The sequence below is a fragment of the Camellia sinensis genome, chromosome 5 (genome assembly GCF_055761805.1).
Source record: "Camellia sinensis isolate YWXY chromosome 5, ASM5576180v1, whole genome shotgun sequence".
Taxonomy (NCBI): domain Eukaryota; kingdom Viridiplantae; phylum Streptophyta; class Magnoliopsida; order Ericales; family Theaceae; genus Camellia; species Camellia sinensis.
The window spans coordinates 176,069,880-176,214,058 of record NC_138965.1 but is presented as its reverse complement, the minus strand read 5'-3'; the positions used below and the strand labels follow the sequence as shown (position 1 = coordinate 176,214,058).

The following is a 144,179-nucleotide window of genomic DNA, read 5'->3' as shown; positions in this document are numbered from 1 at the left end:
ATTAGTAAACAAGGGTTAGTGCTCAGACTTGTGAGGCCTACAACGAATTATTTTTTAATAATTTGAAATATTCATTTTTTAAGATCTTTCATTATAAAAAAAATAAAAATAAATCAAAAAGTAATATGATTTGATGATCGTAATTTTTTTATTTTATAACATTTGCCTTTAAAAAAAAAATAGATTAAAAAAATATATAAAAATATATAAAAGTGAATTGAGATTGTAAATATTTTTGACATTTCATATTTGTTATTGACATCCAGAAACACGTCCCTCCCCCCCCCCCTCTAAAAAAAAATAGAAGTTAAGATTTGAAGAAAAAAAAAAAAAAAAACATTAACTCCTACATTTTAACATAATTACATTAATTTTTCTTTTAGTAAAATCAAAGTAACCGAAACTAATACATATGGTGAATAGGCACTAAAATAAATAAAGATAGATATACATCTGAGTAGGAAAAAAAAAGAAAACATTGACTAACAAATAATTGATAAAAAAAATTTAACAGTTAAAATGTCAAAGAAAATTGGCATAATTATGTCAAAAGTATACAATTAACTGAATTTTTTAAAATCTCAAGAGAAGTGAGTGTAAAATAAAATAAAAAAAATTGTCATTTTGAGTTTTTTTTTTTTTTTTTTTTTTTGTATTTAGTGAATTTTTAAAAATATTTTAGTCAAAATTTTTAAATTTTTTAGACATACATATACTTAATTTAGATGTATGTAAAAAATAAAATATTTGCAAAGATTTTTTTTTTTTTTAAATTTGACAAATATATATCAATAATGCTTGAGATCTCGAATTCGAGGCCTCGAATTTGCCTCAAATTCTTTTTTTTTTTTTTTTGTGTTAGTTTGGCTTCTTTTTTTAAAAAAAAAAAATTTCCTCTCACTAACGTAGTCTATATGGTTTGTTAAGGTGAGTTTATCACTCAACCAGTCCAACCCAACTCACTCATCTTATCAAACCACATAGGCTGAGTTGTTTTTTTTTTTTTTTTCATCTGTTTGTTGGGCTGTGTTGGCTTGTTGTTTTTTTTTTTATTTTATTTGTTGGGCTGTATTGATTTGTTTTTTTTTTTTTAAAGGTGGTTATGTGTAGGAGTATGTCAAAATATTAGACATCCCGCACTAACTCATTGTACAAAATTATATTGAATTAATAAATTTTAACCAGCAGTCTAACTAATCAATCAATTAGGTTGGACTAATTGAGTGATAAAATTGACTGATCAGTTAAGCTATTGGTGAAATTTTGTTAATTTCATATAATTTTGTACAATGAGTTGGTTCAAGATGTCTAATTTTTTGGCACAACACATAACCACCTTTTAAAAAAAACCACCAAAAAAAAAAAAAACTAATTAACACAGCGCCAAAAAAAAAAAAATCGAGCCAAATTCGAGGCCTCTAGCACTATCAAATATATATATATAGAAAATTTACCTATAAATCTCATCTGAGAAATGGTGACCTAATTAGTCCCAATAGTTTTTTTATACAGTAATTAGTCCCACTGATTTTGAAAATATAGATTTAATATATTATTTAAAATTGAATTTACAATTATACCCTTATTTCTATTATATTTCCTTCTTTTTTTCTTTTATGCTAGAAAGGTAAGATACACAACCTATAAGAATCAAATTTAGGATGAATTTTTATATGAAAATATTTTTTTATTTGGGATGACTTGTAATGTAAGATTTTTCAAACATTTCAAAATGAGTACAAAAATGACTTGAAATATGAAAAATTTCAAATATTGTAAAAACATATAGGATTCTTCAAATATTTCAAAATGAGTACAAAGACTCCTTAGTTCTTTTGAGTAAATGTATAATTTCAACTTATAACACTCAAATGTACCATTCAAATGTAACACTCCAAACCCTTAGTGTAACACTCCGGTGTAACACATAAAAAAATTGCTTAGTATACTTTTTTTTAAATGTAATACTCCAATATAACACTCTAAAAAAGATATGAGATTCTTTAAACCATTTCAAAAGGGTGTGGGATTTTTTAAACAATTCCAAAAAGAGTACACAAAGTTTTGGATAAATATATAATTTCAAATTATAAGAAAAATATACTGTGTAGTTTTTTAATATTTTTATGTGTGTTACATTAGAATGTTACGTTTGAGATTATATTGATTGAAGTGTTACGTTTAGAAAAAATGCACTAAAAAATTGTTTTGTATTCTATATTAGAATGTTATGTTTAGAAAAAGTTTAAAGTGTTACATTATTACGTTTGGAAAAAATTTAAAGTATTACGTTGCTACGTTTAAAAAAAGTACACTAACAATTTTTTAGTGCGTTATATTTGAGTGTTACATTATTGAAGTGTTATTCATAATGTGAGATTTGTTTCAAAATGAGAAAAAATCCAAAATCTCTATAATTTCACATTGCCCAAATGTGTAAATGAGTATTATTTTGTGTAATTTCCACTTTAATGAAACTTTTGAGTTCAGAAGAAATGAAAGACAAAACAATTTATAAGATTATATTTTGAGATTTATTGGTGCTTTATCTGAAGAACAATAAGGGCAAATTACATAAATAGTCCCTATAGTTTGGGACTTGTGTCACTTTGATCCCTGACTTTTCAATTGTGACACATTTGACCCTAAATCTTATTCTAAATAAGGACAATTGAAGATACTATTGTTTAATTTCAAGGACAAAATCGTCAATTTAATAAAATATAAACTAATTTGACAAAAATAAATGTCAAAAAAATATTTTTAATTTTTAAAAAATTATTTTTATCCACCAATAATAAAATTATGTAAAATTGATAAAAATTAATAAAAATTACATGTTTAATTTTTTAAAATTAATTTTGCATGATCATTATTCAAACACATAATAAAAATTAATTTGGTAAAATAAATAAATAAATGTCTAAAAAATTTATCAATTTTACATAATTTTTATTTTTAGTGGGTAGAAATAATTTTTAAAAATTCAAAAATATTTGTTTGACATTTATTTTTGTTAAATTGATTTATATTTTATCAAATTAACGATTTTACCCTTGAAAAATCTAATGACATCTTCAATTGTCTTTATTTGGAACAAGATTCAAAATTCATGGTCAAATATATCACAATTGAAAAGTCATGAACTAAAATAACACAAGTCCCAAACTATAAGTACTATTATGCTGTGTTTGGTTGGAGTTTTTGAGGTGGAATTTGGAAAAAGAATGAGAAATGTAATCCTATTTATGTTTGGTTATAATAAAAAATATATGGGAAAAGAAAGGGGGTGAGAAATAAATAAAGAAATAGGATACCTTTTAGGACATCAATTCTATTTTATAACCAACACAACCAAACATAGTTGGGATTTGGAATTCTATTAATTCTTTCTCCTTTTCCTTTCATTTCCATTTCCCTTTCCATTTCCCTTCTCAAATCCCCCAACCAAACACAGCGTTAGTGTAATTCACCCGAATAATAAAATATAAAAAATCCAAAACTCAAAAGAAATGTATTTGAAAGTGATTCTCTCCGCACCTAAGAATAATTAATGACATTGCAATAAACTGTTCATTGCAATTTGCAACGAAGCAAACAGGACACAAGAGAAAAACAAAACAACGGAGTACTGACCTGAAGAGGAGAGATATGCGCAGCAAAGAACTGATAAGCAGAGATATAATTCTCATTGAGCTTAGCACAGAAACTAGACTCACCAAGACAAACCCTAATGTTCCCCCAATTCTCGGAATTGGTAACATGGTCTCTCAACCAGGGTGAGAATCCGGAGAGGCGGTACTCGCGAAATGCGCTGCCAGGGACGGAGTAATCGGAGGAGGGAGCAGTGAGGATGAAGGTGAGGACGATGAGGATGAGGAGGAGGGAGATGAGGAGGGCCATGATGAGGAGGTAGAAGGCGAGGAGGGGTTGTTTGTTCCAGTAAGCGCCGACGAAACCGGAGAGGGAGACGAGGAGGATGGCGAGGCCGAGGAAGAGGATTGGCCAGCGGAGGAGGTGGATGCACTCGTTGTCGGGTTTGGAGGCCAGCCAGATGCCGGAGGCGATTATGGGGATGGAGGAGAGGAGGGCTATGAAGTTTAGGAATGCTGTTATGTTGTTGCTCACTCCCATGGTTGTTCTGTTTTCTGTTTTCTGTTTTAGAGACAGACTGAGAGAGCGAGAGGAATTCCACTAAGCGTGATGGCAATTTGTGAAATTTGAGAGAGAGAAATGGGTGGGACGTGGGTTGTAGTTGTATGGTAATGGTACAGAAAAAAAAAAGTAATGGTGGGTGGGTGGGTGGTGGTGGTGTGGAGAAGGTGGCCCTTGGTGGGTAGGGGATCCAGGGGATGGGTTGTGCCTTACTTTTTTAACTTTTTTTTGTATTTTGTATGAAGTTACCAGAACATCCCTTATTATTTTTTATTTTTATTTTTTTTTTGTTGATAATTTGGCATTTGTTATTAATTGTAGGTTAACACAAAGTTTGGGTTTAAATTTTTTACAGGTTTTGCCAACCAGTGTCGTTAAGATGTTTGTTAAGGATATATTAATCCTCGAGTAATGTTATACTGCTTGAATTTTGATTTGCTTGGATTTTGATATGCCTTAATCGCTTAAATTTTAGTTTATTAGCCATCTAGCAGGTTATTTGGAAATAAGGTGACAATCGTGGTGAACAAGTGTTTCACCGGTCGTCAAGGTTCTGAAAAGTAGTTGTAGTCGCCGTAACGGTGGCGGTGGCGCAGTTGTGATTGCGGGGTGTAAAGGCCGCAGCGTAACGGTTGCGGTAACCGAAACTGTGAATTTTTTTATTTTTTGCACAATTTGTAAAAAACTTACCGATACGTATATTTTTTTTTTTCAAAATCATATTTGTTGGATTTTAAAATAAACTGTGATAAATTTTTGATAATTTTTAAATATGATCTAATATATTTTATATTTTTAAATCACTAAAAACTGAATTTTTTTACATTTTATTTCAATAATTAATGACTTAATATGTCATAAATCTATATTACACTTGTGGCAAAAATTTCATTTATTGGACTTAGATGTATAAAATTATTTTTAATTATTATATTTGTGAAAGCATATGTACATTTTAACTCAAATAGTTTAAAAGAAATATACATCCTTAATGGAAGAACTTGACAAAGTACATAACATCATAGTACAATTCACAAATAACAGAGATTACATTTTACATAATGTTACTACTAAAATTACATAATGTCACCACCAAAATGAGTGTCGTGGTGCATCTTGGGATTCAGATTGTTGAGCTTGATTGTTGCTGCTACCTTCATCTCACCAAAATGAGTGACGTGGTGCATCTTGGGATTCAGATTGTTGAGCTTGATTGCTTCTACTACCTTCACCCATCTAATAGGAAATACATAGGTGAATGTACTCATCATGTCATCTCTTTCTGTTTGGTGCACTAGGGGAGAAAATGATCAACATACTCTTCTTGAGGTTGTAGATAATTTGGCAAATCATATCCCAAAGGACTATGTTGTTGAGGGGGCCAAGGGTAATTTTGTTGAGGTGGGTAAGGATAGCTTTGGCTATCATTGCTATAGGATGGGTAAGGGTGATATGGATAACTCTGACTACTATCAGATGAATCAAGCTGTTGTTCTCGGCTTCTTATTCTTCTTTTATCCCTATGTATCACTACCACGAAGCCTTCTAAGTAGTTGCGGTAAAGGTGCAACAGGTTCTCCAATATCATAATGTTCTCCAATATCACATTATCCAAATCCTCCAATAAAACCTTCACTTTCTGTACCAAAATTAGTACCATCACCACCATTGTAGTCGTCTCTACCACCGCCACCATCACCATGAGAAGTGCCTCCACCGTCACCATCATCACCTTCTCCATCAGATGGTACACTATTATCACTTTGAGTTGGAGTAGGAGTTGAGGTTTGAGAAGTGCGTCGAGCTTGATATCTATGGGTGCCACTACCATCGTTTCCATCGCTGCCATCGCTGTTTCCATCGCTACCATCGCCATTGCCATCGCCGCCGCCGCCACTACCATCATCATCATCTAAGACCAAATTTAGCCATTCAGAATTATCCACACCATCTAGTAAAGGATTTTTCCTTTCTTCTATCCATGGACTTATTGGATCATCTTCTTCAAATATATGATCCAAGTTAATAGGATTAAAACTCCTATCAATCTCCTCTTCGCTACTTCTTTTAATGTGTCTCAATTTTAATCTCATGTTGTAGGTAATGAAAACTAATATTTGGATTTTCTTATATTTCAATCTATTCCTCGTCTTCGTATGGATGAGACTAAAAGTACTCCAATTACGTTCACAGTGAGATGATGTGGTGGTTTGACTTAACACTTTCACAGCTATTTTTTGAAGTTCACAAGCACAACTACCATAAATAATCCACCACTCAACTGCACAAAATTACATTACAATAGACATAAGTCAAAATATGATAGAAAATTATTTAAGTATTCATATATTGTAAATTTGTAATTTTGAAAATAAAATTTGGATTTGATTGTTTCCATACTCTTTGTGCTAAAGGAGTGTCAAAAGTTTCATATTTATCTCGAAACAACAACAACTACAATTCAGACAATCATTACAAGTAACATTTGCAAAAGAAGATTATTACTATTAAAATTTAAATAATTGGTGCATACTTGATTTGTTACTTTCACTTGAGCATCCATATTAGGCTCCAATCTAGTAATTACATTTTTAAGTCCATCCATTACTTCTCTTATTATTTCATTTGATGAGGTAACACCATATTGGAATTGAGGATTTAAAAAAAAAAAAAAAAAAAAAACCTTCAAAAATAAAAAGACAATTAATAATTGTAAGTAAATATACATTTTATAATTAAAATCGTAACTTTTACCAGCCGCATGCAAATCTTGATGTAATTGAAAAGACCATCGAGTATCAATAATTTTCCAATACTCGGCGTAGTAACGACAATCTCTTTTAATTGCCAACTTTGCTCTATCTATAGCTTCATATATGAAATCCATTGTTGGCTTCTCATCCCCATCAACCAACCTCAATACTCTAACTAGTGGCTCATGAACTTTACAAAGTTCTGTTGCTTTCTGCCAAAGCTCATTTTCTAAAATAATTTTTTTCACCTTGTAAGGCTGCCTAGTTTGCCTTCCCCCATCTAGAATTCTTCCACTCATCACTATTAAACATAGCTCTTAATGGTAATAAAATTTGTAGCAAATCGAGTGATGGCAGGTTGTATCAATTCTCTATCTCCAGTGAATTTTCTCATTAAATCCAACACCCATCCACTATTATAAATGAAATTGGTGATGGTTTTACCATTTTCAATCACCTTCGCTACACTTTTCTTATAGGCTATGTCTTTTAGCATGAGATCGATACAATGTGCCGAATAAGCTGTCCAATATAAATGTTTCCTTTTTCTCATTAACATTTTGCCGGCTGCTTTCAGTGCAGGTTCATTATTAGTCACCACTTGAATAACATATTACTCTCCAATTTCATCAACAACTTTATCTAACAACCCAAAATAATATTCAGCAGTCATACTAATAATATTAGAGGCATCAATTGATTTGTGAAATATAGTACCTCTATTGCAGTATACTAAGAAGTTAATGATGTGTTGTCGAGTTAGATTACTCCAACCATCACACATGATGGATACACCTCTCTCTGCCCAAATTCGCTTGAATGATTCTATCAATTCTGTCATTTCATGATGCTCCATACCCAAATATACTTCAGAAATTTCATAACCACTAGGACCCTTTACTCTTGGCCCTACTTCAGCAGCAACATCAAGCATGGGTTGTGTATACTCTGAATCAACTGCATTGAATGGAATACAATTATAGAGTATAAACTTGGAAACTGCCCGTCCCAATCTGTCCCTTAACTCCTGTAAATTCATTGTAGAGATTTTTTGCTACTTTGTACTCTTACTCTTTTGAAGTTCTACATTCATTGCTCTCAACCTTACTTCAAGAGCATTGGGCTTAGTCCAATTACGTCCACTCCCACCAGTTTCACGCACGGATTATGATCGATGAAAAATTCTTTGACCACTACCCCTTGCTCCAGAACTACCACATGCATTATATTGTGATCCATGACCTACAGTACCTTGTCTAAATTGTTGTCTTTCCTCCCATTGTTGTTGTGAATGAATACTTGCTTGTCTAGCTCTGGTCATCTCTGGATCAGAGTCAGAGTCATTATCTCGAAGATCTACAAAATCTCCTCCTTCATCCTCATCATAGAGATTATCTTCCCTAATATGTGCTTCCAATTCAGCTTTTCTTTTTTGTTTGTCTGCTTTACTCATTTTCTTATCTTGTAAATGTTTCATCATTTCTTACATCACTCTCTACTCACACTAGGACAAGAATGCACTTGCCCCAATTAATATACTAAGTGTTGTTTGAAATGCGTAATCCCAACTTTAATGAGATGTCCACAAAATTTGCAAATAATATGATGCCTAGTGCCTTCAACTGGAGTTCCAAATTTCCAACCAATATCATCACTTGGGGGTTCATCATTAGCATCCTTTTGTCGTGGCATTTTGAATTTGAATTCTGCATCATTGATACATTTTTTTAATTTATTTTAAATGTTTACAAAATTATCTTTCCGCAAAAGTTGAACTAACTAAACAAACAATATTTACATTTATTAAATGAAATGATAGTAAAAAAAATACAACCACTATTTATGCATTTGGATTTTACATGCTAATGTAATCATATAAAAATTTTAAAAATAAATTTTAAAGATATTTATAAATAAAAAAAAAAAGAGAAAATTTTGCCATAAAAATTGTTGTCACAATATATTACAATAACAAAATAAAAAATATTTATAATTAAATATTAAATGAAATGATTATAAAAAATATTCAACCACTATTTATACATATGGATTTTACATGCTATGTAATCAGGATTAAAGACATTTTTCATGGCATTATTTGAGCTATTGTTTTTTTTTTTTAATTTTTTTTTATTTTATAGAAAAGACATTTAAAAAAAAATTGTGCCATCAAAATTGTTATCACAACACATTACAATAACAAAATAAAAAAATATGTAAAATTAAATACTAACTAAAATAGTTATAAAAAAATACAACCACTATTTATACATTTCGATTTTACATGCTAATGTAATCATATAAAAATTTTAAAAAAATATATAAATAATTTTTTTTGACGTGTTGATCTTTTTTTTAAAAAAAAAAGATATTTTTAAAAAAAATTGTGCCGTAAAATTTTTTTTCACAACACATTACAATAAGAAAATAAAAAAATATTAATAATTAAATATTAAATGAAATAATTATAAAAAAAATTCAACCACTATTTATACATTTGGATTTTACATGCTATTGTAATGAGGATTAATAAAGACATTTTTCATGGCATTGTTTGACCTATTGTTTTTTTTTTTAATTTTTTATTTTATAGAAAAGACATTTATTTTAAATAAAATTTTTCCATCAAAATTGTTGTCACAACACATTACAATAACAAAATAAAAAATATTTATAATTAAATATTAAATGAAATGATTATAAAAAAAAATGCAATCACTATTTATATATTTGGAGTTTACTTGCTAATGTAATCATATAAAAATTAAAAAATAAATTATAAAGAATTTTTTTTGCAGTATTGATTTTTTTTTTCTTTTAAAAAGATATTTTTAAAGAAAAATTGTGCCTTCAACATTGTTGTCACAATACATTACAATAACAAAATAAAAAATATTTATAATTAAATATTAAATGAAATGATTATAAAAAAATGCAATCACTATTTATACATTTGGAGTTTACATGCTAATGTAATCATATAAAAATTAAAAAATAAATTATAAAGAAAAAAATTCATACATAGTTGTCTTGGTTTCAATCACTTGAATATTTGTTATCTTTTTGAATAACTTGCAAGAAAAAAAAAATCAATAAAAACTGACATAAAAAATGTTTTTCGTCAAAGCTTGCTTACAAAATGTTTTTCATAAAAATGCCAAACAAAAAAAAAAAAGGCAATCGATCAAAGCTTACTTACAGAGTCACGGCTTTCACAAATGTTCTTTGTCTTCAACACAGAGGCAGACTTGAATATTCATCTCCTTCTTCATCTTTAACACAGGTTCATTTCTTCTCTCTTCTCTCTCTCTATCTCTCACTCATCCATATTTCCTCTTCTCTTTGTCTTCATCTTCTCATGAACCACTATTCTTTATTTTTTATCAGAAACTCAGTTAAAGATGGTTGAAAATTTGTGGATCTAAAGATCTGAATCAATTGCAGTTACAGAGTTTCTGAAGATCTGAAAATTTGTGGATCTAAAGATCTGAATCAATTGCAGTTACAAAGTTTCTGAAGATCTGAAAATTTGTGGATGTATTCTGAATATTATGGAATCTCACTTCAAAGTGGTTCATGGGCTTAAAATACCTCAAAACAAAATCTGTTCAATCATAATAAAGGTATGTACAACATCTATTGAGCATCCATAGTTTTTCAACTTTTTCTTTTGCTTTTTTGTTTTTTTGAAAAGAATCAGCTAAAAAAGAGTGTAACGGTGCATAACGGGCCGTTACAACACCGTTACGGCCACTACGACAGAATGTAACGGCCGACACACCTGTGAATCTCAATCATATCGCAAAAGCGAGGGTAACGCGTGGTGCCTACCACCACAACCGTTACGTAACACCATATTTTAAAAACTTTGTCGGTCATCTAGCTAATCGTTCGGCATGCACAAATTTAGGCTATTCAGACAAATTTAAATTCGAACTACCAATCATTTTACTAAATGTTCTCAACAACTTCCACTATCATAGAATATATTAAAGACTATAAAGAGTAATGCCAGGGATTCCAAATAATCTATCAAATGTTTTATCAAACCTCTCACATGGGTGTAGGACCCACACACATGTGGATTTGCGTGAGCCCCACACCCATATGAGAGATTTGGTAAAGCATTTGGGCCCCGTTTGTTTGGGGTTATAGGGAGGGGATTAAGATTACTAATCCCTTGGTATTACTAATGGGGTATTTGTTTTAAGAGATGGGGAGGGGACTATTAATCCCTTGGTATTAGTAGTCCCCTTGGAAAGGGGATTGGTAAGGAGGAGATAGAGATGGTATTAGAAAAATAGTGAGGGGATTAGAAATTTTTTTATTTTTTATATATTGGAAATTTTTTTTAAAATATTAATGTTTAATTTTTCATATTTTTTTATTTGTTTTATTATTTTATATAAAAATAATTTAACAATTCCTCACTATTAATCCCCTCACTATGAATCCCCTTCATTCTATCTCTGAAAACAAACGGGGCCTTGGTAGATTATTTGGGATTCATAGCATTTTTCGACTATAAATGTATCTTTCTATAAACTAAGGTGGTGTTTGTTTTGAGGGATTGAGCACTAATAATTTGTTCTTTGGTTCAAAATTTTTGCTAATAGTTCATTGTTTGGTTCTATTTTTTTGCTTCGGACTATTAGTCCCAAATGTGTTAGACTATTGTCTCCCATGGGAGGTGGGACACAAATGGGAGATATGAGATTAGATCGTGAAATGACCATTTTGACCCTTTACGATTTAATTATGTATTATATTTAGTAAAATTCAATAAAATTTAAATGTCTTAATTTAAAAATAAAATAATTTTATTTAATTTTTATTGATATTTTATTTATTTAATTTTTTAAAATAATTTTTTATAGATATTTTATTGATGTTTTATTTTAATTTTTTTTAATATTTTATTTAATTTCATTATTTAAATTTTAATAGATGTTTTATTTAATTATTATTTTTTAAAATAAATTTATTTAAAATTTTAATGAAAAATAACATATCTTTTTATTGATATTTAATTTATTTAATTTTTAAAAATAAATTTATTTAATTTTGTAAAAAATAAAATAAAACAAATTTTATTTAATCTAGCTAAAAATAAATAAAATATTAAAGATATGTTTAATATTATTATTACTTAGTAAATAATTGAAAAGGATAAAATAGTCATTTGAACATTTATCCTTCTCCATAATATTCCAAACGAACATAAGATTCATATCCTATCCAACCAAATAGTCATTTCCTGACATTTAATCCCATGACTAAACAAATATAGGATACATATATTATCCAACCAAATAGTCCAGGACTATGAATCCGAGGATTACAATCCGATGGATTTCATTCCCCCCTTATCCAGTTCATCCAAACAAATACACCCTAAAAGGGGACTTACATATTGCTCCTACTAAGTATATTTATTGTCTAATATATCCTATGATAATTAATAATATTTTTCATCATACGCTATTAAAAAAGTCAGTAATTGTTAATTTTTAGTGACAGTTTGAAAATTTTGTCAAAAAAATGTCACTAATTATAATTTTAGCAACAGTTTAAAAAAATCAACCCAAAAAAAGCCACTAATTTTTAACTTTCAGTGACAGTTTAAAAAATTCATCACAGTAAAACATCACTAAGTGTAAGTTTCAGTAACAATTTATAAAAATTGTAACACAAAAAAATTACTAATTGTCAATTTTTAGCGACATATGTAGAAAATACAAAAAAAAAATATTTTTAGCGATGATTATACTAGAACTTAATTTTAATAAGATTTGATGAGAATTAAATCCAATTATTATGATCTATTCATAATTTACCCTAGACGTTAAACGACCTTTTTCATTAATTCTATATATTTTAACATTATATATTTTTTAAAATAGAGTTTGTTTTTTCTTTTTTAATCATAAAAGTAAATGTCCTTAATTTTTAAATGACATTTCATTGTGTATTTTTCATTTATTAATTATCTTTTATTTTCAATCATAATTAACTTATATCAAATAAAATGAATTTAAAAATTACAAGACCGTTAGATGTCAATGTATATATTCTATAACAAATAAATATTTTTTTTTATGGGTGATGAGTTTTGTTTTGTTTTGTTTACAATAGAAAAAAAAAATCATACAGGGCACAATAATTGCAGAAGATTTTAATAATTTTATTTTTATTTTTTTATTTTTTTGTGATTTGATTCATATAAAATATTATAATAAAATTTAATAAATTACAATTATAATAATAAGATTCAAATACAACATACAATCAATAAAAGATACTAAGACTTGTTTTGAAAAGTAGGTTAAAAGTTTATTTTTTAGTCTTTTTTAATTTTTTTTGTTTTTTGAAAAATGTGCACAAAATAGAGAGGAGATGTGACTCAAAAAATTATAAAAAACTAAAAAACTTCTTTTAATCATATTTCCAAAACAAGCCTAAAGCAATATATTAAAAAAAAATACAAGTTTATAAGTTGGTATAATGTTTGATATATAAGTAAAAAATATATCAAAAAGTGTATTGATATTGAACTCTTGAAACTAGCCTTTGTTTAGGATGTAAGTTGGCTTTTTGACTTTTTGTTTATTTTAATTTGGAGTTAAAAAGTCTCGTTTATGATGTCTTTTTTTATTTTTTGGCTTTTTTGATTTTTATGAGAGAAAAAAATAAAATGATTATGATTTGAATGTGACATTTTGTCTTATTGATTTTTTAACTTATTTTTATTTTTTTGTGACTAAAATAGTTCAAAAAATCCCATGTCAAACGTAGCCTTAACTTGCAAGGGTGATAATGACGACGTTGTAGCATTCGCTTTTAAATAAATTTATATTCCTTTGTTGATTGATTTTATGAAATTTTTTTATATTTGTTATAATTTTTAAATTCATTTTATTTATACCATATAATTTAATTAAAGAACTCGTTTGGAAAGAAAAAGCCTGGGACTTTTTGGCTAAAATAGCCAAAATAAACAAAATAAACAAAAAAGCTAATAAAATAAAATATCACATCTAAATATAATCATTTCATTTTTTCTCTCACAAAAGTCAAACAAGTCAAAAAAACCCATCTCAAACGAGACTTTTTAGCCTCAAGCTAAAATAGCTAAAAAACTAACCCATATCCCAAACGAACCCATAATTGAAAATAAAATGGTATTTTACAATTAAAAAAAGCCACAAATTGTCATTTAAAAATAAATGACATTTACTTTAATGATAAAAAAATGTTCAAAGAAAAATAAAAAAATTCATCATGAAAAATATATAATGTTAAAATAGAAAGAATCGGAGAAAATGGTAGTTTAGTTTATAACAAAATGCATTTATAGTATTTCATATTTCCTATGGTAGTGGAGTGATTGAGAGAATTTAATTCATCTTTAACAAGTGTCTTTAGGGTACTTATTAACAAAAATTTATTTTTTATTTACTAACTGAGTTAAAAGCTAACTTTTTAATTTTTTGATTTTTTTGAGTCACATAACCTTTCTCTTTTTTGTATATTTTTTTAAAAAAAATTAACTTTTAATTTACTTCCTAAAATGAGGCATGTATAATATGTAGCGGTGGTAGTTATTGTTGAAAAATGATTATCGAAAATTTACGTTAAAAAATATTTGGTGAAAAACCATCAATGACTAAGACCATCTCCAACGGTGAATCAGATTCATCACCAGATTTGAATTTGATAAAAAAAGTACCACTTTTATCTTTCCAACGGTTTCACCAAAATGATATCAAATTGAGAATGAGCTAAAACTTTCACCAAAATGAGGAGCTTGAGCAGATTTCACCAAAACACTGTGTGTTTACGTTGGAGGTGGGCCCCACCGGACAACCGGCTGGACGTCCGGCCGGTGGTCCCACTAGTCGTCCCTTGCATACAAAAAATTGCAAAGCTGTTGTGCAGTGCTTCAGTGTCTCGTTGGCCTGTGAACTGCTTGACAATTAGGTTGTTTTTGTGGCACTAACAATAAATTCAAGGTTGATATAGATTTAAATTTTATCAAAATGCAACATAGAAAAATTGCATGGTATATAGATTTAAATTTGTATCAAATACAGCCGTTCTGCACCTGTAACTCTAATAAGTTGCCGTTGGTGTTACAGAGTATTTGACAAACTTATCGTTATTGTGATCTATAAAATATACCAATCTTTGAACTTCACTATATCATTAGAATTTCTATTTTCTTTATGAATGAGCTTCAGTTTGACAATATCATTACAATTTTGATTTTCTTTGTGAGCTTCAGTGTATATTATTTGTTTCTTAGCGTCAATGTATATAATTACAATATATTTCACTGTCTAAGTTGGATGTTGTATCCTACTGAATTTTCTTCAAACTATGGAAGATTTTGAAATGTTTGAAGAATCACAAACTTTAGAGCTTCGTGTTTCTTGTGGTAAAGCGTTCACAATTATAGAAGATGAAACTTTATGTAGATCTTGGTTGGCAGTCTTTCAAGATCCCATTACTGGTAATAGTCAGACCATGGCAATATTTTGAGAACAAGTACTCATTTATTTTAATTCACAATTGAGCGGTGAATCAAATGGAAACCTTATTTCTATATCTCACCGTTGGTTTGTTATGCAAAAGGCAATTAATAAATTTTGTAGTTTTCTTGAGCAAATTCAATTGAGGCAACAAAGTGGAACAACTGAGGCAAACATGATAATTTTTATTTATGTTATTAAATATCAATTTTCTTTTGTAATGTATACTTGTTATTGGTATGTTTTTAATTTTCATTTTGTAGATCGCTGAAGCGAAGCGGATGTATCATACAATACAGAAAAAACACTTCACATTTGATACAAGTTGAGATATTTTGCGCCAAAGTTGTAAGTGGGATGAATTTAGATCACAATAAAAAAAAACCACGTAACGTGCATATCAAGGTTCAAATCCACCGACTGAAGATGAGGCTTTTCAACCCAACTACAATATTGCGGGGGACCAACAACCGACTAATACATCAACACGACTAATTGGTACTAAGGTTGCGAAAGAGAAGTTGAAGAATCAAACAACTCACGATGTTAGATTTGATGAAATGGCTGCCAACCAATCTAAAATTGTTAACGTATTATCATCTATCTCTGTTAGAACTGTTGAGCGAGATGAACAAAAGGCGATAGGCCGTAAACAGAAGGCTACAGAGCATCGAAGAAGGGCCGAGGATAGGGAGGAACAACTTAAAATCTTATTTATGATGAATGAAAGGGAACAACGAAATGAAGATCATAGAATAATGTCAATGGACATGACAAATTTAAATCCTATGCAAAGGGCGTACTATGAAGAGTTTCAACGACAAATCTTATTTCGATCAACAAATTGATTTCCTTGACTATTTTTGTATTGCATTACTTATTTCGATCAACAATTTCTTGCATATTAATTTATTTCTGTATTGCATTTTATTCTATTTTAATCTATTTTTGTATGGGAATTATATATATGTTCATGGTGGGTTGTATTGATTTTATTATTTAAAAACAATAACAGTTCATGTTGATGGTGGGTTGTATTGGAATTATTTGTCTTGTTTTTATTATTTAAAAACCAAAACAGTAATACAAACACAGTTACTCTAAATCAACTTTGAAAATAAAAGTGATAGCAACACACCAAACATGGTTACAAAGTAAATTTTTTGTCCACAAATTGTCAAATTTAAATTTTACATGATCGTACTTTTTAAAAGTGTTAATCACTTTACATGATCGTACTTTTTAAAAGTGTTAATCACAGTTCAAATATCTATCAATTTTGTTTGTATACTTTTTTTTTTAAAAAAAAAATGCTCACAAATATTTTGAAACCATGCTAACAAATATTTTTAAAATACTCATGTTTACATTACCACCAGCAAAAAAATTTGACCAATATATTCTAAAAGGGAGATCCATTACATTCATAAAGCAAAATGTCCCAACAAAATATTAAAAGTTGTTCCAAAAAAACAAAACAAAGAAAATACAAACAAATAAAAACCACATCATTTTTCTTCCCATTGAATCTTTCATCCAAACCCATCAAAAGTCATTGTCCAGTGGTGGTGGAGGGAAGTAGTGCTGGTATATGTCATTTACGCGATGCTCAATTTGATCCATGCAATTGTTTTCCACTTGATGATGTCTTTCAGTATCCAAACGGAACTCAACAAATTGTTGAATTAATGAGTTCTGAGCAATGGCAAATGCATTGAACTGAGTACCCAATGCACTGACCTGATTAGCCATTAGTTGTTCTCATTGAACGCGCTGATTATGTCGTTCTTCTTCCATGGCCCAAAAATCAGTCCAATATTGAGGTTGTTCAGTTGATAACATAGCATTGTTATGAGGGTCTTCTAGAGCATCACCTGGTAGGACATCTGCATTAAGACTTTCCGTTAAATTGCCAGCTCCACCAGCACAGGTCAATGTGTATTCCGAAATGGCCAAAGAGATTTTAATTTCTGTTTCACCTACAAGGCGAATCTTAAAATGTTTGAAAATTTTAGTGAACATAGCCCCAAAAGGTAATGACCGGCCAATGAATTGACCAAGATTTGCTATCATCATTTCTTTCATTATTATGTAGCACAAATCCAATTTTTGGCCAACTTCAAAACAGTATAACAAATAAGCATTAAAATATGGAACAACATCAAAATGTCATCTTTTCGAAGTGACATTTTCTACTATCCACCGATAGAGAATCTGAAGGTGGGGTTTCAGATGTTTTGCTTGTAAATTAGTCTGGTAAATCTGTTCTCACAAATAATAATATGTACTCCACTGATATTACCAACAATGTTAAGTAGGTCAGACTCACTTTGAAAATGGATATGCATATCCCCTTCCTCAACTTCAATAATTCATGATAAAGTGGGGATATCAAACTGAATACCATTACCTTTAATATAAGATAGAAGAGTAAAGTTTCTATCTTCTTCATTAGTACCTCTCAAGTGAACATAAAATAAAGACAAAAGACGTGGACATACCTTTTGTGATAAATTAATTAAATTTACCCACCTCATTGCCTCAAGATTGCTAACTAATAGTGGATCATATAGAGATGGAAGATTTACTGTTCTCCCGATTACAATAGGTCAACTGGAGAAGCTTTGAAAGGTTTGTTCATGACTGTAACTGAGAAAATCATTAGTAGGATAAACTAAAATTTGAGGCTGTTATTGCCGTTGTTGGCGTGGTGAAGGGTTGGATCTTTCACCATGTTCTGGTCTTTCTCTTTTTGTTCTAGGCATGATGTGAATATCTGTTCAATTTTATTGGAAATGTGTTAAATATCAATGGTGAATTACATAGGTTAATAAATTCAATGTAAGGAGTTCAAATGGTGTGAAGTGTGATGTGCAAAAGTGCAACAGATAAGGAACTACACACTAAAAAAAAATAATAAAAAAAAAACAGGGCCGGTTGACCCACCTGTTTTGGATTACACTTTGTATTCGGTTTGTGCTGCTCTTTGGCTTGCTGCTTCTATTGCTTTACCTTGCTGATTCCTTCAATGCGCACTTCCAATATTGAGTAGATATAAAGTGTTTTGAGAGTAGAATTTGGCTTGCTGATCTTGTTTGCTGCTGCTGCTATTTTGGTTTGTGGTTTGTGGAGTAGATTTTTATAGCCATTTCTCTCCAATATTGAGTGTATATAGAGGGTCAATAAATGAGGTAGGTGGTGGAAGGAAGTAATGAGGTAGGTAAATTACTTAAATGAAGTAGTTGGAATGTGGTGTGTGTCATGAGGCATTCACCAAACCTACAACTCGTATGCCACTTCTGATATAATATAAGGTATTGAATTGTCAAATTTGGATTGTACAGAGGTATTGAATTGTCAAATTAATGTGGTATTCAATAAATGAATTGTACATGTATTATTTTGTAAATCTTTTGTAATTCTTTTGAATATATATTTGCAAATTCTTTAGTAATTCTTTTGTAACTGATTAAGACATGGTAATCAAAACTGAAATTCTTTTGTAATTTAATATATGTGGATATATATAAGAACACAACATTAGTAAATTATGAATTAGATAATCAGCACACAACATTTATGAATTGTCAAATTTATGGATTGGATTATCAGAACACAACATCAAAACAAAACTTGTCAAGTACTTGGATAATCAACTTTAAGAATTGGCAAAATTATGAAAAGCAATAACAACAAACAAACACTGACAGTTTTCCTTGTGTAATGACCTCACATTCTAAAAAATAAACAAAAGTACATGTTCGCGTCCACATGGTGAATTTAGTTTTCATTGTGAAGATGCCACATATGTTCTATTAAATCATTGCGGAGGGCATGGTGTGCATTTTTATCTCTAATACCTAAATGACGAGAGAGAAATGATTGGAAGTCATTGTTAGTACTACATGAAAGTTCTACTGGTGAGTTGGTTGATGAAGTATCATAATCGAAATCAAGATGCTTATATATCTCATCTTCGACAATCATATTATGTAATATAGCGCAACTCTTCATTATGTTCCCAAGCATTTTCGGATCCCAAAAACGTACGGCACCACCTATAATTGCAAATCAGGATGACTGTATCCATTAATAGTGTAATGGACAGGGAAAGCTTTACCTTGGGCAAGATCAGAAAACAAGAGCGATCGATCCAACACATTCAATCAATGTGTGATCCAGGAATTCCAAAAAATATATGCCAAATCCACAAGTCATAAGAAGCTATTGCTTCAAGAATGATGGTTGGCTTTTTCTGATGGCCTACATATTGACCTTACCATGCCTTTGGACAATTTTTCCACTCCCAATGCATGCAATCTAAACTTCCCAACATACCCAGAAACCCAGGAACCTCCCCAATAGCAAGTAATCTAGCAATATCAGTTGATGTTGGAGATCTCAGATATTCTGGTTCAAAGATTTCAATTACTGAATTACAAAAGTGTTGCAAACTTTGAATTGCAATGCTTTCCCCAATACGTATATAATCATCAAATACATTTGTTGCCACTCCATATGACAATATTCTCATTATTGAAGTCATCTTTTGTAGAGGAGACAATCCAAGAATATAAGTTGTATCTTGTTTTTGAATAAAATATGGATCGTGTACTTCAATAGCATTCAAAATTTACAGATACAGAGGACGACGCATTCGAAAACGTCTCTGAAATGTTACAAAAGAATAAACTGGATTTGCCACAAAATAATCAATGAACAATCGCTCATGACCCTTCCATCTATCGCGACGTATGTACTTATGTCCTACAACAGAACCACCTCTTTTCTTTGATCGATCAGTTGATTGCAGAATTTGAATCATACTACCATTATTTATCTCATAAACCCCCAAAAGTGTGACAATTTTATCATCATTAGACTCACTATCAGAGGATGAGAATGATGAAGAAGAAGAGGATGAAAATGAAGTGAACATGTAAGAATTTGAGGTACTCATTATGCTCTGCTTTCAGTTATGGTGCCTTTCAAATATAACGTACCTCTTGTCTGGTATATGATACATGGATTAATGTGTTTATATCAATTCTTGGAAGGAAATCATTATTGGAGGCAACAAAAAATGAAAAATATTTAATGAATGGAAAAAGAAATGGAAAATAGAAATGGAAGGAAAAAAAATTCAGTGCCTTTTACCGGACGTCGCCAATATTTTGATGCAAGCTACAGCGCAATGGTTGGAATGGCTCATATCAGATTGAGAAACTTGCCTTTTTTTTTACTCAAATTTGGTGAAAAAATTGCTAAATCGTTGGAGATGCTCTAATGGTTAGAAAATAATCGTCCTGGTCACAAGTGACGAGTGATTGGTAGTGATAGTATTAATAGTAAACTATCAATAGATTATAATAGTTAAATGTAATTTTTATTAAGGTTTTATTTGGCAACTTAATATTTTATTTTAAAAGTAAAAAAGTTGCTAAAAAAATAAAAAGTCAACAATCTATATTAAAAAGTTCAAAATTTCATTTTATCTATATTTTTTGCACATCTTTTCGTAAAAAGTCAAAAGTCATTCTAAACATACTAATGTTTTTTACGAGTGCTAATATTAGCACCCTATGAATTATTTTGGACCCCTCAAATTTTAACCTTTTTTTTATTACAATAATAATCTCAAATAAAATTACTAAAAGGGATATCATTAATTTTAGAACACACCATCTCACAATTAAACCACACACCCACTACATCATGAATTAGGGTTTATAAAAGCATACACCTCCATTACCACCCATCAATCTTCCCCAAATCTCACTTTCAAAATTTACCCACCCTTTAAGCCTTAAAAATCTTTTGGCGGTAATATTCCGACGATAATGGTAGCAACCATTTACATTTTTTCGGCAATGATAATGAATGGAAGTTTTTTCAGCAATCATAACTCCATGAGACAAGAGAAGTACAACAATAAAAGTTCAAAGGAAGTTCATAACTTTGATGGTGTTCTTAACTTAACTGAGATTGGCCTTATAAGGATAAATTTCTTTAAAAAATGGCAAAACTAATAAATCTCATTCGTTATTTTTCCAAGACTGAACTCCCGAACATATAATCAAATTCAAGAACACAGGCCCAAACATTGTTTATTTGTTTGAGAACCAATAACCGAACATTAAACATCGAAGAAAAGGATGAGGCGGTAGAAAGAGAGAGAGAAAGAAAAAGAGAGAGAGCATACCAACTGTGACAATGGTTAAACCGAAGAAAATGATGATGCGGCAGAGACAGTAATCACACTTGGCTCTTCTTCTTCTTCTTCTTCATGGGTTTTGTTAGGGTTTTTGGAAGAAAGATTTTTTTTGGGATACGAGGGTGTAGGGGATGTGCATTCAATTGAATGGGTGGAATGTTTTCACAAGGATAATTTTAGTATTATTTGAGGGTAAAAAAGAAATTTTAACGGTTTCGCAATTCATAAGTGGGGGTCCAAAAAAATGAGGGATCCAAAGTAATAGGTGGGGTGCTCTCAGCACTACTTTTTTTTTACCTCATATGTTAGTCAAAAAATAAAAAATTACTAAAATAGTCTAATTCTCAAATGAGGCCAAGTCCTATTAAAAGTTAGTCCTAGTAAAATCATCACTAAAAAAAATAAAATTGTGACACTTTTGCATATGTCACTAAAAATTAACAATTAGTGATTTTTTTATCACAATTATTTTTAATTGTTACTAAAACTTACAATTAGTGACGTTTTTACATGACGAATTTTTTAAATTATCTTTGAAAGTTAAAAATTAGTGTCATTTTTTTGTGATGATTTTTAAACTATCGTTAAAATTTATAATTAGTGATCTTTTTTGTCACAAAATTTTTTGTTACCCAAAAAGCAACCTAAGAGGGGGGTGAATTAGGTTTCTACAAATTAAAATTAATAATACCCCAATAAAATTAACTACTAGTACAACAAATTATTAACAAGCACAATGATGAACTTAGCAGTAAATGATCAAGCAAAATAACAATGAAGTATAACTAACATACAGAGTAAATCAAATGATTAACACATGAATATTAGATAGCTATAGCAGTAGTAGGAAAGTAAAGAGATTAGGGAAGAGGAGACAAACAGATTTATAGTGGTTCGGCTTCAACCAAGCCTACATCCACTCCTCAAGCTTCACTTGAGATTTTTCACTATCTTCTAACTTCACAGGGGTGCTAGCAACCTCTTTACAAATTGAGCAATCCTCCACGGATTTTATATAGATTTCACAAGCCCAAACCCTTGCAAATCTTAGGTGATTCACAATCACTCTTAAGATTTCAAGAACACAGTGTTTGCAACACTTTTATAAGATGAAATGGTATTTTTGTTTTCAAAAAAAGCTTACAATAATATCTCTCAAAGATAGATATATAAAATGAAACTTTGATTTTTTTGTAAATCTCATACATGAAAGATGGGCTTAAAGTTATAAGGCTCAGTGTATAATTTCTGAGAATAGATGTGAGTTATTATAGATCAAAAAATATTTTCAGGTTTTTTGTAACTTGTTTACATTAGACACTTTGGTATATATAATGAAAATTATAGTCGTTTATAGCAATTGTAGTCATTTGAATTTATAGCCGTTTATAGCCGTTGTACTTCCATCATTATCAATTTGAATATCTTCCACTCTATCATTACAAATTTGAATATCTTTTACTTGAACCTTTTAAACCTTTTGGCCTTTTAAACTTTTTATAGCCATTTATAGCCGTTGTACTTCCATCATTACTAATTTGAATATCTTTCACTTAAACCTTTTGAACCTTTTGGCCTGCTGTTGTGCTATGTTGTTTGAACCTTTGTTTTGGGTTGTTTAAACTCCTGATTTAATCAAATATTAAATATATTCTAACAACATTTAGGATAAAGATTTAGGTGAGAAATAATGGAACAAAATAAATTTTGATTCTATTTTTCTCTTTCAAATAAATCATCAAAATAAATTTTGATTCCATTTTTCTGTTTCAAATAAATCATCAAAATAAATTTTGATTTCATTTTTTCTTTTTCAAATAAATTAAAATATAATTAAATAAATTATCAAAATAAACAAGTGTAACAATTTTAAATTATCACTGAAAATTAACAATCAGTGATATTTTTTAATAGTATTTGATGAAAAATATCATTGCTTATCATAGAACCTATTGGATAATAAGTCTACTTATTGAGATTTACATGTAAGTCCCTTAGTAGTTAGGTGAGGTGGTGGTGGATGCAACCAATAAAATTTTACTTAAAATATTTTTATTATGTATTGATATTAATTCTTAGGATAAATTTGGAAAGTTTTATAGATAAAAAATTAAAAAGTTATTAAAAATTTTAAAAAATTAAGAAATTATTTGAGATAATCTAAATAAATATATTTTTTGACTTTTTATAAAAATATATGTAAAAAAAATAAAGACTTATTTAATTTATGCTAAATAGTAACTAAATAATGATACAAAAAGTCAAAAATTTTATATTTTTTATACGTTTTTCTGTAAAAAATTAAAAACGTATTAGAAACATATTAATTTTATTCGCATAATTTTTTAATTAAAAAGAAATGTCAAAATAGCATGTTCCAAACCAACACTAATGCCTACAAAAGTTGACTATTCTAATTAGTTGTTTGACTTTTTAATTATTTTGCACTTCGTTGAGGATAAATTATTTTAATAATTTTTTGACTGTTTATGAAAAGATATACAAAAAAATAAAGAGAATAATTTGACAATTTATAATGACTTTTTAACTAAAATATATAGTTGACAAAATCTAACTAAAAAAATTGTATTTAAAAAAGTTAATTAATCTTTTTAATTGATTTAATAATTATAAATTTAATATAATATTTTATCTTATTTATTATTTTAACTTATTTTATCTTCTAATAAACTATTTAAACCCAACCCTCCCCTAAGGGCATCTCAAACGGTGCATTACTTTTTTCACTAAATTTAAGTAAAAGCTCTCTTTAATATCACTTGTTCGAACGAAAAAATTTGATTTTTTATCAAATCATCGGTTGACCAGTGAGTGCAAAAAAATCACAATTTGAAACCAGAGTCAGCGTAAAAGATGAGGACAAATAAGCCATGGTTACAATGACTTGATCCAGAAAAGGTAAAAACAAAAAACCAAAAAGGCAAATGAAAGAGAGAGAGGGGGGGGGGGGGGGGGGGACTTGATTTTAAGTCTGACAAAGGGCTTATTCACCAAGAACTTCTTCGCCTCTTTCAACAACTTTCCTGTTATAGATAAACATGAACTCTTAGCATTAACTTGCTTTTCTATTATATCTGCTTCACGAATTATAATCCTGCATGTACGAACCTCACTTCTGTCGGAGAGCTTAGAGAGAGAAGTGAGGATTCTTTGCTTCAGCTTAACCATGAAGAGAAAGGTGATCTTGAAGGTTGGTTCTGGGTGTTTGAAGATCTTGAAGACTTGGGTGCTTGTGAACTCATTGTTGTTTGATTTTTTTGTTGATGAAGAATCAGAAATGGGGGTGGGGGAGGGGGCTTTGTGAAGATTGAATTTGGGAATATGAGTTCATTGTTGATGAAGATTGATCTTGAAGATTTGAGTGCTTGTGAACTCATTGTTGATGAAGAAACCAAAGACAAATTCAATTTGAATTTGTTCAACTATCATGTTGCTGAAACCTCTTTCGAAGTTAATTTCGTATTCACCTGGAAAATAGTTTGAACAACCAAATATACAAAATGAATCACCACCTGACAAAGAACGTGTTTCTACTCGGACACATCTCAATCAGTGTCCGGAGCCCATCTCAATTTAGGCTCAAAGTTAGCCAAAAATCATGGTTGCACAAACCATTTTTCCAACACTCTCTATTACCTATTTTTGTGAAAATTGTTCAAGGAAGAGGATGACTGGGAGATATCCGGCCGGTCGTTCAGTGGGTCCCATCTCAACAGTCATATGAAGTAAAATGGTAAAAGGTGGCCCAGATCCTCAATTTGGTAAAATATTTTTTAAATTCTCAATTTAATACAGATTTGATGAAATCATTAGAATACACACAAAAAAAAAAAAAAAAAACACCAAATTTAAATTTAGTGATGGATTTAGTAGTGTTTTGAAAAGTTAATAAAAAACTGATTTTTGGTTTTTTTAACCAAAAAATCTAGCTTTTTGGATAGTAATTTGGATAAAAAAACTATTTTTTTTTTGGCTAGAAAAGTCAAAAGCTGACTTTATACTAACTTGCCAAAGCAAGCCTTAGAACATCCACAGTGGAGCTGCTAGTAGGTGTGTCAGTTTCTATTTTTTAGCAAGTCATTTTGTATTTTTGCTCTCACAATGGAGCTGTTAGTAGGTGTATTAGTGGTGTGTGTTAAAATGTTTGTCATCTGCAACTAGCGTTTTAGCTAGCGAAGGGGAACGCTTTTTTGTTTTACCGGTTGACAGGCTGGATGTCTGGCCGGTTGACCAGTCAACGGCAAATTTTTTTTTTTTTTTTTAACTTGTTGGATTTTTTTTTAGACTTGAAATTTAATTTTGAACTTGAAATTTTTGATTAAACTAAATTATTTATTATATATATATATATATATTTAACACACACCTTAACACACTGCTTAACACATTCATTATATCACCATCCATTCACTATTTACTCACTAAATTAACAAATTCTTAATATATATTTTTGAGTCTCACTTTTAATATTTTTTTATTATATAACACATAATTTTAACGCATCCATGAGCGTTGGAGATGACGAATGAAAAATGTTGCTAACTTGTCATTTTTACAGTCACTGGTTCAATCCCAAATTCCAGCTTTTATTGGTCTGTTAGGCTACGAGTTTCAAGAACTCTAAAATTAAATAAATTTTCTCGGGAAAACTAGTTCGTTAAACTTTCCCGCGTATTATCCGGGAATTTCTCGAAGTGAAAAGCTCTGGAGGGAAACTGGAAACTCTGTTCCTTACCTAGGCCTAGGGCAGAGTAGTCAGAAGAGAGGGAAGGAAAGAAGATGGAGTCATGGGTCCCACTCTTGGACATTTTCTTGAACTCCCCATGTCCTGAAACAGAGGCCTCTCGATGGTTTCATCACTCTTTCGACGCCTCATCCACCCCCACCATTACCACAAACTCTTTCCTTTCGTTGCTCTCAAAACCCTCCGACGCCATTGTCATCGATTCTTCTTCTCCTTCACACACCTCAACTCCTCATTCCAAGAGGTAAAAAACCCACATACATAAATACATTGTATGTATATGTATCAATTGTTTTCATTGTTAAGTTGGTTAAACTTTTCTGGGTTGAACAGGGTTATGTGGATTCAGACGCTTCCCAACGCAGTGCAGTTTCGAATTCTATCGTTTCTTGCTTTGGAGCATAGTCGATTTTGCGCTCGAGACTTGACTAAACTTGCCCGAAACATGTTGAGTGGGGCTGATGAGCTTGATTTTTGGGTCAAGAAAGCTGCACATCAGGTGCTCGACACAATGTCTGAATCAAATTATGAATGGGTTTCTTGTTTGAATTTGGATTCTGAAGAAGAAAGAGTGGAAAACGAGTTTGAATCGTTACCAAATTGGCTTAAGGATGAGGCAATAAACGCCAATGATTTGCTTCTTCCTTGGCTTCCCATTACGCGAGATGAATTGAATTCAAAAATGGCCCTTGATACATATGTAGATGACGAGGATTCATTGATTGAAGTCGAAGAGGATGAAAAGGAAAATCTGAATGAAGCTACGAGGGAAGTGAACATTGTTAATGGTCCTATAGATCCTGAAATTGAAGCAATGGCTATTTCTTTGAAAGCACAGGTACTGACTTTTGAGTCTACTTCTAGAAGCGTGAGCTTGGCGAATGAAATTCGCCAACTTTGCTTGGAAAGAGGGGGAGATTCTTTGACGGTATTGGGTTTAATCGAACCTTGGAAATCGGATGATGAGACTGCTTCAATTCTGGTTTCTAATCTTTCCAGTGGAAGTGAAGAAGAACTTGGTTGGCCGAGTCATGTTCTCTGCTCTATTGTTCTTCCCAAGTTGTTACTACTAGAAGAGCCAGCTTCTCGTGTTCTAGTGACTGCAACGATAGAGTACTGCAAGGTTCATCAGAGGGCTGCTGTGTATGCATTGTTGTTTCCACTTATCCTCAGAACAGAGGGTATTAACAAAGCTAGTTGTGATTTGATTACAAAGATCGTTAAAGAATGCTTGCACCGAGCTCATGTTTCATCATTCTGCCACAAGCTGCTTTGTGGAGAAGTTGATGTGAGAAAGTTTGTGTGCCTACCATGCCACCAATATATGATATCACATGAGTTGGTATGGACAGAATCTTTGTTTAACTTGTTCCAAAATATGTTGAATCATAATATTCATTTGACTCAAGATTCAGCAGACCAACTTGTTAATCGGCTTCTGGATTCAGCTGAGAGGTTTTCCAAATCTCTGAAGTTTGGAAATTTTTTGTTATGTTTAGTGAACAAGTGTGCTCCATTACTAAAGTCTCACAAGCTTTCATTGACTGAAGCAGTTGAACATACTGATTCTCTTGTGACCAAATCTGTATTATCAAAATTGGCTACATTGTGATATTCTAGAAATGTATTTTTGGAAGACTTCTTTTGCTGAGCTTTTCAAAAACATAGATGAAAAACTGCCAGGTGTCACTTCAAAGCTAATTTCATTGTTATGTATCTAGGACCATATATGCTAATTTTTTTCTTTTTTCTTTTTTGTCACAGAAAAACTACATATCAGGAACCACATGCGATCATAACCAACCCACATTGAATTGTGACTCAACTTTTGGGAAAATGTAATATAATACACAAAGTAAATGAAAATCAGGTAATATGAAGCATCATAAATAATGGCATTTTCGTCAACCAACCTCTTGAGATCCCTTGATTTATGAAGTTGGATGCAAACAGTTTGCTCCACTTTAGGTCAGCTCAAAGAAGTCCATTGATATCCACCATTCATAAGTAATGATTCAGATTTTGTTTAGCACCTTTTGTTATACGCAAGGAACCTTTAGGTGTTTTAATCTTTAAAAATAATTTAAGATTTTCCAAATATTCAAACATAGGGAATAAGAAAACAAGATGAGGTGTTGGTTTGCATAAGAAAATCTGTTATTTTGCATAAGCAGGGGAGTGGTGAATTATCAATTTGTGGTCTATTCCTGGCAAAACTCTATGCTAAAAGGAAAAGAAAATCCACATGACACCATATTCTTCATATATTAGATGGCTATACTGATAGCATTAGCCATCATGGCAGCTGTTGCTAATTGATCATAGTTGTTGCCCCTTATCATTGAATTGTTGCGATTGATTCATACAAAAGAGTTCTATTTACCTTCTTTCAAGGGTTTTCTTTGTTCTTGGAAAGTAATTACGGAGCGAAGACTCGTGAGATGATTGACTCAACAAATCATAGAGTTGTATATCAGTGACATCCAAACAATATAGTATAAATTCAAGGAAGCGACATTATATTAGTTTCTCCTGGAAATTAGAAGAACACAAGGCTAAACAGAGCTTGCATAGATACTGAGTAAGCAAAAACACAAAACATAAAGTAATTATTCTTCTAGACAAGAAGACTCTGACGGACATTTGACATTTTCTTCATGGTTTCAAATCTGGGACCCTTGTCTGCAAACTTAGTTGTTGCATAAAGGTTCAGATAATCTTGAAAACGGAAGTGATTGGGATATGAGAGTTTGGGAGCTGGAGAAATGATAGCATCTCCTGCGGGATTGTAGAAAGTGGCGATGGATATTCTGCTTCCGTTCTTGTCAGCCATTACACGGTGCAAGGTACTCTTATACCTTCCATTAGTTAGCACTTCCACTTGGTCTCCTGTGTTGACGAAAATTGTGTTGTTCTTTGAAGGTGGAATTTCTACCCATTTACCGTCTTTGAAGAATTCAAGACCCGGGACTTGGTCATCTTGGAGCAAGAGAATGATTCCACCAGCATCTGTATGCTCACGAAGTCCTCTAACAAGTTCAGGTCGAGGACATTGAGGGTATTTTGCAACTTTGGTTCCCACAGAAGGACCTTCGCTTCCTGAAAATGCTTTCTTTATGTAATCATTCTCTAACCCAAGATTCTCACTCATGAGCTCAGATAGCTTTTCTGCTAGCTTGATCAGTTGATCAATGTATGCATCCATAGTTTTGCTGCATGTATGTTTCTTTCATTTGTTAGGTTAGGAGACATATACAAGTGCATAAAATTTAACATGTTATGCTAATAGGTTGTTTGGTATTGACTTTTTTTAGTGGCTTTTTGGTTTTTTTTAAGAAGTTAAAAAAGTTAATGTGTATGAGAAGTTGCTAAAAAAGTTACTTTTTTGTGAGTGAAAAAGTTGAGTTACTTTTTGACTTTAGCCAAAAAGCAGCTTTTTAGCTGCATCCCAAAACAAGCTCTTAAATGATCTGTGTTTGACAAGTGGATTTGCAGGCTTTTTTGGCTATTTTAGCCACAAAAAATAAAATAGGCTATTTTAGCCATATCAAACAAAACACCACATCCAACCCATAATCATTACATTCTTCTCTCACAAAAAAACTCAAAAAAGCCAAAAAGTCAAAAAGCCCTTCCCAAACCAAGTTTTTAAGCTCAGGCTAAAATAGCCAAAAAAGTCAAAAAGCCAACCCACTTTCCAAACGGAGGCTAAAGAAATTAAGTACTGGTCTTAGATTGTCTAGTCAATAAGTAGCTTATATAGTATTGTTGATGTGTTTTGGCATTGCTGATGCTAATTCATCCTGGTTTGTAGTCTCTGATGCATTATGTTTCACGCAAGAAGTTTGAAGGTGAAATTTGATAACAACTCACCAAAGATCATCTGAGAGGTTTGTAAACTTATCGATGTTTGACTTTGGACGATGACAGATGAAAAAGGCACTTTCCCAGTCTATGTCAGAGGTAATGCTTTTGTTCTCCAAGCCTTTGGCTATCTCTGACTCATAGAAGCTTTCCTTCATGTTCTCCTCATAATGCTGATTCACTAAGTGCTTAACTTTTCCCATCAACTCTTTGTCAATTCCATGGTTCTCAATCTACAGACGTAAAGCATGTCAAAATTTGGATAAAGTTTAGATTGTAGGCTCAGATGAGATCATTAGGGCCCGTTTGGTTGTCTTCAGTTTTGTTGTTTTGTTTTAATTTTCAATGTGTTTGGAAACAGAAGCAATGAAAAGTACAAAAACACCCATCATTTTCATATCATTGTCTTTTTTGTGCGAAAACAATTTCCAAATAGTCAATTCTTAAGTGTGTAAGTGCATACCATATGCATTTATGTAAGCTCTCACAAATATACGCAAATTATCTCACAAAATCACGTAAGTTTTTACAAATATACGTAAGTTGTGATTTTTCAATTTTTTATGGGTTAACTTACGTATGTTTGTGTAAACTTACGCAATTTTGTAAGATAATTTACATATATTTGTGAAAATTTATACAAGTGCATATGGTATGCACCTTGCACACTCAAACACTTTCCAAATGTTTGAAAGCAACTTTTTGGGTTTCTTAAAAGGGTAAATTATATTGACTTTCCTTGAGGTTTGGAAAAAATACAATAAATTTTATAGTACATAATTACACCAGGCTAAGGGGACCAAAAGTAGTGCAATGGTTTGAAAATAAGGTAAAATTTACATTTAATGTAAAAGAAGAGACAACATTATTAATATATCAATATGACTAACAAATTATGATAAAAAAAAAAAAAAAAAAAAAACTAAGGGTCTATTTGGATGGATATGTATTTCAAATCAAAGAATTTGAGATTAAATATATAAAAAAATAATGGAAGAAAATAAGTTATGATGGAAGACATATATGTCAGTGCTAGTAGGATCCTTTGTAGCTAGAAAGTGAATTTTTAGCATGATTTCTAGTAACTACTCTTGTGTAGTTATTTTACATCCATCGTGATAAAAGTTATTTGACTCAATTTTAAAATTCATAAGTAAACTATCATATCTAAATTTGAGTTCTTGTCCTTAAATAATTAAGCTCAAATCTCTTGATTTGAATTCATATCCATCCAAACGGACCCTAAATGTTATGTAAATTAAAATTTTAAGAGAGCTTAATATAATTATGTCAAATTTATAAAAACATATTATTTATTTGTTTGTTTGTTTGTTTTTTTTATTTTTTCAAACCTCAATGAAGTTAAGTATGATTTTCCCTTCTTAAAAGGTGGGTTGTTTTGATAAAAAAATTTCCAAAAATAATTTTTGAAAATAACTCTCCATACAAAGTAATGGCTTTCAAAAAAAAAAAAAAAAAAACGAAAACACAACCAAAACCAGGTAAAATTTCATGCTCATTACCTGAAAGAAGCCCCAGTTTGCACAAGCCTGGTGGAGAAGGGCCATGGTTTCACTTCTCTTCTCACCATCAAGCTTATTAAAGTCAATCACAGGGATCTCCATATCTCCTCCTCTCCTTCTCTCCTCTCCTATTCAGATTCACAATGAAGAAGCTACGGAAGTATGAATGAAGAAGCTTTTAAGTAATTGGGGTTTATATAGGCAAAGACATGGGGGGTAGATAGATAGATAGATAGAGACTTTATATTATTACTATACTTGGAGGCAGTTAATTTGAAGAAATGATAGTTGCAGGTTGACCATAACCATATTGACAGTAGAATTGTTTTTGGGTGCCTTGGAAAGTGGAAGCAAAAGTATTTGGGTCCAAATTCAATTCACACCACCATGTGATTCGGCGCCTTCTCTTATACACTAAAGTTTTGTATATTTTATTTTTCTACTCATGCCTCTTTCTATTGATTTCCATCATGTGATCTCTCTCTCTCTGCGTATATGTTGTGTGCACTCACATATGTGCACTTGAAATTTTTATGTGAGTGGAAATTGAGAGTTACTAATTCAATCGGTTGTTACAAAACATTGTTAATTACAAAAGAATAATTTAAAAATAAAAATTATGGAACACAAAAATGTTAACACTAACTATTTTTTTGCATTATATAATAGAATATACATATAGATATAGGCGTATAGCAGTTGTGCACGCGATGCATTTGTAAAAATAGATGACGATTACAACTATCTAGAATGTGAACTTGTTTTGGGGGAAATTTTGAAAAATTATAAAGCGTGACATAACTTGTATTTATACCAAAATGGGCGTGCACATTATATCATACTAGAAATGTGAGCATTCACTATTTGTGCGAAATAAATATTCTAGTTATTTGAAGTAAATTAAGGTGTTGTCATGTGTTAAAATAGCATATTATCTTATTTGGATCACATCATTTTTGTTTAGGTCATATCACCTCTCTATTATATCACTTCAACTCTAACCAACATTTTATATTTTTCCGTAAAAAGTCAAAAAAATAACACTTTACCAACAACTCTTAAATTTGAGAGAATTGAAGTAATTCAAATCTCATTACAATTATCATGTTTTGGGTTATTTTGAAAAAAAATTAAAAGCGTGACAAACCTACACTAATTTAGGTATAGACTATACATAATATTAAAAAGTATACACATTCGATGAGTATGTTATGAAAATCAACAATTTATATCAGAAAAAAAAAATTAAAAAGTATTAAAATTAAAAATTTGAAATCAAAATTTAAAAGAATAATTTGGAAATGAGAAAAAGTGACAATTCACATATGTATACCATACATTATATATGCATCAACTAGGCTTTACTTTTATGCATTCTTTTATGTGGGAAACTTTACTCTAATTGGTTGTTTCTTGATTTTCAATTCATTGGCTTTAATAAAACTAGGGGCGGTGTGCCATTATTGGGGGTGGATTGTGTTCAAAGTTGGAAAGAAACCACATTACCCTTCCAGTGGGCGGCTTTTTTTTTTTATATATTTTGGGACTGCAAGTTATTTTTATTTTGCAATTGGAATGAGATTATTTACAAATATGTTAGAAAATTGAGTTTGCATCCTAGCTCAATCATTATGCATTTGATGCGATGCTCATCGTATTAAGGGTTCGACTCTCTTGATGCTTCCTTTTCCCTCGATATATTGATGTGGGTTGATTTTTTATTTTTTTGATTATTTTAATTTGGAATTAAAAAGTTTCGTTTGAAATGAAATTTTTAATTTTTGAGAGAAAAAAAATAAAATAATTATAATTTAGATTGATATTTTATCTTAATAATTTTTTAATCTATTTTATTTTTTACAATTGTTTTAATTCCATAGTCTTAGACGAGTGCATATGTTTTTACTTACCTCAAACAAAAAAGAGTTGAATTATATATATATATATATTAAAATTTAATTTATAAATATGAAAAGAATTATAACAAAGTGGATATTTAAACGAGTCAAAAAGTCCAACAACAGAGTTGAATTGGAGACTTCAATCGAGTTGATAATAGCGTCAATCGTTACGTTTTCGGGGGGTAGCGTATAACAGTAGAAGCATAACCATTAATTGATTAATTTGAAATTGTTTGAATTCTCGAGCAGCTTGTTTTGATATTTCAGGTAGCGGGTTGGGGGGAATTTTAGAAGATAGGTACCGATTTTCATATATATTTTAAAAGAGGAAATTATCAGAAAGTTCTATGTACCAAACTGTTAATCTTTATGGTCCCACATTGATTTTTTTGGATTGATAAATTCTTTTTTTTGCACATTTTGTAGACAAACTGGTCTCGTTTGAAAGTGTGATTTTATTTAAACTATTACTTTACCTTTTTATACGCTTTATATGAGTTTTTTTCTTCTAATTTTATTTATGTGTAAAATTATCTTTAAAGACATATTAAAATTAAATAGATTTTATTATCTCCTTACACCTTTTGATCTTCAATCCTTACTCCTCTTTTTCTTTTCTTGATTTTTCTTTTATCTTACACATCTCTTTTTAAAAAGTGAGAATCATAGTATTTTGATCATTAAAGAAAGTAATGGATGAAAAAATAGTGTTGAAGAACCATCAAAAAAGTGAAATGATGAGTTTTTTTTATTTATTAGTAGATTTTTGTTTTGTTTTCTAGACTGGTGTTCGACTTTCGTTCGGTGGTTCGAAGTTGAACAAAATAAAATAATCCGATATTATATTGCCAGACAAAAAATATAAGTCTGATAACCAACAACCGAATAAAAGATACATTTTCGATAACCCCAAACCGAATTTTTTTAATTTGTTCGGGTTCTCATCACCATGTATTTTCAATTTTATTTTTTTTTATATTTTTATTTCTTTGCCTGAAAGGATTATACTTATACTCATTGCAACAACGCATGTACTACAATATTAGTGGACTCTAGTCATGAATTCATTATAGACGAGGTTTGTTAATTTTTTTTTTTCTGAATACGATTTTTTCTTATTTTTAATTTGTATTGAGTTTTATTAATAATTTGACGTATAAATGTATTTATTGTCTTTAGATTTTTCGTAGTCGTGAAACATTAATTAAATGGGCTTCTGATGTTGGGAAGAAGAACGGATTTGTCATTGTTATAAAGACATTAGATGTGAGAGGCAATGGCAGAAAACCAAGACTTATACTTGCTTGTAAAAGAAGTGATTACTATAGAGATAACAGGAAGATCAAGGGGGAACGATTGAGGTTGATATGTGTTAGGAATTGACTCTTCCTAACCAAGATCGGTGAGACACGAAATAACAAACAAAGAAGAAAAATGAATCAAATAAATCACACAAACAAGAACACAAGGATTTACGCGGTTCACCCCAGAATAAGGCTATGTCCACGGCTGCTGTAGTTTTTCACTATGATCAGAAAAATACAGCTCTCTCTTAACTTAAAAGAGGCGCCTCCTTATCTATTTATAAGTATAGAATTAGGGTTATATGGAAGCACATGGGAATTACGAAAGTACCCAAACCTCCCATTGGACCCAATGTTTGAGTAAACAGTAAGGTTAAGTGAACAGTACTTATCAGGGTCCATCGACCCAACAATCTCCCACTTGGAACCTAATAACACAAGCTCTCCATCATCTTCATCACATAGAGGAACGCCGTAACAACTCGATCTTCCTTCATTAATCTTGAAGGCCAATTAAAGTTGCACACAACTTCAGTTTGTCAATGGTGGCTGTCTTGGTCAACATGTATGCTGGATTCTTACTGCCTTGGATCTTCTCAAGAGACAAGACTCCATCATCTATAAGTGAACGAATGAAATGGTATCGCAGTTAAATGTGTTTCGTCCTAGAATGAAATACCGGATTCTTTGCAAAATGAATAGCACTTTGACCATTACAATGCAAAATACTCATCTCTTTCGTCTCACCCAACTCTACTAGGAAATTCTGTAACCAAGTCATCTCCTTCCCAACTTCAGTAATGGCAACATACTCAGCCTCTGTTGTAGAAAGAGCCACAATCTTCTGTGACTGTGAAATCCAACTCACTGCTGTACCACCCAATGTATAAACATAACCAGTAGTACTCTTTTTATTATCCACATCACCAGCCAAGTCTGCATCAACATAACCATGTAACCCGATGTCGGTTCGTCCGAAACAAAGTGCCATGCCTATAGTACCACTCAAGTATTTAAGGATCTATTTCACTGCCTCCCAATGTTGTTTGCCTGGATTACTCATGTACCTACTAACCACTCCCACTGCATATGCAATGTCTGGTCTAGTACAAACCATAGGATACATTATGCTACCGATAGCTGAAACATATGGAACATGTTCCATATAAGCATGCTCTTCTTTGGTTTTCAGAGACTGCTCTTTGGTAAGTCTGAAGTGGTTAGTCAATGGAGTGCTCACTGGTATTGCACCATCCATGCTAAACCTTTTAAGAACTTTCTTGACATACTCAGCCTGTGACAACTTCAAAGTACCATTTGCCTTGTCCCTGTAAATCCTCATACCAAGGATTCTGTTTGCAACTCCAAGATCCTTTATCTCAAATTGATTGGACAAAAGTTTCTTTAATCTTTTTATCTCTTCAATGCTAGATCCTGTGATAAGTATATCATCATCAACATATACGAGCAAAATAATATAACTTTGTCAAACCTCTAGAAATAACAACAATGATCTGCTTGACATATTGTAAAACTACTGCTGCACATAAACCCATCAAACTTCTTGTATCACTGCCTTAGGACCTGTTTCAAACCATACAAGTTTTTTCGAAGTTTGCATACAAACTCCTTTTTGCCACATGCCAAGAAACCTTGTGATTGCTTCATGTAAATTTCCTTCTCTAAATCACCATGGAAAAAAGCCGTTTTTATATCTATTTGCTCAAGATACAAATCTTCAACAGCCACAATTCCCAACACCAATCTAATAGTGGTCAACTTTACAACTCGAGAGAAAATTTCAGTGTAATCAACCCCTTCCTTTTGTTGAAATCTCTTTGCAACCAATTTGGCCTTGTAGCGTTTACTCCCATCATGTTCCTGTTTGACCCTGTAAACCCACTTGTTGTGCAAAACTTTCTTACCCACTGGTAATTTAGTCAACTCTCATGTTTGGTTTGTCGTGAGTGATTCCATTTCATTCTGCATAGCTGACTCCCACTTGATTGAATCATCAACCTAATGGAAACAACAATAAATAATGTAAAGATTGAGACCAACACTACGTAGGTTTAGACTCTCTTTCTGATCGTCTCAACTTAGGAATACGAGTACGTGGCTGAGTTTGTGGAATAAGTTTTTCAGGATTATTCGGAATCCTACTATTCAAATCACTCTCACTAATTTCCTTTAACTCAACATGCTCATGACAAGTAACAGATTCAGATTCAGATTCACATACAAACTTATCCCTATTTTTATACATTACTTTCTCATTAAATATGACATCTCTACTTCTGATTATTTTCCAATTTTTATCATCCCAAAATCGATAACCAAATTGATCGATACCATACCCAATAAAAGTACATTTAACAGATTTTGGATCAAGTTTACTTCTATCAACAGAATCTATATGTACATATGAAACACAGCCAAATACATTCAAAAAAGAAAGATTTACCTCTTTACCGCTCCAAACTTCTTCTAGTAACTTTCCATCCAATGGAACAGATGAACCACAGTTAATTAGATATGCTACAATGTTAGCTGCATTTGCCCAAAACATCTTTGGTAATCCGACCTGTATCCTCATACTTCTAGCATGTTCATTCAGAGTTTTATTCATACGTTCTGCAACATCATTCTGCTGAGGTGTCTTTCGAACAGTCTTCTCCATTCTAATTCCACTTTCTGCATAATATTTCTTGAAGTCATTGTCCTTATATTCCCCTCCATTATCTGATCTCAAGCACTTAATTTTCAGACCTGTTTCAGTCTCCACCAAGGCTTTCCACTTCTTAAAAGTAGTATAAACTTCAGTTTTATGTTTTAGAAAATAAACCCATACCTTTCTCGTTGAGTCGCTAATAAACGTAGAGAGTATGATGATTCTCCAAAAAAATGAAACTGGTGCAGGTCCCCACACATCTATATGAACCAACTCCAATTTTTCTAACTTCGGTTTCCTGCTATCCTTTGAAAAACTGACCCTCTTTTGTTTGCCGAAGATGCAATCCTCACAAAAGTCAATGTCCACTGATTTCAAATCTAACAGTTTTCCCTCAGATGCAAGTACCTTCATCCCTTTTTGACTCATATGCCCAAGCCTTTAGTGCCACAGATTTGAGTCTTCCTTCACACCAGCAACTGCTACTGTATCCCTATTGTTTGTAGTTATGTAAAGGGTGCCTTCTTTTTTACCACGAGCAATAATCATGGCTCCTTTGGTGATTTACCACAAACCACCCATGAAGGTTACAACATAACCTTCATCATCAAGTTGTCCAATAGAAATCAAGTTTCTTTTTAAACCAGGCATATGTTTGACATTCTGTATCTTCCAAACAGATCTGTTTGGCAACCTGATTGTTACATCCTTTTTACCCACAATCTTCAAAGGTTCATTATCAGCCAGATAAACCTTCCTGAAATCACCACCAATGGAATTGTCCATGATTTCCCTTTGTGAAGTAGAATGGAATGATGCCCCAGAATCCAAAATTCAAGATTCAAGAGGGCTGTCAATACTCAAGATCAAAGCATCATAAATCTCCTCTGTTGTAGCATTAGCAAACTTCTAATTTTGATCACCTTTGTTCTTATTCAATGTCGGGAAATCTCCCTTTAGATGTCCTTTCTTTCCACAGTTCCAACAACTCCGTCCTTCTCCAGTTCTTGACTTAATTTTGTATTTGGATTTTGATCTGTTGCGGTTCGAGTTTTTTTCCTGCTGATCTTTTTCTAGCTTATGTATTCAGGGCAGAACCTAATGTTTCCTCTAATTTAATCCTGCGAATTTCATCACTCGGAATTAAATCTCGAATATCATTGTAGTTTAACTTTTCTTTTCCTGAAGAGCCGTTACAGTACCATTCCAACTTTCTAGCAAACTAGATAGAATAATCAAAACCTTAACCTCATCATCAAATTCGATAGATACAGAACTTAATTGTGTTACCACAATATTGAATTCGTTCAGATACTCAACCACCGACGCATCTTCTATCATCCTCAGATTAAACAATCTACGCATCAAATAAACTTTATTTGAGGCAGAGCATTTTTCGTACATGTTTGAGAATGCTGACATGAAACCTGTTGTAGTCTTCTCCTTCGCTATGTTAAACACAACGTTACGAGACAACGTTAGTCGAATAACACCTAGCGCTTAGCGATCAAGAAGAGTCCATTCATTATCCTTTATCTTTTTTGGTTTCGTCTCTGAAAGAGGCTCATCCAATTTTTTCTGATACAGATAGTGTCAAGACCTAAACCCGTCCCTATAGGTTTAGCATCGTAACCGGCTAGTAATCCTTGGATTACCAAAGGCCTCTTAATAGAATGATATATAATAAGGGGCTGTACAAGCAAATATAGAAAATATACATTGTCCATAGAGCTGTGTTAACATATATGAGACAGAAATCTTCAAAACAAACTTATATATATATATATATATGTGACGTCATAAATACATTAGTCTTACGTTACCCATTTACACAGATAAAGCCAAAAGGGAACTTAGCCCAATGTACAGATAAGCAAAACAAAACAAAAACATCTGTAGCAAGGTTATAAAACTAGACATCTCAAAAGGAAACCTCTCTAGGAGACACAGTGGCTGGCTGATCAAAAACTTCAAGCAGCAGCTTAGGCCTGGTCACGCGCCTGCTCACCTACATACATAATATAAATAGTGAGCGGAAGCACAGTGAATAATAACAGAGTAAAGGGTTTAAATGAATGATGTCCATAATAGAATCGAAAATCAAAGTTCATATCAGAAATAAATTTATATCTTGTTCAAACTACATATAGAAATCAGAGTTCATGCTTCATCATACATGGTACATCCAATAGTGTTATCATGCTTGTTAGTTCTCTAAGGAACCTCCGGTACTGGGAACTTGTAATATACTTAAGCCAGGGTATTATTACCCCCCGGGCAAGGGCCATGAGACCATAGTATTGTTACCCCGGGCAAGGGCCTTGTGCTAAGGATGGCATGAATACTTGTCAAAAGTTGGACATTCATTCATTGATACAGAACATAGCATTTTAGAAAGCAGATCATTTCTTGTCGTATCATATAGGAAAATATTTAAACGTGAACATAGCTTTACAAAGTTATTACTCACAGATGGCTCCACTTGCAGAACAGACAAATCAGATAACTTGTGGCGCGTGACCTACACATACATAGCAGAAACACATAATGAAACACACACTTGGTTGGTACTTAACTTCTTTCATTTCATTCTCAGAGTGTTTCTAGGTCTTAACCTCTTATTGAGTCTTAATCATGGCCTAGGAATGCCTAGGATACAATGTGGATTCCAAACTGCACTTTGGAACTCTTAACAAAATTTGCTGAAAACAGGGGTCCCGCTCGAACGCAACTTCATCGCTCGAGCGGACATGCAAACATGTGAAAGGTCGCTCAAGCACAACTTTCCTCACTCGAGCGGTCTGTAAACTCTAAAAAAGTACTGGTTATAGGAAATTTCCGCTTGACGATCGCTCGAGCGTGTGACTGATGTTTTCGCTTGAGCGTAACTCTTGTCGCTCGAGCGGTCTGCAAAACATACAAACTTCTGGGAGCTTGCATTTCACGCTCGAGCGGACTTCTGGTCGCTCGAGTGGAAGTGTAAGATCACAGAGTGGTCACTCGAGCGCAAGTTCTGTCGCTCGAGCGGAAGTGCAGAATTTGAAATTTCCAGACTGCACTCCCAAGCTCCAAACTCGAATCACACACTTTAAAAATTATCTTTTTGGGCCAAAACTCCATAAAACATTTTGAAACTTGTAAAATACCATGGTTTGAAGATCATTTCACCAAATCAAGGCACCAAAGCATGCCAATTGATCAAAACTCCAACTTGAAATTTATGAATATGCCATGAACATGACATGAATTAATTTGAACTTAGGCTTTCCAAAACATGATTAATTAAGGTCAAATGGTAAGAATTGTGGTGAACTCTCAAAACCAAGTCAAGATAGACACATGCATGTGAAAATCTTTAGAAATCTACTCAAAATGCCATGATATATGCATGCATGCATGATATGGTTCAATTCTCTTCATTTCTAACGCAATTCTTATATCATCCAACTTAATTCTCTAGAGTTCATGTCCTACACATCATAATTGTACAATCTAAAGGTTAAATTCTTACCTAGGCTTGTCAATGAGAGAGCTAGAAGCTTGATCCTTGTATCTCTAAGTCCAATTCCTTCAATTTCTAGCAAATTCTTTGGTTGAGCTGAATCTCTCCTTTCTCTCCCTCTCTCACGTTTGTTTGTGTGTGCTAGCTCAAAGATGTGTTGAAATGAAGGAAAAGAACGAGTGGAGGCATAATAGGTGCCTTATATAGGCTTGGATTAAGGAATTCATTAATTAGGCTTAATTGAGCATTAATTATTCTAATTAAATCATTCTGAATCAAATTCTAATTAAACCTACCATAATGTTTTAAAAATCCTAAATAGCACATAAATCAAGTCAATTTTATAATCAGATGCTGATAAGGCCTTCAATTTGCAGAACGAAACAGAGATGCAAACAGGTATTCCTACGATAGACAAATATAATTACAAATAAGGCGACACACATGCAATTAATTCAGAATTTCACCTTAATTACTGAATAGGCTTATTTAATCATGAATTAACGTTAATAAAAGGTCGAGGTTGTTACAGTTTTCCCCTCTTAAAGAGCTTGGGCCTCCAAACTCGAGTTACCTTTATTTTGGAAGAACGTTGGGTTCAACGGAAACAAATCTGGATATCTCCTCATCATATCTTCTTCCGTTTCCCATGTAGTATAAGTTCCTTTATGATTCTGCCAATCAACTTTCACCAATGGAATTTCCTTGTTCCTCAGTCTCTTGATTCTTCGGTTAACGATTTGAATTGGTCGTTCTTCATACGTATAATCATCCTTCAAAAGTACATGTATCGGCTTAATAACGTGAAATGGATCCCTCAAATAGTCTCGAAGCATTGAAACATGAAAGACAATATGTATATTTTTCATGACTGCAGGTAAGGCTACTCGATACATCACTGGGTTAATTTTCTCAAGGATTTCATAAGGCCCAAAATATCACTGCCACGATCCAAACCCGCCCCTATAGGTTTAGCGTCGTAACTGACCAGTAATCCTTGGATTACCAAAGGCCTCTTAATAGAATGACATATAATAAGGGGATGTACAAGCAAATATAGAAAATATACATTGTCCATAGAGCTGTGTTAACATATATGAGACAAAAATCTTCAAAACAAACTTTTATATATATATATGTGATGTCATAAATACATTAGTCTTACGTCACCCATTTACACAGATAAAGCCAAAAGGGAACTTAGCCCAATGTACAGATAAGCAAAACAAAACAAAAACATCTGTAGCAAGGTTATAAAACTAGACATCTCAAAAGGGAACCTCCCTAGGAGGCACAATGGCTGGCTGACCCAAAACTCCAGGCAGCAGCTTAGGCCTGGTCACACGCCTGCTCACCTACATACATAATATAAGTAGTGAGCGGAAGCCCAGTGAATAATAACAGAGTAAAGGGTTTAAATGAATGATGTCCATAACAGAATCGGAAATCAAAGTTCATATCATAAATAGATTTATATCTTGTTCAAACTACATATAGAAATCAGAGTTCATGCTTCATTATATATGGTACATCCAATAGCGTTATCATACTTGTTAGTTCTTTAAGGAACCTCCGGTACCGGGAACTTGTAATATACTTGAGCCACGATATTATTACCCCCGGACAAGGGTCATGAGACCATGGTATTGTTACCCCCAAGCAAGGGCCTTGTGCTTGTAGACCACGATATTATTACCCCCGGGCAAGGGCCTCGTGCTAAGGATGCCACGAATACTTGTCAAAAGTTGGACATTCATTCATTAATACAGAATATAGCATTTCAGAAAGCAGATCATTTCTTGTCGTATCATATAGGAAAATACTTAAATGTGAACATAGATTTACAAAGTTATTACTCACAGATGGCTTTACTTGCAGAACAGACAAATTAGATAACTTGTGGCGCATGACTTACATACACATAGCAGAAACACATAATGAAACATACACTCAATTGGTACTTAACTTCTTTCGTTTCATGCTTAGTGTGTGTCTAGGTCTTAACCTCTTATTGAGTCTTAATCAAGTCCTAGGAATGCCTAGGATGCAATATGGATGCCAAAATGCACTTTGGAACTCTTAACAAAACTTGCTGAAAATAGGGGTCCCGCTCGAGCGGACATGCAAACATATGAGGGGCTGCTCGAACGGTCTGTGAACTCTGAAAAAGTACTGGTTGTGTGAAATTTCCGCTCGATGAATGCTCGAGCGTGTGACTGATGTCTTCGTTCGAGCGCAACCCTTATCGCTCGAGCGGTCTGCAAAACAAGTAAACTTCTTGGAGCTTGTATTTTATGCTCGAGCGGACTTCTAGTCGCTCAAGCAGAAGTGTAAGATCACAAAGTGGTCTCTCGAGCGGAAGTACAGAATCTAAAATTTCTAGATTGCACTCCCAAGCTCCAAACTTGAATCACACACTTTAAAATTGATATTTTTGGGCCAAAACTCCATAAAACATTTAGGAACTTGTAATATACCATGGTTTGAAGATCATTTCACTAAATCAAGGCCCCAAGGTATGCCAATTAATCAAAACTCCAACTTGAAATTTATGAATATGCCAAGAACATGACATGCATGAATTACTTTGAACTTAGGCTTTCCAAAACATGATCAATTAAGGTCAAATGGTAAGAAATGTGATGAACTGTCAAAACCAAGTCAAGATAGACACATGCATGCGAAAATCTTTAGAAATCTACTCAAAATGCCATAATATATGCATGCATGCATGCATGATATGGTTCAATTCTCTTCATTTCTCACTCAATTCTTGTATCATCCAACTTAATTCTCTAGAGTTCATGTCCTACACATCATAATTGTACAATCTAAAGGTTGAATTCTTACCTAGGCTTGTCAATGAGAGAGCTAGAAGCTTGATCCTTGTAACTCTAAGTCCAATTCCTTCAATTTCTAGCAAATTCTTTGGTTGAGCTCAATCTCTCCTTTCTCTCACGTTTGTTTGTGTGTGCTAGCTCAAAGATGTGTTGAAATGAAGGAAAAGAATGAGTGGAGGCATAATAGATGCCTTATATAGGCTTGGATTAAGGAATTAATCAATTAGGCTTAATTGAGCATTAATTATTCTAATTAAATCGTTCCAAATTGGATTCTAATTAAACCTACCATAACGTTCTAAAAATTCTGAATAGCAAATAAATCAAGTCAATTTCGTAATCAGATGGCAATAAGGCTTTCAATTCGCAGAATAAAACAGAGATGCAAACTGGTATTCCTATGATAGACAGATATAATTACAAATAAAGCGACACACATGCAATTAATTTAGAATTTCACCTTAATTACTGATTAGGCTTATTTAATCATGAATTAATGTTAATCAAAGGTTGGGATTGTTATAGTCTTCTCCCTTTAAAGAGTTTGGTCCTCCAAACTCGAGTTTCCTTCATTTTGAAAGAACATTGGGTTCAACGGAAACAAATCTGGATATCTCCTCATCATATCTTTTTCTGTTTCCCATATAGCATAAGTTCCTCCATGATTCTGCCAATCAACTTTCACCAATGGAATTTCCTTGTTCCTCAATCTCTTGAGTCTTTGGTTAACGATTTGAAGTGGCCGTTCTTCATACATATAATCATCCTTCAAAAGTACATGTGTCGGCTCAATAACATACAATGGATCCCTCAACTAGCCCGAAGCATTGAAACATGAAAGACATTTTGCATATTTTCCATGATTGAAGGCAAGGCTACCCAATACGTCACCGATTTAATTTTCTCAAGGATTTCATAAGGCACGACATATCTCGGTGCCAACTTACCCTTCACTCCAAACCTTATATGGCCTTTCATTGGAGTCACTTTGATAAACACATGATCTCTGACTTCATATTCTCTATCACGCCTTCGGACATCGGCATAACTCTTTTAGCGACTCTGTGCTGTTTTCAAACGTTGATGTATGAATTTCACTTTTTCAATTGTTTCTTGCACAAGTTCCAGCCCTAATAACGATCTTTCACCTACCTCCACCCAAAAAATCAGAGAACAACACTTCCTACCATATAAAGCTTCATACGGTGCCATACCGATGCTCGAATGGTAATTGTTGTTATACACAAACTCGGCCAACGGTAAGTAGGTTTCCCAATTCCCTTGGAAATCTAGGGCACACATCCGTAACATATGCTCTAAAGTCTGATTGGTTCGTTCAAATTGACCGTCTATCTGTGGGTGGTAGGCTCTATTCAGTCGCAGTTCAGTTCCCAAAGCCTGTTGTAAACTTTGTCGAAACCTCAATGTAAACTTTGCATCTCTGTCATATACAATAGACATTGGCACACCATGCAATCTCACAATCTCATTTATATAAATATTAGCCAACTTGTTCGTATTATAAATAGTTTTAACAGGCAGAAAATGAGCAAACTTAGTCAATCGGTCAACAACGACCCAAATAGAATCCATACCTCGAGAAGAGCAAGGCAAACTCACAATGAAGTCCATGGTGATATATTCCAATTTCCATTCCGATATTGAGAGTGGCTGAAGCAATCTAACAGGTCGTTGATGTTCAGCTTTAACTTGTTGGCAGTGCAAACATCTAGCTACAAAGTCAGCAATGCTCTTCTTCATTCTAGGCCACCAGAAATTCTGTTTCATGTCATGGTACATCTTTGTATTTCCCAAATGCATAACAAATTTTGAATTATGAGCCTCGGTCATAATACGTTTCCTTAAATCAGAACAATCTAGTACACAAAGTCTATTTTGAAATTTTAACACATCATTTTCAATCATGAATCCGGGCCTCGATTTTGAGTTAATTTCATCGAAAATTTTCTTTAAGAATTCATCTTCATGTTGTTTCTCTTTAATCTTTTCAATGATTACAGGTTAAGCAGAAATGGCGGCTAAGATCCTGCCCTGTTCATGCAATACAATTTCAATCTCATTCCTTTCTAGATCACATATTAATTCTTTCTGACCGGTGAGTAAACATGACAAATTACCCATGGATTTTCGGCTCAAGGCATTTGCAACAGTATTGGCTTTTCTCGGATAGTATAAGATTTGCAAGTCGTAATCCTTGATTAACTCAAGCCATCGTCTCTGTCTCATGTTCAGTTCCTTTTGGGTGAAGAAATATTTGAAGCTTTTATGATCAGTATAGATAATGTCTGTAATAACTCGAAAATTTATGTTATTCTTTAAATTTTATAATAGTATTATTTAATTATAAATAATTTCAAAAACAAATATAATTTTAAAATTTATATTATTATTCAATATTATTTTCTGAGTATTATGATATTTTTATTATATTTTTCTCTATATTTTTCCTAAATTAAAATATACTGAACCGTAACATTTTTTGTACAACAAGGAAGCGTGCCCCCCAATTCACTTGCTGACCACGCCTCCTCCCCTATATATAGGGATGATCACCATACACATCATCACCAATTCCAAGCTCTCTTATTCTCTCTCTCTCTCTCTCTCTCTCTACTCTTTAGTGTTTTTTTATATATAAAACTTTGAGTTTAGTTTGGAGTATTTAGTAGGTCAAAGTGAACGAAAGGTAAAAGTTGGAATTAATATTAAGGTGAGTTATATTATACCTTGAGTCACCATTATATATTTTACGTATGTTTTGAGTTACCATAATTTATTTTACGCAATTTGTATTTTATAACTTACATTAATATTTCGATTACGTTGATTATTTTTTGAACTTTATTTGCTTAAATTGAAATCCATGGGTATGTTTATTTAAATTTTATTAATTATTTGACACTGATTTCATAAGTAATTATTTTTTGTAAGTACCACCACGGGAGTCCCATGTCTTGGGGGACTTAAATAACTATTGGCTCTCTGATTAGTCACGTTGTGACCCTCTATCTGTCATGGATCCACTGACACTATGATTTTTGGTATGGAGCAAAGTACTGTACGGAGTTAAATGCTACACTATTGTGGGAGCCACCTCTAGAGTTCGTACGATCCACCTCTTGAGTCCATACATCTGTTTTGTTCTGTACCGTAATTATGATTTTTAGTATGGAGCAAAGTGCTGTACAGAGCCAAGTGCTACATTATGGTGAGAGCCACCTCTAAAGTTCATACGAGCCACCTCTAAAGTTCGTACGAGCCACCTCTTGAGTCCATACATCTTTTCTATTCTATTTTGTACTGTGGTTATGATTATTTTGTTTATATGATTTCTGTATTATATGTCAAATGATTTTCATATTATATACTCTGTATTTTAATATCAAGCTTTGTTTTAAGCCCAATAATTATCCATGGTGATTTTATATCATCATGCTCTCAGTATAATATTTCTCACTCTACCATGTGCTTATAGCTGTTTACCAATTTTCAAAAAACAATGCAATTTAGAAATAGTTTTTAAAAAGTCTTAAACGCGGGGCTGCGGAATAAACACACACAACACTTTTATAGTTTTTATAATTCTTTATATGTAAATATCGGCCTTTTTGGTCAATAAATTTTTCTATAAAAATAGAAGCTCCAATAATTATTTTGGTACCCTCACTTAAATTTTTTTCCTGCTCACGTTTAGTAATTTGTTTAATAATTGGCCGGAGGTAACTTCAGTTACTGGCCATCACGATGCTTAACCCTTGGGTACGAGAAGTGGGTCGTAACAATGTCGTCAAATTTTCAAAGCAAATACCACAGCTGCTAATTCAAGATCATGGGTTGGATAGTTCTTTTTATGAGGGCGAAGTTGTCGAGAAGCATAAGCAATCGCTTTTCCCTTTTGCATCAACACACACCCCAAGCCTTTGTAAGAAGCATCACTATAAATTTGAAACCCATCAGTACCATGAGGCAAAGTCAAAATTGGTGTAGTTACTAACCTAGTCTTTAACTTTTGGAAGGCTCTCTCTTTGATCAGTCTAATTGAATGGTGTAGTTTTCTGTGTCAATTGAGTGAGTGGCAAAGCAAGTTTGGAAAAATCTTTCACAAATTTACGATAATAGCTGCAAGTCCCAGAAAACTTTGAACTTCTGATACATTTATCGGTCTAGGCCAGTCCACAATAGCTTCAATTTTCTGTGGGTCAATAGAGATACCATCCTTGTTGATTACATGCCTAAAAAATGTCACATTGTCAAGCCAAAATTCACATTTGAAAAATTTTACATATAACTTCTTTTCCTTTAGGGTCTGTAAAGCAATTCTCATATGATTTTCATGTTATTCCCTACTTTTAGAATAAATCAATATATCATCTATGAATACAACAATAAACTTATCAAGGAATTGTTTGAACATTCTAATCATTAAGTCCATGAATGTCGTAGGTGCATTAGTTACCCCAAATGGCATGACTAAGAATCCATAATGTTCGTATCTAGTTCGAAAAACGGTCTTCTCAATGTCTTCTACTTTCACCTTTAGCTAGTGATATCCAGATCTAAGATCTATCTTAGAGAACACTTGTGCCCCCTGAAGTTGGTCAAATAGGTCATCTATTCGGGGTAGTGGGTACTTATTCTTGATAGCTACTTTGTTCAACTCACGGTAGTCAATACATAACCTCAAACATCCGTCTTTCTTTTTGACAAATAACACTGGAGCACCCCAAGTGAAGTGCTCGAGTTAATAAACTTCTTGTCTAACAGTTCCTGAAGTTGAGTTTTCAATTCTTTCAATTTAGAGGTGGACATTTTGTATGGGGTCTTAAAAATTGGTTGTGTCCCGGGTACTACATTAATGGTGAACTCAATTTCCCTATCAATTAACTCCCCAGCTAGGTCAGTAGGAAATACATCAGAAAATTCATAGGCCACAGGAATATTTTCCACACTAACACTAACACTAACACTATCCGATGACACGGTCAATACACAACACAAGTAGCCTGTAGACGTCCCCGAACGTCCCGGGAGGGAAATCCCCCCCGTTTTGTTCATATGGGCTCACTGCAGTTCAGGACTCAAATGTCACGGTCCTGTATCTAATCTCACAGAGTGCAATGCAAGACCGATGAATCATCAAAGAGTCCAAATCCGGCAAATCGTTTTTGAAAACATATTTTTTGAAAAAAGTGTCAAATATGGACTGCTTTGCCAGATACAAAGTGGCCACCTAAATATTTTATTTTGGAAAATTTAGGAAACCCTAACTCGTTACCTAAGGCCATGTGTCCGTCATCACCAAAGTTGCATCGGCTCAGGAATTTGGGTACGATTGGGGAAGGTCACTTCGTGAGCACCCCCGCTCGCCCGATCAAAGATCGGCCTCTACTAACCATGATATCGAGTTTTGAAAACATTATGCGTTCTTAATCCGGTTATTAGCCTAGATTACTATGTGATGCGCACAGCATACAAGTATAGACTGGGTCGCCTGAATTGGAATAAAGCATCTCATGTTTGTTTTGAAAATGGTTTGATGGTGCTACCCTCAAGTAGGCTAAGACGTGGATTTGCCACCCTCGGATGGGCTTAGAAAACATGATTTTGCCACTATCTAGTGGGCTTAAAACTCACAATTAATGAATTGTTCCAATTCAAATAACTCAACCTTCACCCACAGGCATTCAGGCAGTTATATCATATAAGCACTTAGCCTCATGGTAAGTATGCTATAATGGCAGTCACTCACACGCATGCAAGGATGCTAAAGCATAAACACTTACCGAGTACTCCAAGCCAAAACAAAAGCTATGTTAGAAATCCATGCATGATCCTAACTATACAGAAATGCCTAATGCAACACATGCAAAATGCAACTAAGATAGGCTCGGCAATTCTAAAGATGGCATGTGAAATGCTACAACTAACAAGTATTCAACTCGGAATTGAAATACAAATGCAGCTAGTATGATGCGCCGAGCCCGGTGCATGCAAGACAGATGAATGAATGCAAACATGCTATCATACTGTATGCTAATTGAAACATGCCCTAATCTAACCATCATAAGCTGGTAAATAAAAGGGAGAAAGACGTGGGGTTGGGAGACATACATCACACGCATGCACACTTATTACAATTATGCCCTCGCTCGGAGGGTCTGAATAAATAACACAATCCGAATAAGTACAAAATCCTAATTAATTAACAAATTAACTAAGAAAGCGAATAAATTAGCATGCAAGCTATGGACCGCCTCGGCTCTGTTCCGAATAATGAATGATGCATGCTCGGGTTGCCTTCGTCGGGAAATTCTTTACGATGCCCCGGTTTGCCTCTGTTCGCAATTGTTCTCGGAATATTATGCAAAGCTCCAGAAGGCTACTGATTTCTAATTTGCTGCAACAGAGAGCAACAAAGGGGCATGGCAAAGTATTTTCATATATGTATGCATGACTACTCTTCAGGGAGTGTAGTCCTCGATCCTCGTGCCACCAATCACGCATCTCGATGCATGATGGCCGAGGAGTTGAATTGCACGACTCAATGTGAAATAAATGCACATGAAAACACAACAAGTCCTAAACTCCATCATGGGTAATCCGGAGTGTCGGCGACCGGGAATTGAGACACGTTCCGTCACCCGGAGTACGAAACGTCCCTCGTTTCCCGTGCTTAGGCTAACTCCTATCCCAAACACAATGCAAATAAGATGGCATACACAATGCGACTAACATACAACCTAGCATACGCAATGCTATGAAATGGCATACACAATGCACGACACAACATGACATACACAATGCTCTAACATACAACCTAGCATACGCAATGCTATGAAATGGCATACACAATGCATAATGGACTTACACTAACATGAGTGGACCTCAGCTACACTCACATCAGTGGCCATTAGATGAAAATGAGACGATCGAAATGCGTGTACACATGCACGCATACCGAGGACCGAACATAAGGCATCAAATGCCACTCTACCAAAGCATGGCAAGGGATGAAAGATGGCCTATGAACATGTAATTTCCAGCACTAAAACATGATGCTAAATGGTCCCGAAACATGGAAATATGGCACCCGATGCATGGAATAAGCCCCGAAACTCAAAACTAGGCACATGTATTGAACCACAAGTATACAAAGAAAGCATTATTTGTTCATGAAGTCAAAAGACAGAGCCAAGGTAGTCCCAAAACATGCACATTTCTAGTTTAGAGCATGGCCAAAAGATGCTAACATGATGGACTAAAATAGCATGCAACATTGGCTAGCAAGCATGGTTTACATGGCATGTATATGAAGCAAATGAGAACTCATCAAACCAGCCAAAAACAGTGAATAAAACATGCCAAAATATGCCCAAATAATCACTGAAATGCAGCCAATGCATGCAAAAATGAGGGGCTTCTTTGGAGGGGCCTTGCAAGGGGTTGTTAAGCACATACAAGATAGACATGAAACATAGCAAAATCACCTCTAGAAATGGACTATGACAGCCCTAAAACTCACTAAATTGGCTCTGAAATGGGTCTAGGAAACATGGAAAGAAAGTCCCCTTTGAAAGGCCTTGGATGAGATTGCTCTACACATGCATTGTAGACATAAAATATGGTCAAAAGGGCCTTGGACAGTGCTAAGGCAGACCCCAAAACTCACAGAATGAGGTCTGAAACATGACTTCGATGCATGCAAAATAGGGTCCCTTTGGAAGGCCCAAAAGACCACCAAACATGATAAGGAGAGAGGGGGTCACTCCCCTCTAATTTTGGCCCTCAAAAATACATCTAAGCCACTGAAAATCCACTAGATTTCAGTAGCTAAGAGGCCAAACCATGGCCAATGCAAGTGCTCTAATGCATAGCCTTAATCATGAAGAGATGAAGCATGCATAGGGGGAAGATGACCCCAAACATAAATGGGACCCTAACCAAACTTGAAGAGGATGTCAAAAAAAGACTTTTTCCAGTTTATAGAAAATCTCGAAAATGCTCACAAGTAAGGCTAAAATAGGATGCAAAAATAGCCCTAAAAGAGAGATTGAACAAACAAGGAAGTAAATGACTTCAAACAGTAAAGTGCCCTTAAACAAAGTTGAAGAGGGGCTCAAAATAAGTCACTTTACAGTTTATAGAAAATCTCAAAAGTGCTCACAAGTAGGACTAAGATATGATGCAAAATAGGCCTACAAAGAGGGGTAAAGCATGCAAGGGTGTAGGAGGCCTCAAACAGAAAAGTGTCCTTATAAAATCTTCAAGAGGAGCTCAAAATATGACACTTTTCAGTTTATGACAAATTCCAGAAATACTTTCAAGTATGGCAAAAATAAGGAGCAAAATGAAGACCAAAAGAGGGAAAGAGTATGTTACCCTTGTAGCCAAGAACTCCAGCAGCAAAAGGGGTCCAAACTTTGAGCTAAAACCAGATTTTGGAGCTCAAAATGATCCTCAAAGAACCTCAGCCCAATGGTAGTTGAGTTTGATCAAGGGTGTTTAGGCAAAGGAGAGGTATATCTCCAAGTATAGCACTTGATATGCACACCAAGGCAAGAGAATGAGAGAGAGGCTGAGATTTGGCTCTGGAAGTTGTAGAGAGAGAGAGACTTTTTTTAGAGTGAGAAGCTCCCAAGCTTCTCCAAGAAGTTCCTCTTTGAAAAATGGGAGATATATCATCATATATAGCAAAAAGGAGAGTTGGCTCGAAAATATCTGATTATAGGACAGCTGGAGGTTGTGGAAGACAGCTGGAGGGAAAATATCTATCAATCTTGAGCTTTCTGGGCATAAGTGGTCGGCCGGCCACCTTTCTTCGTTGGCCTGCTACTTTTCCTGGTCGGCCGACCACTTTTTCGGGAGAGGGTGGTCGGCCAGCCACCTTTTCTGGTCGGCCTGCTACTTTTCTATTTTTTTCAGGACAAAAAAAGGTCTTCCGGAAAGAAAGGTGGCCGGCCAGTGATTGGGAAGTCCAAGAGTGGTCGTCCAGGTGTCCAAATTGAAACCCCGGAAGTTATCTTTCCAATGGAGCAAACCTTGCATTAAAATTCCATCTGTGCAAAAAGTTATGCCTGTTTTGGTGAAGTCGCGCAGATTTGGTCCGACTGGAGTGATGCCCTACTTCAACCAATCATATCTCCCCCGTCCAAAATTGGCTTTAGGAGATTCTTGAGTGCAAAATGAAGCCCCGGAAGTAAGATTTCCAATGGTGGTGGCCTCATAGCTAGAATCCAAGTATGCAAATGAATAAGCCCGATTCAGCGAGGGCTGCTCGACTCTCTCCTACCTGGATTCATGCCGAACTTCTCCCAAACTAGTTTCTTCCCTCTTCTCTTCTTTTCTTCAACTCCAAACCCCTAAGTAAGGTGTTTTGAAAGATTTTTCAAAGATTTCATCTCTCTTTCATTCATTTCCACTTTGTCCTTGCTCGGTTTATCGAAAAGCGCGACATTTAACAAAATGTGAGCCTCGAAACATTGTAGGAATTTTATTTCAAAAATGTTTCGAAATAGAGGGTTTTAAGGTCTAAAAACCATTCAAAATAGCTTTGGTCCAAAATGGGGTGTAAGGTTGGGACTTGACTCTCCTCATACCGAAGAAATTGAACCTTTGCCCTGCACACCTTTCTCCACCATGTAAATCATCAGTCGCGTCCAAGTCTTAAGGGCGGTCAAAAATGGGGTGTCTACAGTTACCCCTCTTTGACAGAACTCGGAAGTCAAGAAGTGACGGGAGTGAGTGTCAAAGCCCAGAGACGACCCATTTTTGACAAGGCCGAAGACTTGGACAAACAAACAAAGTACAGAAAAATAAATGGTTGCGCCCGCAGGCTGCCTACGTATCCTTTTGCAAGGAATCAAACCAGGGTAGTTCAGGGGCAGGGTGCAAAATGATATGCAGAAAGATTTTGATAATTGGACTTATACGCTACGCGAAGCCGGTTTGAAAATTGGACTTATACGCTACGCGAAGCCGGTTTAAAAATTAGACTTATACGCTAAGCGAAGCCGGTTTGAAAATTCAGGATTTATGCGATGCACTGTAATGACTAAAATGCAATGTGATAGTTAGGAAAAGAGAGGTACCTTACAGGGACAATTGGCAATGACTTACCTCGGCAATGTCCTACCTTATGCTGATGTGGGAATCTTTCTCTTCTTCTCAGTTCAACTACAGGTACTACTTTTCTCCCTGACCATGGTCACAGCTTTCCTTATTCTCCAACAGGGTGACAGACTAGGTTGATTCGGTATCCAGAATTGAGGCGCATACATATGTTATCTCAATCTATGGGGCTGCCATACAGATTTCAAGCCGAGGATATACCTCTGGGTATTTAAACTAGACTTTAATCTCAGAAATCCCGAACCTTTGCGTTCTAGGCATAAGCCATTCGAACTCTAGTTTCCACCGTCTCAGTTGGCCTCCTAAGAACTCACCGCAAACACAAGCAGGTGGCTATACCAAACCACTGGAATTCATTCGGGCACGACAAACACCAAAGGAATTGCACCTTTAGAGGATTTAAGGTCTCCTAGACCAAGGAGTGCACAAGACAGTGCGAATGATGCAAAAATACAATGTGCACAAGACAGTGCGATGCAGAGTGAATGCATAAAACAGTGCTAAGAAGATGCACAAAATAGTGCGATGCTAAAGGTGTACAAAACAGTACGAGCATGGTGAATGCACAAAACAGTGTGATACAGATAAGGTGCGCAAGATAGCGCGATGCAATACACTAACAAGTGCAGGTAAGGTGCGCAAGATAGCGCGATGCAATGCACTAACAAGTGCAGGTATGGTGTGCGCAAGGTAGCGCGATGCAATGCACTAACAAGTGCAGATAAGGTGCGCAAGATAGCGTGATGCGATATGCAAAGCATAAGACAGTGCGATTGCGATGCGTAAAATAGCGTGAATATAAACTGCACAAAATAGTGCGATGCGCAAAATAACGCGAATGATAAACTGTACAAAACAGTGCGATGCGCAAAATAGCGCGAATGTAAACTGCACAAAACAGTGCGATTGAGGTGCGCAAAATAGCGCGAATGATAAACTGCACAAAACAGTGCAATATACAAAATAGCGCGAATATAAACTACAGAAAACAGTGCGATTGAGGTGCGCAAAATAACGTGAATGATAAACTGCACAAAACAATGCGATGCGCAAAATAGCACGAATGTAAATTGCACAAAACAATGCGATTGAGGTGCGCAAAATAGCGCGAATGATAAACTGCACAAAACAGTGCGATGCGCAAAATAGCGCGAATGTAAACTGCACAAAACAATGCGATTGAGGTGCACAAAATAGCGCGAATGATAAACTGCACAAAACAGTGCGATGCGCAAAATAGCGCGAATGATTTGAAATGCACTAAACAATGCGATACGCTAAACAGCACGAGTGATTTGAAATGCATAAAACAGTGCGATACGCTAAACAGCACGAATGTAAACTGCACAAAACAGTGCGATGCGCAAAATAGCGCGAATGTAAACTGCACAAAACAGTGCGATACGCAAAATAGCGCGAATGTAAACTACACAAAATAGTGTGATGCGCAGAATAGCGCGAATGATTTGAAATGCACTAAACAATGCGATACGCTAAACAGCGCGAGTGATTTGAAATGCACAAAACAGTGCGATACGCTAAACAGCGCGAGTGATTTGAAATGCACAAGACAGTGCGATACGCTAAACAGCGCGAGTGTAAACTGCACAAAACAGTGCGATGCGCAGAATAGCGCGAATGATTTGAAATGCACTAAACAATGCGATACGCTAAACAACGCGAGTGATTTGAAATGCACAAAACAGTGCGATACGCTAAGCAGCGCGGGTGATTTGAAATGCACAAAATAGTGTGAGTGAGATACAACCACAAGATGCACAAGGTAGTGCTAGTGAGATACAAAGTGTAAGTGCACAAGACAGTGTAATAAAATGCATCTTCTATGCAAGTACGAGGGCATTTTCTATGCAACAGGGAAAGCATATTCTATGTATGAGACAAGCAAAGCATATTCTATGCGAAATCGAAAGCAAGCATATTCTATGCATGAATCATAACGATGCGTGACACGAATGCAACAACAGTGTATATGAAAGTTCACATTCTATGCAATAGAGGAACATCAAATATGTACTCTGGTGCCTCTAATTTGCCTCTTAGAGGACTTCGCAACACACTCAGCTAAAAAAAGGCACACCCTGTTCATATTGGCGAGAGATAACATCTGCATGTGAAACCCTCGAGTGCTGCTTGGATTGCCATTATGACTTGAAGCAGACTTACACTTAAGGTCGAGATACACTCATACTTTAGAGAAACGGCGAGCCCTGAGAAAGTGCACCCGGAATGCAGTCTCGGATTTTGCTAAAGTTGAAACATGCTAAGATGCTCCAAATCTTCCCTCTTTTCTTTTGCTTTGCAGTCCGGAACCTAAATAGCTTCAGATAGGTCCTTGCTTTACTATTCACACATGACCTGGGTTGAACTCTGCAGTTTTATGAAAGAACCAATCTTGTTTTGCACATATGTGGAGAACGACACAGCACTCTGAGCACAAAACGATTTTTGAAATTGAAATAAGAAAAGGGTTCTTAACCGGGTATTGAGCCTACAACTGACCACAGCCAAAATGAAACAATGGAAAACAAAGGTAAAACAACCTAAACACAACTCAACAAAGGAAAAACAAGGTAAAATGACCTAAACACATCTGTTGACACTCAAACGACTCAAAACAAGAATCGAGACAAACACAAACGCACAAACACAACACTCAGCTGTGTTACAAAGGCAAGAGACCTCTCGGTGCACGAGGAGCCAGTTTCTCCGGGTATTATTTTCCACCCTTTCTTATTTGTGATTCTCATGTCACTCGGCCCTCAGGCTCAGCTTTTCTCACAAAATCCTTTTCCTCACTTTTTCTTTCAGCGCACATTTCTCTATTCTTTAATCTCTCATTTTTTTTCATCCCTTCCCTGGGTGGTTGATGAATAAACAAGAAGTTGCGGGCTCTTGCCTCTAGCATTCTGCTAGATTCTCTTTCTTCTGCGCACAGCTAGTGAATTCCTCCCACAGAGGAATTGCACTACAACTGGGTGTGTAGCAAATTTGCAGCTGACATCGGTTGATGATGCTCTGCTGGGGAATTTGGGCGTGATCAGATCTGTCCAGATGAGGGAGTGGAATATCTTGCCCCATTCCAGTTCGTGCTTCGCACTTGGCTTGATACCTCGTTGCTTTGAGGATGTGAGAGCTTTCTGCCCTTTTGCGGTCAGCTTCCGCTGTGCCCTTTCTGGCGAATATAGTTCCCTTTCCGGCAAGTAGAGTGCCCTTTCTGGCAAGTATGTTGACAATGGAGGAAAAGACAGAACACCTGACTCAACTGTGCCCCTAGTTCATCATTTTGACCATTTTTTGTTTTTGGCTTCTGCTAAAACAATTTTAACCAAAATAAGGGTTAGATTAACATACTTGTTCGATTTTTGATTTGAAATCATGCAAGTCAGGTTATGAGCACTGAAAATTTTCCTTTTTTGGATCCAAGAAAAAGGTCTAGTTTTAGAAAAAGATGGAATAATTTTCGAGAAAATTAGTCAACCTCAGTAAAAATTTTCAAAAACTGTTTTTACAAATGGTCATTGCTCAACAAGCACGGAACCTACTCTTGAGATGCACAACCTCAGATCCATAACAATGGCAAACTGCTCCTCATCTGAAGGACACTGCATAGCAACGGAAAGTTGCCCCTTGTTTGAACGGCACCGCAGCGCATTGTAGTCAGTCCTCAGAGCGACGAACACAACCAGACTCTCGGATACAGAAGATGATCAGAACCATCACATGGACATAGTCAAATTTGAAGTGTTTTGCAGCTGGACTTCAGAATGAAGTTGCCTACGTATCCCAAAGATGGGAATCAAGCCTTACGTAGTTCAGGCTTAAGGTACACTCGGGTATTAACCGCTCCTTTTGTGCTCTAACTTTTGCCAAGGCCGCCCTTCCGGGTTTTCAACCTTACGAGCTCTATTTTTCTTTTCTTTCCAATTTTTTTATTTCTTTTATTATTATTATTTTATTTTTCAATTCAATTTTTTTCTTTATTTTTTGCATTTTCTTCATTTTTTTTTGTTCTTTTCCTTCTTTTTCTTGCTCTAATTTTTGCCTGGGTAGCCCTTCTGGGTTTTCGGCCCAGTGAGCCTCTCAAGGGTAAAAGTGTAGCTTTTGTCCATATAGAATGGTTTGAGATCTCGAAGCCATCTGAATCCAGGAGAATGGTTGTTGTTTGCTGATGATGTAGGAGTCCATCCAATGGGGGGCTGAATTTGCCCCTAGTGTTGTGGATAGGAACTTGGTTATCCTTCACCAATACTTTCTTCTTTTCTCCCTTGTGGGATTTGGCATTCTCGCTGATCTTCAGCTTTGACTATTCAAGCAAATTTGAAATTCTTTTGCCCCTAGTTCGAGGGGTGCTCCTGATCTAGCTTCGCAAGCTTCTTGATCTGACTTTGTCCCCGCTACTTCACGGGCTGCTTTTGATCTGGCCATACAGGCCTTACATTGTAGTTGACCATTGAACATTCTGAATCCAAGTTCAAGTTTTGAAATCAAGAGGGGTGGAGTCTCGAGGCTGAGAGCGATCCTAGGCTGCACAATCTCAAGAGAGATTCCACACAAGTCTTCGCAGGACTGCGCAAAACATTTTTTTGAAATCTTTTAAAAAAACGACCAGTCGCTCGCGTTGAAGACAGTGTAGAACCAATTTGGATCAAGCCAGGATCCTTCCCAGTACTCACACTAACAAGCATGATTTCATTCATTAAGGGCTTAGCATGCCTCTCTTTCTCTCAATTGATCAAATTTTTGCAAAACCCGAGGAATTCCTTCCTCTTCGTTTTCACCGCAGTGTTCAAAAAAAGGTTTGAAAAACTTAGGTCAATGCAATAATTTCAAGGCACAAGAGAGCAGGTAGAATGCACTGCCGTTTCATTCAAATCCTGGCTCAACTAGCACACGGCAGAAGCAAACACAAGAGTGCGAAAATCACTGCTATTTCAATCAGAATCTGTTGGCACAACTGGCTCCAAGGTAGAAATAGACTCAAAAGAAAACGAAAAGACAAACACAAAACAAGCAAGTGATGTCTGAGGTAACACCCCCGAAATCACCAGACTCCAACAAAATAGGACTGACTCGATACAACAAGACAGACCCAAAACAAAAAGACTGACTCTATACAGAATAACAAGACTGACTCAATACCCAAGTTAGAAAGCACAAAAACTGGTGTTTGCATATTGCTCAGAACAGTGCGTGCTATTCCCACGTCTGGAGTTAATCGAGCGCCGCCCGCAGGTGGTTCATCCCCTGATCACATACTCACATTATCCCCCAAGTTCACCGATCCAGTGCCGATAGACTTTGTAGAGCTTGGCGGGAGGACAAACCCGTTGTCAAACAGATCCTGTACTTCGTGGCGAAAACAAAAGCAGTTGTTGGTAGTATGGCCAGTTTGCTGATGGTACGCGCAGGACTGGGTAGCATCATGTGTAGCCGAAAGAGGGTTCGGGAGAGGCCGAGGCTCAAGGGGTTTGAGATGGCCTTGTCCAACAAGGATTTGGAGAGCTTTGGACAAAGGCATATAGAGGGCATGGAAGACCCTCCGACCTCGGGATTGGTACTTCAAGGTTTGTGGATTTTTACTGGGCGCACCAGAAAAGAGATTGGCAGGTGCTGGCCTGGCTTGCTGATCTCTTCCGAGTGGAGGATTAGAGCTAACAGGATCGTCTCTGGTATGACCGCCCTTCTCCCGGTTTTCCCTTTGATTCAGATTGCCCCCAACTTGAGTAGCGAAAGTGTCATCCATAGCCTTTGCAACAACTGCAATCACTTGCTGTTTGTTCAGTCCTTCGGCTTTCAAAGCCTCAACAGCCCACATGAGGTGTTCATGGGGATCAATGTCTACCCCTACCTTGTTCTTACCACTGGCCTCCACTTTATCAAAGGATCGAGTCGCTATATCCGAGCGGAGCCCAGTTGTTGTCGACACGCCAACACCCAGATCTGAGATGGCTTCAGGTTGGCCCTTTTCAGTTGCAGCTTGCTCCAAGATTAAGGAGCCTTTTGGATTGAAACTTCTAGCCTGTGATGTGGTCGATGATGGAGCCAAAATTCCAAAGGCTAAGTCTGTCACAGTTCTCTGAAGATCTTCGATCATTCTCATCAACTCAGAAGTGGTGGGCTCACAGGTTTGAGATGATTGGGGTTCAGATGCACCCATCATGCATAAGTCCATGCTTTCTGGGATAAACACCTCAGGCTTGGGTAGATGGACTGGGGTGATGTATATGCTGGGGTCGTAAGGGACGGCCAGTGTATGGATTAGATTAAGATGTGGATGAGGTACTTGGTCATTGGGGTCTAAAGGTGGAGCTATTATCCGGTTGTCGATGAGATTTTAGACCTCGTGACGAAGGCGGTAGCAACGGTCGGTGCCATGACCGCGCTGCTGATGGTACACACAGTACTTGGAGGGGTTATGTCTGGCTGGGAGTGGGTCAGGCAAAGGTTAAAGATCGAGGGGTTTGAGATACCCTCTTTCCATCAAGACTTTTAGTGCACTAGTCAGGCTCATATAGAGAGGGGTGAAAGTTCTGCCCTGAGCTCGGGCTGGGCCGGCGGTTTGTAGGCTTGGATTGGCAAAAGGGTTGGCTGTGGCGACTGTATTGATTTCTGCGGGTTTGGGAATAGCGCTACTACCAGCATTGGCACTCCCTGAAATCACCCTCCTTGTCGCTTCACTTGTTCTGGGAATGATCCCACTGTTGAACGCATTCTCGATCTGAACCCCCAGTTCATGCAAACTTTTGAAAGTGAATAGCGGAGCGACTATCAACTTTTGCAACATATCATGCTCGAGGTTTCGCACCATCATCTGCACTTGATCCCTCTCAGAAGGGCGACGATTTGTCACTTGTGCTGCCTTTGCTCTCCACCTCGCAACGAATTTCACAAAAGGCTCTGTTGAGTTCTGGCGAGTTGCTTCAAGCTCTTGGATGGTCATTTCAACTTGGGTATTGTAGGAATACTGATCGACAAAGGCCTCAGCCAGTTCTTCCCAGTTTTGCTTCACTGTATCCTCCAATTTGGCATACCAAGTGGCTGCTACACCTGACAGGGTTTTTCCATACAGAGAGAGTTTCTGTGGCTTAGTCAGACCCATCGGCTTCAGGATATCCAAGAAAAGCCGGATATGTACCATAGGATCTCCAGACCCGTCGAAACGGTCAATATGTGGCATTTTGAATCTGTCTGGGAGCCGTACGGCAACCTCGTTGTACCTATCCTCAATGTCGAGAATGGAGTTAAGGCCATGTACCTTTTTGAATTGCTTCTCAAGGTTTACAATTTTCACTGCGGTCAGATCGAGCTCATTAACATCAAGGGGATAAAGCCTCTCATTAGGTTGCACCAGGGATCTGAAAACTCGGGCTTGAGCCAACCTTTCTCGAGGATCTGGACCCTGCAAATCTTCAGCTGGCGGAAGTGGGTCAAAGTTCGGCTGGGGTCCCAAAGCTGGATGTGAGGCAGATGCCCCAGATGGGCGCTGCGTTTCAATACTGGTCTCGGCCTGCATGGCAGTTCCCTGATTTAACGCTGCTATCATGGCCATAAATTCTTCCGAACCCTGTGCCATCACGGTCTGCTGAGTTCGAACAAAGGTGATGTGACTGGCGACTGACGAATCAGATGAACCGGTGAGCCCCGACTGGCCTTTCTTTGCCTTGCCTCAGCGAAAGAACACTAGTTGCATATAATTGAATTTCTGACCTGACAAAGTCTATCAGCACTAGTCCAATGTACCCGGGGGATATCAGAGCCTTCTGAAGCTATGGTTCCCAAACTACCTAGCAAAAGAGAAAACAGATAGCATCTCAGCCCGATTTCACCGAAATAGATATGAGTAAAGCTGAATGACCGTGCTCTCTACTGAATTCTGCCCAAAATTCTTCCTGTAAACCGATACCCTCAGGTAAAACTGATTGCCCCAAAATACTGATGCCCGCAGGCCTGATACTCAGACTTGCAAACTGATACACACAACCTGTAGAGACACACTCTGACAGCACATAGCAAGCAAGTAAGAGCCAAAACACCCCTATGTTGGGGTAGGGTTTCCCTGTCCTATTTTGTCAGGAGTTAGGGTTTCACTACGCACACAGCAGTTTCAAACAGCCTATCGGGTAAGCAACCTGTCCTAGCTTGGAATGGTCACTATGGATTCCGAATATGCACTAGGTCGAATGGTCAAAAGGGTGCCCCGGTAAAATCTGGGTTTGTATTCCCATACTGGCAGAGCCTGTAACCGGTCAGCCTTATGGCACGCAGCCTCTAGCAAACCGTTCAGGAATAGCAGATGGCAAACACGGTGTCCTAGGCGCACCAATGCACATGCAATGTAGAGAAACACATAAGTGTAATCAAAACAAGATATCATGAGTTCGAGTCAAGTTCTCTAAATCCCCAGCAGAGTCGCCAGAAACTATAGACGTCCCCGAACGTCCCGAGAGGGAAATCCCCCCCGTTTTGTTCATATGGGCTCACTACAGTTCAGGACTCAAATGTCACGGTCCTGTATCTAATCTCACAGAGTGCAATGCAAGACCGATGAATCATCAAAGAGTCCAAATCCGGCAAATCATTTTTGAAAACAGATTTTTTGAAAGAAGTGCCAAACATGGACTGCTTTGCCAGATACAGAGTCGCTACCTAAATATTTTATTTTGGAAAATTTAGGAAACCCTGACTCGTTGCCTAAGGCCACGTGTCTGTCGTCACCAAAGTTGCCTCGGCTCGGGAACTTGGGTACGATTGGGGAAGGTCACTTCGTGAGCACCCCCGCTCGCCCGATCAAAGATCGGCCTCTACTAACCATAATATCGAGTTTTGAAAACATTATGCATTCTTAATCCGGTTATTAGCTTAGATTACTATGTGATGCGCACAGCATACAAGTATAGACTGGGTCGCCTGAATTGGAACAAAGCATCTCATGTTTGTTTTGAAAATGGTTTGATGGTACTACTCGCAAGTAGGCTAAGACGTGGATTTGCACCCTTGGATGGGCTTAGAAAACATGATTTTGCCACTATCTAGTGGGCTTAAAACTCACAATTAATGAATTGTTCCAATTCAAATAACCCAACCTTCACCCACAGGCATTCAGGCAGTTATATCATATAAGCACTTAGCCTCATGGTAAGCATGCTATCATGGCAGTCACTCACACGCATGTAAGGATGCTAAAGCATAAACACTTACCGAGTACTCCAAGCCAAAACAAAAGCTATGTTAGAAATTCATGCATGATCCTAACTATACAGAAATGCCTAATGCAACACATGCAAAATGCAACTAAGATAGGCTCAGCAATTCTAAAGATGGCATGTGAAATGCTACAACTAACAAGTATTCAACTCGGAATTGAAATACAAATGCAGCTAGTATGATGCGCCGAGCCCGGTGCATGCAAGACAGATGAATGAATGCAAACATGCTATCATACTATATGCTAATTGAAACATGCCGTAATCTAACCATCATAAGCTGGTAAATAAAAGCGAGAAAGACGTGGGGTTGGAAGACATACATCACACGCATGCACACTTATTACAATTGTGCCCTCGCTCGGAGGGTCCGAATAAATAATACAGTCCGAATAAGTACAAAATCCTAATTAATTAACAAATTAACTAGGAAAGCGAATAAATTAGCATGCAAGCTATGGACCGCCTCGGCTCTGTTCCGAATGATGAATGATGCATGCTCGGGTTGCCTTCGTCGGGAAATTCTTTACAATGCCCCGGTTTGCCTCTGTTCGCAATTGTTCTCGGAATATTGTGCAAAGCTCCAGAAGGCTACTGATTTCTAATTTGCTGCAACAGAGAGCAACAAAGGGGCATGGCAAAGTATTTTCACATATGTATGCATGACTACTCTTCAGGGAGTGTAGTCCTCGATCCTCGTGCCACCAATCACGCATCTCGATACATGATGGCTGAAGAGTCGAATTGCACGACTCAATGTGAAATGAATGCATATGAAAACACAACAAGTCCTAAACTCCATCATGGGTAATCCGGAGTGTTGGCGATCGGGAATTGAGACACGTTCCGTTACTCGGAGTACGAAACGTCCCTCGTTTCCCGTGCTTGGGCTAACTCCTATCCCAAACACAATGCAAATGAGATGGCATACACAATGCGACTAACATACAACCTAGCATACGCAATGCTATGAAATGGCATACACAATGCACGACGCAACATGACATACACAATGCTCTAACATACAACCTAGCATACGCAATGCTATGAAATGGCATACACAATGCATAATGAACTTACACCAACATGAGTGGACCTCAGCCACACTCACATCAGTGGCCATTAGATGAAAATGAGACGACCAAAATGCGTGCACACATGCACGCATGCCGAGGACTGAACCTAAGGCATCAAATGCCACTCTACTAAAGCATGGCAAGGGATGAAAGATGGCCTATGAACATGTAATTTCCAGCACTAAAACATGATGCTAAATGGTCCCGAAACATGGAAATATGGCACCCGATGCATGGAATAAGTCCCGAAACTCAAAACTAGGCACATGTATTAAACCACAAGTATACAAAGCAAGCATTATTTGGTCATGAAGTCAAAAGATAGAGCCAAGGCAGTCCCAAAACATGCACATTTCTAGTTTAGAGCATGGCAAAAGATGATAACATGATGGACTAAAATAGCATGCAACATTGGCTAGCAAGCATGGCTTACGTGGCATGTATATGAAGAAAATGAGAACTTATCAAACCAGCCAAAAATAGTGAATAAAATATGCCAAAATATGCCCAAATAATCACTGAAATGCAGCCAATGCATGCAAAAATGAGGGGCTTCTTTGGAGGGCCTTGCAAGGGGTTGTTAAGCACATACAAGATAGACATGAAGCATAGAAAAACCACCTCTGGAAATGGACTATGACAGCCCTAAAACTCACCAAATTGGCCCTGAAATGGGTCTAGGAAACATGCAAAGAAAGGCCCTTTTGAAAGGCCTTGGATGGGATTGCTCTACACATGCATTGTAGACATAAAATATGGCCAAAAGGGCCTTGGACAGCGCCAAGGCAGACCCCAAAACTCACAGAATGAGGCCTGAAACATGACTTCGATGCATGCAAAATAGGGTCCCTTTGGAAGGCCCAAAAGACCACCAAACAAGACAAGGAGAGAGGGGGTCACCCCCTCTAATTTTGGCCCTCAAAAATAAATCTAAGCCACTGAAAATCCACTGGATTTCAGTGGCTAAGAGGCCAAACCATGGCCAATGCAAGTGCTCTAATACATAGCCTTAATCATGAAGAGATGAAGCATGCATAGGGGGAAGATGACCCCAAATAGAAATGGGACCTTAACCAAACTTGAATAGGATATCAAAAAAAGACTTTTTCTAGTTTATAGAAAATCTCAAAAATGCTCACAAGTAAGGCTAAAATAGGATGCAAAAATAGCCCTAAAAGAGAGATTGAACAAACAAGGAAGTAAATGACTTCAAACAGTAAAGTGCCCTTAAACAAAGTTGAAGAGGGGCTCAAAATAAGTCACTTTATAGTTTATAGGAAATCTCGAAAGTGCTCACAAGTAGGACTAAGATATGATGCAAAATAGGCCTACAAAGAGAGGTAAAGCATGCAAGAGTGTAGGAGGCCTCAAACAGAAAAGTGTCCTTATAAAATCTTTAAGAGGAGCTCAAAATATGACACTTTTCAGTTTATGACAAAGTCCAGAAATACTTTCAAGTATGGAAAAAATAAGGAGCAAAATGAAGACTAAAAGAGGGAAAGAGTATGTTACCCTTGTAGCCAAGAACTCCAGCAGCAAAAGGGGTCCAAACTCTGAGTTAAAACCAGATTTTGGAGCTCAAAATGATCCTTAAAGAACCTCAGCCCAATGGTAGTTGAGTTTGATCAAGGGTGTTTAGGCAAAGGAGAGGTATATCTCCAAGTATAGCACTTGCTATGCACACCAAGGCAAGAGAAGGAAAGAGAGGCTGAGATTTGGCTCTGGAAGTTTAGAGAGAGAGAGACTCTTTTTAGAGTGAGAAGCTCCCAAGCTTCTCCAAGAAGTTCCTCTTTGAAAAATGGGAGATATATCATCATATATAGCAAAAAGGAGAGTTGACTCGAAAATATCTGATTATAGGACAGCTGGAGGGAAAATATCTATCAATCTTGAGCTTTCTGGGCATAAGTGGTCGGCCGGCCACCTTTCTTGGTCGGCCTGCTACTTTTCCTGGTCGGCCGACCACTTTTTCGGGAGAAGGTGGTCGGCCAGCCACCTTTTCTGGTCGGCCTGCTACTTTTCTGTTTTTTTCAGGACAAAAAAAGGCCTTCTGGAAAGAAAGGTGGCCGGCCAGTGATTGGGAGTCCAAAAGTGGTCGACCAGGTGTCCAAATTGAAGCCCCGGAAGTTATCTTTCCAATGGCACAAACCTTGCATTAAAATTCCATCTGTACAAAAAGTTATGCCTGTTTTAGTGAAGCCGCGCAGATTCGGCCCAACCGGAGTGTTGCCCTATTTCAACCAATTATATCTCCCCCGTCCGGAATTAGATTTAGGAGATTCTTGAGTGCAAAATGAAGCCCCGGAAATAAGATTTCCAATGGTGGTGGATTGATAGCTTGAATCCAAGTATGCAAATGAATAAGCCCGATTCAGCGAGGGCTGCTCGACTCTCTCCTACCCGGATTCATGCCGAACTTCTCCCAAACTAGTTTCTTCCCTCTTCTCTTCTTTTCTTCAACTCCAAACCCCTAAGTAAGGTGTTTTGAAAGATTTTTCAAAGATTTCATCTCTCTTTCATTCATTTCCACTTTGTCCTTGCTCAGTTTATCGAAAAGCGCGACATTTAACAAAATGTGAGCCTCGAAACATTGTAGGAATTTTATTTCAAAAATATTTTGAAAGAGCGGGTTTTAAGGTCTAAAAACCATTCAAAATAGCTTTGGTCCAAAATGGGTGTAAGGTTGGGACTTGACTCTCCTCTTACCGAAGAAATAGAACATTTGCCCTGCACACCTTTCTCCACCATGTAAACCATCAGTCGCGTCCAAGTCTTAAGGGCGGTCAAAAATGGGGTGTCTACATAGCCCCGACAACATTTTCTCAATAATTTCCTAGCATTCATAAATGAAATCAAGTATGGTGGAGGAACTACCCCATTTCTAGTGAAAACAAATTCAGGTATACCAGGTGGTCTAAACACAACAGATTTACTCCTACAGTCAATGGTGGCACAGTATTTAGTCAACCAATCTATACCTAGAAGACAATCAAAATGATCAATGCTCAAGAGCAGCAAATCAACATATAATGTCATATCACCAATCATAATATCACATGTCGGGTAAACATAAGCACATATCATAGAACCCCCAGACGGTGTAGATACAGATAGTGAACAGTTCATAGGTTCTAACAGTCTAGTTAATTTTTGAGAAAAAGCATGCGATACGAATGAATGTGTGGAACCAGAATAAATCAGCACATAGGCATTCTGAGTACAGATAGAGATTATACTTGACACCACTGACTCAGTATTTTGTACATCCCCAAGTACTAATACAAAAACCCGGCATTGTCTCAAAGTTTCTCTCCCAATATTGGCTCTCACATTCGTTCTTGGTGCAGGAGCAAATCCGACTGAACTTGCTACAGGACGGGTAGTCGTGTCGAGTCTCATCGGGTAATCTCTAATCATGTCGCCTACCTTGCCGCATTGAAAACAAGCACTAGATGCACGGTGACACATGCCCCTATGCTTCATTCCACATTTTGGACAAACTGGCATAGACCCACTGCTTTGGCTTGAGCTACTTGACGATCCAGTATTTTGCTTCTTCGGAAATGATCGGCCTTTCTTGAAATTGAATCCGGCCATTTTACCTCTCCATTCAGTTTTTGGAGTTGTAGCTTGTTTCTTTGCCGCTAGAATGTCCCCTACCATCAACGCTCTATCAAGTACTTCCACATATGTAGGTAATTTCAGTACACCTACTCGGTCAAACACTTCTAAGTCTAATCCCCCTTCAAATTTCCAAGCCTTTTTGTAATCTGTGTTAACCATATGATGAGCAAATTTAGCCAACTTGGTGAACTTAGCCTCATACTCAGCTACGGACATCTTCCCTTGCTTAAGTACTTGGAATTCAGAAACTTTTCGGTCTCTAAAGCATTGGGAAAAATACTTGTTGTAGAAAATCTCATTAAACTGAGTCCACGTCATATTTCCATTATTAGTTGGGATCAGTAACCCCCATCTCCAAGCTTCGTCTTTTAACGTGTAGGTAGCCAAAAGAACTTTCGTGTTTTGGAGCTAGGAAACACTTCAATTCAGAGGACTCTGCTATATCATCACTTCTTGTATTTTCCATTGCTATAGGGAAACAAGAGAACAATAAACATTGTCAAATAGTTCTTTTCACAGTGTTCGGAGCAGTCATTCCCAGTTCATTCGTTTCAATTTTATGTGTTCATGTTCAGATGTAGTTTTCTCGAGTACAAAAATTAATACGTACTTACATATGCAGATGGAATACCTCTAACTCTTACTAGGACATCCTATAGCTCATATGGACTCGTGTGCGATAAAACGCGTGTTCTGATACCACTCTGTCACGACCCAAACTCGCCTCTATAGGTTTAGCGTTGTAACTGGGCAGTAATCATTGGATTACCAAAGGCCTTTTAACATAATGACATATAATAAGGGGCTGCAGAAGCAAATATAGAAAATATACATTGCTCATATAGCTGTGTTAACGTATATGAGACAAAAATCTTCAAAACAAACATATATATATATATGTGACATCATAAATACATTAGTCTTACGTCACCCATTTACACAGATAAAACCAAAAGGGAACTTAGCCCAATGTACAGATAAGCAAAACAAAACAAAAACATCTGTAGCAAGGTTATAAAACTAGACATCTCAAAAGAGAACCTCCCCGGGAGGCACAGTGGCTGGCTGACCAAAAACTCCAGGCAGCAGCTTAGGCCTGGTCACACGCCTGCTCACCTACATACATAATATAAATAGTGAGAGAAAACCTAGTGAATAATAACAGAGTAAAAGGTTTCAATGAATGATGTCCATAACAGAATTGAAAATTAGAGTTCATATCAGAAAACAGAGTTATATCTTGTTCAAACCACATATAAAATTATAGTTTATGCTTCATCATACGTGGTACATCCAATAGCGTTATCATGCTTGTCAGTTCCCTAAGGAACCTCCGGTACCGGGAACTTGTAATATACTTGAGCCACGGTATTATTACCACCGGGCAAAGGCCATGAGACCATGGTATTGTTACCCCTGGGCAAGGGCTTTGTGCTTGTAGACCACGATATTATTACTCCCAGGGAAGGGCCTTGTGGTAAGGATGCCACGAATACTTGTCAAAAGTTGGACATTCATTCCTTGATGCAGAACATAGCATTTCAAAAAGCAGATCATTTCTTGTTATATCATATAGGAAAATACTTAAACGTGAACATAGCTTTACAAAGTTATTACTCACATATGGCTCCACTTGCAGAATAGACAAATCAGATAACTTGTGGTGCGTGACCTACACACACATAGCAAGAACACATAATGAAACACGCACTCGGTTGGTACTTGACTTTTTTGGTTTCATTCTTAGTGTGTTTCTAGGTCTTAACCTCTTATTGAGTTTTAATCATGGCCTAGGAATGCCTAGGATGCAATGTGGATGCCAAAATACACTTTGGAACTCTTAACAAAATTTGCTGAAAACAGGGGTCCCGCTCGAGGGCAACTTATTTCGCTCGAGCGGACATGCAAACATGTGAGAGGCCGCTCGAGCGTAACTTCCCTCGCTTGAGCGGTCTGTAAACTTTGAAAAAGTACTGGTTGTGTGAAATTTTTGCTCGACGATTGCTCGAGCGTGTGACAGATGTATTTGCTCAAGCGCTCAAGCGCAACTCTTGTCGCTCGAGCAGTCTGCAAAACATGCAAACTTCTGGGAGCTTTCATTTCACGCTCGAGCTCGAGCGAACTTCTGGTTGCTCGAGCAGAAGTGTAAGATCACAAAGTGGTCGTTTGAGCGGTAGTGCAGAATCTGAAATTTCCAGACTGCACTCCCAAGCTCCAAACTCGAATCACACACTTTAAAACTCATCTTTTTGGGCCAAAACTCCAGAAAACATTTAGAAACTTGTAAAATACCATGGTTTGAAGATCATTTCACTAAATCAAGGCACCAAAGCATGCCAATTGATCAAAACTCCATCTTGAAATTTATGAATATGCCATGAACATAACATACATGAATTGCTTTGAACTTAGGCTTTCCAAAACATGATCAATTAAGGTCAAATGGTAAGAAATGTGGTGAACTCTCAAAACCAAGTCAAGATAGACACATGCATGTGAAAATCTTTAGAAATCTACTCAAAATGCCATGATATATGCATGCATGCATACATGATATGGTTCAATTCCCTGCATTTCTAACTCAATTTTTGTATCATCCAACTTAATTCTCTAGAATTCATGTCCTACACATCATAATTGTGCAATCTAAAGGTTGAATTCTTACCTAGGCTTGCCAATGAGAGAGCTAGAAGCTTGATCCTTGTATCTTTAAGTCCAATTCCTTCAATTCTTAGCAAATTCTTTGGTTGAGCTCAATCTCTCCTTTCTCTCCCTCTCTCACGTTTGTTTGTGTGTGCTAGCTCAAAGATGTGTTGAAATGAAGGAAAAGAATGAGTGGAGGCATAATAGGTGCCTTATATAGGCTTGGATTAAGGAATTCATTAATTAGGCTTAATTGAGCATTAATTATTCTAATTAAATCATTCTGAATCAAATTCTAATTAAACCTACCATAATGTTCTAAAAATCCTAAATAGCACATAAATCAAGTCAATTTCGTAATCAGATGCTGATAAGGCCTTCAATTCGTAGAACGAAATAGAGATGCAAACAGGTATTCCTACGATAGACAAATATAATCACAAATAAGGCGACACACATGCAATTAATTCAGAATTTCACCTTAATTACTGAATAGGCTTATTTAATCATGAATTAACGTTAATCAAAGGTCGGGGTTGTTGCAAATAGTCTTCAATCTGCATCTTCCAAAATCTAAAATTTGTGCCATTGAATTTATTCGATTCTAACCTTTTCGTTTGTAGCCATCGCTCTTACTCGAACAAATGCTCTGATACTAGTTGTTAGGAATTGACCATTCCTAACCAAGATTGGTGAAACACGAAATAACAAACAAAGAAGAAAAATGAATCAAACAAATCAAACACACAAGAACACAAGGATTTATGTGGTTTACCTCAGAATATGGCTACATTCACGACTGCTGCGGTTTTTCACTATGATCAGAAAAATACAACTATTTTTTAACCTAAAAAAGACGTCCCCTTATCTATTTATAAGTATAGAATTAAGGTTATGCGGAAGCATATGAGAATTACGAAAGTACCCAAACCTCCCATTGAACCTAGTGTTTGAGTGAACAGTAGGGTTGAGTGAACAGTACTTATTAGGGTCCACTGACCCAACAATAGGTTCTAAAAAGTGTGGATGTCTATTTCTATTAAGGGGGGAAAAATTAACTACAAATTACCAAGACGAATTGTGATAACATATTTGATTAATGGATTCAAACAATGACAGATTTTATAAATACTTTATGGATATTCGTACACTTGATGTTTTTATGAATAATTTTATTGATACTTTTATGTATGATTTTATGGATGCATGTTTGATTTATGAAATTTTTTATGGATGTTTCAAAGAAAAAGTAAATCTTTCAATGTACAACGACGGGGGCCTAGACAACTCTATTATAGTTTGGCAACATGACACTAGAGTAATCTCATTTGTATAATAATGTATCACTGAACATGCACTTTACAAGTGGCCCAAATTCATTTCATGTTATCATCTAATTGGATGGCAACATAATGATGAGGAAAAAAATATTATCCAATAACATGGCACTGGAGTAATTCAAATTAATTAGTGTTGTATTACCGAACAGGCCCACCGCAAATTAAAAAATCATTATTTGGAAGAAAGTGTCTTTGTAAATGTATGACAACTGGAGAGATCTATTTTTTCTGGCAACATAACACCGGAATAATGTAAATTATTTAGCACCGTGTTACCAAAATTAGTGGTGTAAAGAGATGAAATAGTTAATTTAGGGTTAGTTTTGGTAATATATTGGGGGTGTGAGAATTACATTTTTTTTAGTGGTCTATGAGATGATGGGTGTAAAGAGGTTAAATAATTGTGTAAATAGAATCACCCATTTCAAATTATGTAATGTATGGGTAGACGGATTTGCCCTTTTTTGTTATTGTCATGGACGTGCATTGTGGGATTGAGTGAAGATTTTGTGGGATACATTGCTTGTCACACCCCAAATCCGGGCATGACCGGCCATGGCCCACAGGGACTCAGCCCAAGGCACACGTAAGCCTAAACATGAACCCCAAATCATGAAGAATAAATGTGATGATAGCCCATAAATAAATAAATCAAAACCCAATCCAGTGATAAGTCACAAGTATAAATGGCAAAACCAACCGTAACCAACTTCCAAAAATATATATTAAATGGAACACAAACCGCTCACAAAATAAAATAATTCTAAATAAAGAAAATCCAACCACAAAGTATGCACAAAACCCGACATAACAATCTAAAACAAAATAATGAATGTCCTAGAGGTCCATGCAATTGAGTCCTCGCTACGCCATAAGTCCACTCTAAGTCTTTCTAACACCTGGAAGTGGTAAACAACTAAGTCAGCTGATAGCTCAGTGAGTAGCAACATGGATAGTAAATACAGTTTTGAAAATAGGGTTTAATTCCAAAATAAGATATATATCACAGAAACTAGATTGGCATACAGTTTGGTAAAGGTAATATGTTTCAAAAGGAAGGTTCCACAGTTCAACAGTTAAAATACTCATGTCTCTCAAGAACATGATAAATGACATTTTCCATTTAAAACAGATTACAACATGAACACCAATAATTTTCTGGGTACCAAGAAAATAACAAGTAATATGCCACACAGTTCTCAAGGCTATAAGCGCTGTTGGATCCAATACCGAACTAAGAGTCATCATTAGGGTGGCAACCTGGGCCTTTTCTCAAAGACGATCCGATTGAAGGTCACCTAGCTTAACCTAGGTCTTTTCTTTACAATCGTTAAACACTAGAGTCATCACGGCCCAACTCGGATCTATTTCCTAGTGGCCAAAGTCACCACACACAGTGGAATAATTTCCCTGGACTAAATACACAGATGGTCCCAATAATCAATACACATCAGTTTCGCAAAACATGGTAGTTCACTATTTTAACCATGAGACTAAAATAAATAGTTTACAGTATGCCAAGTTCAGACATATTTCAGAAATAATTTGATTCCATTGATAATATAATAATTTATCAAAACAGTTTAGGCATGAAACAACAATTTAATTTTCCAACAGTCCAGGGTAGGGGAACATTTATAAAAATATGTAGCATGAAACTACTCACCTGGAAACGAAATAATTTAATCTTCAAATAGAGTATAAAAGTCCAACTAGTGCCCTGAACCAAGTATAAAAACTACACGCCACTACTAATTTAAAAATACTAAAGAATAGGAACTAAGTAACCTCAACTAAAGCGCACTAACACGGCTTAACCCAACTCACCGTTACTCTTAAATATTACCTAAATTCATGTTCATCAAGGCCTAAAATCACCCAAGACATGGGTTCCGGTCAAAACTTAATTAAATGTGACTTTGAGATAAAAGAAAATTTTTTATAGGTTTTCCCGAACTGTTCACTAACTCTGAAAATTAAAAACCCACTCTACACCATTCAAAAAATTCCAAAACCCCCCAGATATCAACTAATATATCCTAAGTTTCAAACCCAAATGGTTTCACTTGATTTGCTTATCAAAATAATTATCTATAATTAATTATATCTAAACAGGTTGTTTTCTGCAGTACTTTAAAGAAATTAATGGTTCTCTTAGTATACATGAGCAATCAACGCAAGGCCAAAAATTTATGAAACTAGACTCGTATCCGGTTCTAATGACGCTGATTTGATAATTTTCGGATTTATGCCCAAAGAGAACAACACTCCCGAACTTACTGCTTAAAATCAGTTTTCTGGACAGATTTGAACGCATCAATTTATATGGATTTTGACTCCCAAAAATTATGAAAAAATTCAGATATGCAATTCAATATGTAATTAATCTACTGTAAAAATTTCAGTTCAAAATTCATTCGTTTGATATGGTTTCTTGATTTCTAAAGTTTGTTGGTAGATTAATATTCTTAGGAGCAACATTATGAATTCAATTAAAATTTCTAGAATACTATCCCAATCAGCCAATCCATTCATTTTTCTTCCACTAACTCATAACACCCACAAGCATCATAACTATGTAAACAACATATTATAATAGAACAAGAATAGATTGATTAATACCTTAGAGAGTTGTAGAGACACAAGGGTGCTTTCTCTCCCTCTCTCTTTTCTATCTCTTGCTCTCTCTTCCTCTCTCACGTTTCTACTGTTGCTGTTGCGACAATGTTGATTAGGAACCCTAGGGTTGTTATATACTGTATTAGGCAACCTAGGGTTACTTTATATATCTAAACAAAAGGCTCTAAATTATTATCTCTTTATATTATTTTATTTTCTAACCCATTAGTTTAAATAAAATATAACTATTATTATAACAAAATATACTTACTAACTTGCCCTCTATTTTTTTTTTAAATAATAAATGTTGCCTCTAAATTAAATACTTTCACCATAAATTTATTTTACGTTTAAAATTAATTAAAAGACCCTTCAATAATATTTAATTCGCACTTAAAGATTCACAATAAAATATTTGAGATTTGTAAAATTATTACTATCTAATTATTTATTTTATTTGCATATTCGGGTTCTCACATTGCTGTGCCATGTTTGGTAATTTGGATCCCATGTTTTTAGGTGTAAGAAATCATTGGGTCGGGGAAGGGGGAGGGAGGAGTATTGTGAGTTAGCAAAGTAGGGTTTCGTTGTTCTGTTGGTGGTGATGAGAGCTGCTGTAAACGTTAGCATTGCTCATTGTTGCAGGTACGTTGTATATTTATATGTTTCGGATAGTGAAGATGACATTTCCCCTTAGGGAACGTGGGCTCCGTATGGATTGATATGGATGTGGTTTTGTTACAATATGATCATCACAGGACAATTTTGAATGGTGTTGATGGGTTCGTTATGTTTGTGTGTTTGTTGTGGTGTGACCATTAACATGTGTTATTTCATGGGGTGATGTATCAACATGTGTTATTTTCCCCCCTATTGTGTGTGCGGGGTGGGGGGCATTCAGTTTTGTTCAGTTCATAAGCCTTGATTCTTACCAAAATAATAATAATAATAATAGTAATAAATAAATAAACAAAAACTTGACTTGTTTGGGTTTGTAACCTTTTTAACTCGAGTTATTAAGCCCATAGAGGTGTCTCTACACTTAGTGCCTTAAAACCGTCTGGTTTGGGAGTCATTGGACCAATACTTGCGACATGGGCTAATTAGAATGCTTAAGGGACCTAAACATTGCACAGTTAAGGAAAAATAATGACTTGTTCAGATCCGTAGCCTTTTCAGCTCGAGTTATTAAGCCCGTAGGGGCGTCTTCACACCTAGTGCCCTAAAATCGTCTAGTTTGGGAGTCATTGGCCCAATGCTTGCTACATAGGTTGATTAAAAAGCTTAATAGATTAAGACATTGCATAGTCTATAAAAAAATAAAAATAAATAAAAAATTTAGAATCCTGGTTGCAAAAGTTTAGGCTCTATTTGGTAGAGCTTTAGAGCTTTAGAATTTTAGTTCCACCCTTTGGTTTGCACGTGATGTTTGCTATAATTTTTTAAAAATTAATTTCACACTCACTTTTGAAAACTCTATCTAAGGTGGGAAAATTTGGGTAAACCGGTTGTCCTCCCAGACATATGGCTGGTTGACCAGAACAGTGCAATTTATTTATTTATTTTATTATTTTTTTTTACAATTGCCACATGTTATTTTTTATATTTTAAATAAAAAAATTCAAAAAATTTTAAATTTTTTTATGTGCTTTGAATAAAATTTTAAATTGTGTGTTTGGTTATAAGTTGTAAGTTTTTGTATCAAATATCATATGTCACATCAAAAATTTCCCACTCAATTCAAAATTCTTTTACCAAACAAATTTTCCACACTCAAATCATAATCCCAAAACTCATAAACTCAAAATACAATTCCTATTCTCAAATCATATTTAGAAAATTCTACCAAATGCTACCTTAGTTTTTCTGTATATGTTGGGTGTTATTATGAGTTACACTGGGCTGTTATAGTGGACAGTTAACTAGTTATGGGAAATGCACTTTACACCAAGGGTACTGATGATGTGTTTACTAGCATTCGCAAGTACAGGGGACTTAACTTTTGCAATAACTGAATTGTGGTTCTTGCTCAATAAATTCCTTCATACTTGTCCACTGTGCCTTCAATGACTCATGATGTCTTAATATCACATTGTAGTTGGCACATAAGTTAATTGATAGTCGGAGTAGTGTGATTACTTATTGTTGTAGGACAGATGTGAATATGTTGATATTTGTGGGTATCATTTCTGGAAACCCTCACGAGACTATACTCGTCCACTTGGAGTAACCTTGTGGTTTAAAGGTTTGTTGTTTTTTCTTATTTCTATTGTTTTGCTCGAGGACTAGCAAAATGTAAGTTGGGGAATGTGATGTAGGCCGAAAGGTACCACATTGAGGCCGCTTAAGTTACATTTATAGTCTTTGAATTTTGTTTATTTGGTGGAGATGATGTGTTTTGTGCACTTGTATAGATTTGGCAAGTAACACGCAAAGATTTGGCAAGTAACACGCAAATTCAAGCAAAAAGTGAAGCAAAAGTAGATTCTTCGTGCGAGTAGTGAAAATACTCGACTTGCCACCTCACCGCACGTGCGGCCCACCACCGCTCGAGTGGCCCACCAAGGGTTGCGTGCGCGGAATTTTCAGTTTGTTCAACTGGGAATAAAAAGAAGAAAAGAGGCTATTTTTAGGGGTCGAAAATATTTTAGAGAAAATGAGATGCTAGGGTTTGAAGAAAGGGAATTCTCAAGTTTCAAGGATAGTTTCATGGAGGCTTCTTCTTCTACTACTTCTTCTCACGCCTCCATGAGTGGCTAGGCTATTCTTTTCTAGGGTTTTGATGAAACCCTAACCAAGTAAATAGGTTTTCTTTTTGGTTTTCTTTTATGTAATGGTTTGAACAATTGTATGGTTCTTAAGAAGTTTTTCAATATAATTTTTCATTATTTCTTTGAGTATTCTGCTTTCTGTGATTGTTAAATGCTTTCCATACAATGGTTTTCTATTATTTCATGTTCAAGGTATGAGACGAGCCATATTACGAGGGACGAATCGTGTTGCTACCTTAGTTTAGAGCGAATGACTCGTACTACTTGAGATGGTTCGTACCTATACATTGAACGTATTAATTCTCTTGATAAATGCTTCGAGCTTGTAGTTGTAAAGTATTATTTTGTTCGAACCATAACATAATTGATTTTCAAATTAAAACTGTATTTATGTAATTAGTGGTGAATTCATTACCTTAGATTTTTTCCAAAATCAATAAATTCATTCGCTTTGTTTAATTTAATTATCATTAGGTTATGAACAACAATCTTTTTCATCAAAATAAATTTAGGAATTTAAAAATTAAATTGGTTTAATTTCCAGTTGTCCCTGTGGATCGATACTTGGACTTACTGTTATTCTAAGGAATTTGGTATAGGTTAGTGTTGAGATTGAAACAAATTAAAAGATTATTGGATAAAATACAGAGAATTTTAATCAAGGGAATAAAGTGATAATGGCATAATATTAGAGAGGTAAAGTGTAAATTGTCCTATTTATTTTGTTATTTTGAAGATGGGAGGAGCAATCGAACTGGTTACTTCTTATAGAGGTATATAGGTTTTGGCCATTGAACTAACTCGGGTGGTTGCAAATGAAGAAGTATTGGGTAAAATATTGTTTAATCTTCGACTTGAGCAATTAAGGAGGCTAGAATTAGGATTTTGATTTTTTGGGGTAAAAAAATAATAAATTTTTGAAAAGAATGCTTAATTGGAATAGTACTGCATTGGGCCAGGTTTTGTAGACCTAAGCCCAGGCTCTATCCAAGGGTGGATGTCAGGGCTGGGCCGCCCCGTTATGGGCCAGGCACGGGAAACAAATTTACAACAACTGGTGTAACAATCAAAAGTTTCATCAAATTAAAAGTTAAGAGTAGTTTCACATTGAAGCATGTTGAAGTTTCTTTATAATAAATTTAAAAACGGGATAAGGTTTTGGGTGAGGTTTATAATAAATTTAAAAGTTTGTGAACCAAAAAAAACAAAAAACAAAAAAACCAAAAGCACAAAGGGATATTTAACACCCCCCAAAAAAAAAGAAGAAAGAAAAAAAAGGAAAAGGAGTCAATGTTGTTGAAGATGGCTAAAAGATAAAAGGAAGAAGAAATAAAAGTGGATGGAAAATATAATTGAGAAAATGAAATGACATATTTGAAATCCTTCTATAATAGTTGAAAATTTTAAATTTTGTTGTTTAAAATTTTAAATTTCAAATTGATAGAATTTGAGGGGCTCGTGGAATCAACACATGTCTCATTATTTTGACAACTTGAATCGTTCATTTTGTAAAACGCTCTTTGAGCATATCATTCATAAAAAATATAAAATAGTAGTCAATCTCATAAGAGCAACTCCAAGAGTAAGAGGCAAAATGCCTTGCAAAAGTACACAAAAAAAGTACTATTTTTATTTTGCCTAACTAGTTTAGTTAGTATACATTCCAACTATATTATTTATTTTAACTAATCAATCAAACAAATTTAACTAATTTTTTAAAAATATTATAAACACAGATCAATGAATAAATAATCCTTTTATGACATGTTGCATAATGTGACATTTGTAAATATATATTCTTTTAAAATATATTAAATTATTTTTTAATAAAATATTTTCAAATGGTAATATACAAACACAAAACCAAAACATTGGATGCAATATACAAACACAAAACCAATCAAAAGAAAAGTACTTGATCAGATGAAGGGAACAATTTCAACAGGAACCGTTTTGCCTCTTAACGAAGGCTAGCTACTTGTGGAGAGCCAAAATTAAAATGAACATTTTGTCCCTTTTGATACAGAGTCCCTTAGAAGAGGAAAAAACTAATTGCATTAACAAAAATGACTCGAGATGCTCTTTTGCCTCACTTAGATACTCTAACGGTAGCATTTTTATTATATTGTATTTTCTCCGTAAGTGATTATATAATTAAAATAGTTAAAAGTTAACAAAAAAAAACAAAATAAAAAAAATTAAAACGTTAAAAATCCAATTACATTAGCACAGTATCATATTATACATAGCGATAGATTATTATTATTTCTTTATAATTATCTATTCAATTAAAAAATTATTCTCAAACACATTGAAATTATAATTATTTTTTTCTTTATAAGTAGCAGGTGATGGTCGGAGTGATTAGAGAGTGAGAAAATAATAAAAATTTATTTTATAAACAAGTGAAATTAATATATATTTTTTTCATTTTAAAAGAGTTTAATAGTAAATTTTGTAATTTACAATTTAATTTATTTTTTTGTAAAAATAAATAAATAAGGGAGCTTTTTTCATAAATCTATCTTTAATTACTTATGTTCCATCCAATCCATATTCTTTTTAACTATTCTATTAGGTCCTATTTGTGGTAAGAAGACCAAAATACCATTTTCATCTACTTATGTTCTATTTAGTTCATATTATTTTTTTATGTTTCAATAAGTCCTATGGGTGACATAATTACCAAAATACCCCTAATGTGAATGTTCACACCGTCAATGTGAATGTTCATATCGTCAATGTGTAGGGGCCCGACCCATGTACAATGTGAATATTCACATTGACATGTTAACATTCACATTGATAGGGGTGTAAAATTAGTCTGTGGCCTGTGGGCAGCCCGGGGCGAGCCTGGTCCGGCCCGTGACAATGTGAATACTCACATTGACTTATTAACATTCACATTGATATGACTGTAAAATTGGCCCGCGGCCTGTGGGCGGCCCGAACCTCGCTCATTGCCGGGGCGAGACCCACCCGTTAATAATGTGAATATTCACATTGACATGTTAACATTCACATTGATAAGAGTGTAAAATTGACTCGCGTCCCATGGCGCGGCCCGAAGCTCGTGGGCGGCCTGGGGTGAGCCCGACCCGGCCCGTGACAATGTGAATATTTACATTGACATGTTAACATTCACATTGATAGGAGTGTAAAATTGACTCACGTCCCATGGGCGGCCCAAAGCCCGTGGGCGGCCTGGGGCTAGCCCGGTCCAGCCCGTGACAATGTGAATATTGACATTGGCATAGACATATTAACATTCACATTGATAGGAGTGTAAAATTGACCCATGCCCCGTGGGCGGCCCGAAGCCCGCCCGCTGCTCGGGACGGGCCCGGCCCGGCGCGTGACAATGTGAATATTCACATTAACATATTAACATTCACATTGATAGGAGTGTAAAATTGACCCGCGGCCCGAAGATGACAGCCTCGGGTCGGGCCGGTGGGCCTAGGCCTAGGCTCGAGCTTAGGCCGGGCTTGGGCGGGCCTGGCCATTTTTTTTTAATTTTTTTTAATTTTCTCTACCAAAATTTTATTATTTTCCACAAAAAAAGACATTGTGCCTCAGGCGGGCTGGGCCTCGGACCAAGCCTTGAATGGGCCTTAAGCGGGCCGATGGGCCGGGCCGGGCTTCAAAGTGATGGCCTAGGCCCTAGCCTAGGGTCTCGAACATGCTCGGGCCCAGACCCAAACGAGCCTGCCCCGGGCCGTGGGTGGGCTTCGAGCAGTCCACGGGCGGCAGGCCAATTCTATATTCCTATCAATGTGCATGTTAACATGTCAATGTGAATATTCACATTGTCAACGGGCTGGGCCGGGCCTACCCCGGGGTGCGACCGAGCTTTGGGTAGCGGACAAATTTTACACTCCTATCAATGTTAATGTTAACATGTCAATGTGAATATTCACATTGTCATGGGTCGGGCCAAGCCCGCCTCGGGCTGCGGTCGGGCTTCGGGCCGCCCACAGGCTGCGGGCCAATTTTACACTCTTATCAATGTGAATGTTAACATGTCAATGCGAATATTCACATTATCAATGGCCCAGGCCGGGCCCGCCCATAGGCCGCGGGCCAATTTTATACTCTTATCAATGTGAATGTTAACATATCAATGCGAATATTCACATTGTCAACAAGCCGGGCCGGGCCCGTCCCGGGCCGCCCACTGGCTATGTGCGGGTTTTGGGCAGCCACGGGGCACGGGCCAATTTTATACTCTTATCAATGTGAATGTTAACATGCCAACGTGAATATTCACATTGTTAACAAGCCGGGCCGGGCCGGGCCCGCCCCGAGCTACCTACGGGCAGTGGGCAGGTTTTGGACAGCCACGGGGCGCGGGCCAATTTTATACTCTTATCAATGTGAATATTAACATGTCAATGTGAATATTCACATTGTCAACGGACCGGGCCCGCCTCGGGCCGCCCACGGGCTGTGGGCGGGTTTCGAGCAGCCACGGGGCGCGGGCTAATTTTACACTCCTATCAATGTGAATGTTAATATGTCAATGTGAATATTCACATTGTCAACGGGCCGGGCCGGGCTCGCCCCGGGCCGCGGGTGGCCTTTTGGCCGCCCACGGAACGCTGACCAATTTTATACTCTTATCAATGTGAATGTTAACATGTCAATGTGAATATTCACATTGTCAACGGGCCGTGCCCGCCCCGGGTCGCGGGCGGGCTGTTGGCCGCCCATGGGCCGCGGACCAATTTTATACTCTTATCAATGTGAATGTTAACATGTCAACGTGAATATTCACATTGTCAACGGTCCGGACCGGGCCCGCCCCATGGGCCGCGGGCGGGTTTCGCGCCGTCACGGGACGCGGGCCAATTTTACACTCCTATTAATGTGAATGTTAACATGTCAATGTGAATATTCATATTGTCAACGGGGCCGGGCTCGCCCTGACTCGCAGACGGATTTCGGACCGCCCACGTGTCAATTTTACATTCCTACCAATGTGAATTTTAAAATATGAATGTTCACATCATAAAATTGCAAACCGTTCAAAAAATATTTATAAGGGTATCAAAATTAAATATAAGAGTATAAGTGTCCAAGAAAATAGTGTAAATCAAGGAAAAAGACTTTATGGAATAAAACTATACATACATGGAACTAAATGGGTTAAAAAATTCTTTCATGAACTTCTTGAGTTAAAACACTTCTAAATGGGATTTACCAATAATTTTCCCAATAAATAAATATAAAATTGAATTTTGGGTTATATATGTCGGTCATTCAATCTGACATCTGGCAACAAGAGTGAGAACAATGGTTAACAATCACGGTAGATAAAGGTTACACCAGCCATCTAAGGATTGGTTTGGGATGTTCTAAAAAGTGCACTTTTTAACTTATTGGCTCTTATGGATTGGGTTTGAGTTGGATTTGATGTGATGTGTTAGAGAGGTAATATGATTTAAATAAGATGATGTGACTTAAATAAGATACTGACTTTTTAACTTTTTATATTATTTAATGTACTACAAACCAAGCCTAAGTAATTGATTGGAATGTATAAATTTAAATAATTCGGACAAATACAAATTTGACGTGGAATAATTTTGCAGCACATTTGCTTGATTACACGTGCGGCGCGTGTGAGAGAAGGTTTTGAAGTGCGCGTAGTAATGTTGAGAGGGGGAGAAAGTGATGAACTTTATTGTACTTGCACTGAATTCAAGGTTCCACTTTACCTGCTGCTGCTGATGCCACACTCCTCCTCCTCCGTTACCGGAAAGACAAAGAGAGAGAATCAGACGACGGTGGTTGGTCACTTTCTCTCTCTAAAACCCTCAACATTCTCTTTCTATATCTACACCTGCAATGCGTACAACTCTCCTCTCGCTTCTCCTCCTCCTCTGCTTTCTCTATCTACCTTCTTGTCACACACTCTCTCTCCTAGCCACCACCGACTCCAACAACCACCCCTTGGTGGTGGAGGACGCCAATGCCACCGCCGCCGAATCCAACTCTTCTCGCTCGAGATCTAAGGATGATAGCTTCGCCGACATCATCGATCGGGCACTCCAAAAGGAGTTCACTGAGAATGACGACGATCACTCCCAAGGTTTGTTTTTTTGTTTTAGATCTCACCTCTGTTTTTTTATTTTATGACTTAGGGTTTTGCTTTTTTCTTTTTCTTTTTTGGGGTGGTAAAAATTGCTTTTTGGACATGGCTTCAATTGATTGCTTGTTACTACTAGGCATTGGGTGTGTGTTTGTACAATTCACTTAAGTTAAATGCAAGCATCTGAGCTATTTTCTGTATTTCTCTTATCAGCAATTTCTAGGATTTATATACTTGTGATTGTCATAGCCTCACTGTTATGAAAGTTTGTACCACAGTTTGGTAGTTTCTTGCCCATGCGTTTTGAAATTGTGCATTATGATTTTTGCGCAATTTCACTGGGTAGTGTTGTATTGTTATTATGTTAGATGAACAGACACTGGTATCAACCCATTTTCTATTTTTTTTTTTTTTGGAATATTGAATTACAAAAAAATAACAATTGTAAGAGGATCTAGACTATGAACAATAGTTATAGTTGTGAGAAACCATTTTTTATTTTTATTTTTTATTATTTTTTGTGGTTATATTTTGTCCAAATTGTTAAATTTTGTACTTTGAACCCATTTGAAGTTGTGAGAAACCATTTTATACTTTGAACCCATTTGAACCCATGTTTTCTAGATATAGAGGTGTGAACCACTTAATATTTTTTAAAACCTAGAGGGGTTCAATTTGTATAACCTGAAAATAAATAATAGCTCATACTAGTATGTAATGGGGGATTTTGAAATCTATGGGAGGACAATCCCTCTTACCCCCTCTAGGTCCATCCTTGATATACATTATATGACACCTCATTGAATCCCCGGAAGTGTATGTCTTTTATAGAAGAATGACTACTCATATACATATGCTATACACACAAGAAATTATATCTATGTATTAAAAATCAGAAACTAAATATTATTAAAAATATAAGGTTTAAACAAACCGAAATTTTAGAAATTCCATGTAGTCTTTATTAAAATTAAACAATAACACAACACAATTCGACAAAATCAATTGATCCTAATTTTATACCCAAATCTTAAACATTAAGGTCAACAAAATCAATAAAAAGATTAAACAATAAAGGATATTAAAGAAGATTACGTCACCTGAGACTGAGAGTGAGATAGAAAACAAGTCTAAAACATAACATCACCTGAGAGAGAGAGGTGCCTCTGCCCACCACTTTTGAGTTTTGCCTTTGGGATTCTTTTACAAATGCATGTATTAATTAATTCATTGTAGCATATGATGTGAGCAAACTTGTGTATTTATCAATTTGTTTTACCTTCAGATTGTGAAAAGTAGGGGCAGATGTTTGTCTAGATGCTTTAGGAAAGAGGATAGAGAGAGGGCAGGGCAGGCCTATTCAAAACATGGTGAGCTACACTAGCAGATATTTGGCAGTTTAAAAAATTTCAGAGGGGATAAGTGTGCCACCGATCATTTGTCATGTCATATACCAAAAACTCTTAGATGTAAATATTAGTTTGCATTACATTAATTAAATGAGATGCAAACTAATATTTAAGCATAAAATGAAAAAAATAAAAATAAAAAAATTAAGAAGAACTCCTTGGGCTCATAAATGGTGATAGGCCAATCATCAATCATAAAAATTAGTTGGAGCTGCAATGTTGACCAATTACACAAGAGGGATTTCTAAGGGCTCACCGACACCACTCCGAAAAATTTAGTGGAGCCTCAATGATTGGCTAACTATTGAATTAATCATGAATATAATGATGAGTGTAACCTAACAATCCAGCTACATCAATAATGATGAGACCAAACTGTTGGGGAAATGATCAAATAGCATTATAACCACATAAATAGTTATATCATCAAATTGCGAATCCTTTCATAGGGTAGTATATGTTACCAAATCAATAATGATTTGATATTGATAAATGCAAAAGTATGTCCACATCACATGCTATAATGAATTAATTAATAAATCCGAAAAGAGGGGCAGGCTTAGTTTTGCAGCGGCGAAAAAAGAAAAGAAGGTATTAATTTGGCTCAATGGGATCTAGTTTTAAGTAGTTGTATTAATTTGGTAGTTTCTTGCCCATGCGTTTTTAAATTGTGCATTATGATTTTTGCGCAATTTCACTGGGTAGTGTTGTATTGTTAGTATGTTAGATGAACAGACACTGGTATCAACCCATTTTCTATCTTTTATATTGAACTACAAAAAAATAACAATTGTAAGCCGATCCATGAACAACAGTTATAGTTGTGAGAAACCATTTTTTATTTTCATTTTTTTTTATTATTTCTTGTGGTTATATTTTGTCCAAATTGTTAAATTTTATACTTTGAACTCATTTGAACCCATTTGAACAACAGTTATAGTTGTGAGAAGCCATTTTATACTTTGAACCCATGTTTCCTAGATATTGAGGTGTGAGTCGTGCAACCACTTAATATTTTTTAAAACCTAGAGGGGGCGAATTTGTATAACCTGAAAATAATTAATAGCTTATACTAGTATGTAACAGGGGATTTTGAAATCTATGGGAGGACGATCCCTCTTGCCCCTTCTAGGTCCATCCTTGATATACATTATATGACACCTCATTGAACCCCCGGAAGTGTATGTCTTTTATAGAAGAATGACTACTCATATAGATATGCTAAACACACAAGAAATTATAACTATGTATTAAAAATCAGAAACTAAATATTATTAAGAAAATAAGGTTGAAATGTCATCATTAAACAAACCAAAATTTTAGAAATTCCATGTAGTCTTTATTAAAATTAAACAATAACACAATATAATTCAACAAAATCAATTGACCCTAATTTTATACCCAAATCTTAAACATTAAGGTCAACAAAATCAATAAAAAGATTAAACAATAAAGGATATTAAAGAAGATTACGTCACCTGAGACTGAGAGTGAGATAGAAAACAAGTCTAAAACATAACATCACCTGCGAGAGAAAGAGGTGCCTCTGCCCACCACTTTTGAGTTTTGCCTTTGGGATTCTTTTACAAATGCATGCATTAATTAATTCATTGTAGCATATGATGTGAGAAAACTTTTGTATTTAGCAATTTGTTTTATCTTCAGATTGTGAAAAGTAGGGGCAGATGTATGTCTAGATGCTTTAGGAAAGAGGATAGAGAGAGGGCAGAGCAGGCCTATTCAAAACATGGTGAGCTACACTAGCAGATATTTGGCAGTTTAAAAAATTTCAGGGGGGATTTGTGCGCCACTGATCATGTGTCATGTCTGTGGGGAAGTGGTTTTGGAAATACTCTTTCGATCTACTGGGACGCTCAAGATCCTCAACTAATGATCTGAAAAGGTATAAACACTCCGGTCGGGGATGCTGGAATTAGCACTCCGATGGATAAGTCAGTATATACTCTCTTGATTGCTTGTATCTTAAGTTAAGTGTCTTAATTCTCACATACCTTTTCTCTGATTGATGATCCTCAATTTATATTATTCTCTTTGGGCCTTAGGGCCAGGCCCACCCTCGATCCATTACATGTACTTCTACTCGGTTTTTATTCTACTGGTTGGAATGCCGATTATTTTATTCGGCTCTTCAATTGACTAGGATCAATACCGAATAAAGGTTATGCCCCGGATTGAACTCTTGTCCATTCGTCCCTATTGACCCATTATTATTCGGCTCCTACAATTGCCCCCTAAACACCCCACTAGCATCAGTTAGTCAGCGTGTTTGGTTTCGAACTTGGAAAGTCAAAAATTCGGCGGTTAATCCTCTTTCCAATGCGTGTCAGAATGTGCACACGTTTTTTTTGGTCATTTTAGCGATTTCCCGCCCCTTCATACGCCACCTCCATTTAATGTGATTTAAAATTGTCTCTTCGAATGTATGTTTTGAATACTCAAAAATATCTGAGTTGCCTTTTAGTGCAACTCCTTCACTTCGTGGCTTCTGCAACTCCTTGTTTCTCGTTTTCCCCTTCGCCTCCTGTAAGTTTTCTTTTCTTTCACTTCCAATCCCGTTTCCTTGTTTGCTTTTAGTTTTTTATAATCCTTAGGCTGGCCAGCATGGCAAAACATTTGAAGGAGCTCCTTTCAACGGATTGAATCTCTGGCTTTCGACACCATTTTTCCATCCCCGATGACATCCATCTGTCACCTTTGGCAGACAGCACCACTGATATGGAGAGGATTGATGAGAGCACAATTGTCTTTCCTCTCCTGTCAATTGCTGAGGGCGGAGTTCGCTTTCCCTTTTACCCATTTTTGAGGGCCGTTCTTCGACACTAGGGTCTAATCCCTTCCCAGCCCAACGTGAATTTTTTTCGCGTCATAATGGGGATTATAGAGCTAAACCGGCGTCTTAAGATTAATCTAGGTATACCTGCCATTCGGCATTGTTATGTCCTAGCCAAATCTACTGGCCGGCTAGGACGCTACTTTCTTAGAGCCAAGGATACCGATCATCACTTAGTGACTATGCTTGTCAGCTTTGGCAAGCGTGTTGATGACGTGATGGTCGTTGTCCGGGGCAACTGGGAATTCGGCGAGGGTGAAGATCGCCTAGACCCGTGCCAAGGCGAAAAGGCGAACCAGGTGTCCAATTAGCTCAGTTTTGTTTTTGTTATTACCATATTTGTATTCGTCTCTCCATATATCTAATCGCTTTGTTTATGTAGGCAGCGATTTGAAGAGAGTGTTGGTTTCAGACAACGACGTTGCACTTGCAGAAATTAAAATCGCACTACAGTTCGTCGGCCGTCCAAACCTTCAAAAACAAGGGAGGCAGCCCACATTCTCCTGCGGTACGAGCTGACTTACACGACATTTTCGGCGGCAGACAACATTCCAATCCCAAGAGGCGACGATCATCTTACAGCCCTTATCTTCCCCAGTTTCAAAAACTTAAGACAGATTGGTTTAGAAACCTCCGATTCGGAACAAGTGGAAGAACAAGCGGCCGAACCAATCGCCGAGGACCTGAACCAGTTGGCAGCCGGGGTAGACGAAGCTTTTAACTCGGCCTTTGAGGAAGCCGGACTCAACTCGTCTGACCCTCCATCCACATTAGGCAGAGGGGACGTCTCCTTTGAAGATATTTTTATAAACTTGGGAGACCTTCCCGGCGCTTATCCTGAGGATATGGCTGGGGAAACGCTCACGCAAATGGCACGAAAGAAAAACGCTGAATATATGGCCGCCCGGCGGAGAGCTGAGACCATCCGCTCTGAACCTGCCCCGACTGAATCTTTTGAACCAATTCTTGTAGAAGAAACGGCTCAAATTGATGTGGCCGAGACGGTGAAGGAAGTCGAACGGCCGATCCCAGAAGATCAGGGGGAGAAACGTACTGCCGAGAGCGAGGCTAGCTCTGAGGAGAACCCTGTTGACAAACGGCCACGCTTAGAGGAGTCGGCTGTGGTTGTACCTTTTGTTGTTCAACCAAAGATAAAAAACATGCCAATCTCTTCTGAAGCGTCGGCCTTGAAAGATCCAGCCGTGGCGTTGAGCTTGGCTTCCTCGGTGTCATTACCGGTTGACAAGACAACCTTTCGGGCGGAGCCGGATTTGGTGGCAATAGCATTAGCTGCCCAGTCGGCCTTTCTGGTATGTGACTTGATCCTAACTTCCGCTTTCTGTGTATATTGTTTTGGTTTTAACTCTCTGTTTTGCAGAAGGTCGGAATGATAGCCAAAATAGGCCGCCGCCAGCATGACACCATTGAAAGAATTGGCCGTTTGAAATCGGAAGTTGAGAGTGAGAGGAGCAGGGCCGAGTTCGAGGCGGCGAGAGCGACAATGGAAAGTGCAAGGGCCGAGGCGGAAAGGGCGTGGAATGCTGACCAGCTCAGATTCGCCGCCGAGGAGAGGGCAAACGCGAGCAAAGAATCACTCAAGTTAGCCAAGGAGGCGATTGCCAAGCTGGAAGCCGAATTGGAAGAGTCAAAGAAGGCGAAGGAAATGGCCGACTTTGAGGCTTCCAAAGCGTTCGAGGCTGGGAAGAGCGCCGCCCTTGAAAATTATGTAGAAGAAGTCCCCAAATTTGAGAATCGGGGATTCAACCACGGCTGGCTCAAAGCTCTTGCTGCCGCTAGTATGACATTGGCCATGTCGATTCCATACGAGCAAGTGGACGTTGAGCCGCTTGAGTCTGATCCCGAGGATTGATTTGGGTGACACTTTAGTTTTGTTAGGAATTTTCAATGTATGTTCTTGCAAACATGTTTTGTTTTCTTAGTAGACATCAATTTGCTTGGGGTAATCTTCATGTATAAAATGATGACTATTTGTATTCACTTTATGAATGAAAATTTCCCTTGCTTTGCATTATTGTCTGTACTCAATTGTAAGAATTTATGTATTATTGATTGATATTGATATCTGATTGTTGTGCTGTTGATATTACAAGGCTTCCTATTATATAGGAGAGGATTTGGGAGTAGGTGAGTGTGTGTGGTAGGTGTAGGAAAGTAGGTGAAGTAGGTGAGTGTGTGTGGTAGTGGAGGTGGTAGGTGGAGTGGGTTATGGTAAATTCTAACAGCCCCCCGCAAACTCAAGGAGGATAGAAACTAACCAACTTGAGTTTGAAGAGAGGAACAAAACAAGAAAATACAGAAAAATAAAAAAGGATAGGAGACATTGGATGGTCGTGTCAGACCATTGGTGAAGACACTGGATGGTGGTGTCATAACATTGTAGATGACACTGTATGGTGGTGTCATAACGTTGTAGAGGACACTGTATGGGGGTGTCATAACGTTGTAGAGGACACTGTATGGTGATGTCATAACGGTGTAGAGGACACTGGATGGCGGTGTCAGACCGATGTAGAAGACAGTTTATGGGGTCATGTCGGACCGTTGTAGAAGACAGTTTATGGGGTCATGTCGGACCGTTGTAGCAGACAATGTTGTGACAGTTGTTGTGACAGTTTACGGAGTCTTGCTGGACCCTTGTAGAAACTAACCGGAATCAATGTCGGGACAGTTTACAGAGTCTTGTCGGACCCTTGTAGAAACTAATCGGAATCAATGTCGGGACAGTTTACAGAGTCTTGTCGGACCCTTGAAAAAGTGGCACCCTCAAAAGGTGTGCCCAATTTTGTCAAAAGGCGTGCCATCAAAAGGCGTGCCCAATTCATCAAAAGGTGTGTCGGACATGATGGCGAGGCACGTGGGCGCCTTGGCTTGCGTGCCCGTTTGTCGGCTGGTGGTAAGAGGCGCACGATGCGCGTGGCTGCCTCGGCTATAAGACAGAGGCTGAGGCTGAGGCAAAAAACCTGCGAGAGATATTCTGAGAGAGATTTCTGAGAGAGATTCTGTAACACTCTGTTTTCTGAGAGAGAATTCTGAGAGAGATACTGTGTAACACTCTGGTGCCTAGAAAATGGCTTCATCGTCTTCCCGCGGGCTGCTCACCCTCTTTCCCGACCTCAACGAGTCAACGAGAGAGAGAACTGGTGCGGTGGCACTGGAAACTCAACCAAGCGCCCCGGAGTTTGCTCCGTTGAACTTTCCGATGCGGTCGGTGGAGCAAAGAATGGCAGTGCAGTCAGATGTGGAGGCCAATCAGTATACATTGAAGGCATGTGTGGAAAGCATGACGGCGGTCACAAATTTGTCGAACCGGCTGCAGAGTAGGACAAATGAGGTGCAGCATGTAAACGCCCAACTGGCTCTGCTCCAACGCATGTATAAGGATGCGCGAGCAGAGATAAGTGTGCTAAAGGCGGAAAACAAGGAGCTGAAGCGGAAGGCCACCGTGATGTTCCGATTTGGAGGGCCGCCATATGCTGCAGTGGAAGAGTATGGGGGAGTGAACGTGCTGGGCGGCGTGGAAAACTCAGATGCAGCACCGACAAGGACTGTCCAAGACGGAGGCAAGAAGAAGAGACCCGCAGCAGAGTAGAGAAGAAAACCCCACTGTGGGTGTGGGTATATATATATATATATATATTTTTTTTTTTTTTAGTGTTGTTGTAAAATGGTGATGGGGGGGAGCCCCAACATGAATAAAATGAGTTTGGTGTGAAAAGCTATATGGTATGAATGGAATTGAAAAAAAAAAAAAATTAAAAATAAGATGAAAGAAAAATAAAGAAAGAAATAATAAGAAGAAATGTGAAATCAAAATGAAAGATGGGTTCGAGACGGATTTGTGAAAAACAACAATGGTGTTTGGAAATATATATATATATATATATTTTTTATTTATTTATTTATTTATTTATTTTTGTTTTTGAATAATAAGAAGAATAAAAATAAAATATGAATGGAGAAAGCATATAGTGGGAAACATGCGGGGGTGGAAAGATGGAACCAAAAAAGTATGAGTGGGAAAAAGTAAAGTGAGAAAAGAGGAGAGAGAGGGAGATTGAGTGGGTGCAGGAGTGGGTTAAAAAATAAAATAAAAAGGAGGATGGATGATACGGCTGCCAGGCTAGGAGATGATGATGTTGGTTTTAAAAAAAGAAGAGAAAAATAAAAAATCAATCACTGCGCAAAGGGAGAGAGATAGTGGGTTGATTAAAAAAAAAAAACAAGAATGTGGGTGTATGGGACAGTGAACGAGGGATTCATCTTTCCCTTCTATCCCACTACTCAAGTTCTTTGCACATGGAAGCCAGCCACTTAGTCCAACAGCGGCACTTAAATTGGCTGGGTATGGGCTGCCATTCTCATACTTCCCAAGAGCAAAGCAAGTTGCAGAATAGAGGGCTGTTGCTGCACCCATACTAAAACCTCCAACTGCAAGCTTAATGTCAGTGGGCTCTGTGGATAACAGACTTGCAACATGTGCTGCTGTTGCATCCAAACCCTCTAAATCATCGTGAACATTTTCCGAAAGGTCGTGTACGTCAAACCAAGCAGTAGAAGGAAAACCACCAAACAAAGATATTGGTTGAGAAGGAGCAGTTGGGCAAATCCATTTAATATTTGGAAGAGGGAGCGTCTCCAGGAGTTGGGACCAGCTGGCACCATTATCGCCGAGGCCGTGCAACCAGACTATAGTGGCCTGGTGTCTGCCTTTGGGCCTGACCACATGGGTCCTCCCAAACTCAAATGCCCTTCTAGCACTTCTCTCACCAGAACCCACGGAAGGGCCACCAAGGCTCATGATAGCTCTGTAAAAAAAAGCACTTGAGCACAGCTTGATGAACTAATCACAGTGACTGGAAGAAGTTCCTGAGCGGTTGAGAAACAGAGGAAGTCGGAGACTCCAAGGGAGACAAGCAAGGACTGTCCAAGAGGAATGTAAGAAGAAGATGCAGAGGGTCGGAAGGGATGATGCCAACGAAGGTATAAAGAAGGTATGTGTAGAGGTCCAGCGGGCGGCCAAGGCGAGGCTGCCGCCCGCCGGTGAAGCGGAAGTACTAAGTTGTTAACCTTGCTCTGATACCATGTAAGAATTTATGTATTATTGATTGATATTGATATCTGATTGTTGTGCTGTTGATATTACAAGGCTTCCTATTATATAGGAGAGGATTTGGGAGTAGGTGAGTGTGTGTGGTAGGTGTAGGAAAGTAGGTGAAGTAGGTGAGTGTGTGTGGTAGTGGAGGTGGTAGGTGGAGTGGGTTATGGTAAATTCTAACATGTTGTTATCAATGAAGATTACTGCTTTTAGCTATTTTGGGTAAGACTACTGCTGTCTGTTGTGCGGTAGATAAACATTCCATTAAAAAGATGAATAAATTAAATATTGCTAAAAAGATAACGGCGTATCTTTGCGATTAGACTCATGAGCATTAGCTTGCATATGAATGGAAGCACATGATCCTTTCGGCACAAGGTCATGGGATTTGGCCGATTCGATTTGCCAGCCTTTAGTCGTTAAGATTAACGAATCTGCCCTTGCCTGTTATGAACTGGAACGTCGAATATCGTCAATTCGTGAGATGACTGAGGCACGTGATCCTTTCGGCCAGCCTTTAGCCGTTAAGATGAATGAATCTGCCCTTGCCAGTTATGAACTGTAACGCCGAATATCGTCGGTTCGTGAGATGACTGAGGCACGTGATCCTTTCGGCCAGCCTTTAGCCGTTAAGATGAATGAATCTGCCCTTGCCAGTTATGAACTGTAACGCCGAATATCGTCGGTTCGTGAGATGACTGAGGCACGTGATCCTTTCGGCCAGCCTTTAGCCGTTAAAATTAACGAATCTGCCCTTGCCTCAGTTATGAACTGTAACGCTGAATATCGTCGGTTCGCGAGATGATTGAGGCATGTGATCCTTTCGGCCAGCCTTTAGCCGTTAAGATTAACGAACCTGCCCTTGCCCCAGTTCGGAACGAATCAACAACGCTGAATATCGGTGGCTACAGGAGTGCGCGCATTGATGAGGTCGCATCGGGACCACTCCCAAGTGATTAAAAAGGGGGTGGGAGATTCCCTTTGTGTTTCAAAAAGCGACTTGATTCTGCTCGTCATTCATGGCCGGAAAAGTGTGAATGTCAACTAGACTATTCTTTAATAGTAAGGGAGAGGGTAGGACGCTGGCTGAGCTGGACTCAGCAATGAATCGAGGTGGCGAGCCTCCCTGTACGGGAGGTAGGGCATCTGCAAAACACGAGAGGCGCCACTCTTCGCGTCGACGAAGCAGGTCACCGAGGAAGGAGAAGCGCCAACGGGGGAGTTCTCCTCGTTTGCGAAGTAAGGCCAGTGGGCCACCACGTCCATTGAGCTTTTCTGTTTTCGTTGGGAACAAACCGATGACAGAGGCAGATTCCATCATTTGTGACCTGAACGTGGCAGTCGAATTTGCACGACAGATTTTTCCGCCAGAAGTCCAGCAGTCGATGGTTGGTTGACCTGACTTCGAGGTGTTTCGAGAGGGTGTTCATGGGGCGGTGAAATGGCTGTACATCGCTTATGAAATCGGCATGCGCCTTCGTGCTATGTGACGAGAAATAGAGAAGGATGAACGCATTCGAAACTTGGAAGCTCCTGCGGAAGCGGTCGAGCACGAGCTGAGGAAGGTCAAAGCCGCTCAGACACAACCAGCCGGACAAGCTAACCCAATTGTGGAAGAAAGGGTGACCCAACGGCTTATCAGTCATGCAATTGTCGATCGTGATACGGCGAGCATGTTTGCAATAGAGGCCGCGAAGGGAAGGGCTTATGAAAAAGGCTTCTATGAAGGCCCGAAAGTCGGGATAGAGAAGACCAAGGAAAAGCTCGCCGAGGAAGTTTGCCGATGTGAAAATCGTGGATTTAAGCACGGTTGGATCAAGGCACTTCAGGCCGCGGAGGCTCTCTGAGCAGCAGGTGTTGATTCGGCGTTGTCGCTATACCAACGTGATCACTTCCCCTTCTCCACCTTCGAAGTTGAGAAGAGTGACGATGAGGGAGACGCCGGATAAAAGTAGACATTGTAATGCTCAAACGCAGATTGCATGTAAAATTATGTAATTATTGGCTAATTTAATAAAACGCTTCGTTTTCAAGTGTTAGCGTACTTTCTACTTATATTAGTACATTTCATGCCATTCGATTAATCTAAGGGCACATTTCATTTTGAATGTTTACATGTTTCAGCCTACGTTTATACGGCTTGCCCCAGTTCAATTGAATGAAACATTTCATTTTGAATACTCGCATGCTTCAATTTTTGGTGTACTGTGATAGCCACGCAGGGCACTCCAAATGCGGGGTCTTTATTCGGCCCAAGCGTGACCCGTACGGATGGGGCTCCGAATTCGGAGGCTTGCTGTCGGCCAATCGTGATATTGGCGAAGGCGCTCCGGATCCAGAGACTTAATCGGCCCAAAAGTGTCATGCACGCTATGTTACACGGACTCGGGTACGAGTATCGGGTGCGGGTACGTATCTAAGGGTCGGACACTTCAAAATTAAAAATTAAGGATACGTGGATATGTATCCAAATTTGGATACGGGTACGGGGATACGTTAAATAACTTTTTAAAAAAAATATATATTTATTATATGAAGATGAGTTATATTATATATATATATATATATATTTTATAAATATTTTTATTTTAATATATATTAATTATTTTATTTATTTATTATATTTTTTAAATAATGTGTTCTAATTCATTTTTTTATTTTATTTTACATACATGTGTTTATTTTTTTTATTAATATATATATAAGTATATATTATCTTATAAATATATTAATGTTATATAATAATTATTATTTAATATATAATAATAATAGTTATTATTATAGTTATTATAATAATAGATAGATAATAATAATAATAGTTAATAAATATATTATCTAATAAATATATTATATGTTATATAATAATTATTATATAAATAATTATTAACTATTATTATTATATAATATATAATAATAACATTTATTATTATAGTTATTAGTTATTATTATTATAGTTATTATAATAATATTAGTTATTATTATTATAGTTATTATAATAATAGGTAGATTGTTATTATAATAATAGATAGATACAATAGATAGCAGAGATCTGAATCAAGAAGAAGAAAAACGACACAGAGAGAGAGGGAGAAAAAGCGAAGCATCGCAAGGGAGAGACGAAGCTGATCGAACCAGAGAGAAGAACGAGATGAAGAGATCGAGAGCGAGAGAAGAGACAGACGAAGAGAACGATCGAGAGAGAAAAGCAGACAGTTCGAAAGAAGAAGATCGCATCCCTAATCGCAGGATCGAAGCCCTAATTGCACTTTTCATAGCCCTAATCACAGGTATGCCATCTTTCTTCTTACTTCCATATGCTATATCCTCTTCTTCTATGCCGTATCCACTTTTTCCAAGCCGTATCCCGTCCGGATTCCGTACCCGTACCCGTGTCGTGTCGTGTCGACACGGGTACTTCGCCAAAACTGACGAGTCCGTGTAACGTAGCATGCACGTATGGGGCTCTGAATTCAGAGATGGCCAAACGTGATACATGAAGGGCGCTCCGAATCCTCAGTCTTAATCGGCCCAAAAGTGTCATGCACGAATGGGGCTCTGAATTCAGAGACTTATCTTGGCCAATCGTGATACACGAAGGGCGCTTCGAATCCGGAGGCTTAATCGGCCCAAAAGTGTGGCGCACTAATGGGGCTTCGAATTTGGAGACTTATCTTGGCCAATCGTGATACACGAAGGGCGCTCCGAATTCGGAGTTTTAATCGGCCCAAAAGTGTCGTGCACTAATGGGGTTCCGAATTCAGAGACTTATCTTGGCCAAACGTGATACATGAAGGGCGCTCCGAATCCGGAGTCTTAATCGGCCCAAAAGTGTCGTGCACTAATGGGGCTCCGAATTCGGAGATTTATCTTGGCCAATTGTGATACACGAAGGGTGTTCCGAATCCGGAGACTTATCTTGTCATGCACTAATGGGGCTCCGTATCCGGAGACTTTTGGATTGAATTGTGCACTGAGAAAACGGGAAAACTTTGTTTTGCAAAAGTGAAATATGTACATGGTGAACCATTTAAAATAAGTATCATGCCCCATAAGTCGGGTCAGTGATAGAATTTACGCAAATGTGTGGAATTCCAAGGCCGTGGCAGACTTTTCCCATACATGTCTTTGAGACGATATGCCCCCACTCCCGCGACTGTGTCGATCTGATAAGAGCCGTCCCAGTTAGGACCCAATTTTCCATCGGCCGCATTCTTGGCAGCTAGAAGCACTTTCTTCAGGACCAACTCTCCTGGTGTGTAGCGGCACAGTTGAACACGCTGATTATATGACTTAGCAAGCTGCTGCTGGTACCGTGCCATGGATGCAAGGGCACGGTCTCTCCGTTCTTCAATCAGAATCAAATTCAAGGCCAACATCATGTCGTTTCGGCCCAAATCAAAAACTGTTGATTTTAAGGTTAGGAGGCCGATCTCCAAGGGGATGATTGCATGCGTTTCAAAGCACAAAGTGAATGGCGTCTCCCCAGTGGACCGCCTCGAAGTAGTGCGATGAGCCCATAATACACTTGGTAACTCTTCGACCCATCTTCCTTTAGCTTTCTCCAGCCTCTTCTTGATGCTGTCTAAAATAGATTTGTTGGAGGCTTCAGCTTGGCCATTACTCTGTGGATAAGCCGGGGAGGAATAATAGGGCCGAATACCATACTCACTGCACAGTTCCCTGTAGACACCGCAATCAAACTGGGTGCCGTTGCCTGAAATAAGTGCTCTTGGAATGCCGAATCGTGTTATGATATTTCTCCATACAAAACACTTCACGTCGGTATCTCGGATGTGCGTTGGTGCCTCTGCTTCTATCCATTTTGTGAAATAATCTGTCGCGACAATCAAAAATCGCTTGTTACCTGGGGCACGAGGCAATGGTTCGACGATGTCAAGTCCCCATTGGGCGAACGGCCAAGGACTGGTTATAGAGCTTAACTCTTTAGCAGACAGGTGTGTCTAAGGAGAGAACTTCTAACACTGTTCACACTTTTTCACGTAGCATTCGGTATCGGCTCTCATTGTCGACCAGTAATATCCCTGTGTCACAGCTTGATGAGCCAAAGAGCACCCGCCAGAATGGATGCCACAACTGCCTTCATGTATTTCGGTCAGAAGTGCTTCGATTTTGTCCGGATGAACGCATTCCAGGTATGGACCAAAAAGAGATTTTTTATAAAGCTTTCCTTGCGGATTCAAGTAGTATCGCTGGGTTTTGTTTCGCAGCTTATGCGCTTCTTTCTTGTTCGCTGGGAGCTGTTCAGAAGACAAGAATGCAGCAATGGAGTCCATCCAACTCGGTCCTGACTCTATGACATTGACCTGGACTTCCTCAGAAGGGCCAATGCTCGGCTTTGGGATGAAACCTACTTTAATGGTCCGTTTAATCTCTGAGTTAATGGCGGAGGCTAGGCAAGCCAGGGCATCTGCATATGTGTTCTGGTCACGGTTTATTTGGTTCAATTCATGATGGTCAAATTTTGCCAGCAAGGAATTTGCCCTTTTTATGTAAGCGGCCATACGGTTGTTTTTTGCTGCGTACTTCCCCTTTAGCTGATTGATCACCAATTTTGAATCGCAAAATATAAGAAAACGCCGAGCACCTAGGAGATGTGCATTCCGCAAGCCGGTTAGCAGGGCTTCGTATTCGGCCTCGTTATTTGATGCTTCGAAGCCGAGTTTGACAGCTTACTCAATTATTGCCCCGTTGGGAGCCATTATCACTACTCCGGCCTCACTGCCTCGTTGATTGAACGATCCATCACAGTACAACTGCCAAATGTCCCCAACATAAATTCTCTAGTTCGGCTTAGGTCGAATTTCATCTGACTTGAAGTCGGCAAGACCCCCAGTGAATTCGGACACAAAGTCGGCAAGCACCTGTCCCTTGATTGAGGTTCTAGGCAGAAACTGAATATCGTACTGGTCGAGTTCAAGAGCCCACTTTGAAACGCGCCCGGATGCTTCTGCACTACGGAGTACCGATCGGAGGGGGTGGTCTGTTAGTACCCCGATAGTATGCCCCTGAAAGTAATGTATCAGCTTTCTTGCTACCATGACGAGGGCCAGAATGAGTTTTTCCAACGGAAGGTAGCGTGTTTCGGCGTCAACCATTGCCTTGCTCACGTAATACACTGGCTGCTGCTCCCCCAGCTCTTCCTTTAACAGTACGGCGCTGACGGCCCGATCAGAAACCGCTAGATGCAAAATGAGCGGGTCACCTACCGAAGGTGTTGTCGAGAGTGGAACTGATCGGAGGTAGGTCTTGAGGCCGTTGAAAGCTGCTTCGCACTCAGAGGTCCATTCAAAAGCCTTGCTCTGCCGTAGAGTATGAAAGAATTGTCGGCAGCGATCTGTGGAACGACTGATAAACCTGTTGAGTGCGGCGGCCATCCCTATCAACTTTTGAACCTCTTTCACTGAACGAGGGGAGCCGAGTTCCAAGATTGCTGTGATTTGCCTCGGGTTGGCTTTGATTCCTCGGTGGTTGACAATGTAACCCAAGAATTGGCCAGAACCGATCCCAAACGCACATTTGGAAGCGCTCAGCTTCATTTTGTATTTGCGTAAAATGTCGAATGTCTCTTCCAGATCGGCTAGATGAGTTTGCTCTTCTTTGGACTTGACCATATCGTCAATGTACACTTCTATAGTGTGGCTGAGTTGCTCCTTGAACATGGCAGTGACTAGTCTTTGGTAAGTTGTCCCTGCATTCTTCAGCCCAAAAGGCATAACCTTATAGCAATAGGTTCCCCTTGGGGTGAGGAATGCAATTTTGTCTTGGTCCTCCGGATGCATGGCAATTTGATGGTAGCCTCTGTAAGCATTGAGGAAGCTCATACGCTGATGGCGTGCCGTCGCATCTACAAGTTGGTCTATTCTGGGGAGTTTTGGGGCAAGCTTTGTTTATGTCCGTGAAATCAACGCAGACTCTCCAAGTCCCATTTTTCTTCTTCACAACCACAATATTCGAGAGCCATGTAGGGTAGGTCACTTCCCTGATTGCCTCGGCGCCAAGCAACCGGTCAACCTCTTCAACAACGGCGACAGTGTGCTCTGCGGCTGACTGCCGGCTTTTCTGAATAATTGGCTTGTATTTAGGGTCAACATTTAAACGGTGCTGCGAAACAAACGGATCTACACCCGGCATCTCATATGGTGTCCACGCAAATACATCAAGGTTGCCGAGCAGGAAGGAAATTAGCTGCTGCTTGTCGGCTTCATTCAGGGAGGCACCGACCATGAAGAACCCGTCTGGGTTTCCGTCAATTTCAACTCGATCCAGGCTTCCGTGGCCTTTTCACTTGGGAGCCGCCTAACATCGTCGAGGCTCTCTCGATCCGGAACCTCAATAGAATTCACTTGCAACTTTTTTGGCGTCTTTCCAGCAAGGAGATAACATGCTTGTGCCAATTTCTGGGAGCCACGGATTTGCTCAATGTCGCGTTCTGTCGGGAAACGGAGCAGTTGATGATAGGTGTTTGGCATGGCCTGCATAGTATGCAACCAAGTTCGCTCCATGATCAAATTATACGGCGATGGCAGCTTGACGACCAAGAATTCCACATCCACTGTTCGGGAGCCCGCTCGAACTGGTAGTGTGATTTTCCCCAACGGGTATTCTGGATTAGCGTTGAAGCCGAATAATGGATAAGGAGCTGGAGAAAGATCCGATTCAGAGAAGTCGAGTTTGGTGAATGTCTTGTAATACATACCTTCCAATGTGCTCCCCGGATCAATGAGTACGCGCTCAACGGTGAATCGGTTTACGTGTAACTTGATTACTAAGGGATCGATGTGAGGAAGTGTCACTCCGGCCAAATCTGAATCATCAAAAGCAATTCTTGCAGCTTCATGGGGCCGTTTAGCCGGAGTGAGTTAATTTTGAGGGTCGGGATTCGACTGAATTGTATGTACCGCGGATGACATTGGCAGGCTGTAAATCATGTGGATCACGCCGAGTGGAGGTGAATCCTGCCGTAAGGCTATTGCTTTGGTTGAGTTGCTTCTCGGATGTGCTGTTGTAGCCGACCATCTTGTACCAATTTCTCTAGGTGATCCTTCAATGCATAATAACTCTTAGTATCATGGCCATGGTCCTTGTGATACTCGCACCGCCTATTCCGTCTTCTCGTGTCGGAAGGTCCCACCATTTTGGACGGCCATTTGAAGAACGGAAGGTGTTGGACTTTAGACAAAACCGCGCTGATCGGCTTTGACAACTCCGTATATTTCTTGTCTGCGCACCTTGTACGCCTGCTATCTACTTGAAGTTGTTCATTTGCTCAGTGGGAGCATTGGTCGCTTGATCGGCGAGAATCTCGTCTCTTGTCTCGTTTAGCCCGATGCCATGGTTCAGGGCTCTGAGGTGGTACAGAATTTAACGGCCGAGCAATTTCAGAAGGGGCCGTCTTGTTGGCCATGTTTCCGGCTTTAACCCGCAAGGTGTCATCTTCCACTTTGCAGTATTCCTAAACTCTCTTCATCAACGACCAGACTGTTTTGGAGGGTCTTTTAGTCAAGAAGCTGGGGAGCACTATCAGGATGCAAACCCATTTTAAAGGCGGTAATGGCCATGGAGTCATTGCAAGCATCATCGACAAGATTAAAGCATTCTCAATAGCGCGCCGAATACGCTCGTAAGGTTTCTCCCGGCTGGATCTGCATTGCCTAGAGGGAGTCGGCTTGCTTCGGCTAGATCTCGTTGGTGATAAATCTTGCCCTGAAGGATTTCTGTAGTTGATGGAAACTCTTAATCGATGCCGGCTCCAACTTATAATACCATCTGACGGCTAATGGCCCCAAACTGCTCGGAAATATTCTGCACATGAGAGCCTCATCGTCTGCATGCAGCGTCATGGCTTGCTTATAATGACGGATATGATCGGTGGGGTCCGATTTCCCGTCGTACAGGGTGAACGACGGGGCTTTGAATTTCTTGGGTAGTGCTGCCTTTGTGATCCGTCGCACGAAGGGATCGTGCTGGTCTTCTTCGTCCGAACCATTTCGTCTTCGCTTATGCCTTACACGTGAACTCTCTTCAGAGGAACTGGTAGTTTCGAGTCGTCCTTTCTTTTTGAGCTCTGAGGATAATGAGTCAGAATCGGTGTCACTATATTGTTTCCGACCTCGAAGTCTTCGACCACCCGCTCTCAGAGGTCGTCCCGGATCTTGGCGTGTAGCTTGATTGGATTTTGCTACTTCCAAGGCCAAGTCCTGACGGAGGCGCTCGTTCTCAGCGATCATGTTTTCTAGCCTTTGTTCGTTTTGCTTCGCCTGTTCCATGGTTGCTTGCATTGTCTTATGTGTTGAAGTCGAGGGCGAATTCTGGGCAAGTGAGTCGAAGTTCAAGGCACGTCTTGCGGCGATAGTCTCCGGTCCAAGCATGTTTGTTGGAGTGAGGTCGTCTCTCTGTGTGGTTTCGTCAGTGACTATTGGAGGGTCTTCCGTTACGCCCGCCATGGATGTAATTGAGTATTCCCACAGACGGCACTAATTGTGGGGAAGTGGTTTTGGAAATACTCTTTCGATTCACTGGGACGCTTGAGATCCTCAGCTAACGACCTGAAAAGGAATAAACACTCCGGTCGGGGATGCCGGAATTAGCACTCCGACGGATAAATCAGTATATACTCTCTTGATTGCTTGTATCTTAAGTTAAAGTGTCCTAATTCTCACATACCTTTCTCTGATTGATGATCCTCTATTTATATTATTCTCTTTGGGCCTTAGGGCCAGGGTCACCCTCGATCCATTACATGTACTTCTACTCGGCCTTTATTCTATTGGTTGGAATGTCGATTATTTTATTCGGCTCTTCAATTGACTAGGATCAATGCCGAATAAAAGTTATGCCCCGGATTGAACTCTTGTCCATTCGTCCCTATTGGCCCATTATTATTTGGCTCCCACAATGTCATATACCAAAAACTCTTAGATGTAAATATTAGTTTGCATGACTTTAATTAAATGAGATGCAAACTAATATTTAAGCATAAAATGAAAAAAATAAATAAATTAAGAACTCCTCGGACTCATAAACGGTGATAGGCCAATCATCAATCATAAAATTTAATTGGAGCTGCAACGTTGACCAATTACACAAGAGGGATTTCTAAGGGACCAACACCACTCCGAAAAATTTAATGGAGCCTCAATGATTGGCTAACTATTGAATTAATCATGAATATAATGATGAGTGTAACCTAATAATCCAGCTACATCAATAATGATGAGACCAAACTGTATAGCATTATAACCACATAAATAGTTATATCATCATATTGCGAATCCTTTCATAGGATAGTATATGTTACCAAACCAATAATGATTTGATATTGATAAATGCAAAAGTATGTACACATCATATGCTATAGTGAATTAATTAATAAATCTGAAAGGAGGGGCAGGCTTAGTTTGGTTATAGAGATGCAGCGGCGAAAAAAGAAAAGAAGGTATTAATTTGGCTCAATGGGATCTAGTTTTAAGTAGTTGTATCTTGAGGTGAAATGTTATACTTTTCTTTGTTTCTCTCCCAATCACTTCCATAGAGATCACCTGCATAGAGATTGCTCTGCATTTCTCTTCTCATTAATGCACCTACAAGCGAAGGGGAAAAATGAATCAAAAATCTTCCCTCTCTTCCATCTATCTAACAAAACAATCTGTATTTGCACATGCGTACACATATCTTAATATATATAGTATATAGTATGTATATTTCTATTCAATTCATTTCTTTGAGTTAATGTTAATGAAGTAATAGTTATTGTAGTGATACTTTGATGGCTTTTAGGAATTTATTTATTTTTTTCACTGAATGAAAGTTAAGAGTTAATAATGCAGATTATATTTTCCTTAAATCTTACCCAACCAGAGGAGAAAAAAGTTTCCATAACTCTTTCTCTTGCAGCTACTGATCCTGGGAGCTTTAACAACAGCGTGTCCGAACAACAGGTTAGCAGTGTTATTTTTCTTTGTAATAATTGTGAATGTTGTACACATAGTTGTTTGTGAGTAACTTGGAAATGCAAGGGAAGAAGATATGGCAAACCAAGCCTTTGTCTCTAGGGATAATTCTATAATTTGGTGCCCTCTTTTAATTTTTCATGCTCCCTCTGTCCCACAATGTTAGTCTCTTTTCGTAATCCTAACTTTTTAAGGAAAAATGTAATTAATGAACTCAAATTCAAATATTAAAGCATGAATTTTCCACATTACCCCTATATTTTTACTTTTAAATATATTTGTAGGCAGTAATTATATACTCAAACTACCAAACCATGTTGAGATGCATGCAGTATTAGACTAGCTATTGAAGGGTTTAGAGGTCATGTATGAAAGTGGCCTAGAGGAGGGTGACTAGGACAATTCTTTTGTTTTTGACTTTGCTTTTGTTTCACTAGTCCTTGTCCCCCAATCTCAATTTCTCTAACTCTTCTGTGTGTTTAGAAGTGATTCAACGTGTCTCACCCCAATCTCAATTCTTGTGGTATTTAATTGAATTATAGAAATATATATCTACCAAAAGGTTCAAGTTATGTTAACCTTTCTAAGTACTTTAGCTTAATTATCTTCAATTCAGTTGATTAATTAGATGTATGTTTTAATGTGAAGTCCAATGTTTGTACGTATATGAATTTCAATCGAAAAATGTTTACTCAATTTTCCATTGACCACAATTGAACGTACACACAATCTTTAGAAATAGATGCGTTTAACATATACAAAGTAAGGAGCAAGAATGTAAATAGACAAATACTGACAACAATATAAATATAAAATTAATTAACCTTTGATTCTTGTTATGAGAAGCTGGCATTTTAAATCACGATATCCGACCCGAGAAGGAAATTGAAGTCAACCCATTGTATAAGCCAACTGGCTAAAAAGCCCTATGTAAAGAAATATTTTTGTTCCTTTTCTTGGTCTGTTTAGAAAGACTAGTGGTAGGGCATGTGCAACAATTTTTTCTCTGATTTCTTTTTTTTAATAAAAATATACTATATTAACTTAAGTAATTCAAAACAGACAATAAACTTAAAGTTCAAAGAATTCCTCATATAGAGCATTGAATTTTGACCAAGTCGTCACCAAGGGAGCAATTTTCATCGCCATTCTTGCAATTCATGACGCTTGTTGAAACAACTGATTTTCACTATTTTGATTGAAAACAATAATCAAGAAAACCTTCTTAATTTGTTTCTTGGGTATTTGGGTGGTTTTGAAAAACCTTTACCTGAATTGGAAATTTTTTTTATTTAAGTATGTAATCAAACACTTATCAATAAATAGGCAGAAAGAAGATCAAAATTTTATGCTTCAGATATAATTTTTTTTATTAGAATAATGGATCAGGTATCATATTTTATCATTTGGGGTCCTGCTAAAGACTATCATTAGGCGTTCATTAAGGATCAAATGATGCCTGCCCAACAAAAAAATAAAAAACAAAATCAAATAATGCCACAAAATTTGTGAGGAAAACTCACACTATGTATCAATTTTATGGAAGACCATCATAGAAAATTAAGGACACTCATTTATTTTGCTAACAACAAATATCTCAATGAAACTAATTGTTTAATGATCCTACACAATTTGAGGATTGGATCATAAGATTATTAAATCATACGAGTTAGGAAAAGATGTGTAAATCTATTGTGTAAATGGAAGTCCTCCAAACTAAGAATTGAGAATTTAAATGAAGAAAATCAATTTTATATGGGTGGGCCCATAAAGCAAATGCAAAGCATGCTTTATGGTCATAGTAGTTTAATGACATTTATGTCACTAATGGGATTTACCAAAAGACAACAACTAACATGTTACAGAAGACTTTTTTTTATCCACCAATTAGGATTAGGTTTTCAAAAATCTCTCTCTCCCACATACACACACACTATTATCTAATGTGTACACCTAATTTGGTATGAATGAAAAGCTCTGTCACACTTTTTTGATTTTTCAAAATTGCCTCCCAAAACAAGTCCACATTCTAGACGGTTTTAACCGTCGTTCATTTTTGCATCTGTATTGCATGTGTGCACAACTGCTAGTATATATATGTATATTCAATTTCAAAATAAGAGCTAATCCTCCTATAGAAAATATAAGAAACAATTTTTTATAAAAAAATCAAATAATTTGAAAGGAAGTTTGAAGGATGTAATAAATACATGATAACCACATCATAACATTAATTAGAATGATTATTATTGGCAACAACCAACCCAAAACATCAATCAATGTGCTATCATTTTTCAAACAAGAGTTGTTTAGATGATTTTTTAAAACTAGTTAGAGTACGCTTGCTAGCTCATGCCCATGTTTACTTTTCTTGAATTTAGATGATTTTAATGACATTTGTGTCACTAATGGGATTTTGTCATATTCTCTCTTTCTCTCTCTCACACAAACACACACACACACACACACACGCTATTATATAATGTGTATACCTAATTTGGTATGAATGTAAAGTTTTGTCACACTTTTTTGATTTTTTAAAATTGCCTCCCAAAACAAGTCCACGTTCCAGACGGTTTTAACCCTCGTTCATTTTTGCATCTGTATTGCATGTGTGCACAACTGCTAGTATATATATGTATATTCAATTTCAAAATAAGAGCTAATCCTCCTATAAAAAATATAAGAAACATTTTTTTTTTTTTTATAAAAAGTTAAAATAATTTGAAAGGAAGTTTGAAGGATGTAATAAATACATGATAACCACATCATAACATTAATTAGAATGATTATTATTGGCAACAACCAACCCAAAACATCAATCAACGTGCCATCATTTTTCAAACAAGAGTTGTTTAGATGATTGTTTAAAACTAGTTAGAGTACACTTGCTAGTTCATGTCCATGTCTACTTTTCTTGAATTTAGATGATTTTCGGTTACAAAAGTTGCACAAAGTTTTTAATTATGTATGTATATATATGAAGTATTAATCAGGTACTTAAATGTCTTTAGTAAGTAACAAATTTTTTTTTTTTGATAAATGATAAATTTTTATTGCAAAAGTATCAAGATGATGCAAAGAATACAAAAAGACCAAAAGGGGAAAACAAAACTCGCCTAACCAATTACGTCATCCAAAAAATCTAAGAAAATAAATAGATCCGGATCAACTTTACACTCCAACCCACTATGCAAAATAACTAAGAACTGATTCTCCAACTACAACACCGAGTGCTCAATTTCTTGGAAAGTTCTCCTGTTCCTTTCCGGCCAAACCAACCACATCAAACAAAAAGGCACCAACGACCATAACCAGAACCATAACTACAAAACCATGGACCAAATGCAAAGTACAGTTCACCTATTTTAAGAACCATGACCAAACCATGCATCGAGAAAACCAAACCAAACTATACAATTTGGTATAGATCAGGCCAGCTTACTTTTTTTTGCTCAATCCTAATGGATGCTCCTTTGCTGCCATAAAAGTGCATTTTATGAGTTCTTTATTCTTACTCGAACAAATTTCTAGCCTATTGTGTTTGCTGAATATACTTTTTTGATATGTTTGATTTCATCAGGCAGTTATGGAAACTGTTGCTAGAGTGAGGTCCAAGAAAAATGACACCAAGGAGGAGAAGTATGCCTTTCTATCTTTTATCTCTTGTCTTTCTATCCCGAGAATAGAATTACAGAACATACTGTTTACAATTTACGTTCAATGGAAGTAGTTGATTAACAAAGTAAATAAAATTATGCTAATCCCAAATTTCCGTGTTGCTGATATCTCTATGAGTTTGTGCCAGGTCCTTTCAGCTTCATGATGTTTTCAATTTGGATAACGAGAATCGAGGAGATGATATGCCAACGTTGATAGATCGAAAGGTATGCCTTGTAGATGCCATTGGAGAATTCTGATAACATTTTACTTTTGTGCAGTGCTGCGATACGGGCAATTATGTTCCAAGCTGTTGAAGTACTGATCCAATTGTAGGAATTTTTGTGCAGGATAATGTGTTTATTATATCAAATCCCAAGTCAAAGTTTCCTGTGCTACAGTTAGACTTAAGGTTTAGCTCTCTCTAGCTTGGCCACTGCCTGCTAATGACTTGTTAGCTGATCTAAAATGTTCATAAAAATATTTGGCAGGTTGATATCAGATCTTGTGGTTCTCATTGTCTCTGCAACATGCGGTGGCATTGCGTTTGCTTGTGCCGGACAACCGGTTGGCCTCTTATTCTTGTTCTATGCTGTGTTCACGATGAACTACTGTTTTTCCAAATGAATATACTTTTTTATTTTAAAGTTCTTTAGGTTAGGGTGGGGCGAGGAGAGAGGGTTGTAAACTTGTTGATTATACATCCTCTGTATTTACTATTTATTTTGTGCTTGTAGATGTGATTCTTTGATTGACATTAATGTTCTCCATATTAACCCTAAAGGGGGGCCTTATATGTGTTTTTAAATTTTGCAGGTTATTACTGGGTATTTGCTAGCAGGCTCTGTTATTGGACCTGGGGGCTTTAGTTTTGTTAGTGAATTGGTGCAAGTATGTTGCTTTTATCTCCATCATGCCCAAAAGCTAGCAGCACTGTGCTCAAGTTTCTAATCATCCATTCGATCTGCTTAAATTTAGAGAATTTGAATAGTTTCATTTGGGTGTTTAGGAGTACAATTTAGGTCACAGTGTGATTCTTAAGACACAAGTCATACTGACTGATATTTTACATGGGAAATTGGGCAAGGACATTAGCATTTGTAAAGCTGCTGAATCCATCCATCAAGTTTGGGTAGTCCCTACTTCAATAGTTGTTATGCAGTTAGCCTCTGATATACGGGTTATATATATATATATTTTATTAAACCAGAGAGATCTTCTTCTCATTGGGTTTCTTTCAAATTTGGGAGAAGAGGAGTTTAAAATCTGTTTGCAATATATGCTCAATTGTGGGGCGGTGTTTTGTCAATTGTCACATGGTTATGATACAGACTTAGATTAAGGTTCCATGTGTCGTTACATTTTATACTCTTTCTGTAAGATAAAATGATAGAGAGAGAAATTGATAGTATTATGATTGATGTAATGTTGTTGTACTGTCTATTACAAATGGTTCCTTATATAGATGTAGGTGTAGTGGATGGTGGTAGTGGTGTAGTGGGTTAGGTTTAGTGGAGTAGGTGAGGTGGTGTAGTGGGTTAGGTTTAGTGGAGTAGGTGAGGTGGTGGTGGTGGTAGGTGATGGTAAATTCTAACAGCCCCCGCAAACTCAAGGAGGATAGAAACTAACCAACTTGAGTTTGAAGAGAGGAACAAAAACAAGAAAATACATAACAATAAAAAAGGATAGGAGACATTGTATGGTCGTGTCAGACCATTGGTGAAGACACTGAATGGTGGTGTCATAACGTTGTAGAGGACACTGTATGGGGGTGTCATAACCGATGTAGAAGACAGTTTATGGGGTCATGTCGGACCGTTGTAGCAGACAATGTTGTGACAGTTGTGGTGACAGTTTACGGAGTCTTGCTGGACCCTTTTAGAAACTAACCGGAATCAATGTCGGGACAGTTTACAGAGTCTTGTCGGACCCATGAAGGAGCTAACCGGAATCAATGTTGGGACAGGTTACAGAGTCTTGTCGGACCCATAAAGGAGCTAACCAGAATCAATGTCGGGACAGTTTACAGAGTCTTGTCGGACCCTTAAAAAGTCGCACCCTCAAAAGGTGTGCCCAATCTTTCAAAAGGCGACAGTTTACAGAGTCTTGTCGGACCCTTGTAGAAACTAACCGGAATCAATGTCGGGACAGTTTACAGAGTCTTGTCGGACCCTTAAAAAATACACTGTATGATGGTGTATATAGGCTGCCCAAATATATATATATATATGGATATAGATATCGAGCCCTCAAAAGTCGTGCCCTTAAAAGGTGTGCCCAATCTGTCAAAAGGCGTGCCATCAAAAGGCGTGCCCGATGCATCAAAAGGCGTGCCAGATATGATGGCGAGGCACGTGAGTGCCTTGGCTGGCGTGCCCGTTTGTCTGGCGTCAAGAGGCGCGCGATGCGCGTGGCTGCCTCGGCTATTTAACCAAGACGTAGCCTGAGGCCGAGGCAGAAGACAAACAACTTGCGAAGAAAAACTTCTGAAAAACTCTTCGTTGTGCTGAGAGAGAGAGTCTGTAACACTCTGTTGCCCAGAAAAATGGCCTCTTCGTCCCGCCCTCTGCTTACTCTCTTTCCCGACCTCAACGAGTCCACAAGAGAGATAACTGGTGCGGTGTTCCGAGAACCTCAACCAAACACCACTGGGTTTGCTCCGTTGAACTTTCCGATGCAGTCGGTGGAGCAAAAAATGGCAGTGCAAACGGATGTGGAGGCTAATCAGTATACTTTGAAGGCATGTGTGGAGTCCATGACGGCGGTCACAAACTTGTCGCACCGGCTGCAGAGTAGGACAAATGAGGTGCAGCAATTAAACGCCCAACTGGCTCTGCTCCAACGCATGTATAAGGATGCGCGAGCAGAGATAAGTGTGCTAAAGGCGGAAAATAAGGAGCTGAAGCGGAAGGCCACCGTGATGTTCCGATTTGGAGGGCCGCCATATGCTGCAGTGGAGGAGCAGGGAGTAGTGATCGTGCCCAGTGGAGTGGGAAACACGGAGGTAGCACCGTCAAGGGCCTCTCAAGACGGAGGCAAGAAGAAGAGACCGGCGGCAGAGTAGAGAAGAAAAAGCCCACCTGTGAATGTGGTTGTTTGTGTGTATTTTGTGTTGTTTTGTTTTGTTTTGTTTTGTGTTTTGTGTTTTGTGTTTTGTGTTTTTTTTTTTTTTTTTGTTGTTTTGTGTAAAATGGTGATCGGGGTTGATCCCGGAGATGAATAAAATATGGGTGTTGTGCAAATTTGTAAATTGTTTTTGTTTTGTTTTGTTTTGTTTTTTTTTTTTTTTGTTTTTGTTTTTAATAAAAAAAGAGATATATATATATATATAAAAAAAAAGTGAGGAACAACATGATGTCTGAGAGCATCAATGAAGGTTTAGAATAAAAAAATAAAGTTTGAATAAAAAATAAAGTGGGCGGTGGATGGGTGTGATTAAACAAAGAAAAGTGAATTGGGTGTGTGTGTGGTGGTGACTTTGTTGACCAACCCATTGATGCAAAAGCTGAGGCAAGTCCTAGATGAGCACGCTTGGAAGAATGGCAACATGGAACAGGACTCGAACACTTCTATTTTCCAAAAGAGTTGCGCTGCTATATCTGGAGCTTCCTTCCAGTGTCTTAATGGCTGAAGCGGTTCAGCCTTTGACAGAAAGCAGCAAAGCAGTTCCTTGCTGCCCGTTACAAGGACATAACCAAGTTCCATGACGAGGTTTATGAACTTGCCCCTTGCTGGAATTGAAGCAGTTTTGTCTAGTGATGATCTCCAGGTGGCATCAGAAGATGCCGTATATGATTTCGTGTTGAAGTGCTCCAGAAAATGCTCTTTGCAAAAACAACTCGTTTGGCCCTTCTTTGGTGAGTAATTTCCACAAATGATAAGCATGGTCTTGCTGCTGCTGCTGCAAATGTAGCTGCCATGGCCATGAGGGAGAGGGATCATGTCTGACTGATGCAGAGGATCAAAGCCATTCAGATCGTGACGATCATGACGAGAGTTGCTATGATGTTGTTGGTATGGATCATTTCCTGTGAGCCTCTTGCTGGAGTTGATGGAGGTTTCAATTGGTTGAGATCCGGCGGGCGGTCAAGGCAAGGTTGCCGCCCGCCGGAAGGCGAAGAACACCAAGATCTTTAACCTATAGCTCTGATACCATGTAAGATAAAATGATAGAGAGAGAAATTGATAGTATTATGATTGATGTAATGTTGTTGTACTGTCTATTACAAATGGTTCCTTATATAGATGTAGGTGTAGTGGATGGTGGTAGTGGTGTAGTGGGTTAGGTTTAGTGGAGTAGGTGAGGTGGTGTAGTGGGTTAGGTTTAGTGGAGTAGGTGAGGTGGTGGTGGTGGTAGGTGATGGTAAATTCTAACACTTTCATATATTTTCATCTTCCTACATGATTTCATGCAATAGTTCAACTTCTCATTAATATTGCATGTAGGTTGAAACAGTAGCTCAGTTTGGTGTTGTTTTTCTTCTTTTTGCATTGGGTCTGGAGTTCTCTGCAACAAAGGTTTGCTTATATTATTCTTCCTGAATTTATGATTTGCCAATTAATGTCATAATCTGTGATTGATCCTCCATTTTGCCACTTCAGCTTCGTGTTGTTCGAGCAGTTGCAGTGTTAGGAGGCTTGCTCCAGATATTTCTTTTTATGTGCTTGTGTGGAGTAACAGCCTCGGTATGTCTAATTTCACCAGAATTTTCATGTGTATGTATTTTGCATGCAGCATTGCTGCATTCTAATTATATGACAACTACTTCACAAATAAAGCTGTCTGGTTTAAATCTCCAATATCAGTGATTTAAAGAAATTAAATTTTTGTGTCTAATAGACTAAGAAGTTTCTCCATGTATAGAAAGCAATATTTATAATGTGAAGCAATATTGTGTTTAATAGACTAAGAAGTTTTAGAAACTTCCCCAAATCCCTTTTGCTTTGGCGTGATGGGGTTCAACATGAAATTGGAATTTCAAATATAGGGTATTGTATCATTAATATTTTCTTGTAAACAGTATTAAACTTTTATTAATCAACTGCACTTTGCCCAAAAACTTATTGATTCAAGGGAAATAAACATATATATACTACAAGTAGATTCCATTCGTATCTTAAATGCCTAAAGAGGCAAACACCCTGCTAAGTGGTATTTTATGATTGGTGTGACTCATTTTATGGAAAATAAAAATAATAGGGATCTCTCCTAAATGACCCACTGGATTCCTGCTCTTAAATTTGAATATAAATGTTTTTTAATAACAGAACGATGAGTATTTAGATGATTTTAATTAGTTACATGATCTTCATATTATGGGCTGCTTGCATATTCGTGACCTGTCCCTTCACGATCTTATTATTGTTCCATGGCTGTGTGCTTTATGCAGTTATGTGGTGGTGAAGTCTCTGAGGGGGTATTCATCGGTGCATTCTTGTCTATGTCATCAACAGCTGTTGTAAGTATCTCCACATAACTCTTTCAATATTATTTAGCTAAAGCTATGTACTTTCATGGCTGTGCTTTTAGTGCTGTTCTACAGCTTGATTTTGTTTATCTGACTTATTTATACCTTGTATGGTTTCTTTGGTTCTGAAAACTGGACTAAACGTGATCTTTTATCTAGTCTTAGGCTAGCAGTTTTCCATCCTACTTCCTATTGTATCATTATATTGGTCATCAATCATCAATTTTAAAGAATTTGTGTAAATCTAAGTTGCTCACTAACTTTGCTGGTAAAGTCTCTCGATTGTTGTACTCGAAAGGGGATGATCGAGTCCTCTCAAACTCATTGTCTCTTACTCTTACTGGTTCACCTCAATAATTTTTATCTTTAGGCTTTATAAAACATTGACAATAGGTGGAGACCTCATTAAGAACATCCTACTTCCTATCTTTGGGTTTTAAAAAACATTGGCTACAGGTAGAGACCTCTTGAAGAGCATCCTTTTCAATTTGGCAATATATCAGGCTACAAAATCTCATTCCCAAAATAAATGAAGCTTCTTCAAAGTTGAGATGATTGATAGATTACAAGATGCATTAATTACAATTCCTATACAATCTATATATAGAAGAAAATGTGGTAGTAGGTGTAGTGGAGGTGATAGTGGGTTAGGTGAAGTGGAGTGTGTAGTGGAGTAGAGGTAGGTGAAGTGGAGTGTGTAGTGGAGTAGGTGAAGGTAATGTGGTAGTAGGTGTAGTGGAGGTGATAGTGGGTTAGGTGAAGTGGAGTGTGTAGTGGAGTAGAGGTAGGTGAAGTGGAGTGTGTAGTGGAGTAGGTGAAGGTAAAGATGGGAAATTCTAACAGCCCCCCGCAAACTCAAGGAGGAGAGAAACTAACCAACTTGAGTTTGGAGAGAGTAACAAAACAAGAAAATACATAAAAATAAAAAAGGATAGGAGACACTGTATGGTCGTGTCAGACCGTTGGTGAAGACACTGTATGGGGTGTCATAACGTTGTAGAGGACACTGTATGGTGGTGTCAGACCGATGTAGAAGACAGTTTATGGGGTCATGTCGGACCGTTGTAGAAGACAATGTTGTGACAGTTTACGGAGTCTTGCTGGACCCTTGTAGAAACTAACCGGAATCAATGTCGGGACAGTTTACAGAGTCTTGTCGGACCCATAAAGGAGCTAACCGGAATCAATGTCGGGACAGTTTACAGAGTCTTGTCGGACCCATAAAGGAGCTAACCGGAATCAATGTCGGGACAGTTTACAGAGTCTTGTCGGACACTTGTAAAAACTAACCGGAATCAATGTCGGGACAGTTTACAGAGTCTTGTCGGACTCTTAAAAAGTTGCACCCTCAAAAGGTGTGCCCAATTTTGTCAAAAGGCGTGCCATCAAAAGGCGTGCCCAATTCATCAAAAGGCGTGCCATCAAAAGGCGTGCCATCAAAAGGCGTGTCCACTTTATCAAAAGATGTGCCATGAAAAGGCGTGCCAGTTTGTCGGGCGGCAAGAGGCGCGCGATGCGCGTGGCTGGCCCTGGCTATTTAAAACAAGGTTGAGGCGAAGGCTGTGCATACGAGTCTGAAACCTCTGAACGCTCGGAGAGCTTGTCTCTGCAAATCTTGAAACACCCGGAAACCAACCCTTCTCTGAAACACCTAGCAACTCAAAAACATGGCCTCTTCTTCTCGTCCAGTTACCCAGAACCTGCTCACGCTCTTTCCAGAACTGAACGAGCCCACAAGAGAAATAACTGGTGCGGTGGCCAGTGAACCTCAACCAAACACCTCTGGTTTTGCTCCATTGAACTTTCCGATGCGGTCGGTGGAGCAAAAAATGGCGGTGCAAACTGATATTGAGGCTAATCAGTATACTCTGAAGTCATGCGTGGAAACCATGACGGCGGTCACAAATTTGTCGAACCGGCTGCAGAGTAGGACAAATGAGGTGCAGCATTTAAATTCCCAGCTGGCTCTGCTCCAACGCATGTATAAGGATGCGCGAGCAGAGATAAGTGTGCTGAAAGCAGAAAATAAGGAGCTGAAGCGGAAGGCCACTGTGATGTTCCGATTTGGAGGTCCGCCGTATGCTGCAGTGGAGGAGTATGGAGGAGTGAACGTGCTCGGCGGCGTAGGAAACACGGAGGCAGCACCGTCAAGGGCCGCCCAGGACGGAGGAAAGAAGAAGAGATCTGCAGCAGAGTAGAGAAGAAAAATCCCACTGTGGGTGTTGGGTGTGTTATGGTGGTGGTTTTTTTTTTTTTTTTTTTTTTTTTTTCGTGTAAAATTATGATCGGGGTTGATCCTGACATGAATAAAATAAGTGTGTTTGGCAAACTCGAATGGTAGGTGTGGTAAGGCAGAAAAATCAACTGGAATAAATTTTTTTTTTTTTTTTTTTTTTTTTTTGTGAAAATAATAATAATAATAATAATAATAATATTAATATGGAAATCATGGAGTGGGCGGTGGTACAAAAATATTGTGTAGAAAAAGAGGGAGATGGTGGAAAAGAGAGGCCACTCATGTTATTAAAATAAATTAAGGAATTAAAAAAAGTGATATTGGTTTTGTTTTCAAAAAAGATGGATTAAAATAAATATAAAAAAAGAAAAAGAAAGTGGAGACCATGATGAAAGGTGGGAACAAGTGTGCTGGTGCTGTGTTGTAATGGTCAGAAAGAGAGATAAGAAAATAAAATAAAATAAATTTCAAGGTGCTGTGTTGTAATGGCATTGAAATATCCACCATCATAAAGAGTATCAGTGGTGCTGCATATGTTTATGAGCATTATTTGAGGCCTTTCTTTCTTAACCCACAGCAGACTGTTAACGTCTAGTATGTCCCAAGGAAGAAGGACATCTTCAGTAAGCCAGATGACATTCTAACTGCTGCTGAGAAGTACATAGAAGAACATGGCCCGGAAGCATTTGAGAAGCTTGTTAGCAAGGATAGGGAAACCAAGTTCAGGAGTAGCAATTACACGTATTTTGATGAGGACCACAGCTATTGAGCCTTGTTTGGCTGAGGGAAACACCTTTTTTCCGCTGCTGTTAGGAGTATCTTTCCGGTGGAGAAGCTGCTATGGACTATTTGGGGAGAGTGATGTCGAAAGCCGGAGCCTTGGATCTCGCCACCGGCGTCGGCGGAAAGATCGAGAAAGACGATGTTCTCTCCGCTGTCCAGAAGTATGAGCAGTATCACGGCTACTATGATGCCGAGAGAGAATGAGATGTTATGAAGATATGATGAGGAGGTAGGTATGTAGTAGACAATTCTAGCGGACTAGGTTGAGGTCCGGCGGGCGGCCAAGGCGAGGTTGCCGCCCGCCGGTGAAGCGAAAAAATATTAAATTCTTAACCTTGCTCTGATACCATGTAAGAATTTATGTATTATTGATTGATGTCTTGATTGATAGATTACAAGATGCATTAATTACAATTCCTATACAATCTATATATAGAAGAAAATGTGGTAGTAGGTGTAGTGGAGGTGATAGTGGGTTAGGTGAAGTGGAGTGTGTAGTGGAGTAGAGGTAGGTGAAGTGGAGTGTGTAGTGGAGTAGGTGAAGGTAATGTGGTAGTAGGTGTAGTGGAGGTGATAGTGGGTTAGGTGAAGTGGAGTGTGTAGTGGAGTAGAGGTAGGTGAAGTGGAGTGTGTAGTGGAGTAGGTGAAGGTAAAGATGGGAAATTCTAACAGAGAGCATACATTAAGATTTGAATCTTCTATTATCCAAAGAACTATTAGTATTAATTGATATCTTTTTGGTAAGTACTATTAATTTTTATACTTGCCATGCCATCTCATGCTCCTGTGTCAACGTGGGTGCCTTGTAGACATTTGTTTAAGTTTGCATCAGCCTCATGCAGATAGACAGGGTAGACTGTTTGACAGCATCAAAATTCAGATATCTTAATTATGTATAAAGAAATTGATCTTTTGAAACCTTTAATAATAATAATCCTGTTATGGGTGTCTTTGATCTTGGTTGCCTCTCTATTTTCTTTAGAGGGTTACATCTACCTTGGAGTTTTGGTTTTAATATTTTGGCTTAGTGAGCATAAGGGTCCCTTTGTTATTAAGCAATTCTTGTATTGTTTTATTTTTTTTGGTTTAATTTGTTTTCCAGGTCATCATTATGTAGTTCTTCCGTTTCTTAGCCACTGAATTGTTAAAGCTTCTTTCTTCTGATCAATGTGTTGAAACAATTTTACCTCATTTCGCTTGCAGGTTTTGAAATTTTTGATGGAAAAAAGTAGTATGAATGCGCTCCATGGACAGATAACAATTGGTACCCTTATCTCACAGGTCTTTATCTTTCTTCTGCTTCGTTATTTTTTTCTCTGGATATGATAATTTGTTTAAAAAAAATGCTTACTGTTTGATTGTCCAGATTGGATATGAGGGGCTGAGGAGAATATGTAATATGTGGGGATATATGATGGGATATAATATGCTTAGGATATGAGATGGATTATGTATATTGTGGGATCACTTTTATTATGTTTGGTTAGGGTATGATATAGCATGAGATAAGAGGAGAGAGATTGTTTTTGACTGTTGGATGAAAGATGAGCATATATCCAATGGTGGGGGATATGCAGTACCATGGATGATATATTATCTAGAACTCCTATATTTGGAGCCACCAAACATGGGACAGGGAGACAAAAAAACATGTAGGGTCCATCAGATTTCATATCCGGCCGCCCCTTATATCCCCCAATCAAACCTCCTCTTAGTTACTGCTACTTGGTATTCACAAAATCAGTAAAGACTGCAAATCTATCATGCTTAGGACCTTTCTCATGTTCCTTTTTTTTTTTGGCCAAATAAATTATTTACTCTGAACTTTTGAGTTATTTTTTGCTTGCCAGGACTGTGCTGTTGGTTTGCTGTTTGCGTTGCTTCCAGTTCTTGGTGGTACTGCTGGTGCTCTTCAAGGAGTTGTATCCATGACAAAATCGTAAGTAAAGAACCTGAAGTGCTGACTTTTGCTTCAATGCAAAGTTGATAGATGACATTCTTCTCCCCTTTTTCTGTGACCTTTTAAATTAGATCACCTGTAAGTGTTGAAAATCAGTAACTTACATGGATGATTGAGTTGGCTGATGCAACAGTTCAGAAAACAACGTCTTAGGCTTGACCATCTCCAGGCTTACTGGATGCATGTGGGCATCAGTGTATCAGTTGGTTGCTTTCATCCCTAGGTGCTAGTCTTAACTTGAAATGGGTTGGGATACTCTTGTTTAACCAAAATAAACCAGTAAGTAAATAAATTACAAATGAATGGCCGGATACTTATCCGAAAGATAAATAACTGTAAGAATTTATGTATTATTGATTGATGTCTTGATTGATAGATTACAAGATGCATTAATTACAATTCCTATACAATCTATATATAGAAGAAAATGTGGTAGTAGGTGTAGTGGAGGTGATAGTGGGTTAGGTGAAGTGGAGTGTGTAGTGGAGTAGAGGTAGGTGAAGTGGAGTGTGTAGTGGAGTAGGTGAAGGTAATGTGGTAGTAGGTGTAGTGGAGGTGATAGTGGGTTAGGTGAAGTGGAGTGTGTAGTGGAGTAGAGGTAGGTGAAGTGGAGTGTGTAGTGGAGTAGGTGAAGGTAAAGATGGGAAATTCTAACAGCCCCCCGCAAACTCAAGGAGGAGAGAAACTAACCAACTTGAGTTTGGAGAGAGTAACAAAACAAGAAAATACATAAAAATAAAAAAGGATAGGAGACACTGTATGGTCGTGTCAGACCGTTGGTGAAGACACTGTATGGGGTGTCATAACGTTGTAGAGGACACTGTATGGTGGTGTCAGACCGATGTAGAAGACAGTTTATGGGGTCATGTCGGACCGTTGTAGAAGACAATGTTGTGACAGTTTACGGAGTCTTGCTGGACCCTTGTAGAAACTAACCGGAATCAATGTCGGGACAGTTTACAGAGTCTTGTCGGACCCATAAAGGAGCTAACCGGAATCAATGTCGGGACAGTTTACAGAGTCTTGTCGGACACTTGTAAAAACTAACCGGAATCAATGTCGGGACAGTTTACAGAGTCTTGTCGGACTCTTAAAAAGTTGCACCCTCAAAAGGTGTGCCCAATTTTGTCAAAAGGCGTGCCATCAAAAGGCGTGCCCAATTCATCAAAAGGCGTGCCATCAAAAGGCGTGCCATCAAAAGGCGTGTCCACTTTGTCAAAAGATGTGCCATGAAAAGGCGTGCCAGTTTGTCGGGCGGCAAGAGGCGCGCGATACGCGTGGCTGCCTCGGCTATTTAACCAAGACGAAGGCTGAGGCTGAGGCATACCATTCTGAAACCTCTGAAACCAACCCTTCGCTGAAAAAACTCTGCCTCTGCGGAGAGAGAAACTGTGGAACACTTTGTTGCCATTCTGTCACCAACCCTTCCGAACATTACCAGTCTGAAATTGCTATTTCGCTGAAACACTTAGCAACCCAAAAACATGGCCTCTTCTTCCCGTCCAGCTACCCAGAACCTGCTCACGCTCTTTCCAGAACTGAACGAGCCCACAAGAGAAATAACTGGTGCGGTGGCCAGTGAACCTCAACCAAACACCTCTGGTTTTGCTCCATTGAACTTTCCGATGCGGTCGGTGGAGCAAAAAATGGCGGTGCAAACTGATATTGAGGCTAATCAGTATACTCTGAAGTCATGCGTGGAAACCATGACGGCGGTCACAAATTTGTCGAACCGGCTGCAGAGTAGGACAAATGAGGTGCAGCATTTAAATTCCCAGCTGGCTCTGCTCCAACGCATGTATAAGGATGCGCGAGCAGAGATAAGTGTGCTGAAAGCAGAAAATAAGGAGCTGAAGCGGAAGGCCACTGTGATGTTCCGATTTGGAGGTCCGCCGTATGCTGCAGTGGAGGAGTATGGAGGAGTGAACGTGCTCGGCGGCGTAGGAAACACGGAGGCAGCACCGTCAAGGGCCGCCCAGGACGGAGGAAAGAAGAAGAGATCTGCAGCAGAGTAGAGAAGAAAAATCCCACTGTGGGTGTTGGGTGTGTTATGGTGGTGGTTTTTTTTTTTTTTTTTTTTTTTTTTCTCGTGTAAAATTATGATCGGGGTTGATCCTGACATGAATAAAATAAGTGTGTTTGGCAAACTCGAATGGTAGGTGTGGTAAGGCAGAAAAATCAACTGGAATGAATTTTTTTTTTTTTTTTTTTTTTGTGAAAATAATAATAATAATAATAATAATATTAATATGGAAATCATGGAGTGGGCGGTGGTACAAAAATATTGTGTAGAAAAAGAGGGAGATGGTGGAAAAGAGAGGCCACTCATGTTATTAAAATAAATTAAGGAATTAAAAAAAGTGATATTGGTTTTGTTTTCAAAAAAGATGGATTAAAATAAATATAAAAAAAGAAAAAGAAAGTGGAGACCATGATGAAAGGTGGGAACAAGTGTGCTGGTGCTGTGTTGTGATGGTCAGAAAGAGAGATAAGAAAATAAAATAAAATAAATTTCAAGGTGCTGTGTTGTAATGGCATTGAAATATCCACCATCATAAAGAGTATCAGTGGTGCTGCATATGTTTATGAGCATTATTTGAGGCCTTTCTTTCTTAACCCACAGCAGACTGTTAACGTCTAGTATGTCCCAAGGAAGAAGGACATCTTCAGTAAGCCAGATGACATTCTAACTGCTGCTGAGAAGTACATAGAAGAACATGGCCCGGAAGCATTTGAGAAGCTTGTTAGCAAGGATAGGGAAACCAAGTTCAGGAGTAGCAATTACACGTATTTTGATGAGGACCACAGCTATTGAGCCTTGTTTGGCTGAGGGAAACACCTTTTTTCCGCTGCTGTTAGGAATATCTTTCCGGTGGAGAAGCTGCTATGGACTATTTGGGGAGAGTGATGTCGAAAGCCGGAGCCTTGGATCTCGCCACCGGCGTCGGCGGAAAGATCGAGAAAGACGATGTTCTCTCCGCTGTCCAGAAGTATGAGCAGTATCACGGCTACTATGATGCCGAGAGAGAATGAGATGTTATGAAGATATGATGAGGAGGTAGGTATGTAGTAGACAATTCTAGCGGACTAGGTTGAGGTCCGGCGGGCGGCCAAGGCGAGGTTGCCGCCCGCCGGTGAAGCGAAAAAATATTAAATTCTTAACCTTGCTCTGATACCATGTAAGAATTTATGTATTATTGATTGATGTCTTGATTGATAGATTACAAGATGCATTAATTACAATTCCTATACAATCTATATATAGAAGAAAATGTGGTAGTAGGTGTAGTGGAGGTGATAGTGGGTTAGGTGAAGTGGAGTGTGTAGTGGAGTAGAGGTAGGTGAAGTGGAGTGTGTAGTGGAGTAGGTGAAGGTAATGTGGTAGTAGGTGTAGTGGAGGTGATAGTGGGTTAGGTGAAGTGGAGTGTGTAGTGGAGTAGAGGTAGGTGAAGTGGAGTGTGTAGTGGAGTAGGTGAAGGTAAAGATGGGAAATTCTAACAATAACTATATATACAAACAAATAATGTTCTGATGTTAATGTTTGTTGTTTCATTATTTTGTGTCATATCTGTACTGTGAACTGGAACAGAAGCGAGGACTCGGCATATTGATCCAAAGAACCAACAGAAAAATGGAAGCCCTAGATTTTAAATAAATTGGTGTATAAGGATATCAAACCATTAATTTTAGATATTTCATAGTAGTATTTCTCTTAGTACTAACTGTAGGAGTCTTTTGATTATGAATAAAAACCTCGATCACATTTTTATTCAATGCATATTATTTATTAGGGAAGCAAGTAATTACTGAATATTTGATTCCCCTTTAACCTGCTTAATTTTGTTTGGAGGGCTAGAACTCTGAATATTATGCTACTTCATACTTTAGGTCATCAACTTTGTTTATAAAAGTTTTCTCCAAATTGCAGCAGGATATGTTTTTCCTATCACCAGGTTTTGCTTTAGGTCACACACATCTTGTGCCACTGTTAAATGCAGCCAACCTGTGAGTCTGCGACTTTATTTGGAGTCTGCATTATGAGGCAGAAAGACAAACTACTTGGAAAAAGGTGTTGTCCCACTTCCCAAAATTCTATAAACAGCCTCAGAGTCTTCGTCCCACTTAGCTTTCAAGGAATCAAATGCAAACAGTGACTTATACTATTGAATATTGATGAAACAAATATGCTGTTTTCAATGAGACTTTTTAGTTACGCTTAGGTAGTTCAGTTTCCATTCTATGTATTACTTTCTGCATCATATTACTTACTGTTCCTTCGATCTGATAATGGAATTTTTTCTCTTGAAAGCTAATGTGTTGTCTATTTATCTTGGAATCTTCATATTGGTGATCATTCAGGGCATGCTAGCTGCATATTTTGAAAATAGTGCAGCAGTCTTGAGCTTCATAGCTACTGATTATTGATGTCATTTTATGTACAACTGGAAACAGCTTTAGAGTCTTTTGGCTCTTCTAAATGAAGTATCACACTGCAACAAACAAATACAATTCATTACGGTCTTATTAGTACTTCTGGAAGTCTATGTTTGGGGTGCAACTGAGAATAAAATAAAATGGATTCTCCGGAAGGATAAATTCTTTAATGAGCTGGCACCACAAATAAATTCAGGGCTTGAGGATCAGAATATGTAGCATTACCTAAAAGAATTTGAATGTTTGGTTCTCATTTTCATTGCTGCAAATTTAGCACATCTGAAGTCCTTGGTGGCACACATTGATTGTGGTTTCCATATTATTGGATTAGTGTACAATTCTCGCCTCCTGCTTATATTGTTTTCCAATTCAATCTATTAAATTTCTTGTCCAGGCTGGTGGTTTTGATTACTTTTTTGGCCATTTTGTCAATACTATCTCGGACTTGTGTACCTTGGTTTCTAAAGCTGATGATTAGCCTATCATCACAGGTAACTTTTCCTAATATGATATGATCGATTTACTCCTGGACGGCAATTTCTATGTTTTGAGGCTTTGATTGAAATCTTTTTGTACAGACCAATGAACTTTATCAATTGGCAGCAGTGGCTTTCTGCTTGCTGGTTGCCTGGGTAAAGCCTCATTTCCCAATTCCCTTTCTAGCATATCATTTCATGCATTTCCTTCAATATTCTGTTTTTTTTTTTTTTTTTTTGGTTGGGTCTGAAAATATTTTAGATAGAAAAAACTAGTGTTTACTCATCCCATCTTGAGTGGATACTTTTGCAAACCAATTATCTACTTGCCCACCATCTCTCCATAGTCCAAACACGTGCTCTTGCACAAAGCGTGCATGTGTTTTTCTGTGTATAATATGGATTATTTTGTTCTTTCAGTGTAGTGATAAGTTGGGTCTAAGCCTTGAACTGGGTTCCTTTGCTGCTGGAGTAATGATATCGACAACCGAACTTGCTCAACATACACTTGAACAGGTAAGATGCTCTAGTTGTTTACATTGTATCAGAAGCTGCGGAGGTGCCTGATTATTTAAGCTTTATGCTAGTTAAATGTTTATGAAATTCACTCTGAATCAAAGTTATGAGAGAAAAAATTTGTGATCTTATCAATAATTCATCTAAAATGAATTATCATGTAGAAACAGAAAGATATGCTTTGTTAGAATGTCTAACTAAAGAGTATATATTCAAACTAATTGCAATTCAGCCATCTTGAAAGTTGCTCGAAAGCTTGTAAATGTACTTGCTACTTCAATTTTTAATTTACTCTTAATCCATGGATTTGTGTCAGGTATTCAGATCTACTTATATTCACTTTTCTCTCAGTATTATTTCATTCATTGGAGAAAGAAAGAACTAAAAATTGTCATCAAATGCTGATCCTACAACATCATGGTTGACTTTTCAACCTGAGCTATGTGTTTTTTTTGCTACAGCCAAATGTTCTTCTAAACTTCTAAGTTCAGTTATCCATCATATCCTCTGCTGGCTACATACACCCATACTAGTACACTATTTTCAAACTCAGATTTATTTTTATGCCCTGCGTAAAGCTTATCTACAAATTGCATTTTCCAAATGATTTACACTCCTATTTGTATACAAGGACTAGACTATTTTGTAGAGCTTTCTTGTATATTCTATTATACCCTTCTCAATTGGTAATCAACCTGTGATGCTTTTTTTTTTTGGACAAGTTCCAGCTGTACTGTGATGTCTTTGTGTGGAAAATGGCTATTGGCGGCCATTAAATTTAGTACACAACATATATCTGGAATTTAAGAGAATACAAAGCTTGAGTGATGATTATGATATTATCTCCTTTTATATTAATCAATCAACTGTTACAAAAGGAAGCCCTAAGGCACTGATTAAGGAATTACCTTTTATATTGATTGACTGATTATGGAATCACAATCAATCAATTACAATCTAATCTAAATAAGGAAACAAGGAAATATTCTAACACTCCCCTCAAGCTGGTGCGAACATATCTCGCTTGCCCAGCTTGCCTAGAATGTCATGAAATGGTTTACTCCCAACTCTCTTGGTGAGAATATCTGCAAGTTGTTTGCCTGACTTCACAAAAGGAGTACATATCATGCCGCTAGTGAGTTTCTCCTTGATGAAGTGGCGATCAATCTCAACATGTTTTGGGGGTGTTTGTTTCAGCTTTTTAGAGCCAACCTATGGCTTTTGGCTTTGAAAAAGTTATTTTGGACTGTTTGGTTAAACTTATTTCAAACAGCTTCTGATTCTAACAGCTTATTTTAACTCAAAAAAACTGATTCTGAGAAGCTGCTCACCCCTTGCTTCTGATTATCAGCTTCTGCTGTGGACATGTTAATTTATGGTTATACTCTTAAATTTTTTTATTTTTTATTTTTTTAAAAATAGAAAAAGACTCAAATGGACTATAGATTATTATTATTATTTTTTATGAGAAATGTAGACAAACAAAAAATAAAAATTAATTGAAAAAACTATTTCACAGCTTATTTAACAAACACTACTCAGCAACTTAAATCTATAATCCAACAGTTACACCAAACAGATTAACAACTTCTGATTAAAGTCATAATCTATAATCAGTTAAGCTATAATCTATAAGCTGTTTTAACAGCTACACCAAACGGGGCCTTTGTCCTGTCATGTTGAACAGGATTGTGAGCTATGTTGATGGTAGCTTTATTATTACAATATAGTCGCATAAAGTCTGTCTGGTCTACAAGAGTTCACACACACTTTGTGTCATAGTTTTCAACAATAGTCTGATCCACAAGAGTTCACACACATCTTGTGCCATAGTTCTAAACTCAGTTTCTGCACTTGATCTAGCCACCACATTCTGTTTCTTACTCCTCCAAGTAATAAGATTGCCGCCCACAAAGGTATAATATCTTGATGTAGATCTCCTATCAGTTATTGACCCTGTCCAATCAGTATCTATATAGGCTTCCACTCTAAGTTGATCATGTTTGAAAAAGTAGAGGCCCTTTCCAGGAGAAGATTTCATATACCTCAGAATTCTCATAACAGCCTCTAAGTGAATTTGATGAGGAGCATGCATAAACTAATTATATTGATAACAATAGTAATATCAATATCAGAACGAGAGTGAGATAAGTAAATAAACTTACCTACTAGTCGCTGATAACTCCTATCAACAGCTCCTCCTTCATCATCACCAAGTTTTTGATTAGGTTCCAGTGGGGTATCACAGGCCTTACATCTAAGCATCCCTGTTTTCTTCAAAAGATCAAGAACATATTTCCTTTGTGAGATGAAAATCCCATCTTTGGAGTGAGCAACTTCGATTCCCAGAAAATATTTCAAGTTTCCCAAGACTTTGATTTCAAACTCACTAACTAAATATTTCTTCAACAGGGATATTTCCTCACTATCATCGCTTGTAAACATTATATCATCCACATAAACAATGAGAGTTGTAGTCTTACCACATGAAGAGTGTTTCACAAATTCCTGACTCTGTTTGAAACCATATTTAAGCATAGCCTGAGTGAATCTCTCAAACCAAGTCTTTGGAGACTGTTTGAGACCATATATAACGACTTTCGAAGCATGCATACTTTACCCTTTGTTTGATGATCCTCAAAATCAGGAGGAATGTGCATATATACCTTTTCTTCTAGATCACTATGTAAGAAAGCATTCTTTACATCAAACTGATGAAGTGGCCAATCTAAATTAACTGCTAGAGAGAAGTATTTTGATTGAATTCATCTTAGCCACTGGTGCAAAAGTCTCCTGATAGTCTACTCCATAGGTCTGAGTGAAGTCTTTTGCCACAAGTGGAGCCTTGTAACGCTTAATGGAACCATCTGCTTTGTGCTTCACAGTATACACCCATATGCATTCCACCGGTCGTTTGCCCTCCTACGTGCTATTCTTACAAAGTGTTTTCATTTCCTCAATCATGGCAAGCAGTGGCGACTCTAGGAATTTTTGTCAGTGGTGTCAATCAAAAACTTAAATACCATATATCTTACAGAAAATTCACATTAATCATTATATCACATAAGGAGAAAAAAATCAACAAATTAATTTAAAGTCTAAAATTATAAACAAAAATATTTCAATATATTGATACTATTATTTAAGCAAAAAGACATGCTAATACACGAGCTTCTACAATTGACCACGACGAGATTTCTTATTTTGAAATCGTTGCATAATAAGCTCATTATCAACACTATCAAATAGTGGGTTCAAAAGAGTAGGATTTAAAACTATGGGTTCAAAGTTGTATTTTAGTGGGTTCAATTACTAATTTTTTTCTTAAAATCTAATATTTATATAATTATAATAATAATAATAAAAATTCAGCCAAGGGGTTCGGGTGACACCCCTGGCTAAGCCTTGGAGCCGCCCCTGATGGCAAGTTTTCATTCAGAGGTAGCGAGAGCATCCTGAAAATGGTTAGGAATACTAAGGCCTTGTTTGTCATAACCTAAAAACGTCAAAAAGTCACTATCCTATTTAAGTCCCATCATCTTATTTAAGTCATATTACTTCAAACCTAACCCATACTCAACCCATATTTCATAAAAAGTCAAAAAGTACACTTATTTAGATCATCCCAAACCATTCCTAACAGAGGAAATGTTTGACACAAAGGCTCTGTTAGAGAAAGACAAATAAGAGTAGGACACAAAGTTTGAGATATACAAGATCTCACACCCTTTCTCTTGGCAATAGGAATATTAAGATCAGTAGTGTGAGGAATAGCAATATTAGTAAACTCAACAGAAACAAGAGGTTCAAAGTTACCTGGACTCTTATCAGAAGCAGGAGATGGCAGTGGGTGAGTAGAAGTGGTCTCTTGTATCCAAGTAATCTTCTGTCTTGTCTTTGTCCCTGACATAAACTTGCCATTCCCTGTCCTCAGTGGCATTGGATTCTATAGTCCCAATAATAAGTGGTGCAAGAACTGTGAGAATATTATAGAATTATGGAAATATATTAATTAGGTTGATTGTGAATATTCGATTGATAGTAGATTGATTGTATAGGGTTCTTTCCTATTATAAATTAGGTTTAGGATTGCTATAAATATTGGTTGTAATCTTTGTATTATGTACAATTGAGTATACAGAAAAGCTTTCAGGAATCTTACATGGTATCAGAGCCGTGTGTGAAATCCTAGCGCCATCGTTGTCAACTTCGGTTCTAGCCTGTTCGGTTGAGTTCTCTTTTGATTCTCTCTGTGTTCTTAGAAGTCGTGATTGTATCGGAATCACAGTTTGCAATTCACCCATTTGGTTCGTAATAAGCACCTCTGTGTTCGACTCGCCTCGCATGATTGAAACTTTGGAATCTCGTGTCTCGTGAGTCTCAACCCTTTTTCCTCTGTGCATTGACGACTTGCTCTGAATTGCCTCCTTCTGGACTCGCGATCCTCGTCTCGGTCTGAACACGTGATCGTGAGTCTCGACAACGCATCTGGGTTCGACTTCTGGAGCACATGCAATATCTCTCTCGCTTTGGTTCATGAAGACTGCCTCTTTGTCTCTCGCGAAGGTCCCTTTATGAGTCGAAAGTCTGGTTCTCTCTCTTGCTAGTATTGAGTTCGTAAAACCCCTGTCTCAGTGGATCATGCTTCGAGAAATCCATCTCCTTCCCTGACTTGTTTACTGTTGTTGTATCTCTCTCTCTTAGTTAGGTTGAACCCACGGGTAATTGACCCATCTGGTATTATTTTTTTTTGGATTTATTAAGTTTAGACCCTTGATGCCTATTTTGTTTTATTTTGGGTTTATTACACTTGAGCCCCTCAATTTTCTGATTATTATAATGTCTCTGGCTTCGGATGAGTGTTTTCTGCCATCAGAAGGGCTATTGGAAATATCACTGTCCCAAGAAGGGATGTCTATCTTGTTCGTCTTCTCAGTAGTTTTCGATCAAGTTCTGTGCTCCTCCTCTGAGTACCGTTCGGCCTCCCGCCGGTTCTACTGTATTTGCTCCGGCTCCTGATTCTGACTTAGCTTCCTTGACTGCTCAAATTAGTCAGCTTTAGCATACACTAATTAGTCAGTTTCAGCATATATAGTCTCCTTCCTAGCCATCCACGTTTGCCTCTATTGTTTCCTCTCTTCCTTCAGGTTTGCTTGGGTCTTCTTCAAGTATTTCTTCATCTGTCTGGATTTTTAACTTTGGTGCATCTCATCATATGACTCCCCATTTCTCCTTACTTCAAAATTGTACTCCTCCTCCCTTTTCTATTACTGTCAATGCTGTCAATGGGTCTGGTATGTCTGTTATATCTGTTGGGTCTATCCTAGCGTCTGTTATGTCTACTGTCTCTATTCCATCTCTTCTTTATGTTCCTTAGTTATCTGTTAATTTATTATCTATTAGTTAGCTTGATGTCTCTGGTTTTGATGTTATCTTTTCTTCTTCTATCTGTTCTGTGCAAGATCGGATATCTAAGCAACAGAGTGGGATTGGCCGTAGAGTTGGAGACCTCTATGTGGCAAAGAGCTTGCATCTGCCTATGGCCACCTCACTGACTGCCTTTTCTTCTTTTCAGTTAAATTTTCTATCTAGTCCTTTTTATTTGTGGCATTCTAGATTAAGGCATTTGTCTGTTGATCGCTTACGGTCTTTTGCTCAGTCTGGTATATTGGGTAAAGTTTCTTCTAGTGAACTTACTGAATGTTGGGGGTGTAAATTTGCTAAAATGACAGCATTACCTTTTCATAAAAGTACTTCTATATCTAATACATCATTTTCTTTAGTTTAAACTGATGTTTGGGGCCCTTCTCTTGTTCTCACCAAAGGGGGTTCTGCATACTATGTGTCATTTGTTAATAACTGCACTCGTTATACTTGGATTTATCTCATGACTCATGAGTCTGATTTCTACCAAGTATATTGTACTTTCCAGTCTATGGTCACTACACAGTTTGAGTTTACTATTCAATTGTTGCGGTCTGACTTGGGCAGGGAATACTTTAAAACTGAATTTTGTGAATATTTAGTCAAATTGGGTACCATTCACCAAACTTGTTGTACTGATACACTTGCCCAAAATGGTCGAATTAAGCGTAAACACCATCATTTCCTTGAGACAGCTAGGTCTTTCATTCTCTCTGCCTCTGTTCTGGCTCCATTTTGGGATGAGGCAGTTCTTACTATTGTTTTTCTTCTCAATCGTATGTCTACCCCCCTTCTTTCTGGTTGGTCTCCTTATGAGGCTCTGTTTTCTCAATTTCTTTATTACTCCCTCCTTCGTGTGTTTGGGTTTGCTTGTTTTGTTCTTTTATCCTGTAAACATAGGACCAAACTTAGTGCCCGGTCTGTCCTATGTTTTTTTTTAGGTTATAGTCTCACTCAGAAAGGTTATCGCTGTTATGATCCTGTTTCCCGTCGCCTTTATGTCTCCCGCCATGTTGCATTTCTCGAACGTCTCTCTTACTTTCAGTTTCCTCCTCTCACTGTCCTAGTTTCCAAAGAGGATTTGGTTCATGTTGATTCATTTCCTTGTAAGGTCCCGTCTGATGAGTACATCTCCACAGTTCCTCCTAAGCTTGTTCCATCTTCTCCTCTTACTTTACCTCTGGCTGCTTTTCCTTCTTTAACTTTTTTTCCTCCTTCGTTGTTAGTTTATTCTCGTCGCAAGGCTCTTCCTCCTCAACCTCCACCTCCACCTCCACCGATTCTCTTTGCCCATGTTGCTGATCCTCCTGCTTCTGACGACTCTGATCTTACTGCATACCGATATCCTACTCGAGCGCGTCATCCTCCAAACAGGTTGTGTTTTTCTAATACATGTTTTTCTGCTTCCTATCGTACTTTTTTGTCTGCTATTCACTCTTTTTTAGAACCTCAGTCTTATAAGGAGACCTGTTAGGATCCTTATTAGGTTCAAGCTATGGAGGATGAGTTGTCTACTCTACAAAAAACTAGTACTTGGGAGTTGGTTCCTTTGCTTGCTGGTAAGAATCTGGTTGGTTGTAAATGGGTCTACAAAGTTAAGACTCATTTTGATGGTTCTCTTGAGCGCTACAAAGCTCTTTTGGTTGCCAAAGGTTTCTCACAGGAGTATGGTATTGATTATGAGGTGACTTTTGCTCTTGTTGGTAAGATGATTATTGTCTATACTTTGATCTCTATTGTTGCTGTTTGTTTTTGGCCTCTTTATCAGATGGATGTTAAGAATGCTTTTCTTAATGGTCATTTCATCGAGGAGGTTTACATGCGTCCTTCCTCTGGCCTTCACCATTCCTCTGGATAGGTTTATCGCCTTCGGTTTGCTTTGTATGGTCTAAAACAGTCTCCTCGTGCTTCGTATGATCGCTTTCAGACTGCTATTACTGAGCTTGGATTTCATTATTGTGCCCAGGATTCTACTTTATTTCTTCTTCACACCTTTACTAGATTTGTTGCGTTCTAGGAAGCACGGATACAGATACGGGATACGGATACGATACGATACGGATACGGCGATACGACAAAATTTGAAAAACTAGGATACGGGTACGGCGGGGATACGTTCGTAAAAAATATTATTTTAACAATTTTTAGTAATGCAGTATGCATAAAAATAAAACCCAAAGCAAAAGACAACTTGATAAAGAAGAAAGATTCCTATAAAACTAAGAGTCTTCAAGGTCAATAGTTTCAACTTGTTCCCCTTCATCAGTGAATATCACAAGACCTTAGCTAAAGCCAAAAAACCATTCTTAAATAAAAATTTCAGCAAATATACTTTTTTAAGTCATCAATGATAGCCTAGGAAGCACGGATACGGATATGGGATATGGGGATGTGGATATAGCGATATGTCAAAATTTGAAAAAGTATGATACAGGTACAACGGGGATACATTCGTAAAAAAAAAAAATTATAATTTTAATAATGTAATATGCATAAAAATAAAACTTAAAGTAAATTAATAAATAAAGGGAGGGATTCCTACTAACCTAAAAGTGCTCAAACATTCATAAAACATCCAAAACTAAAAGCAAAAGCAAATGCAAATTAAACATCATCCTTACATGTCAAACACCAAAAAAAGAATGAGAGCTGAGAGAAGAAACGTGAGAGAGTGAGAAAGCGAGAGAGAAGTGAGAGAGACAACAAGGATACATCAATTTGACAAATTTTATTACTTTAACTCTCACTATATTCCTCTTATCAAAGAACTAAACAAAATATTATAAGTAATATGTAACTTCGAATATCCGATACTTCAAAATTAAATATCCGATACTTCAAAATTAATAAAAAATTAATTAAGAAGTATCCGATACTTTTAAGAAGTATCCGATACGTATCCGCGAGTATCCGAGGAGTATCGGTATCCGATAAGTATCCGATACGGATACGTCACCCTTTTTGAAGTATCCGTGCTTCATAGGTTGCGTTATTATTGTATGTGGATGATATGATCATCATTGGTTCTGACTCTTTTGCTATATCTGAGGTCAAGCAGCATCTTTTCCGCACCTTTGAAATGAAGGATCTGGGCCATTGCGGTATTTTCTTGGTATTGAGGTCGCTTCTTCTCCCAAGGGCTACTTTCTCTCTTAGGCTAAGTATGCTAATGAGGTTATTTATCGTGCCGATCTTATTGACACTAAGATTTTTGATATCCCCATTGAGCTTAATGTCAAGCTCAAAACTATTGAGGGTGTTCTTCTGGATGATCTTATTTTATATAGAGAACTCATGGGTTGCTTAGTCTATCTGACAGTTACTTGTCCTGATTTTGTCTATGTTGTTCATGTGGTTAGCCAGTTTGTCTTTGCTCCTTGCTCCTTACTCCTCACATTAGGCTACATTGGTTTGGATTCTTCATTATCTCCGGGGTACTATCTTTTAGGGTTTACTGTTGCCTTTTACTTCCTCTTTGGACTTGGTAGCTTATGCTGATTCTGATTGGGCTGATGATGTCACTGATCGCAAGTCCACTTCTGGTTTTTGCATATTTCTTGGTGATTCCATGATTTCTTGGAAGAGCAAGAAACAGACTGTTGTTGCGCATTCCACTGCTGAGGCTGAGTACCGTGCTATGGCTCATGCCAGTGCTGAGATTGTTTGGCTTCGCTATCTGTTGACTGATTTAGGTGTCTCTCAGTCTTCTCCAACCTCCCTTTACTGTGACAACCGCAATGCTATTCAAATTGCACATAGCACTGTCTTTCATGAGCGGATGAAGCACATTGAGATTGATTGTCATTTTGTCCGTCAGCATTTGCAGTTTGGTTCCCTCTCGCTTCCTTTCGTCTCTTCGGCATTGCAATTTGCTGATTTCTTTACGAAGACTCACACCACTGTTCGATTTCTGTTTCTTCTTGGCAAACTCTCAGTATTTTCTGCTAACACACCTTGAGTTTGAGCGGGGGTGTGAGAATATTATATAATTATAGAAATATGTTAATTAGGTTGATTGTGAATATTCGATTGATAGTATACAATCAATCTATAGATAAGGTTTAGGATTGCTATAAATATTGGTTGTAATTTTTGTATTATGTACAATTGAATATACAGAAAAGCTTTCAGGAATCTTATAAGAACAACTGGTTCTACCATAGGAGCAACAGGGACAACGAGAATTTCTTCACACCAAGGCTTTCCCTGAAGGGATGACTGTGACATTGGAGAAGACAAGAAGTAGGACTGAGACTCAAATAAAGTGACATCCATGATACAAACCACTTACGAGAAGGAGGGTGATAACACTTATATTCCTTTTGAGTAGGCGAGTATCCGAGGAAAACACACTTGAGAGAGTGAGGCTCTAACTTACCATGAGTAGGAGAATAATTATGGACAAAACAGACACAACCAAATATTTTAGGAGGAATGGAAAACAAAGACTTTGAACTGAGAAGGACTTGAAATGGAGCTTGTTTTTGCAAAACGTGGGTAGGAAGACAATTAATGAGATAGGCTATGGTGAGAATGACCTCACCCCAGTAGGATCGAGGCGCACACATAAAAAAACACATGCAGCAAGCCATATGAAGAAAATGTCGATTCTTGTATTCTCTAACCCCATTTTGTTGAAGGGTATTAGTGCAAAATGTCTGATGTATAATGCCGTGAGTGAAAAAATAGCTCTTTAACCCCGAATCGATGTATTCACCCCAATTATCAAAATGTAAGATTTTGACAATTGCCCCAAATTGAGTACAAATCGTTTTATGAAAATTTTGAAACACAGGGAAAATCTCACTTTTTTCTTTCATGAGATACACTCAAGTAGTATGAGAAAAATCATCGATAAAGGTGGCAAACCATCTATGGCCTTTTAAAGACATAACATGAGATGGACTCCACACATCAGAATGTATTAAAGAAAAAAGAGCTATACTTTTATTAAGACTTCGAGCAAAAGAAGCTCGGTATTGTTTGTTAAGGTGACAATACTCACAAAGAAACTCAGACATATTATTGTTTATAAAAACAAAAGGAAATAAATGCCTAAGTAAATGAAAAGAAGGATGTCCAAGACGCCGATGCCACAACCATAAATCCTCCTTGGTGATTGGGAACTAGATGGAATGATGAGCAAGCTTGTTCGGCTGATCTAAGAAATGGAGACCATTTTTTGCACTACAACTGCCAATTGTCCTTGTGACAAGGTCCTGAAAAAGACAATAATCAGAAAAGAATGTCACACTACAGTTCAAATCCTTAGTAATATGACTCAATGATAGAAGATTAACAGAAAAATTGGGAATGTGGAGCACTAAAGATAGAGGTAAGGTAAAGGTGACATGAATTAAACCTTAACCAGAGATAGAAGAAATAGTACTATCTGTAATCCTAACTTTGTCTTGACCTGAAAAGGGCTTATATGCTGAGAAAAGGTCGGAAGGTGCAGACGTATGATCTGAGGCACCAGAATCAATAATCCATGGCAAAGATTTAAGGGAAAGAAAAACACTAGGAGAAGAGGCTATTACCTGAGCACGCAAACGACGAGGAAGATGCACTGGGAGTAGTAGAAGATCGGCGAGTCAGCAAATGACGCAAAACATCCTCAAACTTAAGAGAAGTTATGCTAGACAAACTATCAGAAGTCGGACCAACTGAAGCGGAAGTAGAATCAAGGGTGTCAACGGCATTAGACTGATGGGCTCGTGGATTAGAGCCACGTCCTCTAGGCTAGCCTGATCGATCGCCTCTAGTACCAGACCGATCACCTCGACTACCTGATGGAGCCCCATGAAGCTCCCAACACGTCTCACGAGTATGCCACGACTTGCTGCAGTAATCACAGAACACAGTATCATTTCTTGAAGGATGGGAAAGAGGTAGTGACAAACCAGCCCCATCACGAGAAGGAGCAGAAAGTAATGTTGAACGGTCTCCAGTAGCCGGTGGTAACATAGCAGAATGATGACTCTCCTCATTCTGTACATAAGCAAAGGCCTCTTGAAGCGATGGAAGAATATCCATGGCAAGGACACGACTTCAAACCGGATCAAACTTCACATTGAAGCGTTCTAGAAACTTATAGACCTTCTCTTGTGCAAGAAACTTTTGGTAACCAACTGAGTCAACCGTACAAACAAGCTTGTAATCCAGGAGATGATCTAGGCGTTTCCCACTATTAGTCAGAAGGGTGTAATACTGGAGAACTGTCTGCTCCCCCTGTATTGAGCGCTCAATAGACCAGCACAACTCAAAAGATTGAAAAAAATTCCCTTTTCGAGAATATGTAGCAGCGATTGCTTCCCAAATATCTTGGGCAGTATCCATGGAAAAATAGCCTTCACCAATCTCAGGAATCATGGAATGAACAAGCCACCTCATGATTAAAGAGTTGGTAATCTCCCATTGGTCATAGCTTGGATCTGTAATACCTAGTGCGTGAATTCTCCTATTAATTTATCCCATCGTCCCCTTACTCTTCAGAAAAAGTGTCAAACAATGAGACCATGAAAGGTGATTCTGACCATTAAACAAAGCGGTAGTGATTTTGAGGCTAGGGTTTAGGTTCTCAGATGTAGTAGTCATAATTGGGCTGGAGCTTTCCCTTTTAGATGGGTGAGAAGTAGTGGTGGATTTGCTAGTTAGGTCAGCCATAAGAACTCTACAATTTCAACCAAAAAACCTTGCATGAATCATAAGAATGGAAAGAGGAATGGAATGGGCTAGAACAAGCAAAATCACATGCAAACCACTATGGGAGCATAACAATTAGATTAATGGGTCATCTATGTGCCCATAAAATAAATCAAATATGGGAAAATGAACCTCCAATCAGAACAAGTGCTGAACTGTGTTTAAGAAAGTAGAGGGAAAGAAACTTGGGGCAACAGAAGATGGGTAGCCCTCAAATACTCATCCACAGAAGCCGAAATACACAAAGAGAGGCTAGGACAGCCCTCACAAGGGCTGACTAGGCCAGAGGGGCCTTCGGCTAAAGCCGAAACAACTCTGTGAGACCTTGACTGGTTTCGACAGAGACTTAGGGACTAGCGGTGGAGGATGGGTGATTGGTGGCAACGATTGTGTGGGTGACGGTTTTTAGGGTTTTGACTTTGATACCATGTAATTTAAGAGAATACAAAGCTTGAGTGATGATTATGATATCATCCCTTTTTATATTAATCAATTAACTGTTACAAAAGGAAGCCCTAAGACACTCATTAAGAAATCACCTTTTATATTGATTGATTGACTGATTAAGGAATCACAATCAATCAATCAATCAATTATCAATCACAGTCTAATCTAAATAAGGAAACATGGAAATATTCTAACAATATCTTGCTGTTTGAAATGTATGAATCTCCCTCTCTCTCAAAGTTGGGATATGTGTTGGGAGGTTACTTAAAAAAATGCTAGGTTTATTCTTTTAACAAAATTGTGGTACTGATTCATATTTGTAAGAACTCTTGTATTTGTTTGGAATACTGCATTTAATATGTTTTTCTTGCTGTAACCTTTGTTGAAATACCATTAGTGCTTTATTTTGATATAGATCTCTCTCTCTGTGTTAGGTTGAGCCGATTCGCAATTTATTTGCTGCGCTTTTTCTTGCCAGCATTGGGATGCTTATACATGTTCATTTTATTTGGAATCACATTGACATTTTACTAGCAGCCGTTATATTGGTGATCATCATAAAAACTGTTGTGGTTGCCACAGTGGTCAAAGGATTTGGTTATAGTAACAAGACTTCACTACTTGTAAGGATTTACCAATACTGGCATATTACATAATTTTTGCACCTTGGTTATTGATGTCTCTGTTGTTGACAAAAGGGGCCTTAGTTATTTGATATTTGTAGGTTGGAATGTCTTTGGCACAAATTGGGGAATTTGCTTTTGTTCTTCTAAGTCGTGCTTCTAATCTTCATCTAGTCGAGGTAATTCTTAAATTGTTAGCATTGTTTTGATTGATTGTTTCTAGTTATGAAGCACCAACACTTCAAAACAAGTGCCGTATCCGTGTCAGACGCACGGACACTTCAAGGACACATGGACATGCCGGGGACACTTTGGGGACATACTAGGGACATGCCAAGTTTTTTGTCTTATTTTATTTAGTGCTTTTGCTGAATGTTGGATGTTGAATGTTAAATGTTTATTATATTTTTGTTAGATTTAAATACTTAATAGATCATCCATAAAAATAAGTGTTAATTTATAAGTGTGTTTTTTTAAATAAATTTTTTTTATAGAATTAGAGTTAGTTTTTGTTAATATTGATTGTTTGTAGATGTAATAATAATCTAGATAGAAAATAAAAATATATGAAAATATATTTTATTGCCATGTCCCCGCCGTGTCTGTGTTTCCATGTTTTTGAAATCGCCGTGTCCCGTGTCCGCATCCGCATCCACATCCGCATCCGCATCCATATCCGTATCCGTGTCCGTGCTTCTTAGGTTTTCAGCTTATGCTAAATCCTTCTTTGAAAGAGAAGTTTGTGATGTCAACGTGTATATTGGACCTATTAGGCAAAAAATCATCAGCTTACATGGATTGCAATTGTGATTGAACTATTTAAACTTCGTCTAGTTATGAACCTTTTTCACCTATAAGCTTCAATTTTTAATTTTTATCTAGGTGTGCAGTTTCTTGTACGTTGTGTTTGGTTAGGGAATTTGAGAAGGGATTTGAAAAGGGAAAGGGAAAAAGTGTGTGAAACTAAGTGAAATGTAGATATATTTTATTCACATTTCACCTACATTTTCTTTTTTTTTTTTCCAAATTCCTTCTCAAATCCCCAACCAAACACAACAGTAATGTCCTATCAATTAGACATTGTAACTTAAAGTCTTGAAATTGTCGCAGGGTAAGTTGTACCTGTTGCTGCTGGGCACAACAGCTCTCAGCCTGGTGAGTAAAGCCATTTTGAATTCTGTTGCCAGTGATACCATTTGAGTTTTTTTTGGTTCCCATTCATTCTTTGTTTTGTTATATATGTAAGGTAACAATCATTCTTTATGTGAGATGCTTATAGTTGTGTTGTGGACGGCACTCACTAATGGCAAGAATTGGATCAATAACATTCTCTCTCTCTCTCTCAAAGATCATCAGAAGAATATCACAGTATCACATTTTCATGATGACTAGGATCCCTTTTATTATCAGAAGTTTGTTTCTTTATTTAAATCAATTAAAGTGTGCATGCTGACAGCAATTATATAGGTGACTACGCCATTGCTTTTCAAGTTGATTCCTGCCATGGTACATCTTGGAGTGCTGTTGCGGTGGTTCTCCCCTGATATTCAGAATGAGGTAATCACCTGATTGAAAAATGTCTCTGTTCTTTTCTATATTCATTTTCACCAAGCAAAGGATGTTGTGGTTTTGCCCGATCCTTCCCACAGTAGAAGAGTTTTTGAGATATATCTCTGGAATATGATTTCTCATCCCAGATTGGATTTAAAGGAGGTAGCCTGCGCGCAGACAGTGTTAAGCGTATTACTTTGATGGTCTAAGGCTCTCATCATGATTCATGATATTAAATATAAACATGAACCAGAAAAAATGCAAATTTTCGGGCTTTATTACCTGACGGGCTTCTTATGATGCTCTCTGGAGGACAGGTGTCTAAGAGTGCGAAGGAGGTTGACTGAGTTGAAACCGTTACTTTCTATTTCAAAGCTCCTCCTCCTATGTTGCTTGTTCTGCATATTTCTGACCAAGCAAGTGAAATGAATATGCCAACTGGGACTATGACAAGACAGAGTTTGGTAAATATGATTGGTATATGCCTTGCACATTAGTTTAGGTTATAGTTTTACTCCTACAGGGCTGTTTTTTTGTGTAAATAAGTGTCCATTTTGTAATGTAATAATTCATTTTATTTATTTTTACATGTTTTTTCCCCCAGTTATATAGTTGTTTTTGTTTACTTGTTTTTATTTTGATAAACGAAAATGGCACTGTAATCAAATTTTCAAATTTATCAATTCAACTTCTTCCTTAATCATTCTCTGTATTATATGAATAGGATGGCATTTAATTTTGTTGGAGCCATTGACAGGATTTCAGGAAAATGAGGAAAATAACAGGTATTTGTCCACGCAATAATTTTTATTTTATTCATTCTTCAATGGCAAGTGCTGTGAATAAGAGAAATGATTTTTTTTTTTGGTCACGCAGGTCAATGAAAGGACTTGCAATTTTCTATAGAAATTTTTTTTAGAAAATGCTTTTTAAAGAAAATATTTTTCTATGTTTGGTGGCGGTCGCGATGGGAGAAAGAAGAAGAAAAAAGAAGGGAGGAGGTGGGTTCATGATGGCAGACGGAGGAAGGGGTGGGGACTGACTTATGAGGGAAATGGAGGGGCAAGGGAGGTTGGGGGAGGGACGGGGGTAGTGGGGATAGGCTAAAGAGGGGTGGCGGGAAGGTTGTTAGAAAAGGCGAGCGGGTGAGAGTAGGGGCAGAGAAGGTGGCTGTAGGTAAGATTAGGGTTGAGAGGTTAGAGATGAGGATAAAATGAAAATTGTGGCAAGATTTAAAAAAAAAAAAAAAAATTTATATTAGTTTTTATAGTTTGAGACTTGTGTCATTTTGATTTTTGACTTTTCAATTATAATGAATTTGATCTTGAATTTTTAATTTTGTTCCAAATAAGAATAATTGAAGATAATGTTACTATATTTGAAGGGCGAAATCGTCATATAACTTATTTTGTATTGGTTAACTTGTATGTTATTTGAATTATAATGGTATTTTTTTTTAATAATAATGTTAAAACTTTTTTGATTATAATGTTTTGTTTGGTTTGGTTTTCAGAATTTATTTTCAAAATTTTTTTCTAAGAAATTAAAAATTAAATTGGAGAAAAAACTTTGAAATACACCATTTTTATATAATTTTATCTTTTGGGAGGTAAAAATAATTTTTTTGGATATTTATTTTCGTTAAATTAGTTTTAATTTTTTTAGAAGTTAAACATGGCGATAATTTCGATAGCGATAATTTTGATGTCATTATTAAGAGTAATGCTAGAGATTCTAAAAATTCGAGTACCAAAGTTTTTACTAAATGTCTCAAATGGATGTGAGACTCACACCATGTGGGTCCCATGTGGGTTTCAAACTCATATGAGACATTCGGTAGAATTTTTAGAATCTATAATTTTTGCATTATTAAACCAATTTATTAAATCAAAAAAGTCAAAATTAATTTTTTTTTATATATTAAACATATTGATTATACATTAAAAATCTAATAACCATCAAAAAATATCTATTAACAACAAATACAACCATCTATTACATGATAACTGTGGGGATATATTTTTTGAATGACAACACATGGCCGAGGTGGCACCGAAGTGCCAGTCGAGGTGTCACGTGTCTTGGTCTTGACGCTGAAATTTATTTGCGGAGATATCGGAGCCTGGGATAGACGGATAAGCTATAGGAGTCCTAGAATGTGGGGAGGACCTCAGCCTGGATAACGATAAAGCTCTTAGGGAGTTTATCTTTATCTATTGGAGAGTTCAGGATGAGCATTGGGCCAGAGTCCAGGGGAAGCTAGGTTTCTACAGGGATCAGGATAGTGCTGACTATAAAAGTAAGGCACCCTCGTGGGTCTAAGGTACGCTTTTTGTATTCTGGCTAGTGAATTAAGTACTATTTGCTATCTTTAAGAGATAACTGAGTACTAACTTGATCGTCGGAGTGCCCTCGGGTAGACGAACCGCCGCCGGAATTCTTATATTTCTGTGACAGGTTGTTTGAGTGTAATCTATTCTGCCGGTGTTCTCCAGCTGAGTACCTGTTTGGCAGTGTGGTCAGAAAACAACACACACAATTTGGCACCGTTTGTAGGAATCGAAGGAGAATAGATGGCCAACGACGGACAGAAAGAGAAGATTGGGGACGACATCCCTACTGAGAGTGATAAACACATTGACCCTAATGTAGAGGAGGATAACTGGAACGAAGAAACTCGGGATCAGAATCCCGGAGAGAAAGACGTCGGCCAAGAGGGAGAGGTACCAAATAAGAGAGACCGAGGCGGGTATTATAACGAGGACGACCTCTAGGTATGGAAAGATAGATGCCTGAGGAGGGACGACGAGATGAAGGAAATGGCGAACAAATTGGCGGACCTGCAATCAGTCGTCAATTTCATGATGCAAAACAACGTCATGCAGCCACCGTTTCCGTTACAAGATACGCCGATTTCAGCGGCCAAAAAAGGTGCCCAGAAAAGTGGGCAACAATAGGACCAAGGAACATTCTCACCGACCTTCACGGGAGGTCGGGCGATGAGAGTCGATGAAAAGAGAGTCTCGAAAAACACATCGTACCAAAGAAGCCTATGCCAAAGAACATCGACATGCTCAAGGGAATGAGCTTTGTTTCGACACGACTAATGGAGGGAGATCCAAGAGGACTCATAACGACACCGGGAGTAGTGCACTTTAGAGGCTAAAATCCGATGATAGCCGAGCTCCTGGACGGACCAAGGAGGATCTGAGAGATTACCTCCAGAGGAAGTGACATGATACCGAGGTGACCTTTCTGGTCAAACCGAAAACGCCGTTCTCGGTAGAATTAGACAAATTTGAGGCCGCAAAGAGGTTCCACATACCGAGATTCCAGATATACGACGGCAAGTCTGACCCTAATTTTCATGTCGGCTTGTACCTAAACTCAATGGCACTGTACACTGGGAACGAGCCGTTGCCCTGCAAGGTGTTCCCCTCATCTTTTGGAGAAATCGCATTAGACTGGTTTCACAAGTTGCCGAAAGGAACTGTGAAAAGCTGGGAAGGCCTGGCCGAGATGTTCGTGGCCAAGTTTGTGACAAACAAACTACAACCGTTGAGGGTGGGCTCCCTGATGGCTTTGAGAATTGGCAAGGGCGAAAGCCTTAGGGCCTATGCCAAAAGGTATTATGAGGTGTTCAACCGAATACCAGGATACAACCAAGAGGTGGCGGTCGTGTCTTTCAAAAATGGTCTGAACGATGATTGTCTGCTTCGAAAATCATTGGCAAAAATACTGCCAAAAAGTATGGAGGAACTTATGGCCAGGATAGAGAGGTATGTGAGAGCCAAGGAAGATACGCCGGGGACAAAGGTGTCAAAACAAGATAAGAGAAACGGCTCGCCGAAGTGAGGCCGAGGTAACACTGGATACAACAAGCAAGAGACAGGACTGAGGGCTGCACAGGTAATCACAACCGTATTCTGAATTTCGGTTTACAAAGTCTTGGAAAGAATCCAGAATCAGCCCTATTATAGAGCTCCAGAGAAGATTCCTGGTGAATGTATGAAGTCTGGGGAAGCACTGTGCCTACCACAATGAAGATGGGCATCTGACTCAAGGGTGCAGAGCCCTAAAGGCACATCTGGAAGACCTGGTAAGACAGGGTCATATAAGGGACCTGGTAGATGAGGCCAGGATAAAGGAGGAGCAAGCAAGACTGCCTCAGGCACCGGCAGCACCACCTCCTCCAGCACCACAACTACAAGCAGGCGGATCTCGAGAGATCAATACGATTCACTCGAAGGTCAACAAGAACGAGATACGTGGGGAAACTCAGAAGGTAAAACACTTATAGCATGTGTATCAGGTCCGGCAGAAGCGAATTCCACTTACGATGCCTTGATAATATCTCTCCAGGTTGGAGAGTGCCAAGTAAAACGAATTCCAGTCGACCAGGGTAGCTTTTGTGATATCATGTATGTCAGGTGTTACAAGGAGCTTGGCCTTCATCAAGATGATTTGGAACAATCCAATGGTCCAATGGTTGGGTTCAACGGAGTGCTGACGTGGACCCTGAGAGCAATAAGTTTGGAGGTACAGGCTGGCACCAAGAAGGTAAAAACAGAGTTCAAAATAATTGATACCCCCTTCCCTTACAATGCTATCCTGGGAAGGCCGTGGCTGCATACAATGGGGGTTGTTCCCTCAACATTGCACCAGCTGTTGCTGTTCCCAACAAAACATGGAATTGAAGAGGTCAGAGGGGATCAGGTACAGGCAAAGAATTGCTCCATGGCAGCAATGAAATCCCCCTACAACATACGGGAAGCAGAAACAGAAGAGATTGAGGATGAGGACATGGAGGTCCTTGAGGACGTCGGCAAAGAATCAACCGAGAAAAGTGAGAAATCCCTGAAGAAGATCCTACTCCAGCAAAGGGATGAAGAATGCTTCTTCCTTTTCAGCTCAGGCTTGGCCGAGGAAGAAGAAAAAGAGTTAGAGGCGTTCTTGAGAGCAAACATTGAGGTGTTTGCCTAGACACCATACGAGATGTCTGGCATTGACCCCGAGATCACTTGTCATAGACTAAATGTGGACAGGTCGGCCAAACTTGTCATCCAGCGAGCAAGGAGGCCTATATTGATACATGTTGAGGTAGTAGAAGAGGAAGTGGATAAACTTCTTGAGGCCAGAGCCATTCGAGAGGTAAACTACCCAACATGGTTATCAAACACGGTTATTATAAAGAAAAAGAATGAGAAGTGGAGGGTTTGTGTGAACTTCACCAGCCTGAACAAGGCTTGTCCCAAAGACAGTTTTTCACTCCCCAAAATTGACCAATTGGTGGATGCCACCTCAGGACATAGAATGATAAGCTTCCTAGACGCTTACAGGGGGTCCTATTAGATAGCCATGTACCCTCCAGATAAGGAGAAGACTGCATTTATCACTCCAAAAGGGCTGTATTGCTACAGAGTGATGCCTTTCGGGTTGAAAAATGCAGGAGCAACTTACCAGAGATTAGTGACTAAGATGTTCAGACGTCTAATAAGCAAAACAGTGGAGGTATACATTGATGACATAGTCGTGAAGACCAAGGAACCTAAAGATCATCTGGCCGACCTGAAAGTAGTCTTCGATATCCTGAGGACATTTCGGCTCTAACTCAATGCGTCGAAGTGCGCATTTAGAGTTGGGTCAGGAAAGTTCCTGGGATACTTGGTCACCAGAAAGGGCATTGAGGCAAGCCCGGATCAGATCAAGGCCATCTTGGAGTTGAAAAGCCCAATGTCGGCAAAACAAGTGTAGATGTTGACTGGAAAGACTGCAGCCCTAAATAGATTCATAAGCAGAAGTTCTAACAAATGCAAACCTTTCTTTAGTTTAGTGAAGAAAGCCACAGACTTCTTATGGACAGAAGAGTGTGAAGTCGCCTTGGCCGACTTAAAGAAATACTTGACCAACGCTCCAGTTCTCTCAAATCCAGTGCCTGAAGAGGAGCTGTTCTTATATTTGGCGGTTTCAGAGCATGTAGTAAGTGT

At 37.6% G+C, this 144,179-nt stretch overlaps 5 protein-coding genes across 27 annotated transcripts in view; 2 read left to right on the top strand and 3 right to left on the bottom strand.

The window, feature by feature from the left end:
* Positions 1–4,354, bottom strand: part of LOC114289477 (tetraspanin-2) — a 7,114-nt gene extending 2,760 nt beyond the window's left edge. The window contains exon 1 of the mRNA XM_028233212.2: positions 3,637–4,354. Coding sequence (XP_028089013.2) covers positions 3,637–4,134 — 498 coding nt within the window. The 5' untranslated portion in view covers positions 4,135–4,354. The remainder of the gene's footprint in view (positions 1–3,636) is intronic.
* Positions 4,355–26,182: 21,828 nt separating this feature from the next.
* On the top strand, positions 26,183–28,119 carry LOC114318470 (fanconi anemia group E protein FANCE protein). The gene is made up of 2 exons (XM_028265367.2): positions 26,183–26,662; positions 26,752–28,119. The coding sequence occupies exons 1-2, from the start codon at positions 26,454–26,456 to the stop codon at positions 28,028–28,030; spliced, it is 1,488 nt and encodes a 495-aa protein (XP_028121168.2). The 5' UTR covers positions 26,183–26,453; the 3' UTR covers positions 28,031–28,119.
* Positions 28,120–28,916: 797 nt separating this feature from the next.
* Positions 28,917–33,157, bottom strand: ACO1 (ACC oxidase 1). Its single transcript, XM_028233211.2, has 3 exons — positions 31,806–33,157; positions 30,292–30,515; positions 28,917–29,630 (listed from the first exon to the last, which is right to left on the bottom strand). Exons 1-3 carry the CDS (start codon positions 31,905–31,907, stop codon positions 29,036–29,038), a joined length of 921 nt encoding a protein of 306 aa, XP_028089012.2. The 5' UTR covers positions 31,908–33,157; the 3' UTR covers positions 28,917–29,035.
* Positions 33,158–83,043: 49,886 nt separating this feature from the next.
* Positions 83,044–138,895, top strand: LOC114296661 (K(+) efflux antiporter 4). Of its 23 annotated transcripts, none has more exons than XR_014330532.1 (20): positions 83,044–83,563; positions 103,854–103,897; positions 107,493–107,551; positions 107,718–107,796; positions 107,920–107,981; positions 108,061–108,136; positions 108,386–108,460; positions 112,016–112,087; positions 112,172–112,255; positions 112,960–113,028; positions 117,260–117,337; positions 117,907–117,995; positions 122,845–122,941; positions 123,029–123,082; positions 123,347–123,442; positions 136,453–136,641; positions 136,743–136,820; positions 137,752–137,796; positions 138,098–138,198; positions 138,339–138,895. XR_014330532.1 is itself a non-coding variant. In XM_082870502.1 (20 exons), the coding sequence occupies exons 1-20, from the start codon at positions 83,320–83,322 to the stop codon at positions 138,537–138,539; spliced, it is 1,710 nt and encodes a 569-aa protein (XP_082726628.1). In that variant the 5' UTR covers positions 83,108–83,319; the 3' UTR covers positions 138,540–138,895. The 23 variants fall into 23 exon arrangements, 14 of the variants coding, with proteins under 14 accessions (XP_082726628.1, XP_028096783.2, XP_082726627.1 ...); XR_014330533.1 differs by having other exon boundaries at positions 83,108–83,563; positions 138,510–138,895; XR_014330535.1 differs by having other exon boundaries at positions 83,108–83,563; positions 112,172–112,285; positions 136,726–136,820; positions 138,109–138,198; positions 138,510–138,895.
* LOC145791003 (uncharacterized) lies at positions 91,353–92,744 on the bottom strand. The gene has a single exon (XM_082870506.1). The coding sequence runs from the start codon at positions 92,640–92,642 to the stop codon at positions 91,965–91,967; it is 678 nt and encodes a 225-aa protein (XP_082726632.1). The 5' UTR covers positions 92,643–92,744; the 3' UTR covers positions 91,353–91,964.
* Positions 138,896–144,179: the final 5,284 nt, after the last annotated feature.

Bases quoted from the DNA above. Each gene is read 5' to 3' on its own strand.
- LOC114318470 (XM_028265367.2), top strand. From the start codon at position 26,454: ATGGAGTCATGGGTCCCACTCTTGGACATTTTCTTGAACTCCCCATGT. The intron at 26,663-26,751 runs GTAAAAAACCCA...TGGGTTGAACAG, and splicing joins TCAACTCCTCATTCCAAGAG to GGTTATGTGGATTCAGACGC.
- ACO1 (XM_028233211.2), bottom strand. From the start codon at position 31,907: ATGGAGATCCCTGTGATTGACTTTAATAAGCTTGATGGTGAGAAGAGA. The intron at 30,516-31,805 runs GTAATGAGCATG...TTACGTCTGTAG, and splicing joins CAAACTGGGGCTTCTTTCAG to ATTGAGAACCATGGAATTGA. The intron at 29,631-30,291 runs GTGAGTTGTTAT...ACATACATGCAG, and splicing joins AACCTCTCAGATGATCTTTG to CAAAACTATGGATGCATACA.
- LOC114296661 (XM_028240976.2), top strand. From the start codon at position 83,320: ATGCGTACAACTCTCCTCTCGCTTCTCCTCCTCCTCTGCTTTCTCTAT. The intron at 103,898-107,492 runs GTTAGCAGTGTT...TGATTTCATCAG, and splicing joins ACAGCGTGTCCGAACAACAG to GCAGTTATGGAAACTGTTGC. The intron at 108,137-108,385 runs GTTGGCCTCTTA...TAAATTTTGCAG, and splicing joins TTGCTTGTGCCGGACAACCG to GTTATTACTGGGTATTTGCT.
- LOC145791003 (XM_082870506.1), bottom strand. From the start codon at position 92,642: ATGAGCCTTGGTGGCCCTTCCGTGGGTTCTGGTGAGAGAAGTGCTAGA.